This window comes from Dipodomys merriami, unplaced genomic scaffold (genome assembly GCF_024711535.1).
Source record: "Dipodomys merriami isolate MVZ:Mamm:240054 unplaced genomic scaffold, mDipMer1.0.p SCAF_59, whole genome shotgun sequence".
NCBI classification, from domain to species: domain Eukaryota; kingdom Metazoa; phylum Chordata; class Mammalia; order Rodentia; family Heteromyidae; genus Dipodomys; species Dipodomys merriami.
In genome coordinates this window covers 3,792,433-3,932,466 of record NW_027206168.1, presented here as the reverse complement: position 1 = coordinate 3,932,466, position 140,034 = coordinate 3,792,433, and the positions used below count along the sequence as shown (strand labels likewise).

At 44.6% G+C, this 140,034-nt stretch overlaps 7 protein-coding genes and 2 pseudogenes across 24 annotated transcripts; 6 read left to right on the top strand and 3 right to left on the bottom strand.

The window, feature by feature from the left end:
• The window catches only part of LOC138813134 (polyunsaturated fatty acid lipoxygenase ALOX12-like), a 44,312-nt pseudogene extending 4,105 nt beyond the window's left edge, over positions 1 to 40,207 (top strand).
• Positions 40,208 to 43,742: 3,535 nt separating this feature from the next.
• On the bottom strand, positions 43,743 to 106,381 carry LOC138813279 (immunoglobulin-binding protein 1-like). Of its 8 annotated transcripts, none has more exons than XM_070001613.1 (4): positions 106,274 to 106,381; positions 103,195 to 103,319; positions 51,052 to 51,228; positions 43,743 to 45,130 (listed from the first exon to the last, which is right to left on the bottom strand). In XM_070001613.1, the coding sequence occupies exons 3-4, from the start codon at positions 51,139 to 51,141 to the stop codon at positions 44,066 to 44,068; spliced, it is 1,155 nt and encodes a 384-aa protein (XP_069857714.1). In that variant the 5' UTR covers positions 51,142 to 51,228; positions 103,195 to 103,319; positions 106,274 to 106,381; the 3' UTR covers positions 43,743 to 44,065. The 8 variants fall into 8 exon arrangements, 5 of the variants coding, with proteins under 5 accessions (XP_069857714.1, XP_069857713.1, XP_069857717.1 ...); XM_070001612.1 differs by having other exon boundaries at positions 103,239 to 103,319; XR_011367740.1 differs by lacking the exon at positions 43,743 to 45,130 and adding an exon at positions 45,139 to 45,986 and having other exon boundaries at positions 103,239 to 103,319.
• Positions 76,394 to 79,184, bottom strand: LOC138813278 (eukaryotic translation initiation factor 4B-like; annotated as a pseudogene).
• Alox12 (arachidonate 12-lipoxygenase, 12S type) lies at positions 87,246 to 103,899 on the top strand. 3 transcript variants are annotated; one of them, XM_070001609.1, is made up of 14 exons: positions 87,246 to 87,432; positions 87,916 to 88,114; positions 89,396 to 89,477; positions 89,564 to 89,704; positions 89,822 to 89,925; positions 90,165 to 90,325; positions 91,131 to 91,274; positions 92,728 to 92,937; positions 99,136 to 99,222; positions 99,456 to 99,625; positions 100,180 to 100,301; positions 102,909 to 103,009; positions 103,136 to 103,306; positions 103,433 to 103,899. In XM_070001609.1, exons 1-14 carry the CDS (start codon positions 87,298 to 87,300, stop codon positions 103,610 to 103,612), a joined length of 2,007 nt encoding a protein of 668 aa, XP_069857710.1. In that variant the 5' UTR covers positions 87,246 to 87,297; the 3' UTR covers positions 103,613 to 103,899. The 3 variants fall into 3 exon arrangements, with proteins under 3 accessions (XP_069857710.1, XP_069857711.1, XP_069857709.1); XM_070001610.1 differs by having other exon boundaries at positions 87,916 to 88,120; positions 89,582 to 89,704; XM_070001608.1 differs by having other exon boundaries at positions 87,916 to 88,120.
• A 303-nt stretch (positions 106,382 to 106,684) lies between the features above and the next one.
• Positions 106,685 to 109,413, top strand: Rnasek (ribonuclease K). The gene is made up of 3 exons (XM_070001607.1): positions 106,685 to 106,866; positions 107,552 to 107,628; positions 109,051 to 109,413. The coding sequence occupies exons 1-3, from the start codon at positions 106,789 to 106,791 to the stop codon at positions 109,190 to 109,192; spliced, it is 297 nt and encodes a 98-aa protein (XP_069857708.1). The 5' UTR covers positions 106,685 to 106,788; the 3' UTR covers positions 109,193 to 109,413.
• A 211-nt stretch (positions 109,414 to 109,624) lies between these two features.
• On the top strand, positions 109,625 to 112,225 carry Bacc1 (BPTF associated chromatin complex component 1). 4 transcript variants are annotated; one of them, XM_070001604.1, is made up of 6 exons: positions 109,625 to 109,752; positions 109,937 to 110,031; positions 110,569 to 110,670; positions 111,310 to 111,503; positions 111,697 to 111,801; positions 111,967 to 112,225. In XM_070001604.1, exons 1-6 carry the CDS (start codon positions 109,732 to 109,734, stop codon positions 111,969 to 111,971), a joined length of 522 nt encoding a protein of 173 aa, XP_069857705.1. In that variant the 5' UTR covers positions 109,625 to 109,731; the 3' UTR covers positions 111,972 to 112,225. The 4 variants fall into 4 exon arrangements, with proteins under 4 accessions (XP_069857705.1, XP_069857704.1, XP_069857706.1 ...); XM_070001603.1 differs by having other exon boundaries at positions 111,963 to 112,225; XM_070001605.1 differs by lacking the exon at positions 110,569 to 110,670 and having other exon boundaries at positions 109,632 to 109,752; positions 111,963 to 112,225.
• Positions 112,226 to 117,890: 5,665 nt separating this feature from the next.
• Positions 117,891 to 125,039, top strand: Bcl6b (BCL6B transcription repressor). The gene is made up of 9 exons (XM_070001602.1): positions 117,891 to 117,970; positions 118,522 to 118,713; positions 118,920 to 119,141; positions 119,847 to 120,188; positions 120,505 to 120,629; positions 122,018 to 122,182; positions 122,268 to 122,398; positions 122,505 to 122,642; positions 123,014 to 125,039. The coding sequence occupies exons 2-9, from the start codon at positions 118,535 to 118,537 to the stop codon at positions 123,128 to 123,130; spliced, it is 1,419 nt and encodes a 472-aa protein (XP_069857703.1). The 5' UTR covers positions 117,891 to 117,970; positions 118,522 to 118,534; the 3' UTR covers positions 123,131 to 125,039.
• Positions 125,040 to 127,284: 2,245 nt separating this feature from the next.
• Positions 127,285 to 131,066, top strand: Slc16a13 (solute carrier family 16 member 13). Of its 4 annotated transcripts, none has more exons than XM_070001598.1 (4): positions 127,285 to 127,850; positions 127,999 to 128,142; positions 128,947 to 129,684; positions 130,450 to 131,066. In XM_070001598.1, exons 1-4 carry the CDS (start codon positions 127,652 to 127,654, stop codon positions 130,536 to 130,538), a joined length of 1,170 nt encoding a protein of 389 aa, XP_069857699.1. In that variant the 5' UTR covers positions 127,285 to 127,651; the 3' UTR covers positions 130,539 to 131,066. The 4 variants fall into 4 exon arrangements, with proteins under 4 accessions (XP_069857699.1, XP_069857700.1, XP_069857698.1 ...); XM_070001597.1 differs by having other exon boundaries at positions 127,286 to 127,850; positions 130,333 to 131,066; XM_070001600.1 differs by having other exon boundaries at positions 127,826 to 127,905; positions 130,333 to 131,066.
• A 1,059-nt stretch (positions 131,067 to 132,125) lies between these two features.
• Slc16a11 (solute carrier family 16 member 11) lies at positions 132,126 to 134,764 on the bottom strand. Of its 3 annotated transcripts, none has more exons than XM_070001595.1 (5): positions 134,585 to 134,764; positions 133,776 to 133,983; positions 133,369 to 133,512; positions 132,504 to 133,271; positions 132,126 to 132,416 (listed from the first exon to the last, which is right to left on the bottom strand). In XM_070001595.1, the coding sequence occupies exons 2-5, from the start codon at positions 133,975 to 133,977 to the stop codon at positions 132,187 to 132,189; spliced, it is 1,344 nt and encodes a 447-aa protein (XP_069857696.1). In that variant the 5' UTR covers positions 133,978 to 133,983; positions 134,585 to 134,764; the 3' UTR covers positions 132,126 to 132,186. The 3 variants fall into 3 exon arrangements, with proteins under 3 accessions (XP_069857696.1, XP_069857695.1, XP_069857697.1); XM_070001594.1 differs by lacking the exon at positions 134,585 to 134,764 and adding an exon at positions 134,209 to 134,392; XM_070001596.1 differs by lacking the exon at positions 134,585 to 134,764 and having other exon boundaries at positions 133,813 to 133,852.
• Positions 134,765 to 140,034: the final 5,270 nt, after the last annotated feature.

The window sequence follows — 140,034 nt, the reverse complement described above, 5'->3', positions numbered from 1 at the left end:
CACACTGCATCTCTCTATACTATCTCTTAATATTAATGGTCTTAATTCACCAATCAGAAGAAAAAGAACTGCAGATTGGATCAGAAAACATGACCCATCCATCTGTTACCTTCAGGAGACCCACCTCTCAGCCAAACATACAAACAAATGAAGAGTGAAGGGTTGGAAAAGGATCTACCAATCAAATGCCCCCAGTAAGAAAGCAGGTGTAGCAATCCTGATATCTGACAAAATAAACTTTTCATTAAAATCATTACAAAAAGACAAGGAAGGACACTACATATGAATACAGGGAACAATCCAAGAGGAGGATATTACCATCATCTACTTATATTCCCCAAACATTGGAGCACCCAAATATGTTAAGCAAATACTCTCAAACTTACAGAATAAAATAGATCCCAATACAATAATACTAGGAGACTTTAACACCCCACTCTCACCAAAGGACAGGTCTATCAACCAGAGGACTGGCAAAGAAGCTACCGAATTAAGAGAGGCCATACTTCAAGCGGAACTAACTGACATCTACCGAGTATTTCACCCTAAAACAATACAGTACACATTCTTCTCAGCAGCTCATGGAACTTTCTCCAAAATAGACCATATCATAGTTCATGCAAGAAACTTAAGCAAATACAAGGGGATTGATATAATCCCCTATATCCTACCTGACCACAGTGGAATCAAGCTAGTTCTCAATAACAAAGCATACTGCAGAAATTACTCAAATACATGGAAATTGAACAGCACACTTCTAAGCAACACCTGGGTAATGGAAGAGATTAAAGAAGAAATTTTAAAAATTCCTACAACTCAATGAAAATGAAAACACATCACGAAGAAACTTGTGGGACACAGCAAAAGCAGTCCTGAAGGGCAAATTTATTGCCTTCAGTGCCCACATCAAGAAAATAGAGACAGACCAAGTAAATAATCTCATGTTGCAATTAAAACAGCTAGAAAAACATGAAAAAATGGAACCTAAAGTTACTAGACAGAGCCAGATAACCAAACTAAGAGCGGAGATTAATGAAATAGAGAATAGAATCATAGTCAAAATTAACAAAACAAAAAGCTGGTTCTTTGAAAGAAGAAATAAAATTGATGGACCATTGGCAAGATTAATTAAGAAAAGAAGAGAGGAAACCCATATTAACAAGATTAGGGATGCCACAGGAAAAATCACAACAAGAACCCAAGGTATCCAAACAATTTTTAACAGACTACTTTCAAAAGCTATACTCTCTAAAGAAAGAAAGCCTGGCAGAAATTGATGCATTTTTAGAGAAATACAAGTTGCCCAAACTGAGTAAAGAAGTAAATCAATTAAATAAGCCAATATCTTACAACGAGATACAGGAAGCAATCAGAAGTCTTCCAACAAAGAAAAGTCCAGGACCAGATGGATTCACAACAGAATTCTATAAGACCTTTAAAGAGGAACTAATACCCTTACTCCTCAAGCTCTTCAGAGAAACAGAGAAGGAGGGAGCTATCCCAAACTCATTCTACGATGCTAATATCACACTCATCCCCAACCATAAAAGAGAATTACAGGCCAATTTCCTTGATGAACACAGATACAAAGATCCTTAACAAAATTCTAGCTAACAGAATCCAGAAACACATAAAAAAAAATCATACACTATGACCAGGTAGGCTTCATCCCAGAGATACAAGGATGGTTTAACATATGTAAGTCAATAAATGTAATCCAACACATCAACAGAGCCAAGGTCAAGAATCACATGATTATCTCCACAGATGCAGAAAAGGCCTTTGATAAAATTCAACATTCATTCATGCTAAAAGCTCTGGAGAAAATAGGAATAGAAGGAACATTTCTTAAAACAATAAAAGCCATTTATGGGGCTGGGAAGGTGGCTCAGTGGTAGAGCGTTTGCCTTGCATGCTCAAGGCCCTGGGTTCGATTCCTCAGTACCACATAAGCAAAAAGAAAAAAAAGCCGGAAGTGGGCGCTGTGGCTCAAGTGGTAGAGCGCTAGCCTTGAGCTGAAGAGCTGAGCGACAGCGCCCAGGCCCAGAGTTCAGGCCCCACGACCGGACCCAAAAAAAAAAAAAATCCATTTATGACAGACCAATAGCCAATATTATACTTAATGTGGAAAAGCTACAATCAATTCTCTTAAAATCAGGAACAAGGCAAGGATGCCCACTGTCTCCACTCCTCTTCAATATAGTCCTGGAACCCTTAGCCAGGGCAACAAGGCAAGAAAAAGACATTAAAGGGATCTGCATAGGGAAAGAAGAAGTTAAACTATCCCTTTTTGCAGATGACATGATACTATACCTTCACAATGCCCAAAATTCCATCCCCAAACTATTAGAAATCGTAAATCACTTCCGCAAAGTAGCAGAATACAAAATCAACCCACAAAAATCAGTTGCCTTCCTGTACACTGACAATGCAGAAGCAGAGAGAAATAAAGGAAGCAACCCCATTCACAATACCCTCCCCCCAACATAAAATATTTAGGAATTAACCTAACCAAAGATACAAAAGAACTATTTAATGAAAACTATAAAAAGTTAAAGAAAGAAATTGCAGAAGACGCTAGGAAATGGAAAGACCTCCCATGCTCTTGGATAAGCAGACTTAATACAGTGAAAATGACAATACTGCCAAAATTAATATACAAATTAAATGCAATTCCTATTAAAATCCCAATGATGTACATCTCTGAAATACAGAAAACAGTCCAAAACTTCATATGGAACAACAAAAGACCTAGAATAGCCAAAACAATTCTAGAGAATAAAGACAACATGGGAGGGCTATCCATGCCGAACTTCAAACTCTACTATAGAGCTATAATAACAAAGACAGCATGGTACTGGCACAAAAACAAACCCAAAGACCAATGGAATAGAATAGAAGATCCAGAAATAAATCCACATGCTTACAGTCAGCTGATATTTGACAAAGGAGCCAAAGACATACAATGGAAGAAACATAGCCTCTTCAACCACTGGTGCTGGGAAAACTGGGTGGCCACATGCAGAAGACTAAAAGTGGACCCTAGCCTATCCCATGCACCAACATCAACTCAAAATGGATTAAAGACCTTAACATTAAACCTGAATCTCAAACTACTGCAGGACCAAGTAGGAGAGACACTTGAATTTATAGACACAGGAAGGAACTTCCTGAACAGAGTCCCAGGGTCACAACAAATTGGAGAGAGACTCAACAAATGAGACTACCTTAAAATAAAAAGCTTTTGCACAGCTAAAGCTATAACAACCAAGCTAGAAAGACAGCCAACTAATTGTGAAAAAATATTTACCAGCAATATATCAAACAAGGGGTTAATATCCAGTATATACAGGGAACTCAAGAAACTAATCCCTCCCAAACCTAACAAACCAATTACTAAATGGGCAAGGGAACTAAAGAGGGACTTCTCAGATGAAGAAATAAAAATGGCAAAGAAACACATGAGGAAATGTTCACCATCACTGGTTGTAAAGGAAATGCAAATAAAGACAACCCTAAGGTACCACCTTACCCCAGTCAGAATGTACCACATCCTCAAGTCAGCCAACAACAAATGCTGGAGGGGATGAGAAAAAGAGGAACCCTATTACACTGCTGGTGGGAATGTATACTTATACAACCACTTTGGAAAGCAGTCTGGAGGGTCCTCAGAAAGCTAAATATTGACCTCCTTTATGACCCAGTCATACCACTTCTAGGCATCTATCCTGAACAACAGGAACCAGTATACAAGGACACATGTACCTCCATGTTTATTGCAGCACTGTTCACAATAGCCAGGATATGGAAACAACCCAGATGTCCCACCACAGATGAATGGATCCAAAATTGTGGTATCTATACACAACAGAATATTATGCAGCCATTAGAAAGGACAAAATAATGGCATTTTCAGGGAAATGGATGGAGCTAGAAGAAATCATGTTGAGCAAGGTAAGCCAACATCAAAGAGACAAACGGTACATGGTCTCCCTGATAAGTGGATGTTAAATCCAAAATGTTAGGTGATAAGACAAAATTAACAGGACTTAAGAAACAAAGGACTTCCACTCATCTGGTCTAATCACTACCAAATAACCCCATGCTGCTGATCACATGTATGGTATATATGTGTACACCAGAGGGGAACCAGGAAGACAACACAGAACTAGAGGGAATCAGGGAAAAACATACAACAGCGGGACCCATCAGCTTCACTGGACATTGACCAAAATGAACTAAGCAACTCAATGGCAGTGATGGGAGGGAGGGAACAAGTGGGAAAGAAGGAACAGCTGATGCTATGCAAAACAAAAGAAATGTACACACATATCACCCAATGTGGAAAAATAACTGTATCGCAAAGCTCATAGAACTCATAAATGTTATAAACTGTGAAAAAAAAAAAGGCTATGTGCATATAACCACATGAGACAATGTTAAGCAAAATGTACCCCAAGACAGGGACACAAGTTTTTTCTTTCTTGCTATTGTTTTTAGTGTACTTTTAATGCACTATGTGATTCTTTGTTTCTTTTGCATGTTCTTCCCAGTTTTCACTGTATTTGATTCCAGTGTTCTGCGTCTTGTATATACATTTTGGTAATTTTGGGAGGGGAAGGGGCATAGCGGAATGCTTAAATGGGGATGCAGGCTGACCCATTGTGACGATGAGATGTTCAGGACACTATGTTGAAAACGAACTTTACAATGTTTTTTTGGGGGGGCAGGAGGAGTTCGGGAGGTGGGGAGGGAAGTGATGGTAGGGGGAAAGCAAAGGAGGAGGTAACAATGCTTGCTACAAAATGTACTTATTACCCTACTCATGTAACTGTAACCACTCTGTACAGTATTTTTACAATAAAAATAAATATTTAAAAATTAAACAGATAGGGTATTAATTAGCCCAAGGAAGAAGGAAATTTAACGGGGACAAATAAGTCCCAGGTAACCTGAGAGACATAGATACGGACCCTGGGAATAGAACAAGGCTGCAGTCTGAGAGTTACAGAAACTTGAAAAAGTGAACAAAAATAGTTTTTGTGTTATGCTTGCTTGCTCAGCAAATCTGCTAAAATTTGAAACTTGACCATTTGTGAACAGCTTGTTATTGATTAAGAATAGGGCCAAACATTGAAGGCAGGACCTCCCTATAGAGAAAAACTCCAGGCTAGTCACTAAAAGGAAATTGCATAGATAAAGACTTGAGTAAAGTAGAGAGTTAAACACTAGGATGCCTTGTCTCACCACTAGGCCTTTAGGAAGCTCATCAATGCTTTCCTAAGGCTATGACATCTGCATTTCTCTAAAGCAGGGCCCCCTAGCTCACCCCATTGAGCCAGGCATCCGCACTTCAAAGGATGGCTTGCCTCACCGCCAGGCCTTGGATTTAGGTGCACAGCCCCCATCTACTACCTAGGCACCAGGATGAAATTATTTAGGCACAGCCACCTTCATTACTTTGCTTTGATGGCTTATTGACTTGGTTACTGGAATTGTAATCACCATTCATAATCACTAACTGCTAGTTCTGCTTTTGTAACTTGCTTGCTTGCTGATTGCAAAACTGCCACTCACCACCTGTGAATCCCTTCTTGGGGGTTTCTCCTATATAAGCCTACCCCATTTTGAGCTCCAGGCTGTTCTTTGCTGCCCTGATAGAGTGTGGAGCAGTCAGGCAGCTAATAAAGATTCCTAGCCCAATTTACTGAGTGTTGGTGACTCCTTTTGCCAATCATGGGTTCAAATCCCACTGGCCCCAAGAAATTGTGATACTTCAGGGCTATGTGTGATCCAACCAGATGCCAGAGCAGCCTAAACTCACCAAAATGACAATAAGAAAGAGTGAGCTTCTCACTCTCTAACACAGAAGTCTGTACTCAACTCTTCTTCACTTAGGAAAACAGGTAAATAAGACCTCCTATGGCATAAGGCAGCCCTCCCAGCCAGGAGTCCAGGTTGGGGTTTATACAAACTCACTAATAGTTATAAGGCTTTCCCCAGTTCCCTCTGATGTCTTACTCTTACTGTTACAAATAGCTTGGGATGTTCGGATGTCACATAGGAATAAGGACAGCAACTCAAAAGGAACTCGGCAAAGCAAAGTTTACTTTTTTTTTTGTTATTCATGGGGCTTGAACTCTGGGCCTGGGCGTTGCCCCTCAGCTCTTGATTTCATGGCAAGCGCTCTACCACTTGAGCCACAGCACCACTTCCAGTTTTCTGGTGTTCATTGGAGATAAGAGTCTCATGGACTTTCCTGCCCAGGCTGGCTTTGAACCACAATCCTCAGATCTCAGCCTCCTGAGTAGCTAAGATTACAGGCATGAGCCACCGACACCTGGCAAAGCAAAGATTGCTTCTGTAGAAGGGTGTGCCAAAATTCTGGCAAGCAAGTGAAATGTCAAAACCAATTGACTCCATCCCAGGAGGCTAACTTCAGTTTTATGAAAAAGGCCATAACCAGGTCCATCTATAAGGGCATCTGGAATTAAAGCCTAAAACAACACCTCCCCAGGTACTTTCTTGTTGTCCCACTAGTCTCCTTAATTGGTCAGCACCTAGTCTCCCTGGTGCCCATTAAGCTTTTCTGTCTTTTAAAAAAAACCCTGTTCAGGGGCTGGGAAGGTGGCTCAGTGGTAGATCACTTGCCTTGCATGCTCGAGGCCCTGGGTTTGATTCCTCAGCACCACATAGCAGAAAAAGCCAGAAGTGGTACTGTGGTTCAAGTGGTAGAGTGCTAGCCTTGAACTGAAGAGTTCAGGGACAGCACTCAAGCCCAGAGTTCAGGCCCCACTACTGACGAAAAAAATAATAATAAGATTTAAGAGTCTCAGGAACTCTCCTGCCTGGGCTGGCTTCAAACTGCAATCCGTGGATCTCAGCCTTCTGAGTAGCTAGGATTACAGGTGTGAGGCACCCAGGTGATTTCTGTCAATTTGTAATACTAAGTCCTTAGCTGTATGGCACATATGCAAAGTCATCCAAGTGTATGGTGTGATGATTAGGAAATGGGAACCCTAACTATTTTGATATTCTGAGAATACAAATTAGTCCATCCAGGATGGAAATCAGCTGGAGGTTTTCTTAAAAACTTCAAAGCAGAGCTTCCATGTGATTCATTGTGCAACTTGTGGATATATACCCCAAACAAGCAGTCAGCTTACTGTGGAGATTCCTGAATGTGTATTTTTATTGATTTACGATTTTAAAAGATAGTGAAAATGTGGTGTATATGTACACAGTGAAGCTTTATTCAGCTTTAAAGAAGAAAAATTATTTTACTTTAAGGAAAATAGATGGAACTGGAGATCATCAAATTAAATGAAATAAGTTAGTTTCAAAGACAAGCGTCACATATTTTCTCTTTTTAGAGTCTGCAGTTGTGAACTTAAAAGGGGCCTGTTAAGGGATTTAGAAGAGAGAAAAGGACAAGGATGGGGATTTAATATTAACCCATAAAATAAATGAATATGCTGAAGGTACATTATATGGGTGGGTGAGAATGTCAGAATAAAACACCTCACTTTGCACAATTAATGTACATTGGTTTTTAAAAGAAAAAGCCATCCCCTGGTGGCTCACACCTATAACTTTAGCTACTTAGGAGGCTGAGATCTGAGAATTATGGCTCAAAGTCATCCAAGACAGGAAAGTCCATGAGACTCTTATCTCCAGTTAACCAGCAAAAAGCCAGAAGTGAAGGTGTAGTTCAAGTGGTAGAGCACTAGCCTAGAGTTAAAAAGCCAAGAGACAGTGTCCAGGCCCTAAGTTCCAGGCTCACAACCAGCACGTGCAGGTATGCACACACACACAGAGAAAACAAAGAAAAAATAAACAGTATGCAAGGGCACCTATCTACATGTTTCATATTTTAATGTTTTATATTTTAATTATGCTTTGTTCTGAGAATCAGGTATTTATGCTTGTGTCTGTTCAATTGTTCTAGAAATATTAGTTGATAATGTGGGAGTTGGAGGTGTGGCTCAGTCAGCCAATGAGCAAAATTTCAGGTACTTAGTTTGAGTCTCAGTCTTACAACAACAAAAGAAAAGCAAAGATAATGCTATCCTCCCTCCATTGATTTGGTTTTTATTTTCTCTTAAAATTCACAAGGTTTCTTTGTATAGGTTTATATCTTGGTTTTTTGTTCTGTGGTCCCTGTTTCTTGACATGACTGATACAATGTAGTCTTATGCAAAAAGGTATATATTAGTCTTGATATTGGAAGGACTATCATACCATTTTGTTTTTCTTTTTAAAATATTATGCTCTTCAAGTACTTTTGCAATTTACATAGAAACTTTTTAATATTCATATGGATATCTATAAGAAATTTTGATTATGAGTGTTAAGCCTGAATACAAATTTGGGGATTATTATCATCATTACGAAGTTGAGAGTTCCAGTTGATACACATAGTATGCCTTTCTGTTTATTCAAATCACCTTTACTTTTTTGTTACTTTTATTCATTGTGTTAGCATACAAGTCTTGTATACGTTTATTAATATACCTATTTATTTAGCAATTGTACATTTTAATCTGGTAGTTTTAGGTAGAGAAACATAGGTGATATTGGTAGGGCCTCTGGCAATGGGAGGCCTCATGCTGAGTCCTATGTGCCTCTGGCCCAGCAGTGATCTGGACCTCAGAATGACCATTGAGGCAGTGGCAGGCAAGTGGAGGAACACAGATCTCATGTTCCTTTGTCTCTTTCTCCTGCCCCTGGCTGCAACCATTGAGATGAATTTCCTGTTTCCTGTAGTGTATGGCATGCATGAGGTGAGGGGCTGAGCTCATCATTGCACTGCGGGGTATAGTGGGATATGAGGCTGTAGACCTGTGTGGTAGATTGGTATGGGGCTCCAAGGATAGCAGTATGAATGTGATCAGAATCAGATATCCAGGCTGCCCACCACTCAGGGTCCCCAATTCAGAAGCCAAGAGTTGAGGAAAATGATGAGTTTCATTCAAAGCCAGTCCTGAAGAAGATAGCAGGGCATCTACCTGGAGAAGATGAGGGGCATATAGTACTTTGATGGAATAAGAAGGAAGATAGTAAGGTTGCAGGCTTGGCAGTGTATTAGTCAACTAAGGCCTGTGCCTACTTCAGAATCTGGCAATGGACTTCCATGTTTAGGGTTGCCATGAATATCACCTAAAATGATCTGTAGATTCAACATAATCACCATCAAAATTCCAATGAAGGGGCTGGGGGTTTAGCCCAGCGGAAGGGCGCCCGCCCGATGCGCGCAAGGCCCTGGGTTCGGTCCTCAGCCCTGGGAAAAAAAAAAAAAAGACAAAATTCCAATGAAATTCTCCACAGAAATAGAATTGTACACTTCACATAGAAACATGAAAAACTCCAAACAGCCAGAACATTTCCAAATGGAAAAAAAAAAAAAAGAATGCCAAGGTCATCACAATACTCAAGTTTAAATGTTACTGCAGAGCTATAGTAACAAACCTAGCATGGGCTGGCACAAAAAACAAATGTGTACACTAATGGACTCAAATAGAAGGCCTAGAATAAACCTATGGTTACAACCATATGATTCTGGACAACTATAAACAATATTTTAGATAATCTTGGCTGTGAGAAAAAAGCAAATTACTTTTGTTTGCATTTCTATAATTATTGAAGTTGAACATTTTTAATGTGAAAGACTTGAAGAAAGCTTAACATAGAACCATTCTAGTAGCAATGAACAGCACTTACTATTATTTAACAATGCTTAATAGTGTTTAACTGGTGTCCCAAATCCTAAGGAGAGGGGGGTTCCTTTGATTGTGCTTATATAGAACATACTTTATGTATCTATTAATCTGCTGGTGAACATCTGGTTTGCTTCCATCTCTTAAATTCAATGAACAGGGGCTGGGAAGGTGGCTCAGTGGTAGAGCACTTGCCTTGCATGCCTGAGGCCCTGGGTTCGATTCCTCAGCACCACATAAGCAAAAAGAAAAAAGCTGGAAGTGGTGCTGTGGCTCAAGTGGTACAGCGCTAGCCTTGAGCTGAAGAGCTGAGGGACAGCGCCCAGGCCCAGAGTTCAGGCCTCATGACCAGACCCCCCCCCCAAAAAAAAAATTCAATGAACATAGGTATGCAGACATTTCTTTAGGATTTTGCTTCAGTTCTTTCAGATCTATACCCAGAAGTGGAATTGCTGGACCATATGGTAATGCTAGTTTTTGAAGACCTCCCCTTCTTTTGTGCAAGGTTCAACAAACCTTCGATAATCTTGAACTACTTTGAGCTGACTTTGATAAACTCTTTCCTTGTTGTATCTGTTTCAGCTAGGTCTTCATTGCCACACACTTCAAAGGATGAACCCTCTGCGATTTCTGCTGCAGTTGTGTGACTGGAGTCTTGAAGACAATCCCTTCAACTACCCCCCCCCCTCGTTCCCCCCACCCCCCCATCCCCTGCCAAATAACAAGTCCTGTCATTCCATAGCTGGACAGTAGAGGGAGCTTTATCTAAACATTGGACTTTAAACTTCACTCAGTATTTGAGGTGGCATTCAGCTTTGAAACAGTGTATTAATGCCAGTGATACCCAAAAGCCATTCACAGAAGGTGAGTTGAAATGTGTAGATAGACAAGATTCCTGAAGTTCTCCATTCCCACTCATCTCTATACCACCAAATGCAAAAGTTGTCCAATAAAAATCTGGGCAAGTTGCTTCTTTACAATATTGTTTCTTCTAAGTGTTTAGTGATAAAAATTCAATGAGAGAAACTAGGCAGAGTTGTGTTAAATTGGTATCTGAGATTTTGTGTTTCTGTGTGTTCATTTTCATAAATGAACAGAAGCTGATAATTAGTCCCTGACTTTGAGCCTTCCTTAATATGTGTGTATACATGTATTCACATATATATGCATATTTACATGTGTATATATGTACAATGAGCATAATAAATACACATAAGAAGGTGAAGAAAGATTTTTCCCTCTATATTTTGCTCCAGCAGTTTCAAAGTTTCAAGTCTTACATTAAGGAATAGATTAAAAAAATTTTATGCTGGGAAGGTGGCTCAGTGGTAGAGCGCTTGCCTTGCATGCCTGAGGCCCTGGGTTCGATTCCTCAGCACCACATAAGCAAAAAGAAAAAAAAAAGCCGGAAATGGCGCTGTGGCTCAAGTGGTAGAGTGCTAGCCTTGAGCTGAAGAGCTGAGGGACAGCGCCCAGGCCCAGAGTTCAGGCCCCACGACCTGATCTAAAAAAAAAAAAAAAGAAAAGAAAATGTTTTATTTATTATATAATGGAGTTTTGCTCAGACATTATGAAGAATAAATTATGTCTGGTAAATTCATGGAACTGGAGATCATCGTGTTAATTGAAATAGGCCATTCCCACAAAGATAAGTATCACAGGCTATCTCTTTTTTCGTGGAGCTGGTGTGGGGTGGGGGACTAAGGTCATGAAAATAAATGGGGCTGATGAGTGAGGTGGTAGGGCAAAGGAAAAGGGGGAAGCAGGGAGAAATGAGAGAAAGTAGCACTTGGAATATATATATATATATGCATTGTGGAATGCCATCATTGGATAGTCCTTTACTGTGTACAATTTTATAAACTGATAGAAATAATGAATGTAACCGGCATGGCCCAAAGTGGTTGAGTACCAGCTAACCATGAACAAGAAAGCCAACTGAGTGCATGAAGCTTTTGAGTTTAAGCCCTGGTATAAGGAGGAGGAGAAAAAGAAAGGAAAAGAATGCACATTCAAACAATAAAAAAAGGCCAGGCACTAGCAGCTCACATTTATAATCCTAGCTACTCAGGAGTTTGAGATCTGAGAATCTCAGTTTGAAGCCAACCCAAGCAGGAAATCTGTGAGACTATTATCTCCAATTAACCACAGAAAAAATCCAGAAGTGGTGTCCTGATTCAAGTGGTAGAGCACTAACCTTGAGCAAAAAGGAGCTCAGGGATAGTGCCCAAGCCCAGAGTTGGAACCCCAGGACTGGCAAAAAGAAAAAAGAAATAAGGAAAGATTTTAGTTATTAGTATAATGAACAAGTACAAGAGTTATTAAAATCAGAATATATATATATAACTTTATACAAGAATACACTAGATATATTTAACTGAATGAGTTCAACTGAAGAACTCAAATAGGTAGAAGTTAGAATGAGGAACATTTCTAGAAGGCATCAGGAAATGGTAAAGATATTTGATCCACAGGGCTTATTCTGTGACCAACAGAACAGACATGGAATTATCCACACCTGAAAATAGCATAGCAAGTTAAAGAATGCTAAACACAAGGAACATTCTAAATGCTCTCAAAGAGAAAGAGCTGTAAGGGAAAAAATAATTAGACTTTAATTTTACAGCAGCTTCATTGTACAAAATAACATACTAGATTTTCAAAACTAAACTTATTTTAAAGTAGTTTGATTTAAAAAAGAGTTACAAAGATACTAGAGGATTCTCACACCAAGCATATACTCCACACCCAGTTTCTGCTATTAACATTTGATATTAGTATGGTATATTTGTAAAAATTATTCAACTCAGGCTGTTACACTGTTATTAACTAAAGTCTATTCCTTATTTAGGATTTATGTAGTTGTATTTCTAACTTCTTTTATCTTGCCATGCAAGACACCAAATGATATTGAGCTATCATGTGGTTTTAGGCTCCTGTTGTCTGTGACAGTTTCTCAAACTCCCTAGATTTTAATGCTTGGCAGTTTTGCGTTCATATTAAATAATTTGTAGACTGTACAATACTTAGAATGCTTTAACTGTCTTTCTGAAGTTGTGTATTATGGGTCTTGAGAAGATTATAAATGTAAGAGCTGTGTTTATTGTACCATATCAAGGGCATATACTAAACATAAAACTTGTCACTCGTGATATTAGGTGAAGTGTTAATAGTACCAAGGAAGACTGTCTTCAGGTTTCTCCAGCTGAAGTTACTTTGTCCCAGCCACAATGGTATTCTTAGAAAAGAATGTGATGAGTGGGAGTTCAAGATTCAAATTCCATGAGGACTGAATATATACATGAATCATTGGAGTACTTCTGTGAGGGAATATGTCTATTCTTGCCACTCATTTATGTATTCAATCAACTTGTTAGATACTTATTTCATATTTTGAATTTTAATCCAATTGTAACTTGTGTGTGTATATGCTGGTTATGGGGCTTGAACTCAGGGCTTGGACACTGTCCCTTAGCTTTATTTATTCAGGGCTGGCTCTCTACTTCCTGCAGTGTGATTTAATATCATTACAAGGACATCAGAGACATACTAAGTTCATAAAGAACTTAGAAAGCATTAAGATTTTAGGCTGTAGTTTGAGTTTAAGTTTATCAAATTAAGAAGACCCTATTATTATTGCTTCAAATAAAACTATGCAACAAGATATGCACCTAGGTTTTGATGAAAGTTGGGTGGTATAGACAATGGGTAATATTTTACATCCTAGGAATTGGTATAATTTTGTGACAGAAAATAAGAAATGCCAGAATTGGAAAAGATAAGGCAGCAGATATGTATTTGTGGAAAAGAAATTCCTTTTTTCACTGGACTCCAGGGCTTTAAAAGAGAAGCAGAGAGAATATGCTGAGGTGTAAGAACCCTAACAGATACATCTGCTAGTATGCCAGGTAGAGACACACAGTAACACAGACAACCATGATCTAGGAGGAAAACCCTAAGAATATAACTTTAAAAAACCCTTTCTAGCTGGGCGCTGGTGGCTCATACCTATAATCTTAGCTACTCAGGAAGCTGTGATCTGAGGATCTCAGTTCAAAACCAGCCTGGGTAGTAAAGTCTGAGAATCATCTCCAATTAACTATCCAAACGCTGGAAATGGGTCTGTGGCTCAAAGTGGTAGAGCACTAGCCTTGAGCACAAAAGTTCAGGGCTAGTGCCTAGGCCCTTAGTTCAAGCTCCAGTGTTATTACTCACAGCCTGGGACAGCACAATGGAATACTGGAGTCCAAAGAAATGAGAAAAGACACAGATAGGGGAGAGGGAACTAAGGGGTTCAGTGCTCACTGGACCCCAAGCTCCCGTAAGCAAGCTTGTTTATTTAGATCAGCTGAGGGGTTCGTGCAGAAAACTAGGTATCTATCAGGTGGTTACAGCCACTAGCGTGAGATATCGTTTATATGCATAGTGATAATTGACCCCCTTATTGTTAGGGAGCAGAGAGGAGCAGGAAACATTTCACCTTAATATAAAATAGTCATCTTATTCCCAAGGTCTCAAGCTTTATAGAGTTCAAAGAGTTCTAACTTAAACATCAATACCTTACACATTTGTTTACTTTGTCTGACCTTTCCAGGGTCCAGTTCTCAGCCTTCTGAGTACTAATGAGGTGGCAGTCCAACCTCTTAGTCTTTTCCTGGTCTCACAGCTAGCCCCAGAGTTCTTGACACCCCAAGACAGACAAAAAAAGAAAAGAAAAAAGAAAACGAAAAGAAAGAACATGAATGTGTTGTGTTTGAAAAACCTTTTAGAGCCAGGTGCCAATGCTCACACCTGTACTGTAATCTTAGCTATGCAGGAGGCTGAGATCTGAGGATCATGGTTCAAAACCATCCCGGGCAGGAATGTCCATGAGACTCTTGTCTCAGAAAAATGGAAGTGGCACTGTGGCTCAAGTAGTAAAGCACTTGCCTTGAGCTGAAGAGCTGAGGGACAGCACCCAGGCTCAGAGTTCAAGCCCCACGACCAACAAAAACAAAACAGAAAAAGACCTTTTAGAAAATGGTCTGTGGCCTGTGTTACAGTCCTAATTGTATCACAGCATGAGATGTCCTCACTACACTGCATTAGACCTTTGCAACTGCTCTGTTATGTCATCTCATAAACAAGAGCATATTGGGAGGGACACATTTAAAGTCTGGGCCATCTAGGAAGAGCAGAGACCAACAACAGGAAAGTAATGGCTAAAGCTGAGAAACTAATAAGTGCAAAATATGGGAAAGAGAAATGGTAATAAAGAAATGCACCCCAGGGACTGGTTCTTGTGACTCCCTCTTAACCCTCAGGTAGCTTCCATACACCATTTGGTCATTGGCCTTTGCTTGTTGAAGATGGAAAGAAAAAATCTAATAAAACATGGCCTGTGTTGTAGTTCAGCACTGGGACTGGTAACCTGGTCCCTGGCCAAAAGGGTTAAAGTTAGCATTAGGGTTGGGAAGAGGGCTGGGGTGAACATAAATCTACCAGTGTATTCCTTGTAAATCTTGGATTACAAATTACCACAAAAAGGGTAGCTTAACAATATACATTTATTTCCTCATAGTTTTGTAGCCTAGTGTCTATAAATCAAATTGTTGGCAGGGTTGACTTCTGTGGGCTTCTCTCTTCGATTGTTGATAGGCATCTTCTTCCTGTTCTTTCAAATACCGTTTTTGTTCTATGCATGTCTGGGTCTTAATCATCTTTCCTTGTACAAGTCACAAGGCCCACCCACATGACTTCATCTTATTGCAATTGCCTTTTAAAATCCTTGTCTTGAAATGTAGTTATGTCCTGAGGTACTAAAGGTTAATATTTCTACACATGAATCTGGGCTGGGATGTGGTTATTTTTCCCTTCTGTTTTCTACTCCCAAAACCTACCCAAAGAGATCAAATTTAACAGCTTAGCATAACTCCATACTTCTACTTCTTCCTGTTTATAGAATCATTTATACATGGTGATTTCTGCCACCAAAATGAAGTTGTAGTATAAATATTTTCTTGGAAATTGCTTTTAACAAGACATGATGCAATTACTAATGTGTGATGGGAATGGACTATTTGATGAGAATATTCAGATTAGTAGGTAGAGATCTAACTATTCTTTTCATCAGCTTTTAGAATTTCCCTAAAAGTTTATATTACAACTAATAATCACAACTTTGGTAAGTACTTTAATGAATATTTTCATATCTACAGATCACTTTATAGGCAGAGCTTTTGTACTTAGACCATGAGATTTCTGAGTAAAGTGGTATGCATGTTTCATTTTAAAAGATTTTATAGGCTAGGCGCCAGTGGCTCACAACTCTAATCCTAGCTACTCAGGAGGCTGAGATCTGAGGATTGAGGTTCCAAGCCAGCCTGGGCAGGAATGTCCTTGAGACTCTTATCTCCAATTAATCACCAAAACACTGGAAGTTGCATTGTACAGTGGTAGAGTGCTCAGCTTGAGCTGAAGGGACAGTGCCTAGGCCGAGTTCAAACCCCATGACCGACAAAAAAAATTATAAAATAGTATTCCAGAAAGGACACATCATAGTATATATGTATATATATACTGTATATAGCATACTATATATATCATATATATGTATATATGTGTGTCTGCATATTATGTCTGTGTATGTATATGTGTGTGTAAAATATTTAATTTTAATTGTTGTAATCTGTAAATAAATGTTTGTCCACTCTCTAAAATTCATGTTCAAGTTTAAGAGCCATTGTGATGATATTGTCAGGTGGGACCTTTGGGTCAGGAGGACTCTGCCCTCATGAATATCCTTATCCCAGTAGTGAACTCCCTATTCCACTCATCCTTTTGCCATGTGATGCCTCCTTCCATGTTATGATGTGGAAAAAAAGGCCTTGCCAGTTTGGTAATATATTGGTTTACCAGGCTCTATAATTGTTCTGTATAAATTCCTTTCCATTACAAACTCCCTAGTTATTTGTAACTACTCTGCTATAGCAGCACAACGTGGACTAACACAGTTGTTATACCCTGAATTAAAAAAAAATACTATCATGCTTTAGTTAAGGATTTGGAGTTTATACCAAATTCAGCCTACTGTTTCTTGTTGTACTTATTTTTTCTCATACCCTTATAAGCACAGCATTGACTTCTCTGCCGTGATATTACTAGTAGGTTCACCTAGATCAAAATCTGAGTTACTGTAGGTATGGGGACAGGAGCAGCTTATTTCAGAGCTATGTACCCAGAAACAAGAGCAGAAGGTGCAAGTTTCCCTCCTGACTTCTCTGCCTAGCTAGACAGGACTCCCTCTCCCTCCTGGCCAGAATCACCCACCTGCACACATCTGATCAATGAGATTCTCACACAACACATCTTTCTTGGGTTTGGGAATGGCTTTCTTTTTATGATTTTTAGGGAAATGATTCAATAGTAATATAACATGTTGTGTGTATGTTTTATAGAGCTTGACACTTCTCTGGGGGGGCACTTTTTGTTTTAATTTTTTAAAAAAGAGACAGGGAAGCCGAGCGCTGGTGGCTCACGCCTGTAATCCTAGTTACTCAGGAGGCTGAGATCTGAGGATCACGGTTCAAAACCAGCCTGGGCAGGAGAGACCGTGAGACTCCTATCTCCAATAAACCACCAGAAAACCGGAAGTGGTGCTGTAGCTCAAGTGGTAGAGTGCTCGCCTTGAGTTGAAGAGCTGAGGGACAGCACCCAAGCCCAGAGTTCAAGCCCCACGACCGACCAAAAAAAAAAAAAAGAGAGAGAGACAGGGAGGGAAGAGTTAGGGAGGTGAAGAGGGTAGAGGAAAAACAAAGGAGGAGGTAACAATGCTCAATAGGAAATGTCCTTGTTACCTTACTCATGTAACCATAACCCCTCTGTACAGTATTTTTACAATTAAAAAAAAAAACATTAAAAAAGAAAAGGTTGGGTACTTGTGGCTCATGCCTGTAATCTTAGCTACTCAGCAAGCTGAGATCTGAGAATCAGTTTGAAGTCAGCCCCAGTCTATGAGACTAGAATCTCCAATTAACCACTAGAAAGTTGAAAGTTGAGCTGTGGCTCAAGTGGTAGAGCACTAGTCTTGAGCAAAAAGGAGCTCATGGACAATGCCGCAAGAGAAAAAAAAAAGGAAACTGCTGAACAAAAGGATTCCCATCAGAACACCAGAGGCTCAGAAAATGAGAAAATTGGTCAATGAGATTGCATTAAGCTACAAAGTTCCTGTACAGGAAAGGACACTGTCACTAAGCTAAAAAGACAGCTTACAGAATGGGATAAGATCTTTGCCAGCAATCCATCTAAAAAGGGACCAAGAACCAGAATATTAAAGATGCTTAAAAAATTAAATCCCCAAAGAATTTATAACCCAATCAATAAGTGGCCAAAGGAGCTAGATAGATAACTTCTCAGAAGTTCAAATGGATAATAAATTCATGAAGGAATGTTCAACATCCCTGGCTATAACAGAAATGTAAATCAAAACAATATTGAGGTTCCATTTAACCTGAATCAGAATAGTGATAATGTCTCAAGTCTGTTATCCTAGCTACTTAGGAGGATAAGATCTGAGGATTTTGTGGTTCAAAGCCAGCTTGGGCAGGAAAGTCCATGATTTATTTCCATTTAATCACCAAAAAGCCAGAAGTAGAGTTTGTAGCTCAAGTGGTACAGCAACAGTCTTGAGAAAAAAAAGCTAAGAAACGGTACCCAGGCCCTGAGTTCAAACCCTAGCTAGCAGACACACACACACACACACACACACACACACACACACACACACACACACACACACACACGAAGGGAGAAGACCCTAGTATACTATTGGTGGAAATGTAAATTTGTATAACCACTATGGAAATCAGTATGGTGGTTCTTCAAAAACCTGAAAATAGAACTTGTCTATTACCTAGTAATACCCCTCCTCCTCACTGGGGAAGCAGGGCTGGGGTGGTCAGTGTCTTCTGCTCCTTTTTCAGGTTGTCAGTGTGTTCTTTTGCTCCCCCAAGGTCTCCAAATCTTACAGAGCTCCAGTTCCTCCAGTGTTGAGTTCCCATACTCTCTCTCCACCATAAACCTCATAATGAAGCCATTCATGTGTTGCCTGTTTCTTGCTTGTGGAGAAGGGGGCCCTTCTGAGCACTCCCATTCATCCACTATTAGAATCAAAATGTTACCATTTCAAAGTTTAGAGTTTTATGATTTTTAGTATCATTGCTACCCACATCTTGTTAAGAACCCTTAAGATAAGGTCCTTTTCCTGTTGAGATGTGTGAAGTCAAGTAACAAAATGGAAATGGGGTCCCAACAACACAGGGTTATGGGGACCAGTGAATGAGGAAGTGAGTAGGAAAGCGAACAGGGACATGGAAGTCCACCTCATAGCCAACTGTTCCATCTGTTGAAGTTGAAGCAGTCATAGATATTAGGTAAAAGGTTTGAGAGGAAAGGACAGACTCATAAAGGACAGAAATATGTGTATCTTTTTTCTAGAATCTGCAGAGTTCCTAGAATGCAGGTCCCACCCTTTTTGCTCCCTTTATGGTCTGGTTCTTCTGGCCCAGAACCTGGTCGGTGAGTCACTTAGTGTGGGAGTGGGGGGTGGAATGAAGTTGGAGGTTACCTGATACCTCAGCATCTCAGACCCACCTGGTTTTAGCAAAATCCCCTGAAAAGGAACTTGTGGTTCTTCAAGCATCTTGTCCTCAAACTAAACAAGTTTAGGGTGGGGCAGAAATTCAGCTAGGTCACCAGGCATACACTGGGGAACAAGTCACAGTGTTGTGCAACTGTCACCACTACTTCATTCTAGAACGTTGTCTCAGTCCAAAGAAAGAACTCTTGCCCATTTAGCAGTTATTCCCATTCCTCCTGCCATTAAATCACAGGAAGAGACATCTAGGACTCACACATTCAGAGGGCTGACCACATATACAGGCAACAAGAAGACAGACATCTACCAGCAAAGAGAGAGAGAAACCAACCTTATTGGGGCTGGGAATATGGCTTAGCGGTAGAGTGCTTGCCTTGCATGCATGAAGTCCTGGCTTCGATTCCTCAGTACCACATAAACAGAAAAAGCAATAAGTGTTGCTGTGGCTCAAGTGGTAGAGTGTTAGCTTTGCAAACAGAGAGGCTCAAGGACAGTGCCCAGGCCCTGAGTTCAAGCTCCAGGACTGGAAAAAAACCAACAAAAATAACGTCACTGTGTCAGACTTAAAAAAAAAAAAGAAAGAAAGAAAGAAACCAACCTTATTAATAGTTTGCTCTTGGATTTTTCTCCCTCTAGAACAGTGAGAAAGTTAATTTCTGGTGTTTCAATGTCCAGAGTATAAGAAGATTTTTTATGGCAGTTCTAGAAAACAAATACAATAATATTTTAATTATATCATTCCTATTATGCTTATTTGTTAGATAATATGTAGGAAGTTAAGTTTTATATTAAAAAATGTTAACCTGGGGCTGGGAAGGTGGCTCAGTGGTAGAGTGCTTGCCTTGCATGCATGAGGCCCTGGGTTCGATTCCTCAGCATCACATGCAGAAAAGCATGAAAGAAAGCAGAAAAAGTCAGAAGCGGCACTGTGGCTCAAGTGGTAGAGTGCTAGCCTTGAGCTGAAGAGCTGAGAGATCAGGCCCAGAGATCAAGCCTCATGTCCGACAAAAAAAAAAAAAAGTTAACCTGAAGCCAGGTGGCCAGTGGCTCATGCCTGTAATCCTAGCTACTTGGGAGGCTGAGATCTGAGGATCACTGTTCAAAGCCAGCCAGGGAAGAAAAGTCCCTGTGAGACTCTTATCTCCAATTAGCCACTTGAAAACCAGAAGTGGAGCTGTAGCTCAAAGTGATAGAGTACTAGCCTTGAGCAAAAAGAGCTTGGGGACAGGGCCCTGAGTTGAAGCCCCACAACTGACAACAACAACAACCAAAAAGTTAACCTGACAATTGGTCAAGATATTGAGGACCTGCACTTGGCTTAAATTTGTTTGTGTGAAAATTGTATAAAGATTCAGCTATACAGAATAGAAAAGTTGCTGTTATTCCATAAAGAAATCCTTTCTGTTGATTTGGATCTGAAATGTCTATGCACTAAAATGTAAGACACTGGAGCTCCTGGGAGGTGGTGCAGTCTTTAGGAGGTGGAGTCCAGAAGGACGTAAGGTGACCAATGGTGTGCCTTTGAGGGGGGTATTGGCTCCTGGACCCTGCTATCTCTCTCTGCTTCCAGGCTGCTTGCTATTGGGGGAAGCAGCTTTGCTCCAACCCATGGTCCTTTTCTTTTCTCCTGCAGTACTGAGGACTAACTTTAGGACCACATGCTTGCTAGGAACACACTCTGACTCTTAAGCTACATTTCCACTCCTTTTTGTTTTAGTTACTTTTTCATATGGGGTCTCACATTTTTGCTGAGGGCTGACCTTGGACCTCAATCGGCTGCCTATGGCTCCTGCATAGCTGGGATTACAGGTGTGAGCCATCATGCCTAGCCTTGCAATGGTCCTGGTTGTGATTTTTCTGCCTCACCTCCAAGCCCAAAGTAATGGGACCACGTGAATATGGACTGGACTCTTGGAAACTGTGAGCCAAGGTAAGTATTTCTTCCTTTTTATTGGATTATTTTCAGTATTTTTGTCATACTAATAGAAAGCTGGCTAACACATAAAATTGGTCCTGAGAGGTCAAGTTTTGCTGTTTCTGTGATTATATCAAACAATGGTGTTCTGAGACTCTGCAATCATTTAAAGTAGGAATTTGGAAAAGTTTGGAGAACAGACTAAAGAAAGACTCGAATGCCATAAGCAGAGCTCAACAGGTGATTCTGGTGGGAGCTCAGAAGACCAGAGCGCTGATACAAATGGATGCTCCAACTCATCAGGCTTTGGGTGAAAATGAGGACCTGTTGAAATAGACCAGAGACCATTTGTCTTGTATCTAGTGAAGAATCTATCTACATTTTTCCCATGCCCCAAGATTTCATGGGAGACTGAGTTAAATGTAATGAACTAATAAATCCAATGGAAAAAAACTTCAAAACATCACAGAATTCTGTTAGTAGCATACCTGCTCTGGTCAGATTTGGTGTAACAATTAAGAGCAAAAAACATCAGGGCCAAAAGATTTGAAATTTTTGTAGTTTTGTCAGAAAACAAAAGTATTTAAAGTTGTGGCCAAGAAGAGTACGGTTGCTAAAACAACCTTTAAAAACAAAAGCTGGTGCCAGTGGCTCATACCTATAATCTTAGCAACTTAGGAGGCTGAGATATGAGACTAATGGTTTGACACTAGCTAGGACAGGAAAGTCTGTAAGACTTTTAGCTCCAATTAACCACCAAAAATCCAGAAGTGGATCTGTGGCTCAAGTGACTGGGCTCTAGCCTTGAGCAAAAAAATTATAGGACAGTGCCTAGGCCCTGAGTTCAAGCCTCAGTACTAAGAGAAAGACAGTGAGTGAAGGAGGGAGGGAGAGAAAGAAAAGAAGGAAAGAAGGGAAAGAAAAAGAAAGAGAAAAAGAGGGAGGAAGAGATAGGGAGATTCAGGGAGAGAAAGAAAGAAAAGGAAGAAAACAAAGGAAGAAAGAAAAAGGAAAGAAAGAAAGAAAAACAGGAAAAGAAAGAAAGAAAGACAGGAAAAGAAAGGAAGGAATGAAGAAAGAAAGAAAAGAAAGAAAAAGAAAGAATCCTGTGTAGCCCGGATTTCACGTGTGAGCCATTGATACTTGACTATGTAATTTTTAAAGTAGGGTTTATACAGGAGATCATAGCTAGAAGTTTGGATTTGGATTTTTGAGCAATGTTCGACTTTTGAAGCTTTAGGAACTTTTTTTGGGGGGGGGGAGGGTGTTCGGTCGTGGGGCCTGAACTCTGGGCCTGGGCGCTGTCCCTCAGCTCTTCAGCTCAAGGCTAGCGCTCTACCACTTGAGCCACAGCGCCACTTCTGGCTTTTTTCTTTTTGCTTATGTGGTGCTGAGGAATCGAACCCAGGGCTTCATGCATGCAAGGCAAGCGCTCTACCACTGAGCCACCTTCCCAGCCCTTTAGGAACTCTTGAAGATGGACAGAAGACATTTCATATGGGATGTATGTAAGCATTTGCGAACAAGGAGAAGATTATTGTAGCACACAATCTCCAAAATCAATGTGCTAAAAGATAGATCTCAACTCCATGGTGTTATTGGAGGCTGTATAACCAGTGGGATGTGACCTTGGAGGGGACATTCAGACCCTGACATCTCCCCTTATGTCATTGCTTCCCCCAGTACAACGGGGTGAACAGCTTTACTATATTATTTTACTTGCCACAGTAATTCTCTACCTAGTCATGATTTAAAATTGACTGGGACCAGGAGAAAAAATAAATATTTTGTCTTCTTCAGTTGATTAGATATTTTTGTCACAGTAATGGAAAGTTGACTGACAAATTTTTTTTTTTTGGTCGGTCGTGGGGCTTGAACTCTGGGCCTGAGTGCTGTCCCTGCACTCTTCAGCTCAAGGCTAGCGCTCTACCACTTGAGCTATAGAACCATTTCCGGTTTTCTTGTGGTTTATTGGAGATAAGAGTTTCATGGACTTTCTGGCCCAGGCTGGCTTTGAACTGCATTCCTCAGATCTCAGCCTCCTGAGTGGCTAGGATTATAGGCATGAGCCACCAGCGCCCGGCATGACAAATTTTTTTATGGATGAAAGTGGAGCTGTGGCTTAAGTAGTAGAGCACTAGTCTTGAACAAAAAAGCTAAGCAAGAGCACAAGACCCTGAGTTCAAGCCCCAGTACCAAAACAGACAGACACACAGACACACAGATAGACAGACTGACACATAGACAAACACACAAACACACACACACATACACATTTTTTTCTGGTGGAAACATGCTGAATGTCTTAATGCAGAGTGAAGAATCCACCAGGCAGAGAAGCCTTATTATCTTTTCTAGTTTAAGATTAGTAGAATAGGGTAGGAAATGCTCTATCAATTCCTAGGAATTTGCCAAGACCATGTGAAGGAATTCACACACACACACACACACACACACACACACACACACACACACACACACACACACACACACACACACCAACTCTCTTTCATTACTTCTTTACCACTAAATTCAGAGCAGGCTTGGACATGTAGCACTAGATTTTGGCAAGGGACTTAAACATTAATTTATATGAATAGGAAAGTATTAGAGGGTTTCAAGTGGTTAAACCCCCACCTTGTCCTGGAAGAGGCAATTTGCCATGAGTCTTGAGTGCCTGGAACCATTTTTCTAGTAATGCCAAGTACACAATGTCCTAGTTATCTTTCTTAGGGTGAGTCTGAAGGATGAGTTTGCAGGGAGAAAATTTGAGGGATGAGGTAAATATCTCCCCGAAGCAGAGCAGATTTGCTTCTGCTTCAATGTAATAGTATAAGCCCTTCCAAATCTCCTGTAATGAAACTCAGCTAGGCCCATCCATGTCACCTCCATGGGACTATGGGTTTAGGAGCAAGCAATGTGAACATGAAGTTCTTGACATTGCTCCTTCTGTGAATATTGAAGTTCTTTTCCCGTGATCCAAGAGACTGTGGCTTCTGCTAGGCTCCCATAGACAGTAATTGGCTAACTGATTCGCTTGTAAGCAGGGGAAAATTCCAGACCTTCCCATCTACCCAACTTTTCACAATTTTACCTGCCACAGTGTTATAAAGAGCGCCAGGGGCTCACATCTGTAATCCTAGCTACTCAGGAGGCTGAGATCTGAGGCCCATGATTCAAAACCAGACTGAGACTGTTATCTCCAACTAACCACCAGAAAACTGGAAGTGGTACTGTGGCTCAAAGTGGTAGAGCACTTGAGCAAAAAAAAAAAACTCGAGGACAGAACCCAGGACCTGAGTTCAAGCTCCACAAAGGACAAAAAGAAAGAAAATGCAAATCAAAACTACCTTGAGAGGAAGATACTAGTGGAAGGAGGTTGGGCTAACAAGGATGAAGGTTAAATACAGTCTAAATGGATTATTTGCAACTATGAAAATAGAAACCATTTAAAATGCCTTAAACCTGACATAAAGGGGGAGGGTGCTAGAGGGGAGAGTGATAACTATTTGTGTTGGTGAGGGAGATGTATGTCCTGATATTACCAACTTTTGGGAAAACAATTTTCCAATATTAACATAAAATATGTATACAATTCAACACAGCAATCTCACTCTGGAGAATCTATGACATAATACAAAAGCTCTGTATAAAAGATATGTAGAGGGCTGGGAAGGTGGCTCAGTGGTAGAGCGCTTGCCTTGCATGCCTGAGGCCCTAGGTTTGATTCCTCAGCACCACATAAGCAAAAAGAAAAAAGCTGGAAGTGGCGCTGTGGCTCAAATGGTAGAGTGCTAGCCTTGAGCTGAAGAGTTGAGGGACAGTGCCCAGGCTCAGAGTTCAGGCCCCACGACCAGACCCCCCCCAAAAAAAAGATATGTAGAAATGTGTGAATATATGAATATATACATATGATTCATCATAAATAATTATAATTATAAATAATACCATAAAAGTCTAGCAAGAGGGGAACTCCAGCCAGGAAGGAGAGCTCACATCTATAATCTCAACTACTTCGGAAGCAGAGATCGGGTAGATTATGTTCCAAGGTCAGCAGGCAAAAACAGCCACTGCCACTGATGCCTATCAGTGGCTCACACCTGTAATCTTACCTACTCAGGAGGCTAAAATCTGAAGGTTGTACCTTAGCAAAAAAAGCTAAACAACAGCACCCAGGTCCTGACTTCAAGCTCCAAGACCAGAAAATGAAAATAATAATAATAATAATAAATCCCTACCTTAAAAATAACCTAAATTCAAAAAAGGCTCAAGGTATGATTCAAATAATAGGATGTTTGGGCAAGGCTGAGTTCAAACTCTGGTACCACCAAATAAATAAATAAATCCTAAAAGATAATGAAAAAAAAATCTCCTTACTGATTTGAATATTCCCATCATGGAGTTTTCTCTTACCTGTTTTGATAACTTAGTTAGTATTGTTTAAAAAAAGAGAGAGAGAAAGAAAAAAGCATGTTCTAACAACAACAAAAATTGTTTATTTCTGTGGAAGAAAAAAAAACATGGTGTAATTCTATAAATAGGAAGGGGACAAGTATACTTGCGTTGCTGACTTCTTTTGGGGTGAGCGTTGCAAAGTAGAAAACAAAAGGAGAAGATTAAATTAGCCATTTTCTAAATGGGTCAAGGTAGAAACTTATTTTAGTATGAACACTCCAATTTTTCTCTGAATCTGGGTTGTCCCTAGCCTGGCCCACAAGGACATGCCCCCTTCCCCTTTCTCTGGCAGAACAGCCATGGGAAGAGTTGCGTCATTGAGCTGAAAGGCAGACCCGGAGGGAGGCAAATCCCAACCAGTGGCATCCAAAACCTCTTCTGAAAATGCTCACTAGCGTTAAATCAGAATTAAAAAACGGGAAGAGGGAAGATAAAGGACCTGGAGAGAAATTTGGTGAATCTCCCTGTTAGGAAAATGGAGGAGAATGGAAATGGAATAGGCCAGACTGGATCATCAACAGGCCAGGACTCTTTACTGAGGGACAGCGAGGGACACAGACCTTCCCACGGGTTTGGAGGTTGTGCTGAGAGGTGGGACAGGAGCTGGGGTTTTATGGAAGGTCCAATCAAGGAGGCAGAGGTTAATGAAAAAGCCCCTAGGTCAAGGAAGATGGAGGCCTTTCAGTTGGGCCCATAATGGGATGTTTATAGCTTGGCTTAGGTGGATTGCCCTGCCTGCACTTCAAACAAGTTCACACATACCTGGGATTTGGCCTGGAGTCTGTATGGGCCTGGGACAATAGGGTGGGGGTCAATCCTTCACTCCCCTTCTGTCCCCATCTAGGTCCCCACTTCCCAGAGTCCACGCTTCTCGCCCCCTCCCTCGCCACTTCTCTGCACTGCTCTGAGAGGAGCAAGCTCTTTTCCCACCTTCATCGGGAACAATTGCAGCTTCAGGCTTGTCAAGGGTGGGGATCTGGAGTGCCCCAATTCTACAGGGGGCAGACTCCCAGATCCCTGCTTTATTAAGCCGAGGACTGGGTGCTGCAGAAAACACATCAAGAGCAGCACTCAGCATTCCTGCGGAGCCTTAAAACTACAGGCCGGAGTCCTCAAGGCATCCGCTTGGCCACCGGGGCCTGGCGCTTCTCTGGGTCTTGCAGCGCTGTGTAACTGTGGCTGGTTGGAGAGCTCAGGGAGACAGAGCTGGAGCTGCGGCTCAGGCCTCCTCAGAGCCAGATGGAGAGGAGCCCAGGATCCCTGGCCTGCTACGACTGTGGAGGGGGAGAGGTCGAGGGGCAGTGACTGACAGGCTGAGGAGTGAGTGGCAATACAAGCACCATAGCTGGAACTTGTGTCCACGGAGTGGAGAATCTGTTGGGGGAGCAGAGAGGGACAAGGTTGGGAGCCAGAGGTTTGGGCTGAGTGTATCCCTAACCCTACTCCAAATGGCCCAGAACCCGAATAAATACCCGTCCAGTGGTCAGATGGGAAGCTCAGTGGATTGTGGGAAATAGATGATGGTGAGGATGGTCCACCATCAGCTCGAGTCAGGCAAGTAGCAGGCTGTGGCCTCTTCTCTTCTGGCTGCAGCAGGTTCTCTGAGATCCACTGGGCAGGTGGTGTGAGGTGGTGTGGCCCTGGTAAACAGGCTGGCTAAGGGGGCGGCTCTGTTCTCGAGCAGCCTCTCCCAGACCTTGCTAAGTCTAGTGGTTTGGGCCCCCACAGGAAGAGGAATTTGACCTTGAAACCCCCTAGAACTTGGGGTTACTGCAGTTCGTGAAGCTGCACAAAGAGCATGTACTAATGGATGATATGTGGTTCTACAACCGAATCACTGTGGGGGGGGGGGCAGAGCCTGCGCAGAGGTGGCCTTCCCATGCTACCTCTGGGTTCAGGGCCAGGGCATGGTGAGCCTGCCAGAGGGCACGGGTGAGCGGGCAGCATTGGGAAAGTGAGCACATGGCCTAGCTGGCCAGCAGTGGGAGAGGCAGGATGAGGAGGCTTGGAGGGGAATTACTTAGAGAAAGGACAATGAAAGGATTGGTATCCGCATGCAAGGAAGGTGGAAAAAATAGAAAGTCCACAATTAGCCAGGTGCCAGTGGCTCACCTGTAAACCTAGCTATTCAGGATGCTGAGAACTGAGGATCACGGGTTCAAAGCCAGCCCGGGCAGCAAAGTCCATGTGACTCTTATCTCCAATTAACCACCAGAAAACTGGAAGTGGCGCTGTGGCTTAAGCAGTAGAGCGCTCTCCTTGAGCTGAAGAGCACAGGGACAGTGTCCAAACCCAAAGTTCAAGCCCCATGACTGACAAAAAAAAAAAAAAAAAGTCCACAAGTAAAACACAGTGACGGAGGATAAGTGATCTGGAGACCCAGTGTTCCAACAAGGTGAGATCAGGGACAGGAGTTGTAACAATGATGGAAAAGAAAAGCCAAAGTAACTGAACGAATTAGCAAGGACAGGTGAGGGGCCCAGGGAATTGCAAATGACAGGTGACTTGAGTAGTGACAGCTGACAGAGCTAATAGAATGATGTTGTAGAACCAGAAACATGGGGGAAATATGGGTGATTCACTGAGGGACAGGGGGAGAGGTAAAAGGTGGGGATGCCTGAAAAGAGCAAATATAGAATTTGTTATCTTCATTGTAATTGTAAGAGAGATAACCGAAGAGAAAGAAAGAATGGAAACAGACACCTTTGAGGGACTGATGAACACAAAGTAAGACAGGAAGAGATCAGGTTAACAAATATAAAGTATGTTGTGAAGAGGTGACAGGAAAACAGAAACAAGAAATTATCTTCCGAACAGAAAGAAAGAGAAGAAAGGGATAAAAGGAAGGAAGGGGCCTGGGAAGGTGGCTCAGTGGTAGAGTGCTTGCCTTGCATGCCTGAGGCCCTGGGTTTGATTCCTCAACACCACATAAGCAAAAAGAAAAAAAAGCCAGAAGTGGCTCTGTGGCTCAAGTGGTAGAGCGCTAGCCTTGAGCTGAAGAGCTGAGGGACAGCGCCCAGGCCCAGAGTTACGGCCCCACAACCGGACCCCCAAAAAAAAGGAAGGAAGGGAGAAAGGGAGGGAGAAAAGAAGGAAGAAAGGACAGGAAGGAAGGAAGGAAGAAAGGAAGGAAGGAAGATGCCATTGTCTCATGCCTATAATTCTAGCTACTCAGGAGGCTAAGATCGTAGGACTGAGGTTTGAAGCCAAGCCAAGAAGAAAAATCTGTAAGACTCATTTTCAAATAATTAGCCAAAAGCTAAAAGTAGAATTGTGGTTCCAGAGGTGGAGTGCCAACTTTGAGTGAAAAAGCTAAGAAACAGTGTCCAGACCCTGAGTTCAAATCCCAGTACCTGCACAGAAAGGAAGAAAGAGGGGGGGGGGGAGAGGGAGGAAGGGAGGGAGGGAGGGGCAAGGAAGAGAGGGAGAGAGAGGGAGGGAAGGAGGCACGGAGGGAGGGATGGAGAGGAGAGAGAAAGAAGGAAGGAGAAAGAGAAGTTATTTATCTTCTAGGACAGGTGAGATGGCAGAATTGAGGGTAGTGCACATCAATTTCCTTAGTTTATGAATATCTAATGAGAGAAGATGAAGGACAGTCTCAGGATGAAAGCGTAGTGAACAAGAAACGTCATTTGGACAGATGACAAGGACAGGTACAATTAAACAGAAGCAATATGGGATAATGTGGGATAGGTGTAGCCATGGCAGGTTTTAAAAAGAGAATGCATGAATCAGGAAGGAAAGGGACAGGTAGGGAAATTTGAGTTAAGGGTTAAGAATGAATGGCAAGCATTCCATTTTTATCCCAAGACAATTATGAGGGCTAAGATTGGTGAAATGAAGAAAAGAGGCTGGATGAGGATGGCATAAATGATAAGCAATCACAAGAGTTAGAGACAAAGGAGTAAGAATATGATGCAGTAACAATTAAGAAATAAGAGATTAGGACAAGCCAAGGTGTACCATGAGATTGGATAAAGCAAGGTGGTCAGCCCTCTTCATATCTCCCTCACCTGCCTGGCAGGAGGAGACAATGCCTTGGATATCTTCCAGAAATATAGAGAAGAAACTGGAGGAAAGACAACGAATGGGTCTACCAGAGATCACTATCCACAGGCTTCTCTTGTTGGTTGCCATTGGTTCTGTATTTTCCCCTTACATATCACATGAATCTCTAGATTTTCCTGGCAGAGGACTGTAGTGTGGTAGACTCCATTCTACCATAGTCACCTGCCCCTTCCCTTTTCCTATTCCTTTCTCCATTATGGACTTCAGCATGCCTTCTTGATGCTTGGTCCCCATCTTTTAGCTGTGTCATCTGGAAGGAAGTGTTGCCATTGTCCATAGCTGCAGACTGTAAGAATGACTTACCCTTAAATATGTGATTCCACAAGGAGAAGAAGCAGGACATTGAATGGGCCATCAGGGCAAGGTAAGGAAGTGTTGGGAGTAGAGTGGGAGGCTGTCAGATCCCCAAACAGGTAGAATTTGGTAAGTTGGTGGTTTCATCCTTAACCCTGTCCTAGGTCTCTGAAGGTTGCCCTCAAGCATGTTTGTACTTCATGACATCCTGGAGCCGTCTGGTGGACTTTGAGCAGATTTACTGGGGCAAGAAGAGTGTCCTAGCTGGTTAGTGACTCCCTTAAGTCTCTATAAACTTTGATGGTCATTTCTTCTTTTCTTTTTTGATTAGTGTGCGGGTTGAACTCAGGGCCTGAATGCTGTCCCTGAGCTTTTTTGCTCAGGGTTAGTGATTTACCACTTTCTATCACAGTGCCACTTCCAGTTTTCTGGTGGTTAATTGGAAATGAGTCTTATGGACTTTCCTGCCCAGGCTGGTTTTGAACTACAATCCTCAGAGCTCATCCTCCTGAATAGCAAGGATTACAGGTATGAGACACCAGCACCTGTTGCAACCACAACATGACCTTTAACCCGCCCGCAAGGCAGTAATGGAGACCAGACCATGGAATTGAGGTTTGAGGTACCAGGTGACCTGGAGCCTTCTGCCAGCTTCAGATCCCAAGGTTCCATTAATCAAGGTTTTTATTGGTCTTGTGTAGGAAATAAGGTATAAACTTCAACCTGTGACAATACTCTGTATACAAGTGGTAGATGACCTCCTTATTCTGGGAGGGAGAGCTAAACAGTAAACAGCTTACAATTTGTATAAACCTAAGTCTTCCCTCAGGCTCCCATACCATTTAGGGTGGAGTTAGCCCACACCCAGGATAGACATCTGAATCCCTGTAAAGCTAGGACTGATTGACCTTTCCAGGAAACTCTCACTGTTCTAAGAGTATGTAAGGAGAAGGCATTCCAAACTCCCAATCCTTTAGGGTCTCACAGCATGGATTTTCAGGCTCTCGCTGTAATGACCTATGAGCGAGAAAACCCAGAGGCATGGTTAAAGGTGACAAAGGAGTTTTATTAGTTGGTCTGCAATGCTGTCCTGGGTTACCTCAGAATTAGGAGCAGCTGTACCCCAAGGAGTCAAGTTTTTTTTCATTTTTCCTCCTTCCCCCAGGTCTCTCTGCTCTCCACAGGCCTCTCCAATCTCTGCAGGTCTCTCTGATCTCCACAGGCTTCTCCCATCTCCATAGGCCTCTCCTGTATCTGAAGGCCTCTCTACATCTTCACAAGCATCTTGGCTCTCTGCAGGCCTCTCTGCTCTTTACAGGCCTCTCTATGGTCCTCTGGCCTCTGTGCAGGCCTCTATGCTCTTCACAGGCATTTTCACAGGCCTCTCAGCCCTGCATGGGGCTCTCCTCTGGCCTGGGTCTCCTTGGGCTTCTCTGCCAGCCTGGGCTCTCCTCAGGCCTGCTCTGGTCTGCTCTGGGAGGCATGTCTCTTGAAGCATGTCTCTTTCTCTGTGTCTTCTCTGAAACCTCTTGCCTCCCTATATCTGGTGGTCGGCCCAAACAAACCACCCACCAGTGGACCCCCTTTGATACCCTGCTCCCCAGCAGGGGGGTGGGGGGGAGGCATGCATGGCCTTGACATCAATGGGACTTCTCATCCCACTGATTCTAACACTCACAAGAGCCCAGCTGTCTTATAGTTTCTTGATGGCCATTTCTGATGGCCTACCTGCTATACTTCATGTATGATAAAATAAGAACTCCTTGTAAAATAAGGATATAGTGTGCCTGGTGGTCTCATGGAGGCCTCAACTCTGGATAAAAGATGGTCACATCTCTATAACCCTTGAATATAGCCTGTAGAGAGGGTAACTATCCTCTCTCTCACAGAGACAGTTCACCAGTGTTGGCAGAATGATGAGCTTTTTGGCTACCAGTTCCTCAGTGGTGCCAATCCCATGCTGTTGAGATACTCCACTCGCTGCCCTCCAGGCTGGTGTTGCCCTCTAGGACAGAAGGGCTTCCAGGCCAATTGGAGAAAGAACTCCAGGTACTTTCTCCCATATATGATTGCTTTCCTCTTTGGTAGTATGGCAAGCAGAAGTGATGAGGATGGACCACAAGGTGAGTATAAGGGAATGGAGGCTACCACACTGAAGTCCTCTGCTAGGAAAATATAGAGATTTATATAATATGAAGGGAGAAAATGCAGGACCAATGGCAGCCAACAAGATAGTAGACCGGAGATAACTAAGATCTGGCCATCTTGACAAGGGAAGACTTTAACTAATCTGTGGAGTACAAGGGATTGACAACCTGTAGTCCTTATAACTCCATCCACTACAAACAGATTGCATGTACCAAAAAAAGACTCTGCTTTTTTTTTTTCTGTGAAATAAGATGTTTTAGATCTTTTGCTTTGGATTGTTTATTCAGCTCTGCTACTCTAAACTACAGAAGTAGAAAAAATGGCAAAAACCTAGATGGAATGTCTTTACAACTCTTTTCTTTTGCTCTGGAGGCTGACTTTGGAATCCAACCATAGATAGGCTGAGCCTTTTCCCCAGACTGACTCACTGTTTGAGGCTGACTTTATCCTGCTGGATGGAATTCCAGCCATGAAATTCACGGATATAAGCTTTACTTGGCTGCCCGCCTTGTTATGCTGAAGATGGACAGCAAAGGGAAGCTACATCTCATGGTCATCCAGGTAAGTGGTCTGGAAATCTCCCCCAAATATATACTCTGTTCACATTATCTTTTGCCCAGAAACAAAGTCTCTTGTCTCATTACTTAGAACAGTTCAAAGCATGTCAGAATTGCTGGCAGCCTGTCGTTCCTTTCTGACAATCATTATGGCTCCTGTTGGTACTTATCCTCAGGCTCATAGCAGCCTTTGAATCTGTTGAACACTAGATTTATTTATTTATTTATTTTTGCCGGTTGTGGGACCTAAACTCTGGGCCTGGGCGCTGTCCCTCAGCTCTTCAGCTCAAGGCTAGTGCTCTACCACTTGAGCCACAGTGCCACTTCTGGCTTTTTCTGCTTATGTGGTGCTGATGAATTGAACCCAGGGCTTCATGCATGCAAGGCAAACACTCTACCACTGAGCCACTTTGGCCCTCTCTCCTTTTTCCTCAACTCTCTTCCAGACAGAGCTTTTTCCCCCCTCATATCTGCACTTTCTTGATTATACTTTGTTTTGGCCCTATGCTAACTAAAACCACATCCCTGCCCCCTCCCCTCTTCCACACCTCCAATTCTCAGCCCCCTCTTGCTCACTGGGTAGTGATCTCCCAGAGCCATACAACATCCTGAGCACTTGGGATTCCCAGCAGGCCCCAGGCAGCCAGGTCTTCAGGCGGACAGAGGGAGCCATAGGTCAGCTAAGCCACTGCCCAATGGAGCAGTTGCACAAGGCCGCCTCTGCTTATGCTCCCTGCCTGTGACAAAAGACACGAAAACTTGAGGGCAGCAACAAGGCTAGAAAATGATGGCATTCTACTCATAGTGGTCATATTCGTGAGGCTTCTGGATTTAGAGACAGAGTTAAAAGAAATAGAGTAACTGGGTACCAGTGGCTTACACCTGTAATCCTAGCTACTCAGGAGGATGAGATGTGAGGATTACTTCTCAAAGCCAGCCCAGGCAGGAAAGTCCATGAGACTCATCTCCAATAAACCACCAGAAAACTGGAAGTGGCACCATGGTTCAAGTTGTAGAGAGCTAGCCTTGATCCAATCCACTGAGGGACAGCGCCCAGTCCCAGAGTTCAAGCCCTATGACCAACAACAACAATAAAAAAAACACATCCAAAGCAATGCTAACATCACTAGAATAAATGCATAATATATAACCTACCAAGATGGCTGTTTTGAAGAAGAAAACTCTTATAGTTAATGGGTAAATCCTGGTGTGTTTAGTCAAAGAATATTAAATCCTATTACCATGAAAAAAGTATATAGCTCTCTGACACAAAGTATATATGAAGACATTTAAATGGAGACCTTTTATTATTGTTTCTTTCAGCAAATCTTTTGACTGTACCAGTGCTATACTGTAGGTTTTTTGTTTTTGTTTGTTGGGCATGGGGCTTGAACTCTGGGCCTGGGCACTGTCTTGAACTTGTCTGCTCAAGGCAAGTGCTCTACCACTTGAGCCACTGTGCCACTTCCAGTTTTCTGGTGCTTAATTGAAGAGTCTCATGAACTTTCCTGCCCAGGCTGGCTTTGAACCATGATCCTCAGATCTCAGCCTCCTGAGTAGCTAGGATTACAGGCATGAGCCCCGAGCACCCAGCTTATACTGTAGTTTTTAAATACAACTCACATGTTTTCGTATTCTCTCAAATTGTTGTATATAAAAGTTCATTGAAAAATGCTGGAAGGAGAAAAGAACCAAAAGAAATCCAGCTTTTACTATTATTAACACACATTTTCTATGTGTAAGAGGATCTAGGAATTGTCCTAAAGAGAAGGAAGTTCTGCATCCCTTCCCCCACATACCCCTACACATAGAGAAACAGTAGCTGGGCAGAGGTGACATGAAAGAGGAGCAGACAGGAGAAGTTGGGGCCTTCTGCTCTCAGAGAGCTCAGCTAACGTCTCTGGATAGGTATGTGGGGGGGCATCGTCCATCTCTTCTACCAGAGGGATGACATTGTGAGAGGGGACCCTGAGCTGCAGGCCTGGTGTCGGGAGATCACTGAGGTGGGGCTGTGCCAGGATCAGGATCGAGGTAAGATCCATCCCAGAGGCAAGAGCGCCTAGCCTCTTGCCAGAGGCCTTTCCTAGCTCTGCCACTCTGGGGATAGGACCTTAACCCCAAATCACACCTCTCCCTCTCCATGCATGAAAACATCTACAAGATAGTCACATATATTTTGTATTGTGTGTGGTACTGAGGCTTGTTGGTAGGCTATAGCTCTACTACTCGACCGATGCCTCTAGGCCTGTTTTGCAATGGTTCCTTTTGAAACAGTCTCATTTCCTGCCAGGGACCTGCCTAATTTAGGCTTCCTGCTGGGATCTCAGGCAACCACACAGCATCCCATTTCCCTTGATGGAGATGAAGTGCTTTGGGCTTTTCTGTATGAACAGATCTAAAATCACTATCTTGCCCAATGTTGGCCTCTATGCAGATTTAAATAACAGGTGTATATCACTGCACCCAGTTACCGGTTGAGAAAGGACCTTGGAAACATTTTCTGCCTGGGCTGGCCTTGAACTGCAATCCTCCCATTCTTAGCCTCCCAAGTAGCTAAGAGTGAGCCACCAGTGCATAGCAACTATTCACAATTTTTTTTTTTGTCGGTCCAGGGGCTTGAAATCTGGGCTTGGGTGCTGTCCCTGTGCTCTTCAGCTCAAGGCAAGTCCTCTACCGCTTGAGCCAAAGCACCACTTCAGGTTTTCTAGTGGTTTATTGGAGACAAAGAGTCTCACGGACTTTGCTGCCCGGGCTGGCTTTGAACCATGATCCTAAGATCTCAGCCTCCTGAGTAGCTAGGATTACAGGTGTGAGCCATCAACACCCAGCTAACTGTTCACAATTTTCATTCTAGACAGCCAGATCATCTTCCTGGAGGGCCCTGGACTCAAACCTTTACTCCTGGCCCTACTTCCAGTCATGCCCATAACTTGCCGTGAATGACCATAACTAGGTCGGAACTATATCCATGACGGCTTCTGTTTCATCTTCATGGTTCTCTATTTTTCTATCGTAGAATTCAATGAGAAGCTTCACACCAAAGCCTGTGGTAACTCACTGTGGCTTTTCCTACCTTCCTTCCTGCCTGTTACATCCAGCACACACACAAGGGCTTGGGTGTGTTGCACACTTGCCACAGGGCAAGGCCATTTCTAAACATAACCTCAGTACTGTCCATGCTTTGGCTCAAACCTGAACTCTGTATGCTAACCCTGATGCTCATCTATCTTTGCTTCAACCGCCTTCCTCATTAGGATCTAGACACTACCTTTAGTATCCTGACCCCGTGTGTGTGTGTGTGTGTGTGTGTGTGTGTGTGTGTGTGTGCGCGCGCGCGCGCGCAAGTATTCAGGGCCTGGGCGCTCCATCCTTTAGCACTTTTTTGCTCAAAGCTGGCACTCTGCCACTTGAGCCACAGATCCACTTCCAGCTTTTGGGTAATTGGCGATAACAGTCAAACAGACTTTCCTGCCTTGGCTAACTTCAAACCATAACCCTCAAATCTCTGCTAGGATTACAGGTGTGAGCCTGGCCCTCAGCCCACATTTTAATCTCTTGAGAAGGCCCTTTTCTCAGCTCCTTCCAGATTCAGATTCTTTTCTAGCATACAAGGATTACCCTGCACTGATTCCAATTGTCCTTAAGCTCTTCATCTGTCAGAGCAACACCTTAAATCTCATTCTCTACCTTTTTGGAGACAATTAAAGAAACTGGTTTGGAACTATTACAGCCAGACCTGGGCATGTACAGATCAATAATCAATACACCTAGCATGGATGGACTCTTACTTTAAAGGATCTTCTCCACCTACCCCACAGCACTCCATCTGGACTAAAATTTCTACAGTACTTCTCAATTATGTCTCTTGGGTTCCACAGGTCCTGACTCTAGATGTGAAAAATAATGGACTGTAGGGTCCATGAGACCAATTCTACAGTTACAGGGCATCCCCACTCCTTCAATTTTCTCAATTACAAGAGAACAGCACTTCCATCTTTTTGGTCTGATGTGGGACTTGAACTCAGGGCCTGGGCACTGTCCCTGAGTCTCTTTGTGCTCAAGGCACTGTCCCTGAGTCTCTTTGTGCTCTACCACTTGAGCCATGGTGCCACTTCCAGTTTTCTGGTGGTTAATTGGAGATAAGAGTCTCATGCACTTTCCTGCCAGGCTGGCTTCAAACCATGATCCTCAGATCTCAGCCTCTTGAGTAGCTAGGGTTATAGATATGAGCCACCAGTACCCAGCCACTTCCATTTTTTTTTTAATTGTGAAAATACCATACAGAGGGAGTTACGTGGGCAAGGTAATGAGTACATTTCTTATCAAGCATTGTTGCCTCCTCCTTTGTTTCCCCTTCCCATCCCTTCCCATCTTCCACCCTCCACCCCCAACAAAGTTGTAAAGTTCATTTTTCTTTTCTTTTTTTTTTTTGGGAGGGGGGGGTCCGGTCGTGGGGCCTGAACTCTGGGCCTGGGCGCTGTCCCTCAGCTCTTCAGCTCAAGACTAGCACTCTACTACTTGAGCCACAGCGCCACTTCCGGCTTTTTTCTTATGTGGTGCTGAGGAATTGAACTCAGGGCCTTATGCATGCAAGGCAAGTGCTCTACCACTGAGCCACCTTCCCAGTCCTAAAGTTCGTTTTTCGACATAACGACTTGTACATCTCATTGTTGCAATGGGTCCACCTGTATCCCTATTTAAATGATTTGTTTTTTCCCTTCCCCTCCACAAATTATACCAACATCAAATACAATGAAAGCAGGAGTTATACCCTGGGGGAAGGACATACAAAGTAACAAAGAAATCATCTTATAAATAAGTTAGAAACAATTGCAAGAAAGAAAAAAACATTTGAATACTTATCTTGGGGTTCATTTCACCTAACATCAACTCTTGGGGTTCATTTGACCTAACATCAACTTATCTGACCTTTTCTGCTTATCGCAGACATATACTAGTTATTGCAAATAAGAGAAACCATGGGACCTATGTTTCTTTGGGCCTGGCTTACTTCACTTAATATAATTTTTTCCAAGTCTTTCCATTTCCTAACAAATGGGGCAATGTCATTCTTTCTGATGAAGGCATAGAATTCCATTGTGTGTGTGTGTGTGTGTGTGTGTGTGTGTGTGTGTGTGTGTGTGTATCTCACATTTTCTTTCTTTTTTTTGGGGGGGGGGGGTCCGGTCATGGGGCCTGAACTCAGTCTGGGCGCTGTCCCTCAGCTCTTCAGCTCAAGGCTAGCACTCTACCACTTGAACCACAATGCCACTTCCGGCTTTTTTTTTCTGCTGAGGAATCGAACCCAGGGCCTCATGCATGCAAGGCAAGCGCTCTACCACTGAGCCACCTTCCCAGCCCCATATCTCACATTTTCTTGATCCATTCATTTACTGAGGGGCATCTGGGTTGGTTCCATATTATACTTTTCATTTTTTTATCATGTTAGTAGTTTTGTGTATTATTGCATTGTGAGGTTAAGTTGTATTGCCCCAAAGGCTAGTCAAGCTGTGTGCCTTTGGTTTCATATCCAATTTAGGTAACTTCCGCCTGTTAAACTCTTTTACTATTTTCCCTTTGGTTGTCTGTTGTCTGCTGTTTTTTTTTTTTTTTCCAACGACTTTTTTTTTTTTTTTTGGTCCGGTCGTGGGGCCTGAACTCTGGGCCTGGGCGCTATCCCTCAGCTCTTCAGCTCAAGGCTAGTGCCCTACCACTTGAGCCACAGTGCTACTTCCGGCTTTTTTCTTTTTGCTTATGTGGTGCTGAGGAATTAAACTCAGGGCCTCAGGCATGCAAGGCAAGCGCTCTACCACTGAGCCACCTTCCCAGCCCCCTTCCAACGACTTTTTAAAATCATGATATATGACCATACAGCCTATTAGGCCTCAGCCTCCAAATTGTATGATAGTCACAGCACACTGAGTGGCTTTGCATGGACCATCTCATTTATAAGTAACAATGGCCCTCATTTTTAGAGAAAAATGTTGAGATTCAAAGCAGCTAGAGCAATCAGTTCAAGGTCAGTAGCAGAGCCAGAACCAGGGCAGAATGGCACAGCTAGTGCCCTTGATCAGTCCATCCCGCTTCATAGATGTCAGCGGCACTTCCTGGTCCCTTAACTGAATTATCATCCAGCTCTTGTTTCTATCCTCTTACCCTGCTTTATTTCTACTGTCATCATAAACATACTGGATGTAGCTTTCCTTCTATTTATCTTTCCTCCCTACTAGAATCTATAGTATAAGGTGGGAAAGATTTCTCTCTTTTGTACCAATGCATTTCCAGTGACTAGAGTACCTGGTATAAAGTGGTTTGATGCTCTTTGAATGAATAGTTGGTTATTGTAGAGTATGGACATGTCGAGACATCAGTTTTTGTTGATTTGTTTTGTGTTGGTAATAGGGCTTAAACTCAGAGTCCGGGTGATCTCCCTTGGCTTCTTTGCTCAAAGCAAGTGGCATTCTTCCATTTGAGCCACACCTCCACTTCTGGCTTTTGGGTATAATTAATTGGAGATAAGATCCTCATGGGCTTTCTTGCCTTGGCTGGCTTTGAACCATAGTCCTCAGATCTCAACCTCCTGAGTAGCGAGGATTACAGGAGTGAGTTGCCGGTGTCCAGACAGTATTTGCTTCCTTATTTCAAGGTCATGGCTTCTAAACACCTTTCTTTCTTCTAGGTTTCCCTGTCTCTTTCCAGTCTCAGTGTCACTTCTGTCACTTCCTTACCATGTACATCTTAACATGCACTGCCCAGCATGCAGCTATCAGTCAGGGCCAGGTACAGATGGCAGAAAGCTTGGGGCAATGTCTAGATAAGGGGGATGCTTGAAAGAGAAATTAGGGAGCAACTTTCCTGAACTTAGAGCTTTGGTGAATTCTGATGATTCCTCCCTGGTTTGACTGGTATCCCTGGATTCCTAAAATCCCAGGCTCAATGAGGATGCACCCATCCACCATCAAGGAAGATGAGACAAAAGCCACAGTAATGGGGTTGTTACCTAATGTCTGGCAGACTTGTTTTCAGATGGCCAGCACATGGCTCCTGAGCTGGAGGCCACCAGACATGGTGAGAGGGGCCTCTGAGCCTAAGGTGCAGGACTTGGCTCCATCTCCCTATGTCTTGGAACTCAGAGCTAATGCATCCTTTCTTTCTGCTTCAGGTGCCCCTGGGTCATCACAAAGTAGGGTATTTTTCAGGCCCTGAGCCAAAAGCTGTGCTAAGGAGATTTCAAACAGAACTAGACAGACTGGAGAGGGAAATTGTGGCCCAAAATGAAAAGCTAGACTTTCCCTATGAATACCTGAAGCCAAGTTGCATAGAAAAGTGTCACCACTTGAGCCTAATCTGCTCATCCTTTAAAGACTTCTTTGCTTTCTGTTCCCTACTTGCTACTATTCTAATTTTACCCTATAACTGAGTTCCCTACTTGAATATTTCACTCCCCGAGGCACTGTCCTCAGCTCTCAGTACCCTGTGAGAATGGTCTTCTAATTGGAACTGTATCTTTTAGAGAAATCCACTATCTAGTCCTGTAGTTTTCTCCTGGTCTGGAAGTTTGACTTATCCATTTGTTATGTAATTCTTAGGATTGGTTTTCACTTGATATGATATTGAGGTCAAATTTTATTTCCTCATTTGTCTCTTCAGTTATTCCAGTATCTTATATTCAGAAACCTATCCTTCCCCACTAATCTCCAATCTGACACATCGTCATATTTGAAATAGACTGTGAGTTGTCTATTTGACTCCATGCACTAATTTGTCTTTCTCTGTACCCCACTGATTTACTCACTATGGCACTATATCTAATGCAGCCAGGTGATTTTTTTTTTTTTTTTTTTTTTTTTGTCGGTCGTGGGGCTTGAACTCTGGGCCTGGGCGCTGTCCCTCAGCTCTTCAGCTCAAGGCGAGCGCTCTACCACTTGAGCTACAGCGCCACTTCCGGTTTTCTGGTGGTTTATTTGAGATAGGAGTCTCACGGTCTCTCCTGCCCGGGCTGGCATTGAACCGCGATCCTCAGATCTCAGCCTCCTGAGTAGCTAGGATTACAGGCGTGAGCCACCAGCGCCCGGCTTGCAGCCAGGTGATTTTTGGATAAGACATATTTATACAATCTATTCTGACTGATTGGTTAAATTTCATCTATCTACAAGTCATATGCTGGATAATTTTATACATTTTGGATTCCATTTGCTGCTTATGTTTTCATGTTTTACATATGTGTTCACAAATAACAAAGAGCAGAGGGCTGGAGGCCTGAAGAGGGTATATATATATCAACAACTCTGCCAAAATTCTATGCCTCCATTAGAAAGAATTCTATGCCTCCATCAGAAAAAAATGACATCGCCCCATTTGTTAGGAAATGGAAAGACTTGGAAAAAATTATATGAAGTGAAGCAAGCCTGGCCCCAAAAAACATAGGTCCTATGGGTTTCCCTTATCTGCAATAACTAGTATATGTCTAGGACAAGCAGAAAAGGTCAAAAGCTATGTACATATGACCATACAAGATGATGTTAAGTAAAATGAACCCCAAGATAGGGACACAAGTGGATTTTTCTTTCTTGCTATTGTTTTTAACGTATTTATAATGTACTATGTGTTTTGTTTTTGTTTCTTTGGTATGTTCTTCTCCCATGGAATAACCTGTTTTCACTGTATTTGATGTCGCTGCTCTGCATCTTGCATATACATTTTTCTAATTTGGGGAGGGGAAGGGAAATAACAAAATGCTGAAACAAGGATACAGGCTGACCCATTGTAACAATGAGATGTACAAGACACTATGTTGAAAATGAACTTTACAACTTTGTCAGGGGAGGGGGAGGGAAGGGATGGTAGGGGAAAAACAAAGGAGGAGGAGGTAACAATGCTTGATAGAAAAAGTACTCATTACCTTACTCATGTAACTGTAACCCTTCTGTACAGTATTTTTACAATAAAAATATATTTTAAAAAATTATTAAAATAACAGAAGAGATAAGAATAATAGAGGTGAATTTGATCAAAGTACCTAATGTGCATGTGTAAAGACAGTGCAATGGAATCTTCTTTTTATAAATATACACTAATAAGTGCATAAACACATACACAAATGAATTGAAAATGTTAAAGTTGAGCACCAGTGATTCACACCTGTAATCTTAGCAAAGTACACAAGAGGCTGAGATCTGAGGATTATGATTTGAAGCCAGACCAAGCAGGAAAATCTGTAAGACTCTTATCTCCAAGGAACCAGCAAAATCCAGAAATGGAGCTGTGGTTCAAGTGCTCCAGTGCCAGCCTTGGGTGAAAAAGATAAGGAACAATGCCCAAGCCCTAAGTTCAAGTCCTAGTGCAGGCATTAAAAAAAAAAGGAAAAGAAAATGTATTAAATCAATACTTTAAATCAAAACTTAGGGCAAAATCGCCATTTACTGCTTTTTAAGATTGTTTTTCTACATAGACCAAAAAGGCTTCCAGCTTGCTGTTCTGCCTTATACTCCTGAGTCTGATGATTACAGACTCAAGTTCTATGCTCGATCATTTTTACCGTTATTATTACATACGCTTTGGGACAAGCTAGTCAGACTAAATGGAAAGGAAATTTTAAGTTTCAGAAATAACAAAATGTCACTATCTGAAATATTCCTAGAACTTGACTTAGGCTGTTATACCACTCCCTGGTGGTGGAAAAGAAAGATGTACACTTGGCAAAGTCAGCTTTAATAGAAACCTCCTAGCAGCGGGCACTGGTGGCTCACACTGTAATCCTAGCTACTCAAGAGGCTAAGCTATGAGGATCATGGTTCAAAGCAGCCTGGGCAGGAAAGTCTGTGAGACTCTTTTTTTCTTTTTTTTTTTGGTCAGTCATGGGGCTTGAACTCTAGGCTTGGGCGCTGTCCATGAGCTCTTCAGCTCAAGGCGAGAGCACTCTACCACTTGTGCCACAGCTCCACTTCTGGTTTTTGAGTGGTTTATTAGAGATAAGAGTCTCACGGTCTCTCCTGCCCGGGCTGGCTTTGAACCAAGATCCTCAGATCTCAGCCTCTTGAGTAGCTAGGATTACAGGCATGAGCCACCGGCGCCCCGCTCTGTGAGACTCTTATGTCCAATTAACCACCAGAAAACTGGAAGTGGAACTGTGGTTTCAAGTGGTAGAGTGTTAGTCTTGAGCAAATGAGTTCAGAGACACTTCTAGGCCCTGAGTTCAAGCCCTGTGACCAACCAAAAAAAGAAAAAAGATTAAAAAAAAAAAAAAAACCTCTGGACTTGGAATGTGGCTGAGTGATAGAGTGCTTGCCTAACATGTATGAAGTCCTGGGTTTGATTCCTCAGTACCACATAAACAAAAAAGGCTGGAAGTGGTGCTGTGGCTCAAGTGGTAGATTGCTAGCCTTGAGCAAAAGCTCAGCAATAGTGCCCAACCCTTGAGTTCAAGTCCCAGAACTGACAAAAAAGAAAAGAAACCTTGAAGCAAAGCCATTTTTGTTTAAAACAGCTTGAATAGCTCCAAGCTATGTAAGAAGTTAAAAGTCACTGAATTTTGTTTTTTTGGTCAGTCGTGGGGCTTGAACTCTGGGCTTGGGTGCTGTCCCTGTGCTCTTCAGCTCAAGGTGAGTGTTCTACAGCTTGAGTCACAGTGCCACTTCCAGTTTTCTAGTGGTTTATTGGAGATAAAAGTCTCATGGACTTTCCTGCCCGGGCTGACTTTGAACCGCAATCCTCAGATCTCAGCCTCCTGAGTAGCTAGGATTACAGGCGAGAGCCACCGGCACCCGGCTTACTGAATTATTTTATTTACTTACTCAACAAGTATTTATTGAGTACCCTGTTCTGGGGAGACCAACTCCCTGATTAGACAAATTTACATTCTATAATAAATAACTGGAAAGTACAGAAAAAAAAACTCCTCAAAGACTAATAGAACAAAGAAGAGGCAAAAGATACAATAATATTTTTCTGCACAGACTCACATGATAGGGACTTTTTATTTTTAAAAGAGAATTCATACAGCCATCGATTATATACAGAACCATTTCTCAAGTGCCTTTTCTGTTCCATTAGAGGAATCAAATAGACCACGATGAAAATTAGTGATGGCAAAACAAGATCACTGGTCATTATCTAGGGTACAAATAGACACTTGACTGTTGGATACTTTATTGACAACAAGACTCGGCATCTTTTTACCTTCCTTGCACAGGGCTGAAAGCAGGAGGCCGGGGAGGGGAAGACGCCAGGGTTCCCTCGGAGGGAAGCTGCAGTGCATCCTCGGGGTGTGTAGGGCAGATTAGCCCATGTTCTGTCGGTTGCCATAGCCCCTCGGATGGGTGTCCTTCCAGTCATCCCACTCCCGCGCTCTGTGGAGTGCGCTTTCATCATCCTCTTCCTCCTTTTGCTCCTGACTTTCCTGTCGCTGAGGCGCTCCGGAGAACTGGACTGGGGTCTGGGCTATTCCCTGATCCGAGAATTCTCCGAGTTTCCCGCGCTGCTCATACCAGTCACTCACCGTCATCGTTGCCAGACTCGGATAACCGGCTCCGAAAACATTGGCTTGGGCCTTATTCCGCGTGAGCACGAAGGGCTTCATGGGAGGCCGCTCGGGCACGGGTGCGTGCGAGGTGGAGGCCTCGCCCAAGGAGTCCTTGTCTCTCAGGACCTTCATCTCCAGGTCGATGCTCTCGAGCTCCTCTAAGCTGATGCTGACCCACCTCCGCAGGTGGAGGAGGTGGAACTCGCGAACGCGCTCGTCCTCCGCCTGCCCGCTCTCCACGGCCGCCTTGAGCGCACACAGCCTCTGCTCCAGGGCCTTCTTCCGCCGATACCGCTCCACCTTGGCCTGGCGCTGGGACGCCATGGCCACCAGGTCAGCGATGGCCGGCGGCGGGCGGCCGGCGGGGTCTTCCGCCTCGGTGTCGGCTTCGTCGTCGTCCGTGACCGACGGCAGCTGGAAGTCAGCCACACGGTAGTGCTGGCACTGGGTGAGGAAGCGCAGGAAGTGCTCACGGGCCTGCTGCAGGTGGTCCAGGCGCCGGCTGGCGCCCACCTGCTTGAGCGTGAGCGAGCCCCGCAGCGCGGGCACCATCAGGTACTTCAGGTCGGCAGAGGCTATTTCCTCCAAGTCCTCGTTGTGGCTGAACAGATCGAGCTGCGACAGCATGGCCTCCGCCTTCTCCAGCACCTCCAGGCCCCACGCCACCTTGTCCTGGATCACCCGGGAGCCCGAGGGCTCCGTGGCCACTTCCACCTCGTCCAGCATCTGCCTGCCACTTTCAAACAGATCCGGGAGCCGCGGCGATGCCGCCTGGTCTTCCGCTGCCATGCCGGGAAGGGGGCTGGGGGGGGCGCAGAAGACCTCAAGGTAAACATTTTTAAAAGAAGAGTTACTCTTTGTTCAAGCAATAGCCAATTCGAATTAAAATTTCCTCACAACTCCATGCTCTTTGGTATCACATTATTAAGTAAACCTGTATGAGCTGAATATCATGGAGCATGCCTGAATCACAGAAGCAGGAAGATTCTGAATTCGAGGCCTGTCTGGGCTACATAGGGGGACTGACTAAATTAATAAACAAGTTAACAAATAGCCATTCATAAATAAACGAGTCAGTAAATAAGTAAAAATAAATAAAAGTAAATGCCATCTGTAGAAAAACCTACGGTATAGCATTGTGAAATATTCAATAAGATTTTGGGAGTTGGGGCTGGGAAGGTGGCTCAGTGGTAGAGCGCTTGCCTTGCATGCCTGAGGCCCTGGGTTCGATTCCTCAGCACCACATAAGCAAAAAGAAAAAAGCCGGAAGTGGCGCTGTGGCTCAAGTGGTAGAGCACTCTCCTTGAGCTTAAGAGCTGAGGGACAGTGCCCAGGCCCAGAGTTCAGGCCCCACGACTGGACCCACAAAAAAAAAAAAAGAAGATTTTGGGAGTTTTTTATTTTGTTGTTTTTGTGCTGGTACTGGGACTTGAACTCGAAGCCTGAGTGCTGTCTTGAGCTATAGCTCCACTTCTGGCTTTTTTTTGGGGGGTGGGGGTGGGGGCGGGTAGTTAACTGGAAAAAAGAATCTCATAGACTTTCCTGCACAGGCTGGCTTCAAACATGGATCCTCAGCTCTCAGCCTTCTGAGTAGTTAGGATTACAGGTGTGAGCCACCAGCACCTGGCTAAATAAGATTTTAACAATGTTCAAGCCTTCATTTCCTTCACAGATAGACCTAAAATTGAGAAATTATTAGATATTTAAATCAGATTCTATAGCCAGACTTAAATTTGATTTTAATATTTTAGTGTGTATCCCACCAGGAAAGAGCAGAGCAGAGAGATTCATTTCCATTAGTTTCTAGATTGGGCTGTAAAGTGTACCTTAAGTCTCTGCAAACTGTTTTAGAAAAATGTAAAAGTAACACAAAAATAATTCAGCTATTTCATTTTCATTAGTTTCCAGATTAGGCTGTAAAATATATCTTATCTTAGTCTCTGAAAACTGTTTTAGCAAAGTGTAAAAGCAACACAAAAATAATCGGCTATATTTCTATACACTACTAATAACCTGAGAGAGCTTCAGGACCTAAATTCAAGCCCTAGTACTGGCATGCATGCACACACATGAACACACAGACACACAAACACAAATACTACCCTGAGATACACTTCATACTCATTAGCATACCCATAATCTTAAACTAAATCTAGGCTGGGTGCCAGTTGCACATACCTACAATCCTAGCTTCAACTATTCAAAAGGCTGATATCTGAAGTATCATAGCTTGAAGAAAAACAGTCAAAAAATCTAGTAGACTCCATGTCAAAAATAACCAGCAAAAAGCAGGGCTAGAGATAGAGAATAGCCAAGTAAGATGAACAGTACAAATGCAAGGACCTGAGCTCAAACCCCAGTAATGCCAAAATGTAGAATAAAACAAAGTAATAAATGTTAGTACTGAGAAAACTGGACATCATGCTGCCCCTGAGCTTTTTTGCTCAAGATATTAGACCTTCACACTATATACAACAATCAACCCCAAATAGAAAAACAGTACCTGAAACTATAAAACTGTAAGAAGAAAACATGGGAGGAAACCACCATGATATTGGTTGGGGCTATTATGTTTTTAGTTATGGTCCCCAAACAAGCAAGGAAAGTGAAAATACACAAATATGATCACATCAGAGTAATAAACTTCTGCACAGCAAAGAAGACAATCAACAGAGTGAAGAGTCAACTATAGAATAGGAGAATGTAATTATAAAGCATATATCTGATAATGGCATTAATATCTAAAACACATAAATTCAATCTACTCAATAGTAAGAAAATAATCCAATGTAAAGATGGGCAAACAACCTGAAAAGGCACTTTTCAAAACAAAAAAATATGCAAATGATCAACAGGCACATGAAAGGGTAATTATTAAAGAAATCCAAATTAAAACCACAATTGTGATATCACTACATACTTGCTAGAATGGCTGTTAATGAAAACACCATTAGCAATATAGTGAAGATTTAGAAAATAGGAAACTTTGTATATTGTTGGTGAAAATGTGTATTAGGTATAACCCTTATAGAAACAATATTGAGGTTCCTCAAAAAATTATAAGAACTACAGTTAATACCCAAGAATTCCAGTTCTGGATATATTTCCAAAGGACATGAAAACAGTATATCAAAGAGATAACAGCATTCCCATGGACACTACAGTCTTCTTTCCTTCCTTCCTTTTCTCCCTCTTTCTCTTTCTCCCTCTCTCTTTCTCTTCCTCTCTTTTTCTCTCTTTGTACTAGGGCTTGATCTCTGGGCCTGAGCACTGCCTCTCAGCTTTTTTGCTCAAGGTAGCATTCTACTACTTGAGCCAGAGCTCCAGTTCCAGTATTTTATTTATTTTAATTTTTTAGTTTATTGGAGATAAAGAGTCACAAACTTTCCTGCCTGGACTGGCTTCGACCTCACTCCTCAGATCTCAGGATTACAGGCATAAACCACCAGCACTGTAGCTTAGAGCCTCACATTCTTGCAACTCCACTTGTAGTTTTTTGCTTGTTAACTAGAGATAAGAGTTTAACAGGGCTTTACTCCCCTAATTAGCTTTGAACCATGATCCTTAGATCTCAGTCTTCTGAGTGGCTAAGATTACAGTTATGAGCTACTGATACACAGCTTGCAATATTATTTATAAGAGCCATGATATGGAATCAACTGAAGTGTCTACTGCTGGACAACTGAAGAAAGGAAATGTAGCAGGTATTTGATGGGAATCTGCAATCCCACATCCACTCTCCCACCTCTCCAGGTAACAGGCTCCCGAGTTCCCCCAAGCAGGCCATAGCTGGCTGAACCAGGACCTGCTCAGTAGGTTTGCACATTTATTTCAGGCTGAAACCACAAACCTGCCCTGAAACTTTTTATACCCTCCAGTCACCTACACTAAGGACCCTACTTAAGTCCCTTTACCCTGCCCCTAGCACATCATGCCTGGTGTCTCCTGACTCTCCTCATGTCACCATGGCATCTCTCTTCAATTCTCCATTACAGTTGTTCTGATCTGTTGAGATACTTTGCAGCACTTTCTTTATTCTAATACCCTTGTGACAGTTTCTTAACAGCAGGCACTATGGAAAATTATTCCACCTCAAAAATAAAGAAATCCTGCCATTTTTAACAACCTAGACGTCACTAGTTTGAATGAAATAGGTCAAATAAAGACAAGTACCTTGTGATCTTATTGTATGTTTAATCTAAAAAGTCAAGTTCTCAGAAACAAGAGGGACATGGTAGTTAATTGACGTTGGGTATGGGTTATTGAGGTGAGACTCAAAGGACATAGAGTTCCAGTTATACAGGAGGAATAAACCCAAGAGATTGGCTGTACATCACAGCAACCTTAGTTTTTAATTATATACTTGAAAAATCCTAATAGGGAAGATTTTAAGTGTTTTTACCCTTCCTCCCCAAAATGCTAAAGACATTAGGTAATTCATATGCACTATAAATATACTCTTCAAGAACTGCTGGAGTCAAAACAATAGACATGAAAACAAAGAATTGTCTCAACAAGGTAAAATTTACAGCTGCAGAAGGGTACATCATCAACCAAAAATCTGACAAGCAAGCACACAGAGCAGGCAGGCTGCTCCCCTATTTATCCCTAACACAGCAGGCCCCGCCCCTCTGCTCAGATTGATTGAGCTCAGGGCAGAAAAGTCTCTGAGACTTATCTCCAATTAACCACTACAAAACTGGAAGTGAAGCTGCTGCTCAAAGTGGTAACATGCTAGCCTTGAGCAAAAATGCTCAGGGACTCTAGGCACTGAGTTCAAACCCCAGGACTGACAAAAATAAAAAAAAAAAAAAAAAAAACCAGCTTGAATTGGCCATTCCATAGTGCACCAACACATCATCATGTTGTAATGTAGGAAACTGAGGCTGAGCTGTGAGACCGGGAAAGGGTTATGAGGTTGTAATGTCACCTTAACAATATTCAGAAAGCTGAGAACTGGACCCTGGAAAACTCAACAGACAAGGCAAAACAAATATGCAAATTACTTTTTTCTTGCTGTTATTGTTGGTCATGAGGCTTGAACTCTGGGCCTGGTCACTGTCCTTGAGCTCTTCAGCTCAAGGCAAGCGCTCTACCACTTGAGCCACAGCATCACGTCTAGTTTCTGGTGGTTAATTGGAGATAAGAGTCTCATGGACTTTACTGCCCGGGCTGGCTTTGAACCATGATCCTCAGATCTCAGACTCCTGAAGAGCTAGAATTACAGGCTTGAGCCACCAGCACCCAGCTATAAATTACTATTAACTGAACCCTATGATTGTTTAGGTTAGAGCTATTTGGACCCTTGAGACCTTGGGAATAAGATGAATGTTTGTATTACAGTTAAATGTTGCTTACAGGGGCTCAGGGTTCATCAGCCAGTGAGCACTGAACCCCCCCTGGTTCCTCTCTCTCTCTCTCTCTCTCTCTCTCTCTCCCCACCTCCCTTGTCTTTTCTTATTTCTTCAGGCTCCAGTATCCAGCCATACTGTCCCAGGTTGCAGGTAGCAACACTGTAAACCATAAATGTATGTACTTTCACTTGTCCATTACAATTCTCTTTATTTTTCTTGTCAGCAAGTATCTGCTGGTGGTTAAGTTCTCTTTCATTTGTTAAAGCTACATTTACTATGGCTTCATTTTATTGAATATACTGAGTGCAACTGTTTTATACTTGTCTTTGCTTTTATTCTTTCTATTGAGGAGTCCGCTACAGTCTCCCCTTAGTCTTCTGAGATAAATATATCTTTCTCTGGAGTATTTTAGTTTTCTCCCAGGTTTCAATGATTTGAGAATAAAGTACGCAGGTGTAGTTTTTTGTGCATTTGCTTATGCTAAACATCTCATACATTTTTTAATATTTTGTTTACATTCATTAATAATTTAATTCACCCTTTCCTACATTCTCCACAGTTTCAAGTTTTATTCCAACACATAATTGCTATAAATGTCACAGAATCCAAAGGTCAGAATACCAGGTGCTGTTCCCTCTCTCTGTATGCCCACATTGTTCACTGTCACATCCCTTTTTTTTTTCTAAGCATCCTTTCTTCCTTGGTCTTTCAGCTTCTAACATTTCTGATTTCCCTGAAGTACTCCAACTTTTTGGAGTCCTCCAGCTCTGCTATTTTGTCTCCAATGTGTCCTGCATGCTGGCCCATGTGCTTCTGCTCACTGGGGCCAAGTCATCTATAATAAGGCTCCTCAGACACAGAAGAGGGGCAGAATATGTAGGTAGCAGCCTGGATCCCTGAGTGGTTCTTCCATCTGCAGGTGGACTAGGTCTTGGAACTCATGGACTACATAGAATCTCCTACCCATTTCCAGGGATGTGACCAAGAAGAATGACAGACTCCTTGCTATGTCTCCACAAGGGATGGAGGAAGATTAAGAAAGACATGACATTAACCACTATATTAGGTCTAGGATGTATGAAAGGCAGAATCAAAGAATTAAGGACAAGAAAAACAGCACATAATAACATGAACCTTAAAATAGAGGTCAAAGGACAGTCAGATACTTGCTGTCTGTCAAATATGAGGAAATGAATGCCTTCAATTTGGGTAAGGCACTGCATGGCAGCAAAGGGTGAGACAAAGACTGTTCCTTTGAAAATCTTATACATCCAACCTCTGTTTGCTATTCAGTATTCTACAAGTATTTGAGAAATTTCAATAACAGAAAGGAATAAGGCAGAAACAGCCATATGTGACCCATCAAAATAATGTGTGGAAACCACCCACCTGTGATTCCTGTTTCTGTCTCACCAAGCAGGAGGCGTGGTTCAACTCAGAACTTGCCTTCTCCGGTGGGTAACAGAGATCAGAGGTCATAGAATCCCAGAATCTTTGGTGTACAATAGACTCTCACTTCATAGCATCCCAGAATCTTTGAGTAGGTCATTTAGAAGTCTGGTGAGCCTTTGAGAAGTAAAGACAAAATGATTGGAGGAACTAATATCATCAGGAGAGGAGGAGAGAATGAGGGAGATTAGTACAAGGTTTAGAATCTGACTATAGAGACTTGGAGGGACATTGAGTTTGAGTAACTATGGATGCGTGGGAAGAAATTAAGCAGAAAAATGGCAACTCAGGTCCAATTTGGACTATCATGACCAACTGGAAGACAAAGGTAATTAGAGTACTCTTACAATGAGAGATCTGAGATAGATGAATGAGACTGTGAAAGAAGAGGGGCTAGGCTAAATATAAAAGGGAAAATGAGATTTCCTTGGAGCCTCCTTTATCCTTCATCTCTTAACACTCTCCCTCTCTCCTTCCCTCCCTTTTCTCTCTACCTTCTTCTATCCATCCCTCCTCCCTCCCTGCCTGCCTTCTCTCTGTGCATGTCTCATCCTTCTTTGATATCAAAAAGCAAGTGTCCTAATCCAGTACACACTTTCAATTTCCTAGAACAGCTTTTTCCCCTAGGGCCCCTCTTCTCTTGCAGGAGTCATCTGCAAGTCATCAGCTGTCTACTCTCTTAACTGGACCACCTTTGCTAGTTTTAAATTTGAATGTTAAAGCCACCAATTGAGATAGCATTCAGCTTCAAGTATGAGTGGCTCCCCAAAACAAATGGCTTGTTTTCCTCAGGTAACATGTATAGAACTGGTCTACCTGAAGCTGGTAATATGGCTCTGTCCACTTTCCAAATCTGTTTTCCTTTGTGGCTTTCATCCTCATAATTACAAAGTGGCTTCCCAACAACTGGAAGGAGTGCAGCTGTCATTCTAGCTACTAGAGACAGATCCTGACGATCACAGTTTGAGGCCAGTTTGGCAGTGAGATCCCGTTTCAAACAACAAGCTTAGGGACCTACCATATATTTGTAATCTCAGGTACTTTGTAGGGAGTCAGTTATTTCTCAAATAGGGTCTTTCTTGGGGATCTTTGCTGAGCTAGGCCTAGGATCACAATCCCTCTATTTACACTCCCACTTAGCTGGGATGACAGGCATGTACCACCATCCCCAGCTTTTTTTTTTTTTTTGGCTGGTGCTAGGGCTTGAACTCAGGGCCTAAGTTCTGTCCCTGAACTTTTGTGCTCAAGGCTGGCACACTACCATTTGAGCCACAGCTCTACTTCCACAGTTCCACTTCCACTTAATAAAGAGTCTCTTCCACTTGGAAATAAAGAGTCTCACTGACTTTCCTGCCCAGGCTGGCAATTTTTTTTTTTTTTTGGTTGGTCATGGGGCTTGAACTCTGGGCCTGAACGCTGTCCCTCAGCTATTCAGGCTAGCACTCTACCACCTAAACCACAGCACCACTTCCAGTTTTCTGGTGGTTTATTAGAAATAAGAATGTCATGGACTTTCCTGCCAGGGCTGGCTTTGAACCATGATCCTCAGATCTCAGCCTCCTGGGTAGTTAGTATTACAGGCGTTAGCCACTGGTACCGAGCTCCCTGGTTGGCTTTGAACTGTAATCCTCAGATCTCAGCCTCCTGAGTAGCTAGGATTATAGTTGTAAGCTACCATACCTCACCATTTTTATATTTTTAAATTATATTTTTCTATAAAATATAAAAGTAGTCTGACATATGTTCTATGCCTAATTATATTTATATCATATATATTTTAGCCTACCAAACAAGAAAATTGCCTTTTATTGCCTATAACTTAAAGTTGCTTCTTTATTTTAAGTATTGTTATGGTTGTTTCCTAACAGTCAATAGTTAAATCCTTTACATGACTAAGTTAATTAAATTGAAAAACACATTTTATGTATTTTGTGCTTCTGACATCCTACTCTTTTTTTCTGAGAGTTTTTCTTCCCTTTCTACTTCCCCTGTGCCATCCCTTCACATTGGACTCAAACCTATGCTAGCTCTTAAAGCTAATTGGCAGGCACTCGACCACCTGAACATGCCAACCTCTCACTTTTCTTCTCAATGAAATGGTTCTTTCACCAAGGTTCTTAAGAGGTTAAACATACTAAATATTGTGTGTGTATATATATATATATATATATATATGTATATATATATATATACACACACACAAATGATCTATTAAACAAATATATTTATATTTAACCTCAATATACTTTATATATGTGTGTGGTATATATTCTATAAAAATCATATTTTGTATAATTTAACTTCATATATTGATGTATATAATACATTCTGTATATTTACATAAATTAAATTTTTATACATATATTCATTTCTCCACCTGGAAACTTTAAAAGATCAACAAACTAAATTTTCAATTTCACCAGCCTGGTACATGTCTCTAATCTGAGCAGAAAGCAGAGGCAGCAGGATCTCCATGTCTATGCCAACTTGGGCTACATAGCAAGACCCTGCCTCAAAAAAAAAAAAAGTCTAAGAGAAATGCTGCAAATGCAAAAATATGTAAATGTGTCCAAAAGTAATTGGCCCTGGAAGAACTACTCAGATCTCTGTGGAGGAAGGAGCACAATTTCGTGCCCTCCAATTGGCAGAACTCAGACAACAGTTTGGAAGGTGAGAAAATAGTGCTAAAAAAAAATGCTAGGAAGGCCGGGCGTAGGTGGCTCATGCCTGTAATCCTAGCTACTCAGAAGGCTGAGATATGAGGAGAGGGGTTCAAAGCCAGCCCAGGCAGGAAAGTCCATGAGACTCTTATCTCCAATAAACCACTCAGAAAACGGGAAGTGGTGCTGTGGCTTAAGTGGTAGAGTGCTCGCCTTGAGATGAAGAGCTGAGGGACAGCACCCAGGCCCAGAGTTCAAGCCCCACAACCGACACCCCCCAACAAAAAATGCTAGGTCCCTTGGTGGCCAGGGTCAGGGAAGAGAGTTTACTAAGGCTGAGAAGGCTCAATGATGCAGACACTTTGAGAAAACAATCCATCATTCCAGAAACAGGAAGGTAATACGTGAGCTATTCTGGTACTTCTGTAGCCCAACACTCAGGAACCTCTGGCCATAGCTGATAGAAAAATCTAACTCATTCAAATATGAGTTTTAAGTAGTAAACTAACAGCATTCATATAGAGAGAATATGTTTTCAGATATGAGAAAAGCAGTCATCAGAAATATGTTTTCATCAGTTGAATTATATATATATATATATATATATATATATAAAGATTTTAGTGTTGGTTACAAAATATTTAACAAAGCAATTGCCAGTGAAGAGACAGTACAAAATAAAACATACAATAATGTAGGGAAAAGATGACCAAACAATAGAGGAAATTAAAATGAGAACTAGTAGAACTTAGAGGAAAAAAAATGGAAGTGATAAAATTTAAAGTAGCACAGTGAGGAGCCCACTGATTAAATATCCAGTGGTCTAGAAAGAAGCTGGGAAAAAGGAGGTAACAATGCTTGATAAGAAATGTACTCATTATCTTACCCATGTAATTGTAACTCCTCTGTACGGTATTTTCACACACACACAAAAAAGAATCTGGGTATGGTGGCACATGCCTGTAATTCTAGCTACTCAGGAAGCAGAGGCGTGAAGATTGGGGGTTCTAGACCAGAGCTGACAAAGTTTATAACATCCTATCTCAGAAACAAAATACAAAAACAAAAGGGTTGGGGTATAGCTCAAGAGGCAGACCTCTTGCCTAGCATGCATGAGGCCCAAGTTTGATCCTGTGTAGAAGTGTTGCATCCTGCCCTAAAAGAAAAGATTGAAAAGTGTGGAATGCATGTTAAAATCTTGCCAGTGCCTACACAATACATGTCTGTGAAGAGGAAATCACATCTACATGTCAAAAGCTCTAAACTATAACTCAAGCAAATTCTCCTTTTACCTTGGTTTAGAAAGGACACAACATACTCAGGTGCTAGTGTCTCACGCCTGTAATCCTAGCTACTCAGGAAGCTGATATATGAGGATCGTGGTTCAAAGCCAGTCCGGGCAGGAAAATCAGTGAGACTCTTATCTCCAATTAACCAGAAAACCAGAAGTGGTGGTGTGGCTCAAGTAATAGAGCGCTAGCCTTGAACTGAAGAGTGGAGGGAAGGCAACCAGACTCAAAGTTCAAGCTCCAGGACCGACCAAAAAAAAAAAGGACACACCATATCCAAGGGAAATTGATTACCACAGTAAGCACCACAATACATCTCAGTAAAGTTATTGTACTTTAAAGATAAGAATAGAATTCTTTGGGTAGCTAGACTGAAAGGTCACATCACACTTAACCATACCAATAACTTCTGCCAGAATACAACGAACCACAATAATTACATAGGAGAAAAGAAAAGGAAGGAAAGGCTTTTAGAGACAGCCATATTGCGCTTTTAGTGTAATGGGCACAGATAGTTTTGAACACACTGAAAACTGAAAGGATACTGTTCTCATTAGCTCTTATGGAAACTACCAGAAGGCAAATTCCAGCCACCCAAGGGAAACTGGCATAAGGTCTTGAATTACTTATTGAAAACTGAAAGGATACTGTTCTTATTAGCTCTTATGGAAACTACCAGAAGGCAAATTCCAACCACCCAAGGGAAACTGGCATAAGGTCTTGAATTACATATTGAATACACTTTAAAAACATATTTTCTACAGATACAATGAAAACAATGGTAAGGATAAGGATGGTATAAAGGATAACTATTCTGTGATTTAACGTGGGAATTATATGACTAATAAAATGAGAGAATAGGGGAAAAAGTTGTAAAACTGAGTAAGACCCAAATACTAAAAGAATAAGCACATTTAAACAGGAAAAATTATAAACATTATGAAAGTTTTTTTATTTTTTAGCCATTCTTGGCACTTGAACTCAAGGCAGGGCACTGTCCCTGAGCTTCCCAAGGTTAGCACTCTACCACTTGAACCACAGCACCACTTCTGGCTTTTTCTGTTTATGTGGTGCTGAGGAATCCATTAAGCCACATTCCTAGCCATGAAAATTAATATTGTAAAATTGCAGAATTTAATGCAACATAATTTTAGCATCACTTGTAAGGAATAACTATTGTTTGAATCAAGATGTACTAGTATACAAGGGTTAAAGATACAATTTTTCATCTATCTATCTATATATATATATGTAAATGTACATATATGGGAAATAAAATCATATCACAGAACCATGGACATATATATGATTATGAATGTAAATCAGTGAATCCTGCCAATTACTATTTTGTGGGGTTTTTTTTGTTGTTGTTGGTCTTGGGGCTTGAACTCTGGGTCTGGGTGCTGTCCCTGTGCTCTTCAGTTCAAGGCTAGCGGTCTACCACTTGAGCCACAGCACCAGTGCCAATTACTATTTTATTTTATTTTCTGGTAAATAAAACTAGCTGTGTATGAAACATACTTAAAATTAACCAGAAAGGTTAAAAATCAAGATATAATGTTCTTAGCTTAGAGTTTGAGACATTACTATAAGCTCAGTTTTATATGTTAGTTTAGCTTTATAGATACAGATAATGACATTGAAATATATATAAATATCTGTATCACACATGTACTGTCAGTTGAGAAGAACTAGAAGTAATCATACTCCAGGTAGCAACAAGCAAAACTTGTGAACTAGTGCCCTGACCTTGGTTTTTTGTTGTTGTTGGTGGTGGTTGTTAGTTTTTTTTTGTGTGTTTGTGTGTATGTATGTGTGTGTGTGTGTGTATGTCGAGGGGGGGGAGGGAGAGGGAGAAAGTATACACTGGAGCTTGAACTCAGGGCCTGTGCTTGTTTGGCTTTCTTGCTCATAGCTTTCTTGCTCTACTACTTGAGTCTACTACTACTTGAGTCATGCCTCCAGACCAACTTTTTGTTGATGAATTGGAGAAGTTTTCTGCCTAGGATGTATTCAAATCACGTTCCACAGATCTCAGCCTCCCAAGTAGTTAGGATTACAAGTATAAGCCACAGGTTCGTGGCTAGATCTTGGTTTTTAATACTACTTTCTAAAACTTTCTATTACTTTCATTAGCAGGAATTTGAAGACAGAGGATGGAACTGTACCTCCTCTTAGGCATGCAAGAGAGGAAGAAGACAATCTGGGAGTTAGGAGGAGATTCAGCACAGGGATAAAGAAGCCAATGGCAGAAAGATCAGAAGCTTAGGCAGATAGCTGTTGCCTGCTATAAAGTAATGTGCGTTATATATGGTTACAGAATGCATAGGAAAAAGTATGGACAAATAAACATCAAATTTTTAGGAGTGGTGAAAGAGCTTGAGGCCATTCCCTTAAATGGCACATTCATACACACTATTTTTATAGCTACCAGCCTTCCCCATTCTAGTCAACAGTGATGGTGAACCACTTTTCTCTCCCACTTCCTTCCTCTATCTCCCTCTCTAATCACCCCTATTAGCTCCTCTTTGACAGTGTCCTCATTCTTTGCACCATATCTGCTAATCTTCCTGAACAAGCCTACTCTAATATCCTGAAAGTGTCAGGCAGCTACTTATTGTTGGGGTAAAAATAAATGGTCCTAGTGGCCAATATAAAAATAGAGCTTGTGCAGGGTGAACCAGAAAAACTACTCAAATATTACAAAGAAGAAAAACTGCTTGGAGTTCACAGAAAACAAAAAAGAAAAAGAAAAAGAAAAAACACCAAACACTTCAGGCTCTCCTTAAAGAAGGGGCAAACATCTCTGATATTAAAAAGGTGAACCTGGAAGTGGAAGCGTGGCTCAAGTGGTAGAATGCCAAGCCTTGAGCAAAAATGCTAAGCAGGAACACAAGGCCCTGAGTTCAAACCCCAGTACAGGCACAAAAATACATACATACATACATATAAGCATACATGCAAAAAATACAAAAATGAATTTAAAAATAAATGAAATGGTGAACTTTGACCCTAAAGTTCAGGCATGTCTGGCACAAAGCACTATTACAGGCCAAGCTGAAAGAAAGACTAACAGAAATGCTTCTCAGCATTTTAAACCAGTGTGTCTGACTAGTTTAACGGAGCTTGGATGAAGCTTTGACTGCACAATCAGTGTACAGAAGGGCACCATTTCCTGTTACAGTTTTTGTTTAGACATAGTTTATTCTTTGTAGTTCAAATGAAGAAAGCTGAAAATAAAGTTTAGAATATAACTAATAAAATATTGTTTGCCTTGTTAAAAAAATTACTAGCTATGCAAAGAAACAGGAAAATATGATCTTTTCCAGAATAAAACATAGTCAGTAGAAACAGATATGACAAAGATGATGGAATCATCAATTTCTATAAAAGTTTATACACACACACATTCAAAGATTTATAGCATGAAGATGACAAGGAAAGAAGTGAAAAAGTAACAAAATGTTACACGGAGCCAGTAGCTCACGCTTGTAATCCTAGCTACTCAGGAGGCTGAGATTTGAGGATCATGGTTCAAACCCAGCCCAGGGAGGAAAGTCCGTGAGACTCTTATCTCCAATAAACCACCAGAAAACTGGAAGTGGTAATGTGGTAGAGTGCTAGCCTTGAGCTGAAGAGCTCAGGGACAGTGCCCAGACCCTGAAGTTCAAGCCCCAGGACTGGCAAAAAAAAAAAAAAAAAAAAAAGTTACATGGGCATCACATCATACTGCCTTGTGTGATGTGATAAGAGGTATATTGCCTTTGTGATACTCTTTCCAAAAAGCAATAATGAAACAAATATCACATAAACTCAATCTGACAGCCATTCTTATAAAGGTCATGAAAAGTAAGGAATAACTAGAAACTGTTAGAGACTAAGGAAACACAACTAATTGTAATGTAGTTTCCCAAATGGGATTCCGAAGTAACAAATGGACACTTAAAAAAAAAATACTGGAAAAATTCACAAAACCTCTGGACCAGTTTCATTACCAGTAAGGTACTGTGGTTTTTCCCACTCTGTTTTGACAAAGGACCTCAGGAACATAATATAATAACACTAGGGGAAACAAACTGGGTGAGACAATTTGCTGCATTATCTCCACAAATTCTCTGGAAGTCCAAAATCATTACAAAATAGCTTACTAAGGAAACATATTGGCTCACTCCTGTAATACTAGATGCTCAGGAGATTTTGATCTGAGACTTAAGGTTCAAAACCAGCTCAGGTAGGAGGTCTCATCTCTAATTAACCACATAAAAAAAAAGTGACCCCTCTGCACATCAACTTCATAATAATTTTTAAAATGTGAAGCTGTGGCTCAGGTGGTAGAACACTAGCCTTGAGTGGAAAAAGCTAAAGGACAGTGCCTAGGTCCTGAGTTCAAGCCCTGTACCAGCGTGAGCACACACGTGCACACACGTGCACACACACACACACACACACACACACACACACACACACACACGAAGAATGCTTATGATACAAGATTCAAAGCCAGCCCAGGTAAGAAAGTACGTGAGACTCTTATTTCCAATTAACTACCAAAACAAGTTGGAAGTAAAGCAGTGGCTTAAGTGGGACAGGGCTAACATTGAGCAAAAAAGCTCAAGGACAGCACCCAGGCTTTGAGTTCAAAGGACCAGCACGCGCACACACACACACACAAACACACGCGCATGCATGCACGCACGCACGCATGCACACACAAATCTCTGTGATATATTTCCCAAATGCCTATTTTAAAAAATGGCTGGGTACTGTGGATTATCCCTGTAACCCTAGCTACTCAGGAGACACAGTAAGAGAACTGCAGTCTGAGTCTGTGTGGGCAAAAAGTGTGAGACCCTATCCAATAAGTAACTGAAGCAAAAAAAAGGGCTACAGATGTGGTTCAAGCGGCAGAGCATTGCCTAGCAAATTCAAGGCCATGAATTCCATCCCTAGTACCACAAAAAGAAAAAAGGTAAAAATTAGGTAGTGGAAGCATAGTTCAAGTGGTAGAATACCAGCCATGAGTGGAAAAAGTTGAGCCAAATGCTTCAGTAAGAAACCCTCAGTTCAAGACCCAGTACCAGGAAAATAAATAAAACATTTACAATTCCAAGAATTATAAAGGATATAGATGAATGCAAATTCTTGCCAGGCACTGGCAGCTCACACCTATAATCCTAGCTACCCAGGAGGCTGATATCTGAGGATTATAGTTCAAAGCCAGACAGAGCAGGAAAAGCCATGAGACTATCTCCAGTTAACCACTGGAAAAAGTCAGAAGTGGTGCTGTGGCTCAAGTGGTAGAGTGCTAGCCTTGAGTGGAAAAAGAACTCAGAGACAGCTCCCAGGCCCTGAATTAAAGCCCCAGGACTAGCAAAAAGAAAAAAGAAAAAAGAAACAAGAAAGAAGAAAGAAGGAAGAAGAGGAGCTGGGAAGGTGGCTCAGTGGTAGAGTGCTTGCTTTGCATGTCTGAGGCCCTGGTTTCTATTCTTCACACCACATAAGCAGAAAAAGCCAGAAGTGGCACTGTGGCTCAAGTGGTAGAGTGCTAGCTTTGAGCTGAAGAGCTGAGGGACAGTGCCCAGGCCCAGAGTTCATGCTCCACGACCAACAAAAAAAAAAAAAAAAGAGGAAGAAGAAAGGAAGGAAGGAAGAAGGAGAACAGGAAGGAAGAATAGGTGGAGGAGGAAGAAGGAGGAGGAGAAGGAGGAAGAGGAGGAGGAGGAGGGAAAGAAAGAAAAAAGAAAGGAAAGAAGGAAGAGAAAGAAAGAAAGAGAAAGCAAGCAAGCAAGAAGGAAAGAAAAAAAAGAAAGAAAGAAAGAAAGGAAGGAAGAAAGAAAGAAAGAAAGAAAGAAAGAAAGAAAGAAAGAAAGAAAGAAGAATAAGAGGAGGAAGAAGGAATAAGAGAGGAATAAGAGGAGGAAGAAGGAGGAGGGGGAGGGGGAAGAGGAAGAAGAAGTAGAGGAAGAAGAAAGGAGGAGGAAGAAGAAAGAAAAGAGGGAGAAGAGGAGGAGCAGCAGGAGGAGGAGGAGGAGGAAACGGCAGCAGTGGTGGCAGCAAACCCTTATTCATTACAGGTGAAACCTTGAATTCCTAAAGCCCTGTTAGGAAACTATTTGCCATTTTCTTATCAATCTGAATTTGCTTATACCCTAACCAGCTATTCCAACTCTAAGTGTACATCCTTGAGACATTATTTTCTTTTTTTGGGGGGGGGGAGGGTCCGGTCATGGGGCCTGTACTCTGGGCCTGGGCACTGTCCCTCTTCAGCTCAAGGCTAGCGCTCTACCACTTGAGCCACAGTGCCACTTCCAGCTTTTTTCTTTTTGCTTATGTGGACCTCTTGGGAGATTCTGATCTCACTGGCTGATTTCGTGGTCCAGTGGTTCTAAAAGAAAAAAAAAATACATGGATTATAGTTTCCAGGCTTATGTTTTTGAAAAGTTGTCCTACAAGTAGATACCTTAAATGTAAAGGTTTTACAGTAGTTTTTAGTATAGTCTCCAGATCCTTTCTTGTTAATGGTTGAATTTCATTGGATATATGAATCTTCTAAAATTACATACAAATTTCCTATAAATGCGAGAAAGAATATTTAATCTTCATCACACTATTCAGGAATCAATGCCTCCTCCCCCCCCCCAAAAAAAAAGGTAAGAGCCAGAGATTTGTCATATTGTCTTAGTATGACTATTTGATTGATACATAGTTTCTTGTTTTTATTTCTAGCCAGTAGAATATGAATATGCAAATATATATGTATATATGTACACACATACCTGTCTGTATATACTTCCAAAAAACTGAATGGAGAAGTAATTCAGTAGTAAGGCATTTGCTAAGAGACCCTGAACTTGATACCCAGTATTGCCAACTATAGCAGTAATGATAACTAATGTGAGTCCATTTAAAGTTCAAAACCAGACAAAACTAAGCAGTGCCTGTATAAGTGGTAAAACATTTTTTATTGTTACAGTTACATGAGCAAGGTAATGAGTATATTTCCTATTGAGCATTGTTGCCTCCTCCTTTGTTTTCCCCCCTACCATCCCTTCCCTCCCACCTCCACAATTACTCCCCCTCCCCCAACTTTCAGTATATTGTTGAATGATCTTTTTTTTTTTCATTTTTGCAGTGCTAAATCAAACCCATGGTCATGCACAGGGTAGACAAGTATTTTATCAATGAGCTACATCCCTAATCTAATTATGTAACTTTGACTTCCACAACTCACTTTGTTTGAAACAATTGATGAGGTTAGAATGGGGCAGTTCCTAGATTATGGTTTTAAAATGCCTAAAATATTAGGGCAATTTGAGGGGATTCTTGATTAAAGATAACAGTAAATACTATATGGAAATGGCAGAGCCAAAGACAGACATTTTGCCCATAGTTTAGAGTCATGTACTTTAAAATATGTCACTAATGAACTATAATTTGATAGGTATTAACTTGTATTTGGTTATAAGCTACAGGTATAACCACAAACTCATCAGAACAGAACTAAATGACTGCAATAGGCCCTGGTACTTAGTGATATCTTTTTTACTCAAAGCTGGGTGCTGGTGGCACCCACTATATTTCTATCTACTCAGGAGGTTGAGACTTTGGAGGATCAGAGTTCAAAGCCAGCCTATGCTGGTTAATGGGAGATAAGTGGATTTGTTTGCTGGGTTGGCTTAGAAGCTCAATACTTAGATCTTGGCCTCCTAAGTAGCTAGGATTACAGGATTGAGCCACTGGAATCTGGTTTAAAGTATTAAATTATATGATGGAATAAACATAAAAAAATAATTTTGTGGAGAAAAATCTCTTGCTAGTCTTATACTGAATAAATTACCTCTTCTTTTTGTGATTTAAAAGATTCAGAGGCCAAAATGCTCTTGTAGGTTGAATTTATTTCTGAATTCCCTAATATATATCTTATTCCATACTGTAGGTACACAATTCTATTTTATCAATTTAATATGGCATGCAGTAATTTTTCCTTTTTGCCAAAACAATCCAAGTTCATTGTAAAGAATTTAGGTAACACAGATAAACAAAAAATAAAATATATATATATAAATGATCCAAAAATTATATTACCCTCAAATAAGTTACTTTTGTATACTTTTACATATTTGTGTAACCAGGAAGAAGGCCCACAGGGAAGAAGCTAACACCTCTTTCTAAAATAATGTGCTCCTAAGGCTCCTGCTGCTGGCTACTTCCTTATTTTCTATGATGTGACTCCATTCCCCAAATCCTGTAGTAGAGTGAGGATGAATATCCTACCTGTATTAGTCAGAGTTTGGTCAGGAAAACAAGACACCACCCTAGATTTTCAAACCTAAGAAAGAGGAAATTTAATAAGGAAAGTAGTTACACAGGAAAATGGAAAAACTAAGAAGCCAAACACAGGATGGTGATGTAACTGAAAGTTACCAAAAGCCAGAGGCAACTGTTACTCGAGAGCTGAAGAGATGGTTTTATCAGAGCAGAATTGTGCTTCCAAAAGCAACCAGAAGCGGGCACTAGTGGTTCAAGCCTATATAATCCTAGCTACTCAAGATGCTGAGACCTGAGGATTGCTGTTCAAAGCTAGCAGGGCAGGAAAGTCTGTGAGACTCTACAATTAACCACCAGAAAACTGGAAGTGGCGCTGTGGCTCAAAGTGGTAAAGCACTAGCCTTGAAGAGAAACGCCCAGGCCCTGAGTTCAAAGCCATATGACAACAAATTTTAATGTGTGCTCATAGACTGAATATTGAATAAAAAATTTTGAAAATATACACCCATGTACTTTTTACAGTACATGATAGTATAGTTGTACCTAAAGATTAAATTTCTTGAGCATGATAAGTTGGTTGTGATTATGTAAAATAGTGCCTTTGTTCTCAGAAGACATGTTGAAGCATCTAAAGGTACAATGCCATGATTTTTCCAACCAATTCTATACAAATATGCATAGCAACAGAACATGTGCTTAAACAAATGTGGCAAATGATAAAATTGGAGAATCTAAGTGTCCAGTCTATAAGCATTGGCTTAACATTTTTCAAAATAAAAACTAGAGAAAAAAAAACAGATCTCCAATAAAACAATAAATAAATAAAAAGCTAGAAAAAAAAAAAGGCCTGACCTCTTATTGTTGGAATTAAATGAAAGGAGAAACTAAACCAACCAGTTCTTAAAAATTCAAGCCTAAAAACCAAAAAGAATTTGCTAGCTAACAGCAAATTTTGGAGATACAGAAAAGCATGAATAGACACAGGGATTAGCTAAAAGTCAAATACAAACCCAAACAATGAAGTGGGAGAAAAGATCCAGCAAACTAGTTATAAAAGCAGCACCAAGAATGCTTCTCAGCCATGCACTGGTGGCTCATGCCTATAATACTAACTACTCAGGAGGCTGAAATCTGAGGATCGTGGTTCAAAGCCAGTCCAGGCAGGAAAGTCCATGAAACTCTTCTCTCCAAGTAACCATCCAAAAACTGGAAGTGCAGCTGTGGCTCGAAGTGGTAGAGTGCTAGCCTTGAGCAAAAGAGCTCCTGGTTAGTGCCCAGGCCCTGAGTTCAAGCCCCATGACCAACAACAAACAAACAAAATGCTTCTCATTTCTCCAAGTCCCTGCCACTTCTCTCATAAGAAGGTGAAGTCTATTTCTTCTTCTGAGCCTACTTTGCCAACAGAATGCAGCAGAACAAAGTGGATGCCAGTTCTTTACCATTCAGAGGTTTCATATCTCCCTTTTCCTTCTCTGCGTACTGTAATCAAGGCCCACTGAAATGCTGCTAAGATTGGATTCGCTGCTGTCACTAGCTGATTTCTATACCTCAGTCAATCTAGATCCTTCCATCCCAGTCAAGCTGGCTCAGCTACTAGACAGATTGCTCCTGCCAATCTCTTTCCAAATACTACCACCACGTGCCAATAAATAAATGGTAATAATTATATAAAGCTGATGAACTTATGGGAGAATTGTTATATAGCTATACTGAACAGAGCAGTCAGACATGAAGTGATTCTTATAAGGGAGAATGAGAAAACTGCTCCTTTATCATTCCAGTTCATTTCACATTTGAATTAAAAAATCAACAAAAAAAACTCCTTCCTCCTCTTCCTTTTCCCCCCAGAATTGGGGCTTGTACTCAGGGCCTGGGTGCTATTCCTTAGCTTTTTTTTGACTCAAGGTTAACATTCTACCACTTGAACCACAGCTTCACTTCCAATTTTTTGGTGACTAATAGGAGGTAAGAATCTCAAGAACTTTCCTGCCTGGGCAGGCTTCAAACTGCAGTCCTCAGATCTTAGCCTCTTGAGTACCTAACAAGTGTGAGCTACTAGCACCTTCTTCTTAAGTTTTCAAATTTGTGTTCCTTATAAGAGCCAGAAATACATGCTCCTCTCTATCCTTTTTCTTTTCTGACATTATTGTTTTCTAAAGATTCTAAACAGACATTTTTATTTTTTTATTTATTTATTTTTTGGCCGTGCTAGCGTGCTACCACTTGAGCCATAGCACCACTTCTGGCTTTTTTTTTTCTTCTGCTTATGTGGTGCTGAGGAATCGAACCCAGGGCCTCATGCATGCAAGGCAAGCACTCTACCACTGAGCCACCTTCCCAGCCCTCAGTTTCTCTTTAATTGAGTAGCAGCACCTGATTTTTAAATGGTGTATTGTGAAATGCATCACACAAATAGAAGGGCGAATGAAGTTAATGACTCCAGTGAAGTATGATAGTAAAGTATTATTTTAGGGCATTCTCCTCTCCATTTCAGACATACAACAAGGACCAGCCTTTAAGAAGTGTTTATTCCACCACAATTATCGCCTCTTTACCCTGCAGTGATAAATGCTTAATGACCTTTGTGCTCATTATTGCCATTTTTCCTTTAGAGCTTTTACTCTATAGGCATTTCTAAGCAACACAAGATTTGGTTTTGGAAAAAATGAGAAGCAAGCACCAATCTAGGAGAGGAAGGAAAGGGTGATGTGTCTACTGTTAGAGGAAGGTTCAACTGGGGGAAAATAAACTGAACCGTCTCTGGGTGGTTGTCTGGCATCCTCTGCTTCCTTGAGGATTTACAAGAGCCTTTTATGGGAAAAACACTGAGTAAGATGATGAGTAACACCGGGAAAACATGGGGCTCAGCACATTGAGATGTGGTGGCACTGGAGCATGGGGCAGGCTTTAGATGTCTGCCAAAGGGACAAGGCTGTTCTCTGTATTTTCTGTTCTCCATGACTTCCCCTCCACCTCCCCAGACACATCAAAGCAGAACATTTCTAGATGACAGGCTAACAGATTACAGGCAAGCAGGCATGGATGTACAGGTAGGAACTGCACCAGGATGTGGCCAAAATAGTACTAAGAAAACCCTGCCCAGTGGCTGGGAAGGTGGCTCATTGGTAGATTGCTTGCCTTGCATGCTTGAGGCCCTGGGTTTGATTCCTCAGCACCACATAAGCAGAAAAAGCCGGAAGTGGGACTGAGGCTCAAGTGGTAGAACACTGGCCTTGAGCTGAAGAGCTGAGGAACAGCGCCCAGGCCCAGAGTTCAGGCCCCACAACCGACCGACCAAAAACAAAAAACAAAAAAGAACCCTGCCCAGACTCTAAGTGTTAGTCCTTGCTCTAAGTCAGTATGAAGCCAGGTGACAATGACTCATGTCTGAAATCCTAGCTACTCATTAGGCTGACATACGAGGGCTGTCGTTCAAAGCTAGCCCAGGTAGGAATGATAAGACTCATATCTCTAATTAATCACCAAAAGGCCATTCGTGGAGCTGTGGTAGAGCACTAGTCTTGAGCAAAAAGTATCTCAAGAATATTGCCTAGGTTCGGAGTTCAAGCACCAGGACAAGCACATACAAAAAAAAATCTGTATGATAAACTGGGTATGGGGTGTGGTGGTGCATACTTGTAATCCCAGCATTTGGGAGATTAAGGCAGGAGTATCATGAATTTGAAGCCAGCCTGGGCTACATAGTGAGACCCTGTTTCAACAACAACAACAAAAAATAATCAGGTAGAGCTAGGCATTGGTGGTTATAATCCTAGCTACTCAGGAGGGTGAGATCTGAGGATAGTGGTTCAAAGTCAGCCCCGGCAAGAAAGTCCATGTGACTCTTATCTCCAATAAACCACCAGAAAAACTGGAAGTGGCGCTATGGCTCAAGTGGTAGAATGCTTGCCTTGAGCTTAAGAGTTCAGGGACAGCACCCAGGCCCAGAGTTCAAGCCCCATGACCGACAAAAAAAAAAAAAAAAAAAACCACAACTATCCGGTTATTGTAATGAAAAGCCTTTAATATTTTTCTAGAGTCCAGAAGACCTACTGCTTCAATATTCATATTTATTTTATTCAGTATCTAGTGTATAACTATAATCCTGTACTTTCCCATCTTTAGCTTAGTAATTCCTAGGCCCTCTTTGTTCTTGTCTTGTTCTCTCATATGAAAAACATTAAGGCCTCTCTGAGCTTCTTGAGAAAGGATTCAGGGAGGTAAATCTTGCATAAATGAACATGCATTTATTTTTGTGCTCATATGATTGATAATTTAGCTAGATATAGAATTCTAAATGGGAATCATTTTCTTTCAGAATTTTGAAGGCATTGCTCTGGTGTCTTCTGGCTTCTACATAGTTTAGGCATGAAAAAAGCAGTCTAATTCCTGATCCATCATATATGATCTTTATTTTCTTATTTTCTTTCTCCTTTCCCTTCCCCTCTTTCTTTTCCTTCTCTTTTTTCTCCTCCTCCTGGTCCTCCTATGCCTCTCTTTCCCTGCTTTTCTTTTGAGATCTCTTGACTTTTCTTGTAAAATTTCATGATTTCTGTGTCCACATGAGTCAATTTCATCCATTTTTCAGGGTAGAGAACTTTTTCAGTTTGGAAACTCATGTCCTTCCATTCTGGTAATGTTTTTCTGTGTTGTTTTATTGATGACTTCTCTGTCTCTTTTATTTATTTGTCTGTTTGTTTTGTCAGTCACAGGGCTTGAACTCTGGGCCTGGGCACTGTCCCTAAGCTCTTCAGCTCAAGGCAAGTGCTCTACCACTTGAGCCACAGCGCCACTTCAGGTTTTCTGGTGGTTAATTGGAGATGAGAGTCTATGGACTTTCCTGCCAGGGCTGGCTTCGAACCACAATCCTCAGATCTCAGCCTCCTAAGTAGCTAGGATTACAGGTCTGAGCTGCCTGCGCCCAGCTCTGTTCTATCTTTTTGAACACCTATATTCAGATATTGAACCTCCTAGACTTATTTCTCTTATCTTTTTTTCTATTTTCTTCTCTTTGTCTTCTTAGTAGATTTCCATGTTAGTCTTCCAATTCTTCTATTTCAATTATAACGTATACTACCCAGTTTTATTCTCTTTAATATCTACTATGATCTTATTTTATCCTTATAACATGGTTATCTTTTTTTTTCTTTTTCTTTTTTTTTTTTTTGTCGGTCGTGGGGCTTGAACTCTGGGCCTGGGCGCTGTCCCTCAGCTCTTCAGCTCAAGGCGAGCACTCTACCACTTGAGCTACAGCCCCACTTCCGGTTTTCTGGTGGTTTATTGGAGATAGGAGTCTCACGGTCTTTCCTGCCCCGGCTTTGAACCGCGATCCTCAGATCTCAGCCTCCTGAGTAGCTAGGATTACAGGCGTGAGCCACCAGCGCCCGGCACATGGTTATCTTTTTATATAAATTGCAAATTTTGTTTTGCTTTGTTTCTAGCTGGTTGGTGGAGCTTGAACTCAGAGCTTGGGCACTGTCCCTGAGCTCTTTTACTCAAGGCTGGTGCTCTACTGCTTGAGACACAACACCACTTTCAGTTTTCTGGTGGTTAATTGGAGCTAAGGGTCAGGAACAGAGCCTAATCCCTGAGCTCAAGCCCCAAGACCAGCACAAAGAAAAGGGCTGTGGGCCTGAGTCAAATGGTAAAGTGCTGGAAAGTGAAAGGCCCTGAATTCAAATCCTGATGTTACAGGAAAAAAGAAAAGAACCAAACAAATTCCACAATGTCTGAGCTGAAAAATTCAATAGGGAGCTTCAGCAAAAGACTTAACCAAGTACAATAAAGAACCGGTGAGCCTGAAGATCTATAAAAGGAAACTATCCAAACAGAGGAATAAAAAAAGAGAAAATAATGTTTTATACAGTGAGGAAAGTCTACAGAAATCATAGAATGCAGTTCCAGAAAGAGTTGAGAATAAGAAAGCAGAAGAGCATTATCTTGTCTTCATGGCCAATGATCTGTCTACTTAATGTACTGATCTAGTTTACAGACATTTTATTGATGAATTTGAAACAATTGTATTTAGAATATTAAAAGAACTCTTACAAGCTCTTATTGGATAAAAAAATCCAATAAAAAAAGTCAAATATTTTAACACTTCGCCAAAAATACATATAAATGGACAAATATAAATATTCAACATCAGTCAGCAGGGAAATGTAAATTAAAATTAAAAAATTAAAAATTAAAAACTATAGAAATCAAGACCAAATGTTGAGGATGTAGAACAACTAAACCTTTGCAGGTGTGAAAGCAAATGGCACTACTGTGGAAACAGCTTGACAGTTTCTCATAAAGTTAAATGCACAATAAATGCCACATGACTCAGCAATTGCATTCCTTGGTGTTTATCCAATAGAAATGAAAACATACACAGAGGTCTGACAATACACACTCATAACAGCATTAAACCATGTTCAAAGCAGCATTGTTTCATAAAGCCAAAAACTGGAGACAATCCAAATTCCCATCAACAGGTAAAGTAGAAAAAAGAAACATGGCATTTCTACGTAATGAGAAAGTACTCAAGAGTCAGGTGCCAGTGGCTCACATCTGGCTCATATCTAGCTACTCAGGAGGCTAAGATCTGAGGATAAGTTCAAAGTCTGCAAGTCCATGAGACTCTTATCTCCAATTAACCACCAAAAAACTAGAACTGGAGCTGTGGTTCACATGGTAAAGCACTAGCCTTAAACAAAAAATATCAGAGAAAAGTGCCCAGGCCCTGAGTTTAAGGTCCAGGACCAGCATGAGAGGAGGTGGAGAGGAGAGGGGGGAGGGGAGAAAGAGAGAGAGACAGACAGACAGACAGACAGACAGACAGAGAATAAGAGAGTTTACCCTCAGCTATAGATAAGATCAGGCACGTTCAGGGTGGTATGGTCGTAGACACCCTCAGCTATAGAAGGGAATGAATGAACTAAAGGTGAAGTGGAGGTGGTGCTTCCTAAATGTCCCGCAATGAGTGACACTATATATAAAGCAAACATAAAACTCTAAAAAGTAGAGAAGACCAATTGGATAGGGACCTTAGGATCTCAGGAATATGTGGCAGTGAATTCTTGGGGCTATTTGTTTTGTTTTGTTAGACTGGGAATTGGATACTAGACATGCTTCTGTAAGTTCCAGTGGACACAAATAAAATTCCCAAGAAAGCCTGCTCTCTGGCCAAAGGATTAGAAAGAGGTAACCTAGGAAGACAGAAAAGGCTTAGACGATAATCACCCTTTGGCCATCAAACCATGGAACAACCCCATTGTCACCCCTATCAGAAAATGCTGAGTGGCAAGTTTAAACTCCTACCTCTCCTGGCTAAAATTAGACACAAAACATTCTCCTGCCAAGGTGGTATCAAAGGCAGGACTGAGCTGAGCGCCAGTGGCTCATACCTGTAATCCTAGCTACTCAGAAGGCTGAGATCTGAGGATCATGGTTCAAAGCCAGCCCAGGCAGGAAAGTCTGTGAGACTCTTTTTTTTTTTTTTTGGGGGGGGGGTGGGGCTTGAACTCTGGGCCTGGGCGCTGTCCCTCAGCTCTTCAGCTCAAGGCGAGCGCTCTACCACTTGAGCTACAGCACCACTTCCAGTTTTCTGGTGGTTTATTGGACATAGGAGTCTCACGGTCTCTCCTGCCCAGGCTGGCTTTGAACCACGATCCTCAGATCTCAGCCTCCTGAGGTAGCTAGGATTACAGGCGTGAGCCACCAGCGCCCAGCTTCGGTGAGACTCTTATCTCCAATAAACCACTAGAAAGCCAGAAGTGGTGCTGTGGCTCAAGAGGCAGAGGGCTCGCCTTGAGCTGAAGAGCACAGGGAAAGCACCCTGGCCCAGAGTTCAAGCCCCATGACCAACAACAACAACTACAACAACAACAGAGACAGGACTGTGTGGAAATCTATGCCTTTCATCAGCATATAGTAATGATAGGCGCCCTCCATCAACATGGCAGGAAAAATCCATATGAGGGTCTTGGACCTCTAGTGGAACAAAAAACAGGTATTATTCCCCCTTCTCAGTGGAGTCAGAGGAGGAGGAGGCCTAGTGAAACTTCCACTATCACTCACTGAAGCATGAATAAAGCCATCAGGGGTGCACAGTCATGTCTTCTTCCAGCTCCCAGACAGATGAGCTTCAGAGAGGTTGACTGGGGAGCCATAACTGCCAACTCCACCTGGCTGCAATGAACCTCAATCTTTCTTGTCCCCCGGGGTAGTGTCAGCAGAGGCCTGCTAATGCAGAAGGTGTAAGATCCAGAACCTCCTGACATAGTACCCCAAATGCCTATAAATCACTTACCATACCAAGAAAAATATAAATTTCAGCTGAGAAAAGACTATCAGTATTGACCAAGATGACTGTCAGTAGTGACAAACACATGGGAATTAACTGTCTAAGATTCTAAAACAGGTATCATAAAAATATTGCAATAAGCAATTATAAGCACAACTGCCACAATTTTTAATTTAAATTTTTTAATTTAAAATTTTAATTTTTTAAATGGAAAATCAGCCAGAAGCCAGTGGCTCATGCCTGTAATCCTAGCTAGGCTGAGCTCTGAGGATCACAGTTCAAAGCTAGCTCAGGCAGGAAAGTCAATGACACTCTTATCTCCAATTAACCATCAGAAAACCGGAAGTGGCGCAGTGGCTCAAGTGATGGAGCACTAGCCTTGAACTCAAGAGCTCAGGAATAGCACTCATGCCCAGAGTTCAAGGCCCATGATTGACCAAAAAAAAGAAAGAGAGAAAATCTCAGCAAAGAATGAAAGATATAAAAAAGAATCCAATTTTAGAACTGAAACTATAACTAGGATAACTCTGTAGAGATGGGGGAGAATGATGGAAGGAGTGACATTGATCAAGATGCATTTTACTCATTAACTGATATGTTGAATTAAGACCCCTTTATCCACCTACTTAAAGATATAAAATAAGTTAGCCAGGAGTCAGTGGCTCATGCCTATGATCCTAGCTACTCAGGAGGCTGACATCTGAGGATCACTGTGTGAAGTCAGCCCAGGCAGAAAAGTCTGTGAGATTTTTATCTCCAATTAATCACCAAAAACCTGGATGTGGAGCTGTGGCTCAAATAACAGAATCTTAGCCTTGAGCAAAATAGCTAAAGTACAGTGCCCAGGCCCTGAGTTCAAGCCCTGAGTAGCACAAAAATAAATAAAATAAAACTTAGTTGACAGACTCAAAGAATAGAAAAGAGAAGAACAAATCAGTAAACTAAAAAGTAGAAATTTACTCAGTCTAAACACTCTCTCTCTCTCTCTCTCTCTCTCTCTCTCTCTCTCTCTCTCTCTCTCTCTCTCTCTCTCTCTCTTACAAACATGTCTCAGGGACCTGAAGGGCTTAAAACAAAAGATCTAAAATATGTCACTTTAGTCACAAAAGGAAAGAGAGAAAGGGTGGAGCTCAAAAGTATTCAAAAACATAATAGCTGGCCAAGTGCTGGTGGATCACACCTGTAATCTTAGCTACTCAGAAGGCTAAGATCTGAGGATGGACTGAGATTCAAAGCCAGGCCAGGCAGCAAAGACCTTGAGACTTACCTCCAATAAACCACCAGAAAACCAGAAGTGGCCCTGTGGCTCAAGTGGTAGAGCACTAGCCTTAAGCTGAAGAGCTGAGGGATAGCACCCAGGCCCAGAGTTCAAACCCCATAACCAAAAACAATAAAACAAAAAACATAATAGTTTAAATTTCTTGAAATTGAGTAACTATGCCAGGACTTATCATCACAATCAAATTCCCAGAAAATAAAGTCAAAGTTTTTAAAACAATGAGAGAGAACACTATACCCACAGAAAGACAACGACTGTGTATATCTGTCAGCAGTCATAGAGGCCAGAACAAAGTGGTACAATACTTTTCAAATACTATAAGAACTACATCTAACAAAATTATCCTTCAGAAGTGAGGGAGAGAGGGGCTGGGAAGGTGGCTCAGCGGTAGAGTGCTTGCCTTGCATGCATGAAGACCTGGGTTTGATTCCTCAGCACCACATAAACAGAAAAGGTTGGATGTGGCACTGTGGCTCAAGTGGTAGAGCGCTAGCCTTGAGCTGAAGAGCTCAGGGACAGTGCCCTGGCCTAGAGTTCAAGACCCATGACCACCAAAAAAAACAACAAATTCTTGACTGGTAGAATGGCTCAAGTGGCACAATGCTTGCCTACTAAGTGTGAGATCCTGAGTTCAAAACATAGTACTGCCTAAATTCTTTTTAACAAACTAACAAAATAATGCTTTATTTAGTGACTATATATAAAGAAAATTACATTATGAAAACACAATTTTAAAATTACAAATACAGTACATATAATTATAGTATAAGTAAGTCATATAGACAAATCTCAATTTCAAAATCTGAAAAGATAAATGATTTGCAAAATATCTGGTTTCTGTCAGGCACCAGTGTGGGCTCACACCTATACTCCTACCTATTCAGGAGGATGAGATCTGAAGATCATGGTACAAAGCCAGTCTGTACAAGAAAGTCCATGAGACTCTTACCTAGTAGAGCTGTGGCTCAAGTGTTAGAATACCTGCCATGAACAAAAAAGTTAAGACAAGCTCCCAAGCCCTGAGTTTAAGCCCACTACTACTACTACTACTACTACTACTACTACTACTACACACACACACACACACACACACACACACACACACACACACACACACACAAATAAGGTTTCTGAAGGGCCATGTGTAACTCATCCCTTGAAAAGTTAAAAAAAAAAAAACACCTCAGATTTGAACTCAGAGCCTTGTGCTCACTAAGCTTGCTTGCTCAGCTGGTGCTCTACCGCTTGAACCACATCTAAAGCCTGGATTTTTGCTGAGTATTTTGGAGATGAAGTCTTGCTTTAAACTGGAGCTTTAAACTGAGATCCGCTGGATCTCAAACTACTAGGATTATAGGTGTGATCCACTTGTGCTCAGATGTTTTCCCAAAGTTTTAATTTTGAAATAACTATAGATTGATAGGATATTTCAAAGGTAATGCAAATGAGCATCTTAAAACAAAACAAAAAAAATCTAAGGATCAAACCCAGGATCTTGTACATGCGAGGCAAGTGCTATACTATTAAGCCCTCTAAGCCCTCCATGTACATTGTTGTGTGGGTTTTGTTGTTGATTGGTTGGTTGGTTGGTTTTTTTTGGTTTGAAAGAGGGTCTCCTTTATGCTGGCCTAGAACTCCTAATTCTACTGCCTCAGCCTCCAAAGTACAGAGATTACAGATGTAGACCATGGTACTAGCTCTCCATGTACATACTAATATACCAAAGCCAGGTGCCAGTTGCTCACACCTATAATCCTAGCTACTAGGAAGCTGAGATCTGAGGATCATAGTTCAAAGCCAGCCCAAGGAGAAAACTCCATGAGACTGTTATCTCCAATTAACCACCAAAAAACCAGAAGTGCAGCCGTGCACCCAATGGATCACACCTGTAATCCTAGCTACTCAGGAGGCTGAGATCAGAGGATTGCAGTTCAAAGCTAGCCCAGGCAAGAAAGACCGTGAGACTCCTATCACCAATAAAACATCTTTGAAAACCAGAAGTGGATCTGTGGCTCAAGTGGTAGAGTGCTCACCTTGAGCTGAAGACCTGAGGGACAGTGCCCAGGCCGAGTTCAAGCCTCACAAACAAGAAAAAACAGAAGTGCTGTTGTGACTCAAAATGGTAGAGCACTAGCCTTGAGCAAAAAGAGCTTAGGGACAGTTTCTAGGCCCTGAGTTCAAGCTCCATGATTGAGAAAAACAAAAACAAAAAAACAAAAAATGCACCACCACCACCACCCAAAAAAAAGCATTAACTATTTTTGCTGCTGACAAAAAAACATTCCCAGATACTAGGAACAAAGAAAACAGTACTATAAGTTAACATAAACTAGCTGGTCAAAGGAAAGGTGGCCTCTATGTAGGGGTAGGAAGATTTTCTTAGACCCAGGAGCCAAGTGTCTAGATGTTGCAACTTAGAAACTATATGTCTGCCTTACCCCTTTAATTATCCAGGACCTTTACTCACATGTAACTGAGAAGTCAATTCAAAGTGATTTTTTTTAAGTAGAATCAGTCTGAAGGCATGACTAGATAAAGGGGTTCAAACAATAACTTCAGAACTCTGTGTCTATCTCTCTCCTCTCTCTCTCTCTTTGTACCTCTCTTATACATACTACCCTTTTCTGACCTTCCCTTCGTGACCCTCACTTCTATGCCAGTTTTATTCTCTAGGTGAGCTTTTTCCACAGTAGGGTACTATAGTCGACAAGCCTACCGTCAACAATTTTGGCAGCAAAAAGACTTGATTCTATTTTCATGAAGATTCCAGGAAAGCTCTCTTTGTCTCTGACTAGCCTATGCTGGCCATATATCTACCTCTGTCCAAGAAGGCAGGAAATGCTCAGTATCAGGGTTCAATAGATGGTAAAGCAGTAGATGTAGAATACAATTATCACATAGCCTCACAGTCACCAGCAGTACCACATGAGAGTAAAAGCAACAATGGTCAAAAATAACAGGAATATCAGGCTGACTGAGCACATTTTCAGATTTTATTCTCTACAAGAGAATAAAACCCTGAGGACTTTGGGGTTTTTATGGATTAATATTCATCAAAAGCACTTAGAAGAATGACCCAAAATAAGTATCCAGAACTATAGCTAGCACCATTTGGGAGGAAGGATCCTGGAGAAAAAGAGCATATCCTAATAGGCTGAGTGAAGCCACAGAATACTTCAAATATTAAAAGGAGTGTCATTTGATTTTGTAATGAACTGGTAAAGCAGGATATATTGGTTAAACTACCTCTTGCTTTTTGTATTTAGACCTTGAGAGTCACAAGACTCGTTTCAATTATATTTTCAGCCACCAATACAGAAGCTTTAGAAAAGAACAAATATCATTACTGCCTATAAAATGGTGTGGTACACACTGGAGTCTACCAGAGAAGCAACAGAAAGCATATTATAAGTAAATTAATAATTATGCTCCAAAACTGAAACTCACTAAAATGTAGAGAACTGCTAGAAGATAAAAATCATACCAAGTTAAATTGAAGTGGGAAAGTACAGTATAGAGCATCAATAGAAATATCTAGAAGACTTCTCTCCTGAGCAGAAGTGATGATGCTCTGAGGGATGGTAGCCACTCGAGAGCTCTCCACAGTGACAGTTAGTACAGAGCAGTCACACCCTGAATACAGACTTCCTCATAATCAGTGCAACCCACCCATGCCTCAATTTCTTTTTTTGTTTTTTCCAGGAGATGGTGAGCTTTATTTCGTCTTGTCTGGATAAAGGTTTGATTTTCTCTCAAATGAACGTTCCAGGGTGGAGAGAGACTAGGAGAGAGCACAAGGTGTAGCGGTATACACATCATCATCATTACTATGCCAAATTGTTGAAATATCTCCTTCCAGACCTCCCTCATTTTCATCTTCACTATGCACAGAGAGAGCAGCATACTTGCTTGCAGAACAGAAGTCAGAGGCTGGATTTTCCTTAGGCTTCTTTGGCTCAGGTACAGATCTAGAGTCTTGATCCATCTTACCTATCGGACTCCTTCTAGTGGTCTTTGTTCCCACCATCTCCTGTACCACAGCTGGAGCTCCCAGTTTGACCTTTTGCAACACTCACCCCATCTATTTTATTTCCATTTTTCCTTGATGACTGAGCAGGAGCTACTTTTCCCCCACCACTTGTATGAGATTGCTGTTCTGTGTCTGAGCTCTGAGATGGAGAAGAAGGTTTAAAACTTTGCTTTACCTAAGAATTCTCCTTTGGTGGAAGAGCTGGCATTACCTTTAGAGACTGATTAGGTTTAAGATGCTTAGAAGTTGGAGATGGAGAGTGACAGACTTCCTCCTTATTGATTTATTTTCTAGAAACTTCTCACTCTCCTTCGTGCGTTTCTGCTAGATGTGGCTGAGATCCCAGTCCCGTTCCTGAGTTTCTTCACTTCGCCAGCTTGGTTGTCACCCGGGGACACCATTCTAGTTTTTGTTCATCCAGCTGCTGCTGCAGTTTCTCCAGCTCCTGTATCAGTTCTTATACTTTTCTTTTTCAAACAGCTGTGTCAACAGGCTTTGTCCTACAAAGATAGAAGCCACTTGACTGAACTTGGAGGTGCTAGCAGAGGAATCCTCTTCCTTAGGAGTATTCTGAGGCTGTAGATTCAGTTCAGGTCTTAGTGAGGGACGTCTATCATTACGCCTATATCATCCCGAGGCAGTAATCATCTTTGCAACACCATGAGCTATCATCTCGTCTCTCATATTGGTTCCCACCTCCTCTGTAGTCATCAATCCTACGTCCCCGCTACATAATGGTCTTCCACCACTGCCTATCTTGGAATCAAACCCGTCATACTCTCCATTGCAGCGGTCACTGTAAAGATCCCAGACCCCATAGCGCATCCAAATCCCTGCATGGGCCATCCCTATGCATCTCGATACCCATCCCATTAACCATCCCACTACGCATCCCGTTATCCATCCCACCTCCCATCCTTTTACCCACCCCGCCTCCCAGCCTGATACTGATTGGAATCCTAATGATCTCAAAACTTGTCTCCAAAGCTATCATCACCTCTTATACGGAGGTAGTCATCAAAACTGTCTGTAGCAGGTCAGGCTCTCCAATATGTGTCTGTTTTGTCAGAATCCCAATTTCTATCTCGGCCAAAGGAGAGATCGTCCCTATCTTTATCTTGTGCTTGGTCAGCAACATCTACCCAAATTCTCCTATTATCTCGGGACTTTTCTTTGAGACTCAGGGCACTGAGTAGGGAGCCCAAGTCCTCAAATTCAGCATAACAAAACCTTCTGGATTGCTGGGTTCATGTGGTTAATGCATTGCACTGATAGTTACTCCGCTAAAAAATTCTTTAATGTAGTCTTCGGTTACATCATAGGGCAGGTTCCCTAGAAAAAGCAGTGTAGACTGGCGATTTGGGAAGATGGTTCCAGTCGATACTGGGTTCCAAAGCAGCCCATGGAGCAGTGAGAAGGATGGAATAGTCAATTGGAGGTGCCCTATACACATCATCATTACTATGCCAAATTGTTGAAATAGCTCCTTCCAGATCACTGTTTCATCAACCCATTTGACCAGTTTGGGGGTTTAGGTGCTTCCTCCACCAGTCCCTCCATCCTAAGTCAGAAAGTCTTTTAGGGAGATAGTCTTCCCCTTCTTATTCTTTTTTGCTGAGGCTACCATGTTGGGAGAGGGAGAGAATGCAAAGGCCACTCCCCAATTTCACTGAAAACAAATATGAGTGGCAACCCTGGCAGCAGTACAATGCTACCCAGGGGACATGAAATCCAAGATCAGTCTAGTTAAAACAGTAGTAGGGAAGTACACACACACATGCATACTCATGCACATACATGCATAAAAGAATTACCAGTTGAGAACAATTGAGAAATGGACCCCATGGCTTATCTGTTCTGTAACTTTGGCTTCTCCAAGACCCAATGAAAAGCCCAAAATATCATGCCCCTGGCCTTTTCTTGGAAAAGAGTCCAAGGATTGCATATTAGGTCCCTGAAGAGTAGGGCCTAGGAGAAGGGGCTAGAAGAAGGGACCAGGAGCAACCTCCTCAGCTCCTCACAGAAATGCTAAGTCAGCAAGTAAACAGAGTGGTTCAGATATAGCATTAAATTGGGAAACATGCCCAGAAGGGCTATCTTCACACCAGGATTTCTTTCTTTTTTTTTTTTTTTTCCTTTTTTCTTTTTGTTGGTCGTGGGGCTTGAACTCTGCGTCTGGGCACTGTCCCTCAGCTTTTCAGCTCAAGGCAAGAGCTCTACCACTTGAGCTACAGCACCACTTCCAGTTTTCTGGTGGTTTATTGGTGATAAGAGTCTCATGGTCAGGCTGGGAAGGTGGCTCAGTGGTAGAGTGCTTGCCTTGCATGCATGAGGCCCTGGGTTCAATTCCTCAGCACCACATAAGCAAAAAGAAAAAAGCCAGAAGTGGCGCTGTGGCTCAAGTGGTAGAGTACTAGCCTTGAGCTGCTGAAGAGCTGAGGAACAGCACCCAGGCCCAGAGTTCAGGCCCCATGACCGGACCCCCCCCCCAAAAAAAAAGAGTCTGATGGTCTTTCCTGCCTGGACTGGCGGGCTGGCTTTTGAACCATGATCCTCAGATCTCAGCCTCATGAGTGGCTAGGATTAGACATGAGCCACGGGCGCCCAGCACCAGGATTTCTTAAAAGGTAAACTAGTAACAACTAAGAATGAGATTCAGTATTTATACCAGCTCTGGTACTTCAGACTGAGGAGATAAGAACCAGAGAGGGGGTCCTGTATCCTCTGCCAGGTAAAGCCTGAAGATATCTGTTCCAACACTTGATGCTCTGAAGAATCTAATCTTTTATTTTTCCTGTGGCAACAATCAGTCAGCAAATCCACTAAAGGAAACACACTTTTGAAAAAACAGGTAAATTCACAATCAGCAATTTTCTAATTTTCTTCAGTCTATTCAGACTCTCACCACTCTTCTTAAATCTCTGAGATACCAACTCCCTGCCAGCCATCTCACAGCAAAAATACAAGTCAACACAAAAGCTCAAGGACAAATGCTTGATAAGAAATGTACTCATTGCCTTGCCCATCTAATTGTAACTCCTCAGTATGGTATTTTCACAATATAAAAAAAAACAAAACAAAACAAAAAAAGGCTCAAGAACAACAGCCAGGCATTGAGTTCAAGCCCAGTCCTAGCACATACCAAAAAAAAAAAAAAAAAGGTAAAAAACAAAGTATAGTGTTGGGCTTAATCTGGAAATACCTGCTAGAGTTAAGGTAAAGGAAGCAGAAAGGAAAGAAGGGGGGTTCAGAAACAAACAGTATAGAAAAGCAATAGATCTAACAGCATTTTTTTCTCTGAATGGACACAGACAGCTATCTGGGATCAAACTTTTCTGGTCTCTTCTCTGTGCCTTGAGTGTCCTCTCTTGAGCAGCCTTTTGAAGTACACAGTCTGTCTTATCTCTCCTTCTCCACCCACTAGTACTCTCTCCAAAACTTCCATGACATGCAAAGTTGGTAGAAGAAGAGAGGGCAAATCTGATTAGTAAGAAAGGCATTTAATCAAAGTTATCTGAGAGAGAGGTCCTGATTATTTTTGGTATTCTGTTAGGCCCAGTTTAGCCAAAGTAATTCCATTTTTTGTCTAGGTAGCCATTTGGTTTGAAAAGTATAAGTATGAGCTCACCTTGCTCACACCTTTTGTTTGTGCAGTAAGGACAAGTCGACCCTGTCTATAAGGGAAAAACAGGTTAAAAAAAAAATCCCAGACAAAGGCTGCCATTAGTCTCTTCCCCATCCTTGCTAAAAAGCAAAAGAATATCTCTCCCTCAGTCAAGTTTACCAAGTTGGCAGCTTTACAAAAAGCGACTAACACTTTGAGGCTTATCACCAGCTGTAATGAGTTGCTGTATTAGTCAGGAGCTTATAATAAAAATCATTTCTGTAACAGTGTCAATAGCATTGATAGTATCGGTCATGCCGACCAAGTCAAGATTATGTTTTGCCTATGCTCCTGTGACTCAAGGCTATGTTTTTGCTATGATTTCCTTCTGTACTTGCTTGCTTGCCTCAGAACAGAGCCCAGAAAAACAAAGGCAAGAGTCAGGTCAGGTGGAGGTGTCCAATCAATGAACAAAACACATATGTAACCCTTTTGCTTTAACCAATAAGAGTAAAATTAGCTCATAACTGCTACATGTTTACAGTTAGTTTATGATTTATGGTTTTGCCCTATAAAAGCTAGCCTGTAAGACTAGGAAGGGTCGCTCTCTCCATAGAGAGGGCCCTGACTGGTCAGTTTGATTCTTGATGCTTGGCGTGAAATAAAGCTTTGCTTAACTTTCAGTTTCTATCAGTCTCGATTGTTTGCTCCTCAACCTTATCACTGTCCTCTCTAAAAGGTCTCAGGTCTCAGTAGATGTCCAACAGCAAGAAAAAACAAACAAACAACAACAACAACAAAACAGGATTCCAAAGGAAAACCCTCTGTGAGGAAAGTTGACAGGTCTAATGATTAGGCTTAACTGTAAGCTTAAAGGCTAAGAAGGACGTGGCCCTAGCACAGCCCCATAGCACACAGTCATGCTTGGGGATATTGCTCTAATCTATGTGAACAAAGTTTGAAAACCCAAATCTATTGTCATTGTTGTGACAGCACGGAAAAAGACCCATAGCACACAGTCATGCTTGGGGATACTGCCCTAATCTATGTGAACAAAGTTTGAAAACCCAAATCTACTGTCACTGTTGTGACAGCACAGAAAACAACCCATAAGAATTCATAGAAAAAGGTTACCCCAGGAACACCACGGGATGAAGAAGCAAGTGACACTACCTGGAGAGGGAAGTGCTGACCTTAGGGCAGATAGAGACATTACTAATTGAAAAAATAGATGTTACAATGTCTACCCTGAAGACAGATCTTACAATTACATAGTTCAGGGGCTGGGAAGGTGGCTCAGTGGTAGAGCGCTTGCCTTGCATGTCTGAGGCCCTGGGTTCGATTCCTCAGCACCACATAAACAGAAAAAGCCGGAAGTGGCTCCAGTGGTAGGGCACTAGCCTTGAGCTGAAGAGCTGAGGGACAGCGCCCAGGCCCAGAATTCAGGCCCCATGACCGGCAAAAAAAAAAAAAGAAAAGAAAAGAAAGCTGGGCTGGGAAGGTGGCTCAGTGGTAGAGCACTTGCCTTGCATGCCTGAGGCCCTGGGTTCGATTCCTCAGCACCACATAAGCAAAAAGAAAAAAGCCGGAAGTGGCGCTGTGGCTCAAGTGGTAGAGCGCTAGCCTTGAGCTGAAGAGCTGAGGTCCAGAGTTCAGGCCCCACGACTGGACCAAAAAAAAAAAAAAAGAAAGAAAGTCTTAACAAAGCCCTTTTAAGATTTTATAATAAAATGCAAGGTCCATCCTTGCTCACCCCTAGTGAACATAATCTAGTGATAGTAGCTTTAATGAAGACATTAAAGCTGGGAACCAGCTGGGAAGGTGGCTCAGTGGTAGCGCGCTTGCCTTGCATGCATGAGGCCCTGGGTTCAATTCCTCAGTACAACATACGCAGGAAAAAAAAAAGCCAGAAGTGGTGCTGTAGCTCAAGTGGTAGAGTGCTAGCCTTGAGCTGAAGAGCTCAGAGACAGCGCCCAGATCAGGCCCCATGACCAGACCCAAAAAAAAATAAAGCTGGGAACCAGGCACCATTGCTCATGCCTATAATCCTAGCTACTCAGGAGGCTGAGATCTGAGAACCATGGTTCAAAGCCAGCCCAGGGCAGAAAAGTCCTTGAGACTCTTATCTCCTATAAACTACTCAGAAAAGCAGAAAGTGGTGTTGTGGTTCAAGTGGAAGAGCACTAGCCTTGAACAAAAGATGCACAGGGACAGTGTCCAGACTCTGAGTTCAAGCCCCCAGGACCAGCAAAAAAAAAAAAAAAAGTACTTAAATTTTAAGGTTGAGAACCTGGCTCAGGGGTAGAAGTACTTGCCTAGTATATGCCAGCACCACAAATTAGTTAATTTAAAGGCAAGCCTGGCGCTGGTAGCTCATACTTGCAATCCTCCTCAGAAGGCTGAGATCTGAGGATCATAGGTAGGAAAGTCTGTGAGACTCTTATCTCCAGTTGACTACCAAATAGCTGGAAGTGAAGGTAAGGCTCAAGTGGTAGCATACCAGCCTTGAGCAGAAAGGGGGTGGGGGACTAAAGGACAGTGCCCAGGCTCTGAGTTCAAGCCCCAGAACTGGCACAATTTTTTTTTTTTTTGGGTCCAGTCATGGGGCCTGAACTCTGGGCCTGGGCGCTGTCCCTCAGCTCTTCAGCTCAAGGCTAGCGCTCTACCACTTGAGCCACAGCGCCACTTCCGGCTTTTTTCTTTTTGCTTATGTGGTGCTGAGGAATCAAACCCAGGGCCTCTGGCATGCAAAGCATGCACTCTACCACTGAGCCACCTTCCCAGCCCCACAAAAACTTTTTTAAAGAAGTGAAATTGTACAAAGGCAGGAAATGAGAAGTTTTTATTAGCACAGAGAGCAGATATACTATTAGTGTAGAGGGAGAGTTGAACTTTGGTGTACTTCTAAGGGCCCAAACAAAGTCTGGATTGGGGTGTGCCTCTGTGGAAAAGTATTTGCCTAGAGTACAGGAAACCCTACATTTAATTTCAGGACTGCCAAAAAATTAATATATTCTGCAATATAATGCATGTGCTTAAAAAGAAAAGAAAGTAGCTAGGTGCTGGTGGCTCATATCTGTAATTCTAGTTACTCAGGAAACTGAGATATGAGGACTGAGTTCGAAGCCAACCCAGGCAGGAAAGGCCATGAGATTCTTTTCTCTAACTACCTAAAAACCAGAAGTAGAGCTGTCACTCAAAGTGGTAGAGCGCCAACCTTGAACATGATAGCATCCAGGCCCTGAGTTCAAGCCTAATGACTAACAAAGAAAAAAGAAAAAAAAAATGAGGGAAGGAGGATCTTCAGGGATAAGAACCCCAATGGAAGAAGAGGCCTGTGAAAGGATAAGAAGAAGCAGAATGTGATAAGTAATAGTGGGAAAATTCTAAGGCAAAGCTGACATTTCGGGGTAAACAATAAAAACAGGGGATGGGAATGTGGCTTAGTGGTACAGTGCTTGCCTAGCATGCATGAAGCCCTAGGTTCAATTCTACAGTACTGCCAGGCGCCAATGGCTCATGCCTGTAATCCTAACTACTCAGGAAGCTGAGATCTGAGGATCGGGGTTCAAAGCCATTGGGGCAGTAAAGTCCATGAGACTCTTATCTCCAAGAAACCACCAGAAAACCAGAAGTGGCACTGTGGTAGAGTAGTAGAGTGGTAGCCTTGAGCTAAAGAGCTGAGGGACAGTGTCCAGGCCTAGAGTTCAAGCCCCTTGACTGACAAAAAAACAACAACAACAACAATAATTATTCAATACCACATAAACAGAAAAGGCCAGAAGTGGCGCTGTGGCTCAAGTGGTAGAGTGCTAACCTTGAACAAAGAAGCTCAGGGACAGTGCCCAGGCCCTGAGTTTCAGCCCAGGACTAGCAAAAATAAGTAAGAAAGTAAATAAATTAAAACAGCTGATATGTGTCCGGCATTGTTCTGAGTATTTAAATATAGTAACTCATTTTAGCTTACATAGCAGCTTGAATTCTTTTTCTCCATTATTCATTCCCTCTCTCTACATGTGACCCCATAGTGCACTACACACAGCATAAAGGAAGCCACAAAACACAAAGAAGCTAGCTAAACTATGGACTGGCTTTGCAAATAGGTATGAAATAAACTCTTTTCTACAAGGTAAAAATGATGTGTGAAAACGTGTGCAAGAGGTCAGATCCTGCTATACAGAACAATGGGGATTTTACAAAATAGATGACCTCAAAAAATTAGGACAGGGAGCTGTCAAATGACAGACACCTAGTGCCAAGCACAGAACACATGAGCAGAAGTAGGCTTACAAGATGGCAGATGGTGGGGCTAGAAGCCCCTCTGACTTATCCCTACATCAAACACACCAAGTCATTTTTTGAGTCTGACTCAAGAAAGCAATTTTCCTATAGTGTTCTAGCTCAAGCCACCAGACAACTCCACTGAGAGCCACAAAGATGTAGATAGGCACCTGTGCAAGGTACTTCAGCTGATGGATTCCTGAATGGTGACAAAGCCTGAGTCCTGAACCAGACTTCCACTGTTTACAAAGTCCCTAACTAGTACTGACCTAACTGCTGTTCTTGGATTTCCTAACCTAAAATCCATAAAGGATCAGGAGATAGCTTGGGAAGAAATATTAACCTGGAACTTCCTGAAGGAGAAGAGGTTGCACTCTCTTAAGGACAAAGTTTATGGGAATTGTTTCTCTCTTACTGGGTCCCTATCCTGCACCTTAACCCAGATTGGTATGCTTGAGTGCTACCCATTTTCTACAGCCACTGTTAAATGAACAGAATGAAGCTTTCACTACCCTGCCTTGGGCCTCTCTCAAGATGGTACATGGTATTTGGTGTATTTGGGATCCTAATACCTGGGATGTTTAGATGGGGTGGGAAATGCGGGGTGGGAGGCAGGAGGAAGAGAGTGAGAAGGGTGGCAAATCTTGAAGTGTTGCTTCTCCATCCTCCCTGGGCTCCCACATGAGGAATCCTGGGTCATTCGGACAGAGCTCCAAGGCAACAAAGATCAGGTGCTGCAGGTGCTGCATGCCATCTAGCAGCAGAGCACCTCCCAAAAGCCGGCAGAGCCTTCCAGTCCAGCCATTCAAAAGCTTTTCCCCAGTTCCAGCCTAGAGAAGTGATGGCTTTTCCCTCCATTCTGAAGATGGACTAGCTTGCCCCTTCTTCCTCCTAATACCTGCAAGATCTGGAGCCTAGGAAGTGTCCTATTCTGGTTCAATCATACACAGATGCCACGCCACCTCCTGCGGAGTCTGAGTGAGAGATCGCGTTAGACAAAGAGCTTCAAAGAAGCATGCCTGCAGAAAGGGGGTGTTGGTTCAAGGCTTCCCATACACTTGGCTGCACTTTTATAGCCTCTACCTTTATTCTTACTATATTCTTCTTGACTGTACATTCGTTGCCTTTATTCTCGTTTTGGCTATTTTTTTTTAATTGTATTTTATTTTATTTGAGAACATACTGTACAGAGGGGCTACAATTACATGGGCAGGATAATGCATACATTTCTTACCAAGCATTGCAGCCTCCTCCTTTGTTTACCCTTCACTTCCCTTCCCCGCCTCCCCCCTCCCTCGTTTTGGCTATTTTTGTATTGACCCGCGAACAGAGCATGTTGTATCTTTCCAGTCCAATAGAGATGGCTTCTCTAAATAATAAAGACTAAGGCCAAAGATTAAATGTGGGCAATGCCCCAATCAATCTATCATCTGATGTGACGCTGCCTCCAGAAACTCCTACAACTTCACAAGCGGTTTTGCGGCTTACGCATAGTAAATATAGAGACTTAAAATTTCCAGATATGTTCAACAGACAGAATCTATAAATTAAACTAAGTTAGAAAGAATTATCCCAGTAGTTCAGAGAGTTCTAAAAAAAAAAGGGACTTCTGATTATAAAAGAAAACAGTTATGATTAAGTTTAGTCCAACTTATGTTATAGGGAATAGATGGTGTTTTCACACAAAATATAAAGTTAGTAACATCATATTTCCTGAACCACCGATGAACCATTTCCTTATACAGGAGCTTATAAAGATGAAAATAGTTGGATAAAAATAAAAAGAGTACAATATAAGTACAGCTCTGTCTTAGGTTTGTTAATTATTAAACATAAGAAGGCTGAATCAATGATGCATTCTATTAAACAATATGCTAGACTTGTTTCGCACCACTTAGCTCAAACAGTTGGTGGGATAATCATCAATTTTCATGTAATTCATCAATGCTTTGCCTTTTTAAAAAATTGATTATGTGCTTAAATAAACAAAGAATCTATGTCACAATCACACACTGTATAAAAATGTTAATTCTCCTCAATAAAGATACACTCAGATGCAACTCTTTTGAGTCTGTGTCTGTTTGTCACTTCGCCGACTCCTTGCCCACCTATCCCGAGATCCCTGTCCCGTCCGTTCCAGTGCTCCGGCTGAGCTGGTCCGTCAAACCCAGAGGCTGCTGTCCTCAGGCTGGGTGGAAGGAGGCAGTCCAGAAAGTCCCTGCCACAGCCCAGCTCTTGGCCTCACCCAGGCCTGGGTTCTTTTATCTTGGGGTAAGTAGCCCACAGGAGGCACAGCCTTCCCCACAGCCTGCTCTACGGCTTGGCTCACAGGTTCAGGCTAGTCTGGGGCGGGACTTGGGAGTGTGAGGGCGGGCACACAGACCTATCTTTTAAAGTCCTGGAACTAGCCCTGAGGCAACCACCCTAGGTAGTCCAGCAACCAGAGCTAGTCCTGGTTCCCTCGTTTGAACATCTGGAGGGCGCCATGGGCCGCTACTGTATCCGCGTGACCACAGGGGCCTGGGTCTTCTCGGGATCATACAACCGTGTGCGGCTGTGGCTGGTTGGGGCCCACGGGGAGGCAGAGCTGGAGCTGCAGCTGCGGCCCACACGAGGCCAGGTCAGTGGGTGATGAGTTGGGACCCTGGCTGCTGGCCAGCCAGAGGGGGAGCAGGTGGGAGACCAGACAAGAACAGACAAGAGACAGAAGGCTGGGAGTGCAAGTTGGCAAGCTTGTAAGTCTGGAACATAGTCAGGCACAAGGAGGAAACGTGTCTCCCCAACCCTAAATCTTGACAGCATCCGCCTCCTGCACCAAATGGCCCAAGCCAGAATAAATATATGATCGGTGGTCAGACATGAAGCTCTGCCAAGTACCTATGCAGTAAGAGCTCAAGAATGGGATGATATGGGCAAAGGAACCCTGTGGTCCCTGGTCTTTCTCACAGAAAAGAGGCACCTGAGACCTACCAGACAGGTTGTGCAATAGATGGAGTGTTGTCACTAGAGGCTTTGACAAACTAAGGCTCGCCAAAGGGGCGGCTCTGTCCTCAGAGCAGCCTCTCCCAGTCCTTGCTGAGTCTGGTGGTTTGGGCTCCCACAGGAAGAGAAATTTTACTTGGACACCCCCCAGGACTTGGGGCCACTGCAATTTGTGAAGCTGCACAAAGAGCATGTACTAGTGGACGATGCATGGTTCTGCGACCGAATCACTGTGCAGGGCCCCGGAGCCTGCGCAGAAGAAGTGGCCTTCCCATGCTACCACTGGGTTCAAGGCAAGGGCGTCTTGAGCCTGCCAGAGGGTACGGGTGAGTGAACACATGGCCTGTTCTGCTGGGAGCAGTGGGACAAAACTGAGAAAGGACAAAGGGGACTTAGAAAAGATGACTCCATGACAGGTGAAGAGTAAAGATACAGGATGCAAGGCAGGAAATGGGAAGAAGCTGTGAATTCACCAAGTGCTGCCCAGAGTATGTAATGCTGCAAATGAGGCTGCAGAGAGGGATGAGTGTACTGAAGAGCCTGTCTTCCAAGAAACATTGGGCAGGCAGTATGAGGGGCAGCCAACAGCAGGAAAACAGAAGCAAAATTACAGCAGAAAGGACATCTCTATGTGACTCAGAACAAGTTAGCGAAGAAACTAGGTGAGGAACCCATGGAGTAGGAGGTGGGCAATAACAACTATAGAGACAAATACAACATGATGTGGAAAGCTGATTTGACTGGAATAACAGATAACTGAAAGATAAGGAGTACTTGTAGCAGGAGTTGGGGATGAATAAGGGCAACAGATATTGAACTTTTTAACTGTGGAAAACACAGGCAAATAAGGATGGAAGCGTGAAATATATGGCTTTGAGACAGGTGAGTTTAAGATAGGTAGTAGTAGGGACAAGTCAATAAAAACAGAATAATGTTAAGTCCAAAAAATGAAGCCAGGTAATGAAAGTAAACAACACAGAATCTTTGGAGGACAGGTAAAGATGTGTCAGGTGAGATTTAACACCTATGAAATTAACCAAGTATGTAGCAGCAAATAGATGTGTGCCCATGGGTGACTAAGATTTTGTTACTTTAACTGAGATCATTTTTTCCAGCCTTGGATGGTGATGAAATATAATCTCTTAAGAGATAAGAGATAAGACTTTGGTGCCCTAACAAAAGATGTAGCTAAAATAAGTTAAATTGAAAGTTTATGAGAGGCAATGGAATAGACATGACTGAGAATCATCAAAGGTAAAGCCAGGGCTGGGAATGTGGCTAGTGGTACAATGCTTGTCTAACATGCATGAAGGCCTGGGTTTAATTCCTCAGTACTATATAAACAGAAAAAGCTGAAAGTGGTACTGTGGCTCAATTAGTAGAATGCTAGCCTTGAGCTAAAGAAGCTCAGGGATAGCACCCAGGTCCTGAATTCAAGCCTCCTGCCCACCGCCCCCCCACAAAAAAGATAAAGCCAGATATACAAAACAACCAAGCATGACTAAAACCATGGATTCTTACTATATAAAGGGATCTGAGGAGAATTAGAAGAGAGTCCTAGATCAGACAAAGGTCTATGGCTAATCTCAATGTTTCCCCAGCCCGGCTGGCAGGAGACAACGCTTTGGATGTCTTCCAGAAGCATCGAGAGAAGGAACTGAAGGAAAGACAGCAGATCTACCGGTGACCACTCACCCACAGGCCTCCCAATTATCCTACCCTTTCCCTACCTCTACCCCCCCTCACTAACCTCAACATCTTCCCTAAAGTATTTTCCCCAACTTCAGCTGGGCCACCTGGAAGGAAGGGTTACCCAAGACAATAGCTGCAGACTGTAAGGAGGAACTACCTCCAAATATGAGATTCCACGAGGAGAAGAGGCGGGACTTTGAATGGTCACTGAAGGCAGGGTAAGAACAAGACTGGAGGCACAGTGTGGCATCAGGGCTGGGTGATCCAAGAATGGCTATGTATAGTGAGGGACTGAGGGGTCAGCTTATAGGTTCATGCCTCAATACTTGCTCTAGGGCTCTGGAGACCATCCTCAAACGTGTTTACACCCTCCTGAGCTGCTGGAACCGCCTAGAAGACTTTGATCAAATCTTCTGGGGCCAAAAGAGTGCTCTAGCTGGTCAGTGGCTCCCCCATGTCTCCATAACCCCTTGAGGGTCCCTTTTGCTGACCCATTCATTACACTACATGTTCTCCATAATTCCTTGCCAAATTAAAACACAGAATACTTGTTGACCTCACTGAGGACTCGAGAATGAAAGAAAGGGGCTGGGAACTATGATAGTCTAAATGGGAGAGCTAGAGAAGAGAGATAGCCAAGTTGTGATAAATACTCTTCCTCCCATGCCCAACCCACAGAGAAGGTTCACCAGCGCTGGCAGGATGATGAGTTTTTTGGCTACCAGTTCCTCAATGGCGCCAATCCCATGCTGTTGAGACGTTCCACCTCTCTGCCCTCCAGGCTGGTGTTGCCCTCTGGGACAGAAGAGCTTCGAGCTCAGCTGGAGAAAGAACTCCAGGTACCTGACCCCACCAGGCATTGCTTAGCAGTGTGGTAAGAAAAACTGATGAGACAAGAAAGCAAGGCTAAGTCAGAGAAAAAGAGGTTGCTCCTTGGTGCAGCCCCCTACTGGAAAAATCTAGAACTGGCAAAGTAACTACAAGTAACACCTAGCATGTATGAGGAAACAGAATAGATCTGTAGGGAACAGAAGAGTTCTAGGCATGTTGGGAAAGGAACGATGACATTTGGGTATATCATCAGTGTTCTAAATGCCAATGTTCATGGCTAGGAAAAGGGAAAGCCTAGGCCACTGGGGAAAAGGGATGGGGGAGGGGGAAACTCAGGTTTTGTAAAAACTTTTAGACCCTTGGTTTAGGAGAGATGGGTTATCCACCTGGAGGATGACAACAATAACAAAGGAAATAATAGCTAAGAGAGGTTGTAGCTGCTACCCTCAAATTTAAATAAAAATTTTTAAAAAAGGATTGCTGAGTGAATGGGAGCCTACCAGAGATCAGAGCACTAGGGGACAACAGGGCAGAGGCTCCTCTGGGCATGGAGTTAATGCCAGTGATGCAAACTGTATTGAGTATGTCTGGTTTTGAACCCAAATCTATTATACACACCCCTGCACAAGACAGTTACCCTTACTAGAATGTTTCTTTACTTTAAGCTGAGAGGAAGTGAACTAGAATACATAAGGAAAAAGGCTGGACTGCATGTTCTCAAGTGCTTTACCCTTCCCTCCCTAAGCACACCAGCCATCTACTCTTGGGATAGACTCTGAACTTTAAAAATTGAAACATTGTTCCTTTCTCCAGAATGGTTCCCTGTTTGAGGTAGACTTTATTCTGCTGGATGGAATTCCAGCCAATGTGATCCAGGGAGAAAAGCAGTACCTAGCTGCCCCCCTTGTCATGCTGAAGCTGGATTCCAATGGAAAACTGCTGCCCATGGTCATCCAGGTGAGGTCCTAAATATCTCCTTCTTAACATTCTTGTTTGTTCACTGTTCCTTCTGTTCACAGAAACTCAGTCATATAGTCCCTGACTCCTGAAGCCATCCTCCCTGAGAACTATCCTCATTTCACTGCTTTCTTGCAGCCTAGACCAGGCTGCAAGATTCCTGATTCACCATTCATTCAAGATCCCCTGATTCACCATTATGTACTTTATTCAGGAGACATAATAGTAGCTGTATGGGGTAGTATACCTGTAACCCCAGCACTTGGAAAAGTGCTTCAGGCAGGAAGATCATGAGTTCCAGGCCAGCCTGGACTACATAATAAGTTCCAGATTAGCTAGGGCTACAAAGTAAAACCTTGTCTTAAAAAAAAAGAAAAAGGCATAATGGCTTCATGGAGTTCTCATTCTATAACCAACCGTTCTCAAACATTAAAGTGGTGCTGTGGTTCAAGTGGTAGAGCACTAGCCTTGATCTGAAGACAATGCCCAGAGTTCAAGCCCCACAACCGATAAAAAAAGAAATTAGTGTGCTTCTAAGTCACAAATTCTTATTATACACAGGTTAGTGGGTTGATGGTGTAGCTCATTGGTAGAGCATTTGCCTAGCATATGCAAAGCAACTGTCCAATAACAAACAAAAATAAAATTGCTATATCCTACTACCTGACTCTATGGTTCACTCTTGTCTATGGTAGAAACTGAGAATATGCATTCTTACAAGTTCCAAAGTAACACTGATATTCCTATTTCAGTATCATACTTAAGAATTACCCTTTAAGCTGGACATCAGTAGCTCATGCCTGTGATTCTAGCTACTCAGGAGACTGAGATCTGAGGATAAAGGTTCAAAACCAGCCCAGGCAAACAAATCCTTAAGACTTTTATCTCCAAACAACTAGCAAAAAGCTACCCAAATGGTAGATCATTAGCCTTAAGCAAAAAAGCCAAACAAGAGTGCAAGGTGCTGAGTTCAAGCCCAAGTATCTACACACACACACACACACACACACACACACACACACACACACACACACACACACACACACACACACACACACACACACACACACACACACACACACACACACACACCACTGTCTAATCTCTTCTGATTCATTCTGCTCTGCACACCCATTGTGTCTTGACTATCTTCCTCTGACTAGTCAAAACAAGCACTAATGACTATTGTCAATTCTATACATCCAGATTCAGTTTCCCATTCTACTGCTTAACCTTGTAACTTGACTCCCTGTTTCTGGTCTCTCCTTCATTGTCAGACCATTATAGCACTACAGCTAGTGAGAGGCAGAGTGATATGGTTCTCATTCTTAATACAAGAGAATAATGACCTGGATGGCAATAGCCTTGCTTAGTCATCTTATTTCTCCTGGAATGCTGACCATGTCTTACGAAAGTGGCAGTTCAAGAAATGTTCAATTTCTGTTTCTCCTAGATTCAGCCTCCTAGTCCCAGCACCCCAACCCCAACACTGTTCCTGCCCTCAGATCCTCCACTTGCCTGGCTCCTAGCCAAGTCCTGGGTCCGTAATTCAGATTTCCAACTGCAGGAGCTCCAATTTCATTTGCTGAATACTCATCTAGTGGCTGAGGTGATTGCTGTTGCCACCATGAGGTGCCTCCCAGGACTCCACCCTATATTCAAGGTACAACTTCTGTCCCATCTCCCTCAGAGCCAAATAAGGCTGATCTCTCAGGCTCAAAGGATTTTGTTTGTCTGTGCCAGTCTTGGGGTCTGAACTCAGGGCCTACGCATTGTTCTTTAGCTTTAGTGATGAATGCTAGTACTCTACCACTTAAGCCATGGCTCCACTTCCAGCTTTCTGGTGGTTAATTGGAGATAAGAGTCTCACTGAGGAAGTGGCGCTGTAGCTCAAGTGGTAGAGCACTCGCCTTGAGTTGAAGAGCTGAGGGACAACGCCCAAGCCCAGAGTTCAAGCCCCACAACCGACAAAAAAAAAAAAAAAAAGAGTCTCACTGACTTTCCTGCCCATGCTACTTTGAACCATGATCCTCAGATCTCAGCCTCCCTGAGTAGCTAGGGATACTAGTATAAGCCCTTGGTGGCCTTGTCTCAAACAGTAAAACAGCAACAGTAAAACAGCTTTATGGCAATCTGTGACTGAAAATAGAGAGAACATCAGAAGACTGTATCCCTATTCTGAGACTTTTAATCAAGTTGAACCAATTAACATTTCTTCAGGAGACACTGTAAGGGCATCCTCTGAAATTCTCAGACATCTGACAGTCTAGCAATAAACTTGCACTATAGTTAGACTCTTGTTAGTAACAACAACAACAAAAAAAGCCATTTTCCTTAGGAAAGTTCATATTTAGCCGAGAAGACAAATGGATAAGAACCAACCAGAGAACAATATCTGGAGCAAATCTGAAATGATAAGAGACAGCATCTAGGCAATGTAGTACTGATGAAGAATGTTCCATGCCAACCACGTAGTTAGCTAAGTAGGAACCAAAAACAAAAAAGAATCTGGCTGGGCACTGGTGGCTCACGCCTGTAATCCTAGCTACTTAGGAGGCTGAAATCTGAGGATCGAGGTTCCTGCCTGGGCAGGAAAGTCTGTGAGACTCTTATCTCCAATTAACTACCAGAAAACTGGAAGTGGTGCTGTAGCTCAAGTGGTAGAGTGCTGGCCTTGAGCTGAAGAGCTGGGAGACAGAGCCCAAGCCCAGAGATAAAGCCCCACAACCAACAACAACAACAGGTTCTTTATATCTGCCCAAGAGTAAGAAGGATAAAGTTCTATATTAGTTTGATAGAGAGAGGAATGAAAAGATAGCTGCAGCATAACTGGGTGCAAGACTGAAGAGAGACAAGCTAAAGGTCCAAGCAAGTCTCTGTGACACCTCCAAGCCCACAGTGACTTAGACATGCTGCAATTTTATGAGTATTGATTGTTAGGCAGAAGGCTGCAAAACAAGACTGTGCTAATTATAAAAAATGTTCTCTAGCTGAGCACCGGTGGCTCACACTTATAATCCTAGCTACTGAGGAGGCTGAGATCTGAGGATCATGGTTCAAAGCCAGCTCGGGTAGGAAAGTCCATGAAACTCTTATTTCCAATAAACCACTAGAAAACCGGAAGTGGCACTGTGGCTTAAGCAGTAGAGTGCTCGCCTTGAGCTGAAGCGTGCAGGGACAGTGCCCAGGCCCAGAGTTCAAGCCCCATGAAAAACAACAACAAAAAATGTTCTCAAGCCATGCCTTACAATCCTAACTATTTAGGAGGCTGAGATCTAAGGATTGTCATTTGAAGCCAGCCAGCCAGAAAAATTCTGTGAGACTCTTATCTCCAATAAATAGCAAAAAGCCAGAACCAGAAGTGCGACTCAAGTGATGGAGTGCCAGCTGTGAGCAAAAAGGGTGAGAGCATGAAGCCCTAAATTCAAGTCCAAGTGTCAGCACAAGTAAAAGAAAAAAATGTTCTCAAAATCTTGATAACACTTTGCATATAGGAAATATGTATGTCAAAAAAATGTTATTACAGGGGCTGGGAAGGTACTCAGTGGTAGAGTGCCTGCCTTGCATGCATGAGGCCCGGGGTTCAATTCCTCAACACCACATAAGCAGAAAATCTGGAACTAGTGCTGTGGCTCAAGTGGTAGAGCACTATCCTTGAGCTGAAAAGCTGAGAGATAGTGCCCAGACCCAGAGTTCAGGCCCCATGACCAAAAAAAAACAAAAATGTTATTACAGCCAGGCACCGGTGGCTCACACCTGTAATCCTAGCTACTCAGGAGGCTGAGATCTGAGGACCTCAGTTCAAAGCCAGCCCAGGCAGGAAAGTCCGTGAGACTCTTATCTCCAATAAACCACTAGAAACCAGACGTGGCGCTGTGGCTCAAGAGGTAGAGCACTCGCCTTGAGCTGAAGAGCGCAGGAACAGCGCCCAAACCCAGAGTTCAAGCCCCACGACTGGCCAAAGAAAAAAAAAATGTTATTACAAAAATGATACAGGTGCTGGGAAGGTGGCTCAGTGGTAGAGCGCTTGCCTTGCATGCATTAGAATTCGATTCCTCAGCACCACATAAGCAAAAAGAAAAAAAGCCAGAAGTGGTGCTGTGGCTCAAGTGGTAGAGCGCTAGCCTTGAGCTGAAGAGCTGAGGGATAGCGCCCAGGCCCAGAGTTCAGGCCCCACGACCAGACCCCAAAAAAAAGAAAAGAAAAAAGAAAAACAACAATGATACAGGGTTGATGAATCAGAGAAGTTATCAGAAATAGTAAAGTAGAAGAAGCTAATTTTGGGATTGTCAGCATGCCTCCATTGTTAGAGCACTAGCTAATGAGTGAAAGCATCAGGTACCAAGTTCAAGTCCTGATCTTAGAGCAAAAAAAAAAAAGCTAGTTTTGGGGAAAAACTGAAATGCCTGTGTATACTTTCATGGAGTATGAAGTGTTGACAAAGTACACAAGTAAATACTTCATAAGGAGCACAGATGAGAACCACTATCCAGCCCCCAAGCCTGGCCAATGAAGCTGTGACCCCTTTAGAGCTACCTATCTGGTAACAGTCTGATTAATAGGATCTTGGGGGCTGGGAAGGTGGCTCAGTGGTAGAGCACTTGCCTTGCATGCATGAGGCCCTGGGTTCGATTCCTCAGCACCACATAAGCAAAAAGAAAAAAGCTGGAAGTGGCGCTGTGGCTCAAGTGGTAGAGCGCTAGCCTTGAGCTGAAGAGCTGAGGGACAGCGCCCAGGCCCAGAGTTCAGGCCCCATGACTGCACCCAAAAAAAAAAAAAAAAAAATAGGATTTTGGATTTTACTTATTTAATGACACTTCCCTCATCAGGCTCTTATGCTGAATCTGAGTAAGTGAAGCTTCCAGTCATACTTATGATTTCCCTTTTCTACTCAGCCCTACCCTGTCTTTACACTGACCACATCAGCCCATATCAGACAGCTGAGTTGTATATAGGAGAGCTAAGCACACAAATGATCCTAAGGATCATCAGTACAGAGTATGGATCCTGAATTTTGGCCCTGAGATTTATCAGACATCTGTATCTTTAAATGAGGATGACAGAATGCCCCAGTAGGGACTGTTAAAGGATAAAATAACCTATGATAAGATTTTTTTTTTTTTTTTTTTTTTTTTTTTTTTGGTCGGTCGTGGGGCTTGAACTCGGCCTGGGCGCTGTCCCTCAGCTCTTCAGCTCAAGGCAAGCGCTCTACCACTTGAGCTACAGCGCCACTTCCGGTTTTCTGGTGGTTTATTGGAGATAGGAGTCTCACGGTCTCTCCTGCCCGGGCTGGCTTTGAACCTTGATCCTCAGATCTCAGCCTCCTGAGTAGCTAGGATTACAGGCGTGAGCCACCAGCGCCCGGCTGATAAGATTTTTTTAATTCTACAAAAAATTAGTTTTTTTAGCCGGGTGCCGGTGGCTCACACCTGTAATACTAGCTACTCAGGAGGCTGAGATCTGAGATCACAGTTCAAAGCCAGCCTGGGCAGGAAACTCTGTGAAACTCTTATCTCTAATAAACCATCAAAAAACTGGAAGTGGTACTGTAGCTCAAGTGGTAGAGTGCTAGCCTTGAGCTGAAGAGCTGACAGACAGCGCTCAAACCCAGAGTTCAAGGTCCACAACTGACAAAAATACAAAACAACTAGTTTTTACAATTATTATTAAGGGTTGCTCATGTGTCACCTATTGTCTCTTGTGCACTTTGGGTTTTTCTATGGTATTCTGTATCTTTCATAAACTTTCCAAAAATTCAGACTAAAGTGAGCTGCTTTGATGGAACATCAAAAGGATCACTTGTATCCTTCATTATCTGACATCAACAACTCAAACAAATACCAAAACTGAGTCAAATCTGCAAATTCACTAGGTAGAAAGGAAGATATAAAGAAACCCTGCATGGGTGACAATGTTGTCAGACACTTTGTATTCATATACTCTTTTATAGAATGGGAACTTCTTTGTGCAACTACTTAAAGATAATAAAAAAATTAAAAAAAAAAAAAAAAGAAGAAGAAGAAGAAACCCAGCCAGGCCTAGTGGCTCTTGCCTGTAATCTTAGCTACTCAGGAGGCTGAAATCTGAGGATTGTGGTTCAAAACCAACCTGGGTAGAAAGTCTATAAGACTCTTATCTCCAATTAACTACCAGAAAGCCAGAAGTGGCGCTGTAGCTCAAGTGGTAGAGCACTAGCCTTGAGCTGAACAGCTCAAGGACAACGCCCAGGCCCAGAGTTCAAGCCCCATGACTGACAAAAAAGAAAGAAACCTATGTAAGCCTCAACTAAGCTTTTTTTTTTTTTTTGGTTGTTGGTTGTGGGCCTGAACTCTGGGCCTGGGTGCTGTCCGTCAGCTTTTCAGCTCAAGGCTAGTACTCTACCATTTGAGCCACAGCACTACTTCAGTTTTCTGAGTGGTTTATTGGAGGTAAGCGTCTCAAGACTTTCGTGCCTGGGCTGGCTTTGAACCGTGATCCTCAGATCTCAGCCTCCTGAATAGCTAGGATTACAGGCATAAGCCACCGGTGCCCAGCTAGAGTGACCTTTTTTAATACCTAAGGAAAGATACCTAATGGTGCCTAACTAGTGGACAGATGCCTAGTGGGGACAGATTTGATAATATATCCTCTGCTGCTTAAGCAAGTAGTTGATATAGTGCCTCTAATTCTGACTGAAAGCAACCTGGCAAAACACCTCCCAAAGAAACCCAACAGTGAAACAATCAAAGGATGAGGGTATGGCACTGATTAAAAAAAAAAAAAAATAGAAAGGCTAGTTTAAGCTTTGAAGATAAAAAGGACAAAAGACATACAAAGAGGGGCTGGGAAGGTGGCTCAGTGGTAGAGTGCTTGCCTTGAGCTGAAGAGCTCAGGGAAAGCGCCCAGGCCCAAAGTTCAGGCCCCATGACCGACAAAAAAAAAAAAAAAAAAAAAGATAAAGAGGGGCTGGGAAAGTGTCTCAGTGGTAGAGTGCTTGCCTTGCATGCATGAGGCCCTGGGGTTCAATTCCTCAGCACCACCTAAGCAGAAAAAAGCCAGAAGTGGCATTGTGGCTCAAGTGGTAGAGCACTAGCCTTGAACTGAAGAGCTGAAGGATAACACTCAGGCCCAGAGTTCAAGCCCCATACTGACAAAAAAAAAAAAAAAAGACATATCAAGAAAATCAAAATGACAGTATTTTCACAATAAAAAAAAGAAAATCGAAATGGATTGATTCTTGATACAGAACTACACTCGAGAGAGAAATAATAAAGAGAAGCCAGGTGCCAGTGGTTCAGACCTGTAATTCTAGCTACTCAGGTGGCTGAGATCTGAGTATCACCATTTGAAGCCAGCCCATGAGACTCTTATCTCCAATTAACCACCAAAAAGCTGTGGTGGAGCACGAGGAGCTTTGAGCAAAAAATCTGAAGGACAGTGCCTGAGTTCAAGCCCCGCTACTTACATACAGAAAGAGAGAGACAGAGACAGAGAGAAAGGGCAAACAAACAGTATGATAACAGCTACTATTAGCTGACTTCTATGTGTACTTAATACTTCACACATCACTCTCATAATTAGACACTATAGTTCTCTGAGATAAGAGATCCTAATATTGCCCCCTGTTGACAGATGAGGAGACTGCAGGCTAGAGAGTTACGAACTTGCTACAGTATTAGAGTACAGTAAAATGTATATTGAAATCTTAATCACTGTGACTCCAGAGCCAGAGATCATGAAAGTGAGTCATCAGAGAATCAGTTCAGACCACATGGCAGCAACACATACAAAACATCAAAAGGAGAGCAGGCCATCAGACTCTATAAGAAAAGATCCAGGCAGAACCTCCATTAACCATCTCCTCCAATCTCCTCCACCCTAGCTTCTGATTCCCCATGTCCGATACACTATGGAAATCAACACCAGGGGCCGTACCCAACTTATCTCAGATGGAGGAATATTTGATAAGGTAAGGCAGGAATGAGATATGAAGTTTCCTAATCATCCAGCTCTCTATGATCTTATAGCACCTTCAGGATCCCAAGCCAAAGTCTGAATGTTCTGACTTTTACCCTATGAATATTGTCCCTTTGTAGATGTGACTTCAAATCTGAAAACACCATCTCTGACCCTTTATTAAATAGACCATAATTCTCTAGTACTGCTTCCACCACTCAAGACCTGTCAACTCTCTTGTCCCAGGCAGTGAACACAGGTGGAGGGGGCCATGTGCAGCTGCTTGGCCGGGCACTGGCTCAGCTTACCTATGGCTCCCTCTGTCCTCCTGATGACCTGGCTGCCCGGGGCCTGTTGGGAATCCCAAGTGCTCTGTATGCCCAGGATGCTTTACGAATATGGGAAATCATTGCCCGGTGAGTAAGAAGGAGCTAACAAATGGAGAGAAGAGATGGAAAACAGGCTCTGGCTTGACATCAGCGTAAGACAAAACTAAAGTGTTAAAACTAAAAGAGAGAAGAAGAAGAGTGAGGAGACAATGACTGAAGTCTAAAAATGAAACTAGAACAGGGGCAAGATACTGAGGTGAGGAGGGGTGAGGAGATCAAGGAATCTGAAAAATCTGGATTGTCTTAGGATAGCTAGCAACCACAGATAAGGAATTCTTAGAACTACTGTCCTGTATCTTCTCCTTCTACAATAATTAGTATGCCAAACAAAAAACAAAAAACCATCAAGAGGGCTGGGGATGTTGCTCCTGTGGTGGAGAGTTTGTCTAGTACATGCATGGACTTGGGTTTGATCCCTGACACTGCAAGGAGGAGGGGCAGAAAGCTCAAAAAAGCAAACATGTTAGGATCTGATACAGGTGCAGTTTGAGTTAGCTGATCAGAGGCTACAGAAACAAAGAACAAAAGACAGAAGCTGGAGCATTATGGTCTTAGAGAGCTCAGCTAACATCTCTGGACAGGTATGTGGAGGGCATCGTCCATCTCTTCTACCAGAGGGATGACATTGTGAGAGGGGACCCTGAGCTGCAGGCCTGGTGTCGGGAGATCACTGAGGTGGGGCTGTGCCAGGCTCAGGACCGAGGTAAGATCCATCCCAGAGCCAGGAGCTCCTGCAAAACTCTGCCAAAATCCCTTCTGGACCCTAATCATCATCACACCTCTTCCTCCATACACGAAGGCATCTAAATACTATTCACACTTTCTATCACTAGAATCATTCCAGACACCCTCAGGTTGTCCACTGCAGAGACTCTGGCCATCAATCTTTACTCCTGCCCACCTCCTCCTAGTCATACCCATAATCTGCCATGCATGGAGCATGAATCACAGGCCAGAACCACAGCCATAAGGGCTTTTGCCCAGCCCCTCTGTCTTCATGGCTCTCTTATTTTCCTACCTGATGATATAAATGTAAAAACTTCATACCAAAGGCCATGATGATCCTTCACAGCTTTCCCTTCCTTCTCCTGCCTGCTATGTCTATCACACACACAGGGGCCAGGCATATTGCGCACTTGCCAGGGCACAAGGACATTTGTAGCTGTATGCTCAGTACTGTACATGCTTTGGGTCAAACCTAAACTCAATATCCTGAACTCTGGGGCTCTGGGTCTGGCCCATCTGGCTCTCCATTCATACATCCTTCTTTGCCTCTAACCCTCATAATTTAATCTCAAAAGAAGAAACAGCCAGCCAGACACTGGTGGCTCACGCTTGTAATCCTAGCTACTCAGGAGGCTGAGATCTGTGGATCTTGGTTCAAAGCCAGCCCAGGCAGGAAAGTCCATGAGACTCATCTCCAATAAACCACCAGAAAACTGGAAGTGGTGCTGTGGCTCAAGTGATAGAGCACTTGTCATGAGCTGAAGAGCTGTGGGACAGCACCCAGGCCCAGAGTTCAAGCCCCACCATCCACAAAAAAAAAAAAAAAAGCCTTTCCTGGGTTATTCCTAGGTTCATCCTCTCCTCCAGCCTGCATTTCTTTGAGCCATCTTACAGCCACTGCCTCTCATACCTCAGACCAACACCTTGAATTCTATCTGCTATTTCAGTGGGACAACTATAAACCTTTACTAAGGAGCTAAACTGACCAACTCCTATATGAACAACTTCCTTTCCTCCTGAGAAGGCCTCTCTCTGAGGAATCTGTGGTATACCACCTCACCCTTCCAGAACCAAACTCTCTCTAGTGCTTATCAGGCCTGACCCTCAAGCTCCCCATTCCAAAAGATCCCTTGTCAACTTCTCAACAAACTCTATCTACATGTGGAAATTTGAAGTAAATACTCATAGTGTCTTGGTCAGTTTGGGCAACTATAACAAAATTTCATAGACTGATAAATTTCTTTCTCACAGTCCAGGAATCCAAGAAATTCAAGATCAGTGTGCCAGCTTAGTCAGGTTCTGGTAAGGACCCTTTTCCAGGATGTAGACAGGCAACTTCTCCTCAGAGCCTCAGATGGCAGAAAGAGGGACTCCTCTCATAAAGGCACTTAATGGCATTCTCAAAATTTCCTTCGTGATCTAATTACCTCTTAAAGGGTACAGGTCCATATAATACCACATTGAGGATTAGGCTTCAACATACAAATTTGGTGGGGAACAGAAACATTCAGTCCATGACATATACATTAACTCAAACCTCTATTAATTCCTCCCATTCTTCCTTCCCTCTTAATCTCCCTCAGTTTCCATAGCTCATCTTTGCCTAGTTCCTGACAGACTTTTTAGAGGAGGTATGACATAATAAAAAAGAGCAATGGATAAACAGTCAAGAAAGAGCCCAAAATTTAGGGACAACTTTTGCTTTCCCCAATTGGGAGATCCTGGCAAGCAGTTTAATTTCGCTGGTCTTGATTTTCCTTATCTATAAAATGGGAGTAAAGCTTACACTATTGGCTCATACTGGTAATCCTGAGGCTGAGAACTGAGGATTGAAATTCAAAGCCAGACCTTGCAGTAAAGTCCCTGAGATTCTTATCTCCAATTAACCAGGAAAAAGAAGCTATAAGTAAAGACACGACTCAGTGGTAGACTATCAGCACTGGGCAAAAAAATCCAAGGGATAGCACCTAAGTTCAAGTCCCAGTACTGGCACTAAAAAAAAAATCAAGTAAATATATATGTTCCACTTAACTGATAGGATTATTGGCTTTTGAGCTCCCACAACCACAGTAAACCAAGTGGCTTGAGATAACTCTTGAAGAAACTCTCTTAGCTGTGACAATAGGAATCCAGGATTTCTCTTACTCCCTATCTTATAACTGAGAGATACAATTTCTTGTCTTGGAACATCCCTAAATTCTTTTTGGGGCTGGGGATACTTGATAATTCAGACCTTTTCAGGCTCTAACCTGTCTATAATGACAATAATAACTATAATTTGTTGAGTACTTATTATAGAACAGGTGATTTTAACACAGTACTTCCTTTACAAAGGCAAGTATGAGCCACACTTTACAGATGAAAAAAAAGTTAAGTATAGAAAGATAAAGTAATTTGCTCAGTGTAACAAAGCTGTAAGTAATTAGGCCAGGAGTGAAGCCCCTATATTATGTAAATATATATATAATTAAACGAACAAAGGAACAAACACCCATAACTTCTAAAAGACACTCTACTGAGCCATCACCCTTCATTTCTTTCTTCTTATGCTGAAGTTTCTAAATCCTGTTCCTTTCCTGGCCAGGTTTCCCTATCTCCATCCAGTCCCAGGCTCAACTCTGCCATTTCCTTACTATGTGTGTCTTCACATGCACTGCTCAGCATACAGCCATCAACAAGGGCCAGGTATGGACAGCTGAAAGCTTAGGTCCCCTAAGATAAGTGTCTGGACCTTGGGAGACCCAAGGGAGTGATGGGAAACTCAAGCCCTACTAAGTTCTAGGGTCCTAGGATTATAGTTTCTTCCCCCAGCTGGACTGGTATGCCTGGGTCCCTAATGCACCTTGTACAATGAGGATGCCACCACCTACCACCAAGGAGGATGTGACAATGGCCACGTTGATGAGGTCACTACCTGATATCCAGAAGTCTTGTCTTCAAATGACCATCACATGGCATCTGGGTCGTCACCAGCCAGACATGGTAAGAGGGGATCCTAATGAGAGGGAAATGATTATTGGAAAGGGAATATTGTAGTGAGGCTGAATCCTAGGTGGCTCAGTATTCAGACTAGAGCCTGACTTATTATTATCCCCTTTTCTGTCTCAGGTGCCGCTGGGACATCACAAAGAAAAATATTTCTCAAGCCCCAAGGCCAAAGCTGTGCTAAGCCAGTTCCATGCAGATCTGGAAAACTTGGAAAATGAGATTACAGTCCGGAATGAACAACTTGAATTGCCTTATGAATATCTAAAGCCCAGCCTCATAGAGAACAGTATCACAATCTGAGACCTAGCATGACCCCACCTGGATTCCACAGCAACTTCAGAACATTTCCATCTTGATTTCATGCTTTTCCAAGTCTCTACTGCTAAGGCTCTAATTCTCTCCCAATTAAACTCTCTTACATCAGTAATTCTACTCACCCAGAGTGCACTACCTTTTTTTGGGAAAGAGCCTGAGAGCATTTTAAGCAATACAATCTCTGCCACAATTACTCAGTTGTTTTTTTTTTCACTGTATCATTATGTAAGCAAATGAGTGATTGTTTCAATAAAACTTTATGGACACTGAGATATAAACTTCACGTGCTACGAACATGGTTTTTGGTTTATATAACTACATTTTTTGGTTTTGTTTGGGATTTACTTAGGGTGAGGTGTTTTGTTTGGACAACAGTGAGGTTTTGGCTGTATTTCTGCTGCCTCTACCATTTGCTCAATGCACTTTGCTGTGGTCATGCATCAGTTTCAGAATGAATTTAGCCCTTAACCTTACACCAGCCTGAGGCCCTATCTCTACTTCCAAAACATCCAAGAGCAGGACTTGGAGGAAAAGATTTCCTTAGCTAATTCTCCCTACAAGAACTGGACTTCATGCTTGGTGGCCAACTTGCAGGTTTCTATGTTCCTTGACAATTTTCCCTCCATTCCTGTTCCTCCTATTCAGACATGAACTACTAACATGCCCCAAAAGAAAACTGTTCTTAGCCCATAATGAAAACCTTTGCAACAGACACTCCAGAAGGAAAGAAATATGAAACTCTGGATTCAAAGGCACTTTACAGCCAATGTGTTAGTATACAGCTGTAATCCTAGCACTCACTATAAAGATACTTCACAGTTCAAGCAACTTGGGCTTCATACTGTCCTGTTTCAAAACAAAATCAATTAAAACAACAACAACAAAAATCAAAGCCACTTTCAAATCCCCTTTAATGCTCAGTGATCTCTATGTGCTTTCCAAATTCCAAGTTCTCTTTCACAACCCTTTAAAAAAATATGCAGCTGGGCACAAGTAGCTCACACCTGTAACCCTAGCTAGTCAAGAGGCTGAGATCTGAGAACTGCAGTTCAGAGCAAGGTTAGTCAGGAAAGCCCATGAAACTTCTATCTTCAGTTAACTATCAAAAAGCTGAAACTGGAGCTATGCTCAAGAGATAGAGCACTAGACTTGAGGGGGGGAAAAAAGCTCAGGGACAATGCCCAGGCCATGAGTTCAAAGCACCAAGGCACACAGATATATACATACATATATACATACATACATACATACATACACACGATGTGCACAAAATAAATGGGAAAATATTACATTAGTCCATGACAATCTTTGGTTGGGGTTGGTCCTCAAGAGCTAAATGATGGGGCTGGGAAGGTGGCTCAGTTGTAGAGCACTTTCCTTGCATGCATGAGGCCCTGAGTTCAATTCCTCAGCACCACATAAGGAGGGGAAAAAAAAGGTGGAAGTGGCGCTGTGGCTCAAGTGGTAGAGCGCTAGCCTTGAGCTGAAGAGCTGAAGGACAGTGCCCAGGCCCAGAATTCAGGCCCATGACCAGACCAAAAAAAAGAAAAAAGAACTAAATGATCTCTCTTAATTATGATGTGGTCATTGTCCTTACTAGGATAGGTACAAACTCAGTGGAAGATTGTGTTTCTCACCTGAGGCCCTAGGTTCAAACACTAGCATTTAAAAAGAAACTGTTTTTCTTCAACTATCTCCATTTCTCACTAGCGACCCTACAAACTTTTTTTTTTTGGTCAGTCATCGGGCTTGAACTTTGGGCCTGGGTGCTGTCCCTCAACTCTTCAGCTCAAAGCTAGCACTCTACCACTAGAGCCACAGAGCCACTTGCAGGTTTTCTGGTGGTTTGTTGGAGATAAGAGTCCCACAGGCTTTCCTGTCCAGGCTGGCTTTGAACCGCAATCCTCAGATTTTAGCCTCCTCAGTAGCTAGGATTACAGGCGTGAGCCACCAGCACCCGGCTTTACAAACTTTTTTTGTAAGCCACCAGCACCCGGATTTACAAACTTTTTTTTTTTAGAGCCGGGTGCTGGTGGCTCACGCCTGTAATCCTAGCTACTGAGGAGGCTAAAATCTGAGGATCGCGGTTCAAAGCCAGCCCGGGCAGGAAAGTCCGTGAGACTCTGATCTCCAATAAACCTCCAGAAAACCGGAAGTGGCGCTGTGGCTCAAGTGGTAGAGCGCTGGCCTTGAGCTGAAGAGCTGAGGGACAGCACCCAGGCCCAGAGTTCAGGCCCCACGACTGACCAAAAAAAAAAAAAAAAGCAAGAAACTTTTTTTGTATTTTTATGGCTTGTTCATATTTTTTTTCATCTATTTTACTCGAAGGACCTGACAGTTTACAGGGAGGTTAACAGGGAAGTGACATTTTTGTAAGCTTATCCTTTCTCGCCTTCATTACCTGCTCATTTAGTCTGCTTTCCCCGGGTTTCCCCTAGCCTACTATTTTTCCTGAACTATAAAGTATTTCAAATACGCTTAGTTACGTGAAATATCTGAAGCCTGAAGAACTCTCCGCCACTTCCAAGCGTCCTAACGGCTTCCGAAGGGTGCTACCACCTCCTTTTACAGTGTCAAAGAGGGAATCGTGAATGGAAACGCCACAGGCGCGCGGCCTCTCGGAACAAACCTCCCCGTCTCACTTACCAGTTCCCCATCAAAGGAATACCAGGGAAAATTACAAGATCCCACGCCTCTCACCCTAACAGATCATGACCCAGTTCACCAGGAAGCCGACCCGAGTCGAGACTTCTCTGGAGGCTGGGGGGGGGGGGGGGGGAAACGGCTCACTACTCGTCAGGTGACCTCCCAAATCTGGTCACGTGACCTGCTGGCACCTACCATTCCAACCTGGGGGATGGACCAAGAATCCGGAGGCTCTCCCCTCTGAAATTCAGGCTCCCGCTATGTGGGTCCAGAAATGACTTTTACGGTGAAATAGCTAGGTTTGTAACACTACCGCCAAAACCCTAGGAGACCCGCCCCAAGGCGACCACGACTCCCCTGCCGCCCCGGAGAAGGTGGTTTGGGCCGTGACCACGCCCCCTCCGCCGCCCTCGGCCGGCTCCACTTCCCAAATCCCCCTCCCGGCCCTCGCGCGTCCGGGATCGCTCACGGCTTCCGCCTTCCCCTTCACGCTCGGGAGACCCCCCGACTCCCTCATGGCGTCGCTCCTGTGCTGTGGGCCAAAACTGGCCGCCTGCGGCATCGTCCTCAGCGCCTGGGGAGTGATCATGTTGGTGAGGGGATTGCCCTGCAAGGATCCGAGAGGGCCCGAGGGGCTCCGGGCTTGGAGGGCTGAAATACCAGGAGACCCGGGCCTTAGAACGCCCTCAGCAGGCTAAGGGGATGGTTGGGGAGGTAACTGGAAATAAGAGGAGATAAATAGTCGAAAAATGGGGAATTGTAGCGAGTGGATGTAAAGGCTTGGAGCCTGGAATGGGAGCCAGGGCTGGTAAATTTGCCGACCTCTCAAGGTAAGAGAAAAGCTAGGATCCTGAGATAGGCTTGAGTTCAATTGAAATTACAGTCTTGGGGGAAAGGGGAAAGGGTAGCTGGGTCTTGTTTCTACCTGCCATCACTTGCAAAAATATGAAGTGAGTTCTCCCTCACTTCTTTGGCTTGGTCCCATGATAATGACGTGGTTGGGGGGGGGGAGGATAATGCAGGTTCTTGGAAATGACAAGTTGTTCACTTATTCCCACCCTTATCCCAGCCATTTGTTTCCACCTCACACCCTGCTTCAGGTGGCCAAGTCCAAATCCAGCCACAACCACTCCTGCTTCTAGTTTTTTCAGGTTAATCCTGGATGCTGGTGTTGGGGCAACATTGAAAAGGGGAGGGATTTAGGACATGACCAGAGGCAGATGCCTGAGCTTGACTACCTATCTATTCCTTTTTTCTCTCCCCTCTCCGCCCCCCCAGATAATGCTCGGAATATTTTTCAATGTCCATTCTGCTGTCTTAATTGAGGATGTCCCATTCACGGAGAAAGATTTTGAGTAAGTGATCTGGCTATGGGATGTGAGACTGGGTGCAAGTGGGGGCTTGACAAGGCCTACTATTCAAATAATGGGTGAGAAACTGCTGGAGGAAGAATGAATGCTTGGGTCCTGAGTGAGGTTAAGGAACTGGAAGAGAAGAGATGCTTGCTTTAGAAAGTAGTTGAGAGTGGGCTAGGGATGCTGAATATGTGAAGTTCTAGGTTCAGTCCCCAGCACCAAAAAGAAGAAAAAAGGGAGGAGTGAAATGGAATGTAGTTTACTGCATGTGTTGAAATCAGGCTTCAGCAGCCATACTTGTGTCCTCTAAGAATTTTACTTTTGCAAAATGAGTACTGTAGCAGAATGCATCCCACGTATTTGTAAATAAAATTTAAGAGGCCAGATGCTAGTGGCTCACACCTGTAATCCTTCTACTCAGGAGAGTGAGACCTGAGGATCAAGGCTCAAAGCCAGCCAGGCAGGAAAGAGCCTGAGAGGCTTATCTCTAGTTAATTTCCAAAAAGCCAGACATGGAACTGTGGCTCAAAAGGTAGAGTGCTAGCCTTAAGCAAAAAAACCTTAGGGACAATGCTCAGACCCTGAACCCAAACCCCAGGGCCAACACCAAAAATAATATTTAAAAGATAAACCAGGTGTGGTGAATGCCTGTAATCCCAGCACTGGGGAGGCAGAAGCAGTAGAATCAGGAATCTGAAGCCAGCCTGTAACATAGCAGGATCCTGTCCAAAAAAAAAAAAAAAAAAGCCTGGCGCCCGTGGCTCTCGCCTGTAATCTGAGGTATGCAGGAGGCTGATGTCCTGTCCGAGGATCAAAGTTGAGAGCCAGGCTAGTCAGGAAAGCACGTGAGACTCTTATTTCTGATTAACCAACAAAAGTGAGCCAGGTGCCGGTGGCTCAACACCGTAATCCTAGCTGCTCAGGAGGCTGAGATGTGATAGTCTATATTCCAAGCCAGCCTAAGTAGAAAAGTCCGTGAAACTTTTTCGTTTTTCTGGGGGGTCCCGTCGTGGGGCCTGAACTCTGGACCTGGGCACTGTCCCTCAGCTCTTCAGCTCAAGGCTAGCGTTCTACCACTTGAGCCACAGCGCCACTTCCGGCTTTTTTCTTATGTGGTGCTGAGGAATCGAACCCAGGGCCTCGAGCATGCAAGGCAAGCGCTCTGCCACTGAGCCACCTTCCCAGCCCTCCGTGAAACTTTTATGTCCAATTGATCAGCTAGAAGTGGAGCTGTGGCTCAAGTGGTAGAGCGCCAGCCTTGAGCAATAAAGCTGAGAGTGCCCAGGCCCTCGGTCCAGCCCCTGTACGAGCACACAAAAAGAAAAACCAAGACAAATACAAGTAAAAGTGCTTAGGATGGTGCTTCGGGCATAGTAAATACCCCGTTAGACGTTCTTAATGTTTGCCGCTTGCCATCCTCAGGAATGGCCCACAGAGCATATACAACCTTTACGAGCAAGTCAGCTACAACTGCTTCATCGCCGCGGGCCTCTACCTCCTCCTCGGAGGCTTCTCTCTCTGCCAAGTTCGACTCAATAAGCGCAAAGAATACATGGTGCGCTAGATCACGCTCCCGTCTCCCCCCCTCCGGCCTCCTCTATTTAAAGACTCCCACGCCTCACCTGGTCCACCCCACCCCACCGGCGTCCTCCGCGGAACCTGGCTTCCCTGTCGAGAGGTGGGATCCCTGGTTCTCTAATCTCCGGCGTCTCGCCCCAACTAAGAGGTCCGCTTGCTCCCTTCTCCTAGTCTCGAGCCACAATAAACAGCGACCGCTCCCTCAAACCTCGTGTCTGTGCTTTAGTGAGGGGGACGGGCCTAGGCTCGGCCTTTAAGATGGGGAGTCCCTTCTCAGGGACGGAAGCGAAGTGAAGCCGGCCGGAAGTGAGGCGGAGTCCTACACCGCTTCTGCCCCGGAGCGCCGTGGTCGTCTAAGTGACGGCGGTTGGTGGGGCGGGGAGAGACCAGCTGCGGGCCAATCAGCTGCGGGGAGGGCGGGACTTCCTGCGCGGGGGCCGGAGCGGCCGGGTCGACCGGCTCTCCGCGGTCCTGGCTCGCGTGGTGGCGGCGGCGGAGCGTCTCCGTTAGGAGGTGCGCGGGGCCATGACGTCAGCGTCCACAAAGGTTCGACCTCCCTCCCGGACAGCGCTCCCTGGTGGCCACGGGGGGGTGGGCCCCCTGCCTGGCTCTGGTGTCTTCCGCGATGAGTGGGGGACGGGCGGGCCCGAGCCTGGGGTGGGGCTAGGGGCTCAGGGCCGGCCGGTTCGCGGCGTCGCCGGCCCCCTGTAACGCGCCGCCCCGCCCCCAGGTCGGAGAGATCTTCTCGGCGGCCGGCGCCGCGTTCACGAAGCTCGGGGAGCTGACGATGCAGTTGCACCCTGTGGCCGACTCTTCCCCAGCGGGGTACGTGAGCTCGGGCTGGGACGTGGACGCCGAGAGCGGACGCTGGGACTCAGTCACAGACACGGCCCCTATCTAGCGCAGGGACAAGGGTTAGTTGCTCTTTGTGCCTGACACAGCACCGAGTAGGTGTTAATAAACGATTCTCGGATGAGTGGATGAATGGCAGGTGAAGACACAGACTGGTCCACGACCCAGATTTCTGTTATTCCCCCTGTTGCGAATCGACAGTTTACCGACCGTTACTCTGGCCCCCGCATGGGGACTCCCTCTGCTGCAGACTGTTGAGGGATTGTTTGTAAAGCCCCTATGCGTTGAATTGGTTTCCGTGGGCTGTCACAGCTCTTGCACGTTTTGAGAGACAAGTTCAAAAGTGACAAATGGATACAATTTCATGTAGTTGGAAGCCTCCGGAGACCCCCCTGGGGAAATCCTCAGATCGGTGGGAGGGGGCTGCTTGGCTGTGGGATGCTAAGTCCATGGGCTAGCTCCACACCGTCCTCCTCCCGTTTTTTGCTATCCTCCTCCCCCTTCCGACAGTGCCAAGTGGACGGACACGGAGATAGAGATGCTGAGGGCTGCTGTGAAGCGATTTGGGGACGATCTTAATCACATCAGCTGTGTCATCAAGGAACGAACAGTGTGAGGGAGGGTGGCTTGCAGAGCAAGGGGGGTGGGGCAACTTGCTTCCTCTGTACCTATCACCCATCTTCCTTAGAGCTCCCTTGTGATTGCACATCTTTCTTATTTTGTTGCTAGTTTTATTAGCATTCCCTTGAAGATTGGGGGGTGAAAATGTAAGAATTGTCACCATATTTCAGAAGTTCAGAAAATGCTGTAGTAACAAGGATTGTCTGAGAATATAATTTTAAGGGTGCCCAATATATTCGATTATTATATTTAATAGTGGGACTTTTTTGGTAATTATATGCACTCATGTTTCTAGGGATATTGTGATTCTGAACTAGTTGATCAGGATCTAAGTCTCAACCTTACCTGGTAGCCCTACACATTCATACATCTCTCCCAGAAAAGAATTAGGAAGTGGTCCTTTCTAGCTAGTTAGTTCAGGGACTCCACTCTTTCATCCTATTGGCTTTACATAAGTGAAAAGCTTCAGGTAAAATGAGAGCCCTGCCAGTGGGCTGGAGCCCTGGCCTGGATTCTTATGAAGGAGCTCCTAAAATTCCTTCAGAATAACCCATTACCCCTTTCCCATATCCTCTTCCTTCAGCCTCTCTCTGGTGATGCCTTCACTAACCTGCTGCCTCTTCTCTTCAGGGCTCAGATAAAGGCCACTGTGAAACGAAAAGTATATGAGGACTCTGGCATCCCTCTTCCAGCGGAGTCACCCAAAAAAGGTCCCAAAAAGGTGGCGTCTGGTGTCCTGTCACCTCCTGCACCTGCCCCTCCACTCAGTAGCAGTTCCAGTGCCCCTGATGCCAGCGGTCCTGCATTGAAGAAACAGAAGACTGGTGAGGGCTGTGGAGTTGCTGATTAGGGTAGAGGTTAAAGATCCCATCTGAAGGTCAATGAGAAGATAGGGCCTGGGTCAAAGGACAGATATATGTTCCTTTCCCTGTGGTGGTTTCCAGAGGGGGGAGGGATAGTAAAATAGGAAGCTTTGGAAATCTGGGGACCTAGAGCCTAGCCTATGCCCCCTCCCAGATGTGACCCTCAGTGCTCTGAACGACTCCGACGCCAACAGTGACCTGGTGGATATTGAAGGGCTAGGAGAAACTCCTCCCGCCAAGAAACTCAACTTTGACCAGGGTAGGAGTCCTTCTCCTCCCACATTGGTGCAAGGGCTTGGGAAGGAAAGGTGCTCAGTGCAGGCGATTGGGTTAGTAAATAGCAGGTTGGGGAGGTGGGCATTGTCTTGGAAGCCTACTTGAGTCTTGCTCCATCTCCGTTCATTTTACTTCCTGTTCCAGACAGCCTGACGCTGGATTCTGGCCTTCTCCCGACGTCTACTGATGTTCCTCTACTCTCCTGCTGACCCTTCCACCTCTGACCCTCTCACTGTTCACTTTGGACCTGTGGATCGCATGGAACTTTGAGCAAAGCCTTCAGGAGAGAGGGTCAGAGGGCTGCTGGAGCAATCTGCTTGGTACCTCCTAAGAACCGTCTGTCCCCCCCTCACCTCCATCAGATGGACATTTTTATACAGACAACAATAAAGATTTCTCCCACCATAGTGCTGTCAGTTGCTGCTCCCTCTTCTCTCTTCAGCCTCAGGCCCCTCCTGTAGCTCTCACCACCCTGCCTGGAGCAGCACAGCCAATATTGGCAGACTTGTTTCCCCAGTGCCAATATTTCTGTGCTGCTAGAGCCAGGGGAGCTGGGTGTGGGCAACAAAAACTGGAGTCTTTGCTCTCTGGAGCCAGAACTTCCATGTCGCTGGAAGGCAGTGTTTCTGAGACAGCCTTGGGGGCTTTACGGAGGTTTTTTCATACCTTCTTCCCCACCTTGCAAGAGCTTATCATGAGGCCCCAGATGCGGCTTCTCCAGAATGGCTTTCTAGGCCCAGGCCTCAGCTGAGTGTCCCCTACCCTCGCTCTAACACCACAGTGTGGTTTGGACGTGGCCACAGTGCCGTACAAACCACAGTGTGCTGCTGGGGCGGGAGCAGGACTGGCTGGGATGGATTGAGAGGAAAATACAACACAGGGCTGTGAAATCCTCCATCACCAAGAGCAGGAAAATAAAGGAAGGCGGAAAAGGTGAACATGGTCCCAAAGAAGTTAGGGAAAACCAGGAACCAGACAGGAGTTGAGCAGGCAACTGGAAGAGGGACCTGGCTCTGAGCTCAGTTTGATAAGACTGGAACCATCTTCCCTCTGTAGAAACTCAGCATAGGGGAGCTCTAGAGTGGGGGACACGGGCAAAGAAAATAGAAAGGGGAGTTGGGGAAACCAACAAACTGCCTCAGCAAGGGCAGGGCCCCAAGGCTTCCTGTGTCTGAAATCCTCCCCTCCCTAGGTCAGAACCCAAGAATAACGCTAGAAGAGACAGAGGGCCAAGGACTGCAGGATTGGGAGTTGGCAGTCCAGAGGTGGTGGGGCCGGAACATGGTTGGAAGAGGGGGGCCGGAAGTCGCCTTGGGCCCTGCTCCTGCCACAAGATGGAGGCCAAAGGCAGGAAATGGAGGCCAGGGGGGAAAGGGGTACAGCAGGGCCCTGAAAGAGGGGCATCTGGACCTGGGAGCCAGGTATTGTGCCCCCAGTGCTGTTCTCATTCCCCATGACCCCCCAAGGCCCATATCCAAGACCCACAGCAACTCTCATCAGTCTATCCACTAGGCCCTGGCATGCAGGCCCACCCCTGAGAGCCACGTTTAAAGCAGAGACAAACATGCCTCTTCCCATCCCCCAACTCTAGGCCTTCCCCAGCCTTTTTCTCCTGTCCAGGACTTGAATTTTTAAAAGCACCTCCCAGAGTGCAAAAATCCAAGGGCCAAATCCCTCCTGCAATCAAAATAATACACTGTAAAACCCTAGTGTTATCCCCCTATATCCCATCGCACCTTTTACTGCCCCCCTTCCGACACACCCCCCAAAACTCTTAGCAATCAAAAAAGATCTAAGATGGTGTATGTAAGCAGTCTTTTTAGGCCCCTGAAGATGCCAGAATTTCTCCCGAAGTGCTCTATTTGTCCCCAGCAAGCCCTGCCAAGGTCTCTTGCTCTTCACTGTACCCTCCAGAGCCCCCCAAAAAACAGCTGCCCTAGCTTCCACCCCGGCAGAACCTTGGTGGGGGTAAAAAAAGAAATCAAACACCATCCTAACGACTGTGGATGTTGGGGGGGCTCTCTGGTGTCAGGCCTTGGTTTCCATCTGGAGGGCTTCAATTTAGGGGCATAAGAGAAAGCTTCTCAAGTCATCCCCCCAACTCCAAGACTGACAAAGCCCAACCCCACCCCAACACGCACCTCCAAACCTCCCCCCATCCGCCATGTCTCTCCTGAAAACAGGGGACACTTTCCTCCCCACTTACCTCAGCTACTCTCCCCTGAGATGGTGGTCCCCTATTTTGAAAGGAGCAAAATTTGGGGTGCATCCCTCACATTTGGGGTGCAGGAGAAAGGAGCCGCCCCACTCGCATCGCTGGCCTCCTTCCTCTTGGCTGGCTCAGGGACTGGGGAGTGCCCTGGAGAGGGGGGACCCCCACAAGAGAACTCTGGAGGGGGTTCCTCCACTCCAAGTCAGAATTGGGGACACCCCCCCCCAAAACCCGTCCCAGCCCATCCGTCTCCAACTCGGCGGGAGAGGCAGCTGCAATGCCCCAGTCAGATTCCCCCAACACTACATTCCTCACCCCATCTAGAGGGGTCCCGGGACCCCCAAAAAATCCCCAAAAAATCAAGGATGTTTGGAAGACGGTCCTGAACTAGCTCTCCAAATTTGGGGTCCTTAGATACCCCCGTTTTTTCAGGAAAATTCTGTCTTTCGTCTGTCTCCCGCCAGCCCTGCTCTGTCCCGATGCCAATTTTGGAAGTCACTCCCTCCTTCCTCCTCCCGGTCTCTCCAGGCCCCCCCGCTCGGGGGGGCTAGGGTCCAGGACACCTGGCTTCCAGACAGGGGGGGCACTCCTCAAAGGGCTAGGGGCCAGGAGGTCAAGTTCATTGCCCCTGTCTCAAGGAAGCAGGCAAAGCCCGATCCTCCCCTCCCCTCCCCCCTGGCTGGTCTCGGTGGTGGTTTAGGGAAGCCTGGAGGATTGGAATCTGCCATTGCTGTTGCACAGGCAGTTTTTTTTTTTTTCCTTGGGTTGGGGGGGTGGGCGGTAGGAGGGAGAGAGGGGAGGAGAGCCGGAGAGAGCCGGGACCCAGGCGGGAAGATCTGGCCTGGCTTAGCCTCTAGCCCCTTGCTGCCGTGGAGCACCCCTCCCCCTCAGCTCACTCATACAGTCCCTCTCTGCCTGCTTTCTGTTTGGGGCCCTTGTCCTAGAAGATCGGGGTACTGGAATCACTTCTTTGTACCACACCACGACCCCTCCTAGCCACAGTTCCAAATGCATTGCCCTGCTCAGAGGTGTGCACTTAGCCAAGTGACACCCCATTTTCCTGCACCTACCCCCACACTAATGGGATTTTTTCTCTCTCTCTCTTTAGGATCAGTGGCTGAAACTACCCTTTCCTCCTCAGGTCTCAGATCTATCCAGGCCACATATTACGAAGTCCGGGAGGAGACAATGTGCCTTTTCCAGATTTTTTTCCCTCCAAATGCCATGCTGTTTTGGGGTTCATTAAAGAAATTTCTAGAATTTGGGGTGAAAGGGTGTTATCAGCAAATGACATTCCAAATTAGAAATATGTTAGGTAAATCTCCAAATCAGTCTCATTTTATCATCCCTCTCCTACCTTCTCTAAGTGTGTTCAGAGTAACAAAACGCCCCTAAGTAAAGACACCCCAAAACTTTATAGTCTTCTACCTTGGCAGCCTTCACTTTGTTTGTCCTCTGGAAATTTCATGACTATCCATGCCTACACAGGAATAGTCTCCCCTCAAAGTAAGTCTCTATAAGACTCAAATATAAAACTTCGTTTTCAGTCCTCCCCAACCCCCAACACCTCCCTCCCTATCATGTTCAAAGTAATTTTTTAAGCTCCATATTGAATTTCATTTCTCCAGCAATCTAATCACAGCCTTGAATATCTATGGCATCACAACAGACTGACTCCCAAATCAGCCTGGGTACTCTGGCTCTACTGGTGGTGCAAAATGATAGAAATTGACAATTATCTGAAGTGTGCATGTCAGACCCCTCCCCCAAAAATCCCCACAATGTAGCATCCATATTCACCTCTCAAATTTTAGTATTAGAGACTCTCAAGGATAAAAACAGACTCAATGAATTCCATGCTCTATAATAATGTCACTAGAGAGATGATCAGCTGACAGTCCATACTGATATCAAAAGGAATCACTAATCTAGCTCTCACCTCCCAAATCAGTAACTCTCCAAAGTAACTCTCATCTCCCAAATCAGTAACTCTCCAAAGTAATACCCCATTACCCTGAATCCTCAGTTGTCTGTCCCCAATTCCCACTTTTCTTTTGTGCAGCTCCATGGTCACTGCTCAGCCATTGTTGGTTGCTTGTATACACTTCTGAACCCAAACCTTAAGACCTCCTGCTTCTAACCTGAGTCCTTTTTCCCAGATCAACCTTGGCCATCCCCAAACAAAAACATAAGGATGTGGTCCATGCCTATGTCCCTTTCTTCTCCCCTCACCCCCACAGTGCCCCTCCTTTTCTCGGAGTTTATTCCACTCAATTTTTATATTAATTTTCACTTTAAAAAATCGCCTCTGATGACATCTAGATATTAGGTCTTTTTTTTTTTTCAGTCATGGGGCTTGAACTCTGGGCCTGAACAGTTCAGCTCAAGGCTAGTGCTCTACCACTTGAACCACAGTGCCACTTTCGGCTTTTTGTGCTTATGTGGTGCTGAGGATTTGCACCCTGGGCCTCATGCATGCGAGAGGCAAGCACTCTACCACTGAGCCACCATCCCAGCCCCAAGGTCTGCCTTTTAAAATGTAACCTAGGCTGAGCTTGAAGTCACAATCCTCCTGCCTGAGCATTCCAGTACTGGGATTATAAATGGGTGTCACAAAACCCTACTAACAGTGTATCTTAATTAGCTAAAAGTAAAAAATAAAATAAAATTCTGGCACAAGCTCCACTCCTTGTCCGACCCACTCCCCTCACTCCCAAAGCCTGTGGGCTTTCCACTTCAGAAAGACCTCCAGCCAGCCAGCCAGAGAGACTTCGCAATCCCCTAACTCCACCTCTTCTTGCAGAGTACCCCCTCGAAGAGTCAAAGGTGCAAAAGAAATTGCTGTTTAGGAAAAGAGGTGAAAGTTTCAGTCGCCCAGATCCAATCCATCCTGTTCCTGGGTCTGAGCACCCGCTGCCGGATTGGGGCGGGGGGGGGGGGGGGGGGGGGGGAGGTGGGAGGGGAAGCAGGGGGGCGGGGGGAGAGCAACAGGGCCGTGCGAGGCTGGTACTCGGCCGCCCCCTCGTGGAAGGAACCAGACATTGCCGAGCTTTGCTTGCTTGCGGCTCTGGACCCCGGCGTCCCGCCAGGCTCAAAGAGCAGCCGACGGGCGGGAGGTTTAGGCCGTAGTGAGCTGGAAATAGCGGAGGACGGACGAGCGTCTAGGAAAAGGAGTCCGTCCCTCTGGAAACAGTCCTCAGGAGCAAGTAGCCGGACGCCTAGATCTCCCGAGCATCTCTTGGCCCCCACCCGGGGCTTTCCCCACCTCCTCGAGGGGAAGCAGCTGGCAAGGGCCATCCGGTCAAGGGACAATGGAAGGAAACTAACTAGAAATCATATCCGCCCTCTTCCTACTCCGCCCGATCAGAGGTCCCCCCCCACCTCCTTTTTATAGGACCTGCTAGAAGGGCCTGTCACTCGTCACACCTTCCCACTGTCTGAGACCCCAAACACCTCCCCAAACCCGGTGCGTTGAGTTCCCACATCGCCCCCTTAACACAGTACACAAAAAAGGGACTGTTGTTGTTGTTGTATTCATTTTCTCCTTCAACAGGCTCTAAAAGACAGCACGCCGATTTTCAACGTTCCGTGCCCTTTGGCAGATGTTCTCCCCGCCCCCCCCCCTTCCCCATTTCCAACCTCAACATGCCGTCTCCTCCCCCAACTCCAATATCCTCATCCACGGCTCCACTGGTAAATTCAGCAATGCACCTACTTTCCTATTACCCCTCGTTTCTGAGGTCCCGCCTTTTTGAGATGGAGACCCCGCCCCGGGCTCGCCATCTGGAGAGGGAGGGAGGAAGGAAGGATACGGACCCAGGCGTTCACCCCACCTCCACCCCCGCCCCCGACATCCCGGCCTGATAAAGGAGCCGAGGCTCGAGGGGAAAGAGACCCGCCCCCCCTTGAGAAGAGAAACCGCAGCCCCTGCAGGACGGGGGTAAGAACCAGACTTGAAGGGAACCAGATTCTTGGGTTCCCCCCCCCACCAAGAACTTGACTCTTGCTGAGGATAGTTAGGCATAACTCCCCAAAATTGTGCCCAACTAGAAATCGGGAACTAGATAGGAATACAGGACTCTGGTTTTGGGGAGGGGGGGGCTGGGGCGTGTAGGGATGGTGGACCGCAGGCCATCTGTGGTCACTTGGTAGGACCAGGCACCTGAGACCCAGGCGCACTGCGAGCCGGGGAAAGGAAGGTAGGCGGTGCTCGAACCGAAGGCGCTGCGTGCAGGATTCATGATCACCATCATCGCAGCTGTGTGGGAATCTTCTCCTGGCTTCCCGCGCTCTGGAATCCAGCAGAGGGAGGAGAGCGATCGCAAACTGGAGGGGCAGAATGGACTAGATGAGTTCTGGAGGGCTGCGTGTGCTGGGGAATCCGGAGGCCCGGGTTCCCCGGCAGCACCTCGGGGAGAGGCGAAAGCAAGGCAGAAAGAGGTCTGTGGGACTGCCTGCATCTCCGAACCCTTTCTTCCCTGCTTCCCGCAGGCCTGCCGTCGCCATGGGCTCCGCCGCGGCCCCCGAGGGAGCCCTGGGCTACGTCCGCGAGTTCACTCGCCACTCGTCCGACGTACTCGGCAATCTGAACGAACTGCGCCTGCGCGGGATCCTCACTGACGTCACGCTGCTGGTCGGCGGGCAACCCCTCCGAGCGCACAAGGCGGTCCTCATCGCCTGCAGGTTCGCGGGGCGGATGGGGCTCCAGCTGCCAGGAAGCAACTTAGAGGGAATCCAGGGCCCACACCTTCCAACGATCAAGAAGGGGGGCCTCCCAGGACTGGGGATGATGGGGGTGGCCGTGGGGAGGTGGGACTTTCTAAAACAATGGGTATGCCCCTGGGCTCCTGGTCCCCAACATGATCTATCTACCTGTACTCGCTTTCCAGTGGCTTCTTTTACTCAATTTTCCGGGGCCGAGCAGGAGTGGGGGTGGACGTGCTCTCTCTACCCGGGGGCCCCGAAGCCAGAGGTTTTGCTCCTCTCCTGGATTTCATGTACACGTCGCGGCTTCGCCTCTCTCCCGCCACCGCACCAGCAGTCCTTGCAGCAGCTACCTACTTGCAAATGGAACATGTGGTCCAAGCATGCCACCGCTTCATCCAGGCCAGGTGAGGGAGACCTGGCTCTGTGCTCTCCCCGCTCAGCCACGGGCAAAGGCAAGGAGTATGAAATAGCACTAATGAGCTGGGTGCCCCAGGCTCAAGCCTGTAACTCTAGCTGCTCAAGAGGTTGAGACGAGCCGGGTGGCTCACACCTGTAATCCTAGCTACTCAGGAGACTGAGATCTGAGGATCAGTGTTCAAAGCCAACCCCGGCAGAAAAGTCCACATGACTCTTATCACCAGGAAACCGGAAGTGTCTCTGTGGCTCAAGTGGTAGAACACTCGCCTTGAGCTAAAGAGCTCAGGGACATCGCCCAGGCCCATAGTTCAAGCCCCAGGACCGACCAAAAAAAAAAAAATAGGCTGAGACTTGAGGAGTGTAGTACAACGCCAGTTCAGGCAGGAAAAATCCATGAAATTCTCTTATCAGTCCTGGGGTTTGAATCAGGGCCTAGTTCTCAGCTCTTTTGCAAATAAGATAGTGCTCTACCACTTAGAGCCTCAACTCCACTATCTGTTTTCTGGTGATTAAGTCAAGATAAGAGTCTTGTGGACTTGACTGCCTAGGCTGGCTTTGAACCACCAATCCTCAGATCTCAGCCTCCTGAGTGGCTAGGATTACAGGCCCTGATTTCAAGCTGTAGTACTAACACACAGAAAAATAATAATGATGATAAAAGAAATAACACTAATGATCACCACTTTTCCTAGCTATGAACCTCTAGGCATCTCCCTACGGCCCCTGGAGGCAGAACCTCCCACACCCCCAACAGCTCCTCCACCAGGCAGTCCCAGGCGATCAGAAGGGCATCCAGACCCACCTACTGAATCTCGAAGCTGCAGTCAAGGGCCCCCAAGTCCAACCAGCCCAGACCCCAAAGCTTGCAACTGGAAAAAGTACAAGTTCATTGTGCTAAACTCTCAAGCCTCCCAAGCAGGAAGCCTTGTAGGGGAGACCAGTTCTGATCAACCTTGCCCCCAAGCCAGGCTCCCCAGTGGAGATGAAGCCTGCAGCAGCAGTGAAGAAGGACCTACACCTGGCTCCCAGAGCAGGTACAGAATGGGAAATTCCATGACTTTGTAGAGGCTGGCCTCAGCTAAGAGGCAGAACGATTTTGAGTAGGTTGTGGTCAGGAGGGAGGTAGATGGGAGTGGGTGGTCTGGAGATAACTAGCTTGCCCTAACAGGCCAGGCTGATAGTGTATATGTATATGGGGGGGGGGGGGGAGGGCGGAAAACGACTTGGACCTTGCAATGATGTGGCTCATTGGCTGATATTAAATCACCTGCAGAGGATAGGCCTTCACCTCTTAAGTTCTCCGGGAAAGAAACACCACCACCATCATCACATACTCATAATCTCTCCTAGATTCTCTCCAGCTGCTACCACTGGACAGTTCAAATGTGGAGCTACATCGAATACCCCCTATTTCCTCACGCCTCGGGCTCAAGAAGCCATTAGATCACCCTTTGAACGGGCTCATCCACCACCAGGTAAGAGCCTTTCTGCTTCAGGCCAGTCTGAGTCAAGAGGCTTCAAAAAGAGCCTATATATATGGTCTATTGCAATGGCTTCTGAACTTTACTGTAAATCAGAATCACCCAGGACACTTTACAGACTCCATTACTCATATCACACCCCAAAGATCTGAATGTCTGGAAATAAGCAACAGGCATTAGTATTTTCTTTTTACCAGCTTCTGTGTGTGTGTGTGTGTGTGTGTGTGTGTGTGTGTGTGTGTGTGTGTGTGAAAATACAGTACAGAGGGGTTACAATTACATGGGCAAGATAATGAGTACATTTCTTATCAAGCATTGTTGCCTCCTCCTGTTTTCCCTTCCCATCCCTTCCCATCTCCCCCCCCACACATTAGTATTTTTTGACTGGATACTTATTATATTAAAATAGTTGTGCACAGGAATTACCATTCAACAAATCAGTTTATGAATACAGTGCATCTTGATTGATGTCACCTCCTCTGTGTGTGTGTGCGTGTGTTGGTACTGAGGCTTGAACTCAAGACCTGGGTACTATGTTAGCTTTTCACTCTCAAGATTGGCACTCTACCACTTGAGCCACAACTCCACTTCTAGCTTTTGTGCTGGTTAATTGGAGGTAAGAATCTCACAGATTGTCCTACCTGGGCTGGCTTCAAACCATGATACTAAGATGTCAGCTTCCTGGGTTGCTGGGATTACAGATGTGAGCCACCAGCACCTGACAGGCCAACAGTATTTTCTAAAGACCCCTAGGTGCTTTTCATGAACTGCATAGTAGTTTTCTGGCCCAGCCAGGAACCTGTGGCTCATGCCTATAATCCTAACTACTCAGGGGGCTAAAATCTGAAAATTACGGTTCAAAGCAGACTGGGCAGAAAAATCCCCATGAGACTCTCATCTCCAATTGACCACTCAAAAAACCAGAAGTGTTTCTGTGGCTCAAGTAGTGGAGCACTAACCTTGAGCATAAAGAGTCTCAGGGACAATGCCCAAGACCTGAGTTCAAGCTCCACAATCGACAAAAAAAAAATAAAAACATAAAAATTTCTGGCCTAGTATTATCTGAGGCTGAGTTGTCTGCTCAGGGTGGGGCAGGGCCTCTCCGTCTGTTTCTGACCCAGAGTGGTGCAAGAGAAATTGAAACTGTACCCTCCATCCATTCACAAGGGCTTTCACCTACAACCACCCCTGTAGAGTCCTCTGGAACCTGACAGATGTTGGGGTCAGATCCCACTAGCTCTAAGGCTTGGGGCAAGTCCGATGAGCTCCTTCACAATAAATTGGGAAAAAGAAAGCCCGATCCTATGTGTTTGAGGATTTTCCCAGCATCAAAGGAGCCCTCAGTCACTAACTATGGTTCTCACTGCTCACTCCCTTCCCAGGAAGTGAGTTTTTCAGCTGCCAGAACTGTGAGGCTGTGGCTGGGCAGCCATCTGGACTGAGCCCTTTGACTCCGGGAGACGAGGACAAGCCCTATAAGTGTCAGCTTTGCCGGTCTGCCTTCCGCTACAAAGGCAACCTGGCCAGTCACCGCACTGTGCACACAGGTAAGGAAGGAGAGGACTTTGGCCTTCATGCCCACCACTGCTCTGGGTAAGTAAAGTTCCTGACCTCCTTTTGTCCCACCCGCAGGGGAAAAACCTTACCACTGCTCCATCTGCGGAGCACGATTTAACCGACCAGCGAACCTGAAAACGCACAGCCGCATCCATTCAGGAGAGAAACCCTACAAGTGTGAGACCTGCGGCTCGCGGTTTGTGCAGGTAAGGAGGGTCTCCACCCGGGAGGATTCGGAGGCTGGGGCTGCGGGGCGGGGCCTGCGCAGAATCCGCCCCCGGGCCGGGTCTGAGGCTCCTCCCCCCGCCGCAGGTGGCGCATCTGCGCGCGCACGTGCTCATCCACACTGGGGAGAAGCCCTATCCCTGCCCTACCTGCGGAACCCGCTTCCGTCACCTACAAACCCTCAAGAGCCACGTTCGGATCCACACGGGAGAGAAGCCTTACCACGTGGGTAACCAGTGTGGCCTGGCCTTAAAATTACTTCCCATTCACCTCTCCGGGGAAAGGATCGGGGCCTTGCTGGCCAGCCTAGAGCTCTTTGAGAGTGCATGATGACCTGGGGGAGTCCTAGAGAATAAGGGGGATTGGGTCCTTGAGTTCCTGGGCTGGGTCCTTGTTTTTAGGGAGAGGGCCTAACAGATGTGGGCAAGTGTTGCTAGCTGGTTCCCGGGGGCATCCTCCCCCGCCACCCCAGGGGTTGGATGATAATGAGTTCCAAAGGGTTAATTCTCCGGGAGAGGCTGGACAATCTTGCTCAAAGCCCCAAGGAAAGGTGGTTTTAGAAAGGGAGGGATCTGACCCGGTTTTCCCTCCCACAGTGCGACCCCTGTGGCCTGCATTTCCGGCACAAGAGTCAACTGAGACTACATCTGCGCCAAAAACACGGAGCTGCTACAAATACGAAAGTGCACTATCACATTCTGGGGGGGCCCTAGTTGGGTCTCTGCCCATGCTACTCGCCCTCGGGAGGGCCAGAAAAGCTGCAGGTTCAGGCCTGGCTTCCCTATATGTCTTATATAGAAGTGTGCAGGACCACTCTGCTATCAGAAACTGCTGCCACCTTAATCTTTTGGTGGGGAGAGCAGGGGTGGCAGATCCCAGCTAGATCTGCCTCCGTTTTGCTGGTCAAAACCTCTTCCCTACAATCCAGATTGTTTAGCTAGTGGCTGGGGGAAGGGAAAGGTTGCAGGCTCCACCTGCAGCCTGTATCTCATCTGGTTTATTTGTAAATATATTATTTATTAAGGCCTGTGGGTAGCATCAGGACCTTCATTCTGTTGCATTTCCCACTTCTTCCACAAATGGAATCAAATGACCTGAAACACAGAAGGTGAGGTCACAGCTCTGCTGGCAGAGATTATTATCACTTGGCTTCTGTCCTTTGGCTTGAGTGTCTTGTATTGTTATTGTCATAACTTTTATTTTTAGAGTTCTTTCTCCTATTTGCTTGTTGGTTTGTTTAAAATGGAAATAGTGATTCTCTGTGTCCTATACCTCTAACTCTAGGTCTAGAACCTTTATTCTTTCTAGGGCAAGCCCTAGAGACAAATAGTATGGGTCAGGAACCCTTTCTGGTATTCTGAATATTGCAACTTCTCTAGCAGGCTAGAATTTTTTCCATCTTCTTCAAGGATGATAGGAATGTTTGTGGTGAACCCAAAAATGAAGATCATAAATGCCTCCTGAAACTTCATCTACCTAAGTGAAGGTTGGTTGGTAGTTTTTCTTGCAAGATAGTTCAGAACGTAAATGGTCCCTTTAAGCTGATCACCTAGGTTTTACTTCAGTGCATCCATCTGTCATAGTAGAACCCTCAAGGAGTTAAGTTGAACCCAAAATGTTCCCACTGGGCCTGTTCTTAGCACTGACTTGATACCTCCATGGGAAAGAAATCTGAGATTATGTGACCTTTTAGGATGTCTCTCGATCTCTAAGAATGTTAGGATCTACAGAGTATTATGACACTCCTTACCTTAACTAAGGTAAAGGTTCGTGAACCATTATTTACTGCATAAGATCTGAATTTGAAGAATTCCTTGGAGTTTTTTCCTCCTTGAGATGACCCCCTTCCTTTAGTGGATTTTTGGACATCTGTGGGTAAGTGTCGAGATTTAAGAAGCTCTTTTGTCTGTCTGAATTGCAGATTCTTTGTAATTTTCTTCCTTTAGAAAAATCTGTGTCTGTGATCTAGTCTTCCTATCACAGCATCCCTGTCTGGAACCAGTGAATGCACTAGAACCTTCCACAGGAAGACGAAAGGGGGACTGACTGAGTTCCATTCTGGGTTTGTCATACTTGGGATTATGATTGGAATTATTGTTGGGATTATAGGTTTAAGAAATTTAAAAGACTGGTTGATTAATGGGCTAAAGGCCCTTTCTGGTTGACCAAATTGCCAGGTAGAATTAAAAGGATTGAGGAGGGTTCAGTTTCTGGTGTAGACCAAGTAGGTAGAAAGTTAAGAGTGGTGTTGCGTTTTGTCTAGCTGGAGTGTCTAGAATGTTGGATAATACCCAAAGCTTTAATTTATAGTCCTGAGTATTGTTGCCCTGGGACATAAATTTAAGTAGAACATGAGTGAAGAGTAACAGACACTTTTGGATTGGTGGTGTGGAACTTCCTCAAGATAAGTTAGTACTTGCGACATTGACTGTCATTTGGGGACTGGTGAGAAAGCTATTCTCTCTCTTTCCACCATACTCCCCATCACCCCATTGAAGAAGATAGGAAAATCAGAGGAGAGATGTTAGAAAGAGCCATGATTTCTGTTTAGCAGCCTGGATGGGGAATTGGAAGGTGTTGATATGCAATGTAGATCTGGCAAGATTGTGTCCTTGGAATAAAGAAGCCTCTCCCTGCTACTCACTGTTTTGTGGGTTCTCTCATATGTATGGGGGGAGGAGGTGTGAAAAAGATTCTAAGGGTTTGAAAAGCAAGTTCTCCCTCCTAAATAACAACTTGGATTTAGAGCTCATTTCACTGTCCCATTCCACTAGACATTTCAAATGGTCCTTGTTCTCTCCCTGCCCTTGCCTTCCTGCTCATTGTGTAGGAAACCAATGACTTCATGAAGTTTCTCCGGAGCCACCTGCATCCTGCTGGTATGAAGTCACTTCCTGCCTGAGTTGTGGAGGCAACAGGGAGAAACTAGAAAACCAATAGTAATACCAAGAGGCTGGGGATCTTGATGGCTTAGGACCCACAATCACTATCATCAAGGAAAATGGGATAGGACTTGAATCCTGTAAGGACTAAACTAGAAGTGGCAATGAGATGGCTGTATAGGTCTGTTCTGGCCCACTGACAGAGGTTATTCTGATATTACTTCTCTCTGGGCCTTAAAGTTCTCATCTGTGATAAACGTCAGTTAAGGTGATCTCTGCAGTACTTTCCAACACTTATAAGCTGAGATTGTGTGTCTTAATCTTTTAAAACCAATTACCTGAAGTAGATTTTTTTAAACTAAGAGAAAAGTAAACTAAAGCCTTCTTTTACGTACCACTACAGCTTAATCCCCTATTGAAAATAAGACCAGCTAATATTACTTTCTTCATGTTACACGTCAGGCCCTAAACTAAGCATGTAAATGTCTGGAATTTCTACTTTTAAGTCCTTTGGTAACCCTATATCATTAACCCTCAACTTACCAACTGGGTAAGAGGCTCATTGTCTTGATCAGATATTAAGTGATAAAAGTTCAGCTCTTAAATATTGGTATAGGGCCACAACAATCCCTTTTTTTGGGGGGGGGGTCCAGTCGTGGGGCCTGAACTCTGGGCCTGGGCGCTGTCCCTCAGCTCTTCAGCTCAAGGCTAGCGCTCTACCACTTGAGCCACAGCGCCACTTCCAGCTTTTTTCTTTTTGTTTATGTGGTGCTGAGGAATCAAACCTAGGACCTCAGGCATGCAAGGCAAGCACTCTACCACTGAGCCACCTTTCCAGCCCCCTGGGCCACAACAGTTTCTGTGTCTTTGGCATATTCTCTACTAGCCAGTGCTTAGTTGACTATACTTACAAGAAAATTACACACACACACACACACACACACACACACTTTCCCCACTGCTCTGGTTATGAACTTGAGGAGCTGGAGTTAAAATGAAGGACAAGAAACCCAAATCATTAGTACGTGTAGGTAGTGTTTATTAGGGACGTGAGTACTGGCCAGTAGAAAGGGCATGTATCATTGGCTGGGTTATAGCTTGTCTCCAGTATGCTCCATCATGAGATCAAAAACTGCAGTTAGAAAATGACTTAATAGAGGTTGGAAGGAAAGAAAAGTTCCAGCCCCACTGAGGAGGCCATAGGTTGTGCTGGTGGAACCTTGTGTGAGCTTACACCCACCTTTCCTCTCTCTAGTTATTTTTGGGTCCCAGTGACCTGTAGGCTTCCTGTTGGTTGGAACAGTAAAGAGAGAAATGAGTTATCATATAAATGAATGCCAGAGCCCAACAATTCACCAGTTCCCCTTCCTTTTTTTTTTTTTCCGGTCATGGGGCCTGAACTCTAAGCCTAGGCACTGCCCCTCAGCTCTTCAGCTCAAGGCTAGCACTCTACCACTGTGCCACCTTCCCAGTCCCTCCCCTTCTTTTTTCCCTTGACCTCTGGACATCAGGAATCCACGGAGTCCAGATTTCCCCAGCTGCATGTTTGCCTAGCTGCATTAGCCACCGCAGGTGTTCTACCGGGTTGTGTCTTATCTCACAACCTCTGTCCTCTCCCCACATACCCATGACAATTCCAGAATTCTTCACTAAGCAAGTCATTGCCTGCCTCTCCAGATCCTGTTTGCCCACCACTGGCCTCACACTTGGGTATTTGCTGCTGAAATGTGGATGAGTTGACGTCCAAGAGGAAGCGGGATTGCAGCACCCCAAAAGCAGATAGAGTCCCTCCCTGGTCACGTGGGGTCACCCAGTGGGCCCCTCCTTACGCATGCGCCCAGCCCACTGCTGAGCCTGAACAATGTTCTAAATCTTGCCCCTCCCTTCTGGCCCCGCCCTCTGTTCCCCGAGTCCCGCGTCCTCATTGGCCAGTTATGGTCTGACTGTGGGCCCCCTTAGCCAGGTGCCTACATTCCCCTGAAATAAAATCAAAGAAATCCACACCTCGACAGGCGTGCGTCGGGGGTGGGGCCAAGCTATCACGTTCTCTGTGGGTCTGGGGTGCAAAAGATCGGGCCCATTTTCTCGGCTGCGGGCCAAATAGAGCACGGCCTCCGCTTGCTCCTGGCGGCGGTCAGCACTGGCTTCCCCGTCTCCCCCCCACCCCGCCCCTTTCCTTGGCTGCCCCCTGCGGAGAAAGGCGCAAGCGCTTCACATCGCCCCTTCAGTGACTTCCCCTCCACCCGCATTCTTCCCTGCTCGCTGCCCAGCCGCCAGATAGGGTGGGTGGGCAGCGGTGGAGCGCTCAGGAGCCAGCTCCCGCCAGGGGTCTTAGTGGAGGACCCGGCCCCGATGGCGCGCCGGACTGAGCCCCCCGATGGGGGCTGGGGATGGATGGTGGTGCTCTCAGCGTTCTTCCAGTCGGCGCTGGTGTTCGGGGTGCTCCGCTCCTTTGGTGTCTTCTTCGTGAAGTTCGTCGCTGCGTTCGAGGAGCAGGCAGCACGCGTCTCCTGGATCGCCTCCATCGGAATCGCGGTGCAGCAATTTGGAAGTGAGTGCTGGTGCCTGGGTCTGATGTCCTGTGAGCCTCAGAAGAGGGAGGGAAGGTAGGGACCGGAAAGGGAAAGGGCGAAGGGTTCCGGAGGATGCTGGGGAAGGTCGCCTGAGACTACATCGCAGAATGCCTTCCTCTTCCCCAGGCCCAATAGGCAGTGCCCTGAGCACGAAGTTCGGGCCCAGGCCTGTGGTGATGACCGGGGGCATCTTGGCTGCACTGGGGATGCTGCTAGCCTCATTTGCTACCTCCTTGACCCACCTATACTTAAGTATTGGAGTGATCTCAGGTGAGACGCCGGACAAGGACAGGAAGAGCCAATGTCTGGATCTTTGGCTCCTGGATTTTTACTTTCTTCCTACTCCTAAAAGCTTCAGGGAGAAGCCTAGGGAAAGTCTGAGTAGCACTTGTGTCCTGAATAGATTTCTTAAAAGGAATAACTAAGTTAATAAACATACTAGGAAAGTTCGGAATCCCCAGCATACAAGCCCAAGGCTAGAAGGATTGGAATGTAAAAAGAATTTCTGTAAGATGGTGAAATAGATATCAGTATACAAAGAAAACGTTCAATCATTTATGCAACTTGGCAAAGGAAGGTTACACAGCCAGAAATAGAGCTGAGGTCTAACTCCAGAGGTCTCTGCTAGTTACTTTTTTTTTTTTGGGTCCAGTCATGGGGCCTGAACTCTGGGCCCTCAGCTCTTCAGCTCAAGGCTAGCACTCGACCACTTGAGCCACAGCACCACTTCCAGGTTTTTTCTTTTTGCTTATGTGGTGCTAAGGAATCGAACCCAGGGCCTCATGCATGCAAGGCAAGTGCTCTACCACTGAGCCACCTTCCCAGCCCTCTGCTAGTTAATTTATAAACATTTTTATCCTCTCCTTAAGAGTGTTAACTCCACATAACAGATGAGCAGAGTGAGGCTGGGAGATAAATGTAACATACAAAGCTTTATAACTAGGAAGTATCAAAACCTGGACTGTAACCCAGGCCTGTGGGACTCCAGAGCAAAGTCTGCTGGGTGGTCTTGGGATTACTGGATCCCTTGAGCTCCCCTGAAGTCCGCAACCCCCATTTCTTCCTTTTTGACAGGCTCTGGCTGGGCCTTGACCTTCACTCCGACCCTGGCCTGCCTGTCCCGTTACTTCTCTCGTCGTCGATCTTTGGCCATGGGACTGGCACTGACAGGAGTGGGCCTCTCCTCTTTTGCATTTGCCCCCCTATTCCAGTGGCTGCTCAACCACTATGCCTGGCGGGGGGCCCTGATGCTAGTGTCTGCCCTCTCCTTCCACCTGGTGGCCTGTGGTTCACTCCTCCGACCACTATCCCTGGCTGAGGACTCTGCTGTGGGTGGCCCTGGGGCCCAACTCATCTCCCTCCTCCATAATGGCCCCTTCCTCCGTTATACTATTGCCCTTACCCTGATCAACACTGGCTACTTCATTCCCTATGTCCATCTGGTGGCCCATCTCCAGGACCTGGGTTGGGACCCACTGCCTGCTGCTTTCATACTCTCAGTGGCTGCCATTGCTGACCTTGTTGGACGTGTGGCCTCTGGGTGGCTGGGAGATGCCATTCCAGGACCTGTGGCAAGACTCCTGATACTCTGGACTACCTTGACTGGGGTGTTACTCATCCTGTTCCCTGTGGCTCAGGCTTCCACAGCCCTGGTAGTTCTGGCTGTGGCCTATGGATTTACCTCAGGGGCCCTGACCCCAGTGGCCTTCTCCGTGGTGCCCGAACTTGTGGGAACTGGAAGGATGTACTGTGGCCTGGGACTGGTGCAGATGGTAGAAAGCATCGGGGGGCTACTGGGGGCTCCTCTCTCAGGTAAGGGAAATGGGATTACCAGGTGGGCCAGGGCTGTCATGGTAAACCACTGGGGTAAGGGACTGACTAGTCTCATTATAATGTATGTGCACATTGCCTTTGGGGATGGTACAGTAACACAGCCTACATAAGCCACTCATACCAGCCCTGAAATAAGGCCATGGGGCAAAGGACTTGGGGCTGGGCTGAGAAGGTCCGCGTTGAAAGACTGTTTAACTATAGTCTGGAGTTTCAGAGGACTGTGGCCTTCTGTTGTCTTCCTTTGGTCTACTGGGCCACAACCCAGGTGTCTGGTCCATCCGGTTAAAGTACTCCAGGCTCAAGATGGCAGAACCTTCTAAACTTTGACACTTTCCTCTTAACTATTAACTGTACATGTAGAAAGAAACCTTCAGGTGTGCCTCACTTACGCTGGTTTACTAGATCCCCATGAGCTGGTGTGGCAGACTTTTCCAAAAGCAATAAAGGGTGAAATTACTTTTTGAGGCCCTTTGGGAATCTAGAGTTCTCATATTCCTGTAACTATAACCTTGGGATTCCAGCTCTTTCAAGATAGTGGGTTCCCTGTCCCCAATAAAATGGGTCTAAGCCACCAGCCCCAGTGTACAGATCACCCACATGTATTTTTTTTTTCTCTCTTGGACCTAGGCTACCTCCGAGATGTGACAGGCAACTACACAGTTTCCTTTGTGGTGGCTGGGGCCTTCCTTCTCGCAGGGAGTGGAGTTCTCATCACTCTGCCCTATTTCTTCTCCTGCTGTCCAGCTCCTACCTCCAGATCCCAGGACCTTGTAATCGAAGCACCGCATACCAAAGTCCCTCTGTCCAAGGAGGAGGAGCTGGGAAAGGACTGAACTCCAGCCAGAGGCAGTCAAGTCTAGAAACTCAAAGCTTGACAGATCCAAGTCTTCTGCCCTGTCTCTGACCTCCACAAATCACAGTGCCTTACAATTCTTGAAATGTCTCCTTAGAGCAGACCAGGGGTTTCTGAGGTGTGTGTGCCAAACCTTTGTATATTGTTGAGGGCTCTCATTTCTGCTCTTTTGTTCTCCCAGTGTGTTTGTTTTGTTTTGTTTTGGATCCAGGAAATCTTGCTTCACTGAACTGTGAATCAACTGAAAATCAAAGGCTGGGAGTGAGCCAGGTGCTAGTGGCTCATGCCTGGAATCCTAGCTACTCAGGAGGCTGAGATCTGAGGATCATGATTCAAAGCCAGCCTCTGAAAGTCTGTGAGACTCTTCATTTAACTACCAGAAAACCAGATGTGGCGCTGTGGCTCAAAGTGGTAGACAAGCACTAGCTTTGAGCAAAAAACAGGTCAGGGTCAACACTCAGGCCCTGAGTTCAAGCCCTACAATTGACAAAAAAAAAAAAAGGCTGGAGTGTTCTCATGTTTTATATGTGATCTCTAGTGATCCCCGCAAGTTTCCTCTCTAAAAAACATGTTTGGGAAACATAGATGTTGGTTTGAGAAAATATCAAATAAGGGAACTGGATAATAATCATAACTTCAGAAAGACCAAGGGCCTCATTTGGTTTGGTCAGCTAATGGAGTCATGGCTGAGCAGGGGAGTGGCGGTGTTCATGAGCTCTGGTGACCCAGAGTTCCACCCTCCTGCCTTCGTAGCTTCCTTTTCCTTACTGTGCTTATGATTTTTTTGGGGGGGGTCCAGTCGTGGGGCCTGAACTCTGGGCCTGGGCGCTGTCCCTCAGCTCTTCAGCTCAAGGCTAGCACTCTACCACTTGAGCCACAGCGCCACTTCCAGCTTTTTTCTTTTGGCTTATTGTGGTGCTGAGGAATTGAACCCAGGGCCTCATACATGCAAGGCAAACGCTCTACCACTGAGCCACCTTCCCAGCCCCTGTCCTTATGATTTTGGAGAAAGAAAGAAAAGAAAGAAAGAGGAAGGAAGGAAGGAACAAAGGAAATTTGGCCTTTTGTTTTTCTTTGTTGTTTCAAAACCATCTTGCTATTTGTTCCAGCAAGATACTCCTGCTGAGTGCAGGTGCAAAGTGATGTCGTGTTGCATGCTGGCCTTACAGGCATGTGCCCCACCTCATTAGATTCTTAGGCCAACTTAGGGAGATTGAAATGCAGAAAGGAGTCTGTGATATTTAGATACTAATTTTTTTTAACTCAGGGCCTGACCCTGAATTCAAGATTTCAGCCCCAGTAACTAAGATGAATAATGCAGAGCAGAGGGAACACATGAACATCTCTTCCTTTCCCTCACTCCCCTACCCTGAACAGTTTAAAACTGGTAACTTTTCAAGACTCCCTCTGAGGTACAGGACTTGGGTAAAGAAAAATGAACTAGCTGAACACAGAAAAACCTTCCTCCAACACCCAGTGTTACTTGGAGTCCTGTTCTACTTTAGCCAGCCTTTTGAGATATCTTTCTTGAATTTTCAAGGTCCAGAATTGGCTAATGCAGTTTTCAAGGGGAATAAAAAAATCACATAAAATTCTTTATTGGGGGAGGGGCTTGCACAAGTAGATGATCAACAAGTTGTATCCCTGGCGGAGGCCAGGCCTCTTGGGGAGAGCAGAATGGCTTGGGGAACTGGCAGCAGTTCCCCCCTCTCAGGAGGAGGTGTAGCTGGAGGTGAGGCTGGCCTGCAAGAGGGAATGGCTCTGGGCAGCCCCATGTAGATGAAGCTGCCAGAAAGGATGAACGATCCACACACTAGGAAAGAGGCGCTGAAGTCTCCAGTCTCATCCCTTAGGAAGCCTGAGTAGAAGGGTAAAGGAATTTAGAGGTCTTCCACTCCAAGGGGCTGAAGATGCTGATGACCAAATCTGCTGGATCAGCCCTTACCTGACAGGGGAGGGCCTAGAAGTCCCCCGAGACTCATCAGCATCATCACCAGTCCAGTGGCCTGCACCACACCTCCGATGCCCACCAGCCCCGGAAGCACACCGAAAACCAATGGGGCGTAACTTCCAGCGCTCAGTCCGTAGGCCCCAGCCGCGGCCAGCAGGGGTCCCCCCCAGCTGTCCTCGCTCTCCACCGTGGGCACCAGTCCCACGGCCAAGATCCCCAGTCCGGTCAGACCCCCGAACACGGCCAGCAGCCGCGGGAGGGGTACCCAGCCCTGGTCTGCCAGCCACCCGCAGACCAGCCGGGCGCTGGCATCCCCCACTGCAGCGACGGCCACTACCAGCGCTGCCCCATACCCTCCCAGACCCCGATCTAAAGCATGGGGGGCCAAGTGCACATAAGGGACGAAGTACCCGCCCCCAATCAGGGCCGTGCCCAGGGCAAAGATGGAAAAGGCCCTGCGCTTAAAGAGACCCAGGCCGAGGGCAGCTAGGGGGCTACGTGGTGGAGCAGGGGGATCGCCAGTGAGAGCCAGGGGTCGCAGCAGGGCGCCACAGGGGGTGAGGTGGAGGGTGACCGCGCCTAGGAGAAGCAGCGCCCCCCGCCAGCCGAAAGTATCCAGAAGGAGCTGCAGGGCCGGCGCCAGCACCAGCGAGGACGCCCCGTTACCCGTGAGTGCCAGCCCCACCGCCAAGACCCGACGGCGGGAGAAGTACCGCGACAGGGTGCCGAGGGCAGGGGCGAACACCAGGGCCCAGCCGGCGCCTGCAAGTCGATGGCATAGGGTGAGCGTAGCCCCCAAACCAGCTCCCGTCGTCCCCACCGTCGCCCCCGAAGGCCCCGGGCATCCCACTCCCCTCACCAGCGAGGAGGCCCAGGCCCAGGTAAAGGTGCAGCAGGCTTCGGGCGAAAGCCGAGAAGAAGAAGCCGAGCGAGGTCAGCACGCCCCCGATCATCACCACCGGGCGCGCCCCCCAGCGTGTGCTCAGGGCGCTGCCCACGGGGCCTAGGAGGGGGCGGAGTCAACGGGAGACCTGCTTCGGAACCCCCGAACTTCCTCCCGCGCTCTGCACTGGCTGTTTGGCCTCAGACTCCTCCCCTTGACCTCTTGACCCCCCACTCTTTTCTAGAATTCGGTCCCATCAGTAGGTTTTTGGTTTTTGTTTTCTTTTTTTTTTCCAGGTCGTGTGATAAGCAAGTGGGTCTCCCAACGCTACGGTCAGGGCGTCTCCACCCCATGCCCGCCTCCCACCTCGGGGCCCCCCTCACTGGCTGCCTGCTGCACGGCCAAGGCCAGGGCGCTGACCCACGCAGTCTCCTGGGCGCTCCGGTCAAAGTGCTCGGCGAGGTCAGGGAGGGCCAGACCCAGAGAGCGCAGGAGCCCGTAGGAGAGGCCGTTCACCGCAAAGGCTGAGGCCGCCACCACCCAGCCCCAGCCCCCATCCGGGGGTCCGGCCAGCTTGGGGGTCATCGCCGTCTGCAGGGGTGGGGGTGGGGAGACACCTGTGAACGAAGGCTCCATGCCTGCTTCTCCGCCCGGGAGCTGCGAGCCAGCCTTGGGCTGCTCGCCTCGGGTGGGCGCAGCGCCCCCCGCCCGAGCGTGGGCGCGGGGGACAGGCCTGGGGATAGAAGTCTGGGGTTCTCGCGGGGTCCTGGGAGGACGGGGCAGCCGAGTCCCCCTCCCACACCATTTTCCCCTTACCCGATCTCTCTGGGCGTTGGGGGGAAGGGAAGGGCGAGGAAGGATTCAGCCGGGTTTTCTCCCCGCTTCCCGGGCGGGCAGGGCCCGGGAGAGAAGCGAATGCAGAGATGGAGCCCTAACTTGGACGGGCTCTCTCCGTAAACAGAGATCACCACCGGGGCCTGAGCCACCTGGGACGCGTGGAGGGGGGGGGGGGTACCGAGGGCAGGGAGGGGGAGCTGGGACACTCAGCCAATCCGCCAAGCCGCGGATGGGGCCCGCCGCCGAGTCCCACGGGGATCGGATTGTCCACACGCAACCCCCAGCCCCGGTAGGGAGTGGCGAGGAATGAATGCGAGTGGCCCCGCCCCGCCGCACCAGGCTCCGGCCCACGCACCTGCCGCCAGCTGCGCACCCAGGAGTTGGCGGGGATTGCAATCCCTACCTAACCTGTGGACCGCTACCCAGGCAAGGCATCCACGCATGGAAGCCGGCGTGGTCTCCAAAACCTTTGGGAATGAATAGTTTCCTTCGGAGGAAGTGGCAAGTCTCGGTTGTGGAAGGATTGGCCGCCAATGGGTGCCTGATGGCTCTGCGCTCTGCAATAGCAACCACCCCCAAGGAAAGGGAGAGGACTTCCTAATAAGAGGATCGGTGATGTGTTACCCGCTCACCTCCACAAAAGCCCAGGGGGAAAGTGCCATTCCCATTGTGTGGGCGGGTGTTGATAATGGGGCTCGTACACAAGGCTTCTCATTCCTTGCTTTTTCTGCTTCAGGCTGCTACTCTATCTCCCCTCCTATTCGGGCTTTTTGCTGGTTAATTGGAGAGCCTCTCGGATTTATCAGCTAGGGCTGGCTCAAATCTTAGCGTCCTGAGTAGCTGTGATTACAGTGAGCCTCCAGTGAGTGTCTGCCTGCCACCCCCATTTAACAGATGAAGTAGCTAAAACTCAGAGGTTAAGGATTTCCCATCTTAAAAAAAAAAAATGGTGGGAAAACCTGAATTAGGCCAGCCCAACTGCAGAGAGAACAGATCTAGGAGTAAAAAAATATTTACCATGGTTGGTGGAAATGGCCTAGAAAGAACTGGCACCTTCACAGAGCCAGAGAGCTTATGATTCCAAAATAAGAGTGACTGCAAATAGAAAACATCTTTGCTATCAGAATCCCTAAAGATGAGCTAAAAGCTTAAGAGAAAAATAAATTGGGCATTAGTGGCTCATACCTGTAATTCTAGCTGCTCAGGAACCTGAGATCTGAGGATCACATTTGGAAGCTAGCCAGGGCAGAAAAGTCTGTGAGACTGTCTCCAATTAACCAGCAAAAACTCCAAGGTGGGGATGTGGCTCAAGTCGTAGAACACAAGCCTTGAGCAAGAAAAGCTCAAGGTCCTAAGTTCAAGCTCCAATACCAGCACACCCAGGGTGGTGTTGTGTCCCCCCCCCCCTTAAGTCACAGCACCACTTCCAGTTTTTTGGTGGTTTATTGGACTGACTTTCCTGCCTGTGCTAGCTTTGAACCACAATCCTCAGATCTCAGCCTCCTGAGCAGCTAGGATTACAAATATGAGCCATCGACGCCTGGCAACACACAGGATGTTTCTTAATAAACAAAAGGAAAATAATTTTGAGCCCTCTAGATGAATCCTTTGTTATACTAGTTAGCATTGCTTGACTTCAGTCGTTTTAATAGAGAGATATATTCTTTGGATTAATTATTAAACAATACATTGAAATCCCAGGTGGGAGCATGCATCAACCAATAGCCACACGATGGCAGTATTTCTTTATTGTTGAGAAATTTCTACATGTAAGAAAAAAAAAAAAAGCTAACGTTGAGAGACTGTAAACCAAAAATCCAGTTTGACCTTCAGTGGCTCTCCATTGCCCATTAGAGGGAAAAATCAAATTTCTTCACTTTCTTTTTTTTTTTTTTTTGTCGGTCATGGGGCTTGAACTCTGGGCCTGGGAGCTGTCCCTCAGCTCTTCAGCTCAAGGCGAGCGCTCTACCACTTGAGCTACAGCGCCACTTCCAAATTTCTTCACTTTCTGTATAAGACCTTTTTACAATAACTAAAGGTAGACCCAGGCTTCTAATTAAGTCTCCCTCTTTCTCTCACCAGCTGTCTTACCTGCTCCATGAATATGCCTTACCTTTTCTTCTGGATTTTAATATACATCATTTTCTCGGCTGAAATGTCCAGGATGGGGTACAGGAGTCCAGGAAAGTTTAAGGTACACTGCCAAGGACACTTCAAGAAAGTGGACTCACTGGTTTCCCCAGCCTCAAGTTCTCTTTTCAAAGTCACCAAGGTAGAGGAGCTAGCAGGTCCTTAGCTCCCCAGGAGGTAGGGAGCCTGCTACTTTAGAACAGGCTGGTAAGCACCCTGCTGTGATCAGAACAAGGACAAGGATTGAAAGGAGTCACTCTCCCTGGTGAAGTAGAAATATAGACAGAAGCTATGTGCTGGTGGCTCATGCCTCAATCCTAGCTATTCAGGAGGCTGAGATCTGAGGATCATGGTTCAAAGCCAGCCCCAGGGAGAAAAGTCTATGAGACTCTTATCTCCAGTTAGCCACCAGAAAACTGGAAGTGGCACTGTAGCTCAAAGTGGTAGAGTGGTAGAGTGCTAGCTTCAAGTGAAAAACTTGGGGACAGTGCCCAGGTACTAAGTTTAAGCCCTATGACCAAAAAAAGAAAAAAAGAAAAGGAAAGGAAGAAAGAAAGAGAGAGAAGAAAAAAGAAGAGAAGCCAGACCCTGGTGGCTCACATCTGTAATCCTAACTACTCAGGAGGCTTAGATCTGAAGATCATGGTTCAAAACCAGCCCAGGCAAGAAAGTCCATGAGACTCTTAGCACCAATTAATCACAGAAAAAGCTGGAAGTGGTGCTGTGGCTCTAGTGGTAGAGCACTAGCCTTGAGCAAAAGGAGCTCAGGGACAGCACCAGCCCCAGGACTGGCCAAAAAAAAAAAAAATATAGACAGAAGGGATTTGAACCACGTCATGCCCAAAGTACTTATGCAGGAGCCAAAAGTCAGGAATACATTCCAGAGCACTAGACTGGGGTAACTGATTGTGAAAGAGCTCTCTCCCTCTCTCTCTCTCTCTCCCTCCCCCCCCCCCCCCGCCCCTCTCCCTTGGTCCATCATGGGGCTTGAACTCTGAACCTGCCTGGGCTGGCTTTGAACTGAGATCCTCAGATCAAAGCCTCCTGAGTAGTTAGGATTACAGGCGTGAGTCACCAACGCCTGGCCTCATTTCGCTTCTATATCATGTCCCCTAGATTCTTAGCCAGAATTGGCATCTGTTGACTCATGGAGATAGTATAGCATAGAGATTAGAAGAATGAACCCCCAATGAACCTCTCAGTTTGACTTACAGTTCCACCACTTAGCTATATGATTGCAAGCCAAGTTATTCAGCCTCTCTGGACCTCTGTTTCCTCATTCCTAAAATGGGTGGAATAAAGGTAGCTACCTAATCAGGTTGATAGAAGAATTAAATGTCACTATGTGTGCATGTGTAAATTAAGGACTTAGAAGAGTGCTTGAGTATGACACATGTTAGACAGATGGCTGCCACTGTTGTGATGCAGGGGAACTTGCTAGAGCCATCAGCACCCCTGCCTTTCTCCAACCTCACTATCAATGCCTTAAGCTCAAGGAACCATATCAGTCTGATGAGTTCTCAGTATTAAATGTGAATGTCAGGTGCCATGGCTCATGCCTATAGTCCTTGCTGCCTAGGAGGCTGAGCTCTGAGGACCACAATTGAAAGCTAGCCCTGGCAGGGAAGTCCATGACATTCTGATCTCCAATTAACGATCAAAAAGAGCCAAGAGTGGAATTGTGGCTCAAGTGGTAGAGCTTTAACCTTGAGCAGCACCAAGCACCTAGACCCTGAATTCAAGCCTTAGTACTGGCACAAAAAAATGTGAATGATGAATTATTGAAAGAAAAGAATGCTAGACAGAATCACCCATCATGTGAACTTGGTACCTGAAGATGTCAGGCATCAGGCACCTAGAAAAAATGGTTAATTGACTACATTCATTATGCCTGCCCATGTGGAGAAGACCCCAGAAGGAGATACTAAGCCATGTAGGATCTTAAGGGAGACCCTAAAAGAGAGAGTTAAGGATTATATATACATAATTTGTTGTGGGGACACTGGATCTGGGAGTATGTCGGTGCTTGTGTACTATAAAATGGCTCTGCAGCCTCCCTGGCAGGTTCTTAGGGCTTTGAATTCTCAGGGAAGCTCTTCTCTGAGACCAGCTATTCCCAGGCACATCAGATTCTTTAGAAGGTGGTCAGGGAAGGAAGGGACAGACAAGGATGAGAGGTGTTATTCACAGGGACCTTTGCTCTTTTAGAGGAACTAAACAAAAAAAAAAGAAACTTTATATATTATTTGGCTTGGCTGATGTTGGCCTTCTAGGAACTAATAGCTGCCTCTAACTCTCTAGTTTGCTTCCTTTCCCCAACTCACCTAGGGACCAGGTCACAGAAGATCAGCACAGATCGCAAAACCCAGAACCAAAGCCTAGAAAAATGGAAGAAAAATATGACCTAGGAAGAGAGGGAGGACACAAAAGGCCAGGTTTGAGATTCAGAGGCAAGAGTGTGCCTCTGTTAAGACAGGCAATGAAGCAGAGGGCTATGGGGCCTAACATATAAAACAAGTCTACCTGGATGACCAAGGGAATGGCAAGAATGGAGAACTAAGCCAGTGGGACGTTGCTGATAAGGTTGGGGTTGGTACAGATGAAGCAGGTGAGCTTGAAGCAGGTTGGAGCCAAGGCTTAGAGTGAGATGGTTCATACCATCTGCCAAGCCTGTCTCAGCCACCTCTCCTCCAGTCCAGCTCCCGTCCCTTCCTCTGTCACCCCCCACCCCCCATAGTGAAGGTCTGTCTGGTGAATTTGACTTTTGGGATAGAGACTGGCTCTACCCCAACTCTACTGGGGTAATGGAATTCTGGAACTTTGGCCAATGTTTCAAGTTAGCCAGTGTCGAAATTCTTAGAAACATTAGCTCTGGCTTATTTAAGGAAAGAAATGGCTTATTCCTGGAAATTGGGTAGCTCACAAAATTACTAAGATAGCTGCAGGTGCAAACAGGAACCACTGTGAGTCTAAGTGAGTTGCTAAAGCCACTGGTAGGGCACCAGATACCTCTGCTGCAGCCTTCTGTGACCACTGGGTCCTGCGACTGTGCAGAAATGTTCTTGGCTTCTTTGTATCACTCTCTCTCAAATCTAAAACCAGAGCTGTGATCCTGACCACTTCTCATCCTTGCTGGAAGGGGCACAAGGAAAACAAGCACCTGGAATTTCCAATATCTGCACACACATAGGTTCTGTCTCCCATCAACAATAATAAGGTGGAGCTGTGTTTGGTGGTATGTACTATAGTCCCAACTACTACTATGGAGGCTGAGGCAGGATCATTTGAGTCCAAGAGTTTGAGGCCCTCTTGGGAAATATAGTAAGACACTGTCTCTTAAAAATAAATAATTCAAACACTATAATCCCAGCACTCAGGAAGTAGAGACAGGAAGGTCTCAAGTTTGAGGCCAGCACAGGCTACATAGTGAGATCGTGTGTTAAAAATAAATAGGTTTGCTGAGCTCCAAAGCTTACACCTGTAATCATAACTGCTTGGGAGGCTAAGATCTGAGGATCATAGTTTAAAGCTAGTCTGGGAAGGAAAGTCCCTGAGATTCTTATCTCCAAAGTACCCAACAAAAAGTTGGAAGTAAAGCTGTGACTTAAATGGTAGAACACTAGCCTTTAGCCAAAAAACAAAAACAAAAACAAACTGCAGGGACAGCACCTAGGT

Excerpts from the sequence above, each read along its gene's own strand:
- LOC138813279 (XM_070001613.1), bottom strand. The coding sequence starts at position 51,141 with ATGACCTCTGATCTCTGTTACCCACCGGAGAAGGCAAGTTCTGAGTTG. Across the intron at positions 45,131-51,051 it reads GACAGAAACAGGAATCACAG|GTCTTCTGCGCCCCCCCCAG; the intron begins GTGGGTGGTTTC and ends GTTTACCTTGAG.
- Alox12 (XM_070001608.1), top strand. The coding sequence starts at position 87,298 with ATGGGCCGCTACTGTATCCGCGTGACCACAGGGGCCTGGGTCTTCTCG. Across the intron at positions 87,433-87,915 it reads TGCGGCCCACACGAGGCCAG|GAAGAGAAATTTTACTTGGA; the intron begins GTCAGTGGGTGA and ends GGGCTCCCACAG. Across the intron at positions 89,478-89,563 it reads GAAAGACAGCAGATCTACCG|TATTTTCCCCAACTTCAGCT; the intron begins GTGACCACTCAC and ends TCTTCCCTAAAG.
- Rnasek (XM_070001607.1), top strand. The coding sequence starts at position 106,789 with ATGGCGTCGCTCCTGTGCTGTGGGCCAAAACTGGCCGCCTGCGGCATC. Across the intron at positions 106,867-107,551 it reads CCTGGGGAGTGATCATGTTG|ATAATGCTCGGAATATTTTT; the intron begins GTGAGGGGATTG and ends CCGCCCCCCCAG. Across the intron at positions 107,629-109,050 it reads TTCACGGAGAAAGATTTTGA|GAATGGCCCACAGAGCATAT; the intron begins GTAAGTGATCTG and ends TGCCATCCTCAG.
- Bacc1 (XM_070001603.1), top strand. The coding sequence starts at position 109,732 with ATGACGTCAGCGTCCACAAAG. Across the intron at positions 109,753-109,936 it reads TGACGTCAGCGTCCACAAAG|GTCGGAGAGATCTTCTCGGC; the intron begins GTTCGACCTCCC and ends CCCCGCCCCCAG. Across the intron at positions 111,802-111,962 it reads GAAACTCAACTTTGACCAGG|ACAGCCTGACGCTGGATTCT; the intron begins GTAGGAGTCCTT and ends TTCCTGTTCCAG.
- Bcl6b (XM_070001602.1), top strand. The coding sequence starts at position 118,535 with ATGGGCTCCGCCGCGGCCCCCGAGGGAGCCCTGGGCTACGTCCGCGAG. Across the intron at positions 120,630-122,017 it reads ACGGGCTCATCCACCACCAG|GAAGTGAGTTTTTCAGCTGC; the intron begins GTAAGAGCCTTT and ends CTCCCTTCCCAG. Across the intron at positions 122,183-122,267 it reads TCACCGCACTGTGCACACAG|GGGAAAAACCTTACCACTGC; the intron begins GTAAGGAAGGAG and ends TCCCACCCGCAG.
- Slc16a13 (XM_070001597.1), top strand. The coding sequence starts at position 127,652 with ATGGCGCGCCGGACTGAGCCCCCCGATGGGGGCTGGGGATGGATGGTG. Across the intron at positions 128,143-128,946 it reads AAGTATTGGAGTGATCTCAG|GCTCTGGCTGGGCCTTGACC; the intron begins GTGAGACGCCGG and ends CCTTTTTGACAG. Across the intron at positions 129,685-130,332 it reads ACTGGGGGCTCCTCTCTCAG|GCTACCTCCGAGATGTGACA; the intron begins GTAAGGGAAATG and ends TCTTGGACCTAG.
- Slc16a11 (XM_070001595.1), bottom strand. The coding sequence starts at position 133,977 with ATGACCCCCAAGCTGGCCGGACCCCCGGATGGGGGCTGGGGCTGGGTG. Across the intron at positions 133,272-133,368 it reads GGGCCTGGGCCTCCTCGCTG|GCGCCGGCTGGGCCCTGGTG; the intron begins GTGAGGGGAGTG and ends ATCGACTTGCAG. Across the intron at positions 132,417-132,503 it reads TCTAGGCCCTCCCCTGTCAG|GCTTCCTAAGGGATGAGACT; the intron begins GTAAGGGCTGAT and ends CCTTCTACTCAG.